General features: G+C 42.1%; 6 protein-coding genes across 9 annotated transcripts in view; 4 read left to right on the plus strand and 2 right to left on the minus strand.

Moving 5' to 3' along the window:
- Window positions 1–45,922: 45,922 nt before the first annotated feature.
- On the minus strand, window positions 45,923–91,107 carry slc30a6 (solute carrier family 30 member 6). The gene is given in 16 exon segments (XM_034551923.1): window positions 45,923–46,973; window positions 49,820–49,888; window positions 50,130–50,177; window positions 50,272–50,374; window positions 51,427–51,546; window positions 56,298–56,346; window positions 60,121–60,215; window positions 66,002–66,037; window positions 69,479–69,559; window positions 72,476–72,500; window positions 72,503–72,540; window positions 73,015–73,057; window positions 83,583–83,667; window positions 89,062–89,148; window positions 89,838–89,884; window positions 90,912–91,107. Coding segments are annotated over 16 exon segments (1,719 nt in total). The 5' UTR covers window positions 91,096–91,107; the 3' UTR covers window positions 45,923–46,364.
- Window positions 91,108–95,812: 4,705 nt separating this feature from the next.
- sult6b1 (sulfotransferase family, cytosolic, 6b, member 1) lies at window positions 95,813–106,875 on the plus strand. The gene is made up of 7 exons (XM_034552365.1): window positions 95,813–96,092; window positions 99,673–99,785; window positions 100,342–100,431; window positions 100,628–100,754; window positions 104,519–104,613; window positions 104,755–104,911; window positions 105,707–106,875. Exons 1-7 carry the CDS (start codon window positions 95,897–95,899, stop codon window positions 105,832–105,834), a joined length of 906 nt encoding a protein of 301 aa, XP_034408256.1. The 5' UTR covers window positions 95,813–95,896; the 3' UTR covers window positions 105,835–106,875.
- Window positions 106,876–107,070: 195 nt separating this feature from the next.
- znf365 (zinc finger protein 365) lies at window positions 107,071–113,622 on the plus strand. 2 transcript variants are annotated; one of them, XM_034552363.1, is made up of 6 exons: window positions 107,071–107,178; window positions 108,323–109,002; window positions 109,236–109,545; window positions 109,674–109,845; window positions 110,694–110,740; window positions 112,013–113,622. In XM_034552363.1, exons 2-6 carry the CDS (start codon window positions 108,333–108,335, stop codon window positions 112,254–112,256), a joined length of 1,443 nt encoding a protein of 480 aa, XP_034408254.1. In that variant the 5' UTR covers window positions 107,071–107,178; window positions 108,323–108,332; the 3' UTR covers window positions 112,257–113,622. The 2 variants fall into 2 exon arrangements, with proteins under 2 accessions (XP_034408254.1, XP_034408255.1); XM_034552364.1 differs by lacking the exon at window positions 107,071–107,178 and adding an exon at window positions 107,213–107,389.
- A 9,606-nt stretch (window positions 113,623–123,228) lies between these two features.
- Window positions 123,229–126,575, plus strand: adob (2-aminoethanethiol (cysteamine) dioxygenase b). Of its 2 annotated transcripts, none has more exons than XM_034551294.1 (2): window positions 123,229–123,582; window positions 123,830–126,575. In XM_034551294.1, the coding sequence occupies exon 2, from the start codon at window positions 123,984–123,986 to the stop codon at window positions 124,779–124,781; it is 798 nt and encodes a 265-aa protein (XP_034407185.1). In that variant the 5' UTR covers window positions 123,229–123,582; window positions 123,830–123,983; the 3' UTR covers window positions 124,782–126,575. The 2 variants fall into 2 exon arrangements, with proteins under 2 accessions (XP_034407185.1, XP_034407184.1); XM_034551293.1 differs by having other exon boundaries at window positions 123,835–126,575.
- Window positions 126,576–127,302: 727 nt separating this feature from the next.
- Window positions 127,303–130,458, minus strand: egr2a (early growth response 2a). The gene is made up of 2 exons (XM_034551292.1): window positions 130,264–130,458; window positions 127,303–130,059 (listed from the first exon to the last, which is right to left on the minus strand). Exons 1-2 carry the CDS (start codon window positions 130,406–130,408, stop codon window positions 128,984–128,986), a joined length of 1,221 nt encoding a protein of 406 aa, XP_034407183.1. The 5' UTR covers window positions 130,409–130,458; the 3' UTR covers window positions 127,303–128,983.
- A 7,930-nt stretch (window positions 130,459–138,388) lies between these two features.
- The window catches only part of kif11 (kinesin family member 11), an 11,272-nt gene continuing 5,481 nt past the window's right edge, over window positions 138,389–144,179 (plus strand). Inside the window, exons 1-12 of one of the 2 annotated variants that reach the window (XM_034551289.1) lie at window positions 138,389–138,588; window positions 138,806–138,897; window positions 140,155–140,284; window positions 140,865–140,962; window positions 141,084–141,162; window positions 141,288–141,473; window positions 141,746–141,870; window positions 141,999–142,089; window positions 142,267–142,412; window positions 143,126–143,222; window positions 143,336–143,431; window positions 143,512–143,600. In XM_034551289.1, coding sequence (XP_034407180.1) covers window positions 138,824–138,897; window positions 140,155–140,284; window positions 140,865–140,962; window positions 141,084–141,162; window positions 141,288–141,473; window positions 141,746–141,870; window positions 141,999–142,089; window positions 142,267–142,412; window positions 143,126–143,222; window positions 143,336–143,431; window positions 143,512–143,600 — 1,211 coding nt within the window. In that variant the 5' untranslated portion in view covers window positions 138,389–138,588; window positions 138,806–138,823. The remainder of the gene's footprint in view (window positions 138,589–138,805; window positions 138,898–140,154; window positions 140,285–140,864; window positions 140,963–141,083; window positions 141,163–141,287; window positions 141,474–141,745; window positions 141,871–141,998; window positions 142,090–142,266; window positions 142,413–143,125; window positions 143,223–143,335; window positions 143,432–143,511; window positions 143,601–144,179) is intronic. The other variant, XM_034551291.1, reaches the window with a different exon arrangement.

Raw genomic sequence — 144,179 nt, forward strand, 5'->3', positions numbered from 1 at the left:
CGCACGCACGCACGCACGCACGCACGCACGCACGCACACACACGCACGCAAACACACACACACACACACACACACACACAGTGTGTGACCTCTCTCCCAGTACTCGTTTCTCTTTTGTCCGCCATCATGTCAGGTATTTCCGCCCGTAATCTGTTTGATGGGGATGATTTCAGAGATCAAAACATGCGCCTGCAGACATCGTCTCTGTTGCTTCCTCGACACTCGGACGTTCTCACGCCTCGGTGAGCCCGAAAGGCTTTCGGGACCGACGCACACATCAACTGCATGACAAAAGATCTGGGTTTGAGCCCAACAACGCTCAAACAAGTTCGACGTTTGTGTGTGAAGTATAGACGAGTAGAGATCGTGCATTCACAACATTTTTGCTGTAACATCGGGCGTCAAGAGTTCTGATTATTGTTTTTGGTTCAAGAATGTTTATAGAAAGTAGATAAGACGCGATATAAAGAAGATTAAGTCAGACATCTGGCATTGTTCTGGTATTTTGTATGTATGTACAGCATGAAACTTCAAGGAGCAGGAACCAAACTAGCAACGCTACATTATTGGCCACATTGTAGATGATTTGACGTTGCACTGTCTCTTGGTAATTGCATTTCCATGTTACTAATTTGAAATTATGAGGAAATCATTGTTAATGAAAGTATCTGCAAACGCTGCAAAATGTTCTGAAGATTAATACCTGCTAAAATCGGACTTTCAAGATAACAAGAGAAGATAATAAGAGCGTTATGAGTCAACCTGAGCAGTGTTCTCCTCCACACTGGACCCCCCAGCTGCACACCGCTCCTAATAGCAGGGGTTAAATGTGCAATGTTGTGCACACGTCTGACAATAAAAGTTGATTTCCATTTACATTGGACCTTCAAGTGCCTTTTAGTGCACGTTATGTGCACGTGGCTAATGGCTGCCGCTCTGAACGGCGCTCAAAACGGCGATTAGCCGGAACCCCGTCGTTCCAGAAGGTAAAGATCGTGAGCTCTGTCGGCACTGTTTCGCCCATTTAACAATAAACATGAATACAAGTAATAGAAAAAGGTCGCTTATGTTTTGTGGCAATAAAAATGGGAGGAAGTACTTGAACAAGTTAAACAGGAAATGTAAAAAAAGAAAAAGAAACTAGGAATAGATTTATGATAAAAGGGAGTTTCTGTCAAACAATCTAAGGTGTGTTAATATTCTCCACGTGCATGAGGTTAATCTGAGAGATGAGATAAACTATGTTTTTGATTCATAAATCAAAGATAAAAAATGCTATTTGTCAATTTCTTTGCACCCTGCAGACACAGGAGCCCCCCTTTGTTCCTCACTCTCTTCAAACAAGCATCAATTGTGTGAAAACAATGTTGTATGAATATCGTTCTGTTATTTTTCCACTTGTTTTCATGTGTTTTTGGTCCCTCTGGGCATCCGTAGTTGTCAAGGTGTTTCTCATGCTTTCAGATTGTAAATACAGTTTTAAAACAACACTTTGACATCCGTTCCCCATCTTTAGAAACGTCATGTCGTCTGTTAGTAATGATCAATATTGCACTCTGTGACGTGACGACGGAGCCCGACTGCGCTGCGTCTCGCGAAGTATTTAAAAAAAGGGAAGACGCTTCTTCTTTGGTGTCTGGTTTCTGTCACGCTCAGCTTCCTGTTGTTTACCCCACAGCCTCGGCCGACAGAGCAGACACACTTTTGATATATCGTGACACGCGAGAACCCTCGAATACAGCACGAAACATAAAAGAGGGCGAAACCCAAAGATCTTTCATATATACGCAAGATGGATGTTTTTGCAGATGATGGGCTGCCAACACACCACCTGGCTTCTGGTTTCATATGGACCTGCGTCTGGGTTCGGGGCCAGTGGAACAATGCAAACACACCAGGACCCGTAACTTCCTTCAACTCAGACATCCATTCTTCAAAGGATTCTGGTAGTTTTGATGTGTTCAATAAGTAGATCAAGTTTCCAGCTCTTACACCAAATGGCTCATGAAGAACATCTCACATTTTTTATTGGACCGGTAAATGAAACGTGAAAAAAAGAGCAAAGCAAATATTTCTCTCAAATTAAGCAGACTTAACTTTTTAAATGTGTGTTCACATTTAATAAAGTCATTACTATTTAATTTGTTTGCGCTTTTGCGACCGCCCAACAACACAAACCATTCAACCGTAGAAAAAGTTATACTTTAATTGACTGGCAAGTTGATTATTTAGTATGAAAATGAACATTTTTAAAATTAGAAATGACATAAAAGTATTGTTAAAAGCTCTAAACTGCCAGAGCATGTATCAGTATGTATCATAAGTGAGAATATGTTACTCTCCTCTTTAAGTCCATCCTGCCGAGTGCAATTGTGAGTTTTCTACAAACTCCTTCGTTTAACAGAGGAAGTTTTAAAATATTAAAAACACAAGCGGTTGTACGTAAACTTTGTGCAAATACAAAAACAAGGCCTAAAATTGTAACTATCGGATGAAAGAAAGAAAAAAAAGAAGCAAACAAGCCGATGTTCCTCATGCTGCCCGTGGTCATCATGTTTCGGAGTAAAGGAATAAGATGGAGGTGGTTGTCCGCGTTGAGGGTTATTCTGGTCGGAGGCCTGTTATCCTCTGTGTTAAATGCCGTCTAATCTGCTGCAGAGCTGAAGTTTAAAGTGGGACTGCTCGGGCCCGCTGACCCCCGCGCCGCGAGACAAAGTCCTTCACTGGTCATTAGCGCCGACTTCCACTCTAATCCCGGCCTGCAGAGCCCGGCGCTCCGGCCCACACCGGGTCGGTCACATGAACCCTCAGAGCGTCGTTAAAAAATCTGAAATTACTTTCCTTCCAAAATGAGAGAAAACTGCTGAGAAAGTTCCTTATAATACGAATTAACATGTAAAAACTATCGTTGAGACTACCAGGCTTGACATCTGTATAAGGAATGAATGAATGATCTTGTTTTAGTTTGTGTCTCTGAATTATATTAGTCTATAGTATGTTTGTATTTCTCTCATCGAATACAGAGTTTATACTTCTTCATATCGCGAAAAACTGGAAGAAAACCGAAGCAGGAGTTTGTTTATTCTATATTTGTATGCTTGAAACTTAAAAAATGATAACTTTACTGTTTAGATCACAGCATCAAAGTACAACTCGAATCCAGAGAAGAAAGAAATGTTGTTCATACGTTTTTAGATATTTAAACACTGAAAGCACAATATCCTGTTTTTCGTCCTGTAAACTTGTATTAATACCACAACCCACTGCACTTTCAATCTGCTAATAACTACAAATCAGAACAATTAAGGTACACCACATATTATTTACTGTGATCATATATTCACAGCTGTTTCCTTCAAACTACTGTTTTAGATTCAGATTTACATAACATATACATTGTTATAGATTAAACTATATACATGTAAACTGCCTTTTATATGTCCTCTTTAATGACTCCAGTGATAAATATATGTTAAGACAATGGGGCATAATGAGTACTTTGATACTTTAAGTACATTTTGATGCTAATACTTCTGCACACTTTTACTTCGGTGGTATTTTTGAATGCTAAAAGAGTCTCTATTATTGTTTTATTGTTACTTATTTACTTAAAGTACTTACAATATCTCAATGCATCCGTTTCTTTAGACTATGGCCACATGCACCGAAAATATATATATATAATATTAGATGTTTTCATTCTGTTCCTGCATCGACCTTTTATGTTGTTATGATTTTTGTGTTCATAACTAATCGGCACGGACGGGAGTTCAGACGCCACTTTTAACCGAAATATTGTTACAGAAAAAAGTGTGTTGTCCTTATGAATAAAGAACATGTGACACGGAGCAGACAGTGTGTGTGTGTGTGTGTGTGTGTGTGTGTGTGTGTGTGTGTGTGTGTGTGCGTTCACACTCCTGAACGTCTGGCACGTTTTCTTGTTTTGTTTGTTTTGAGGTTTTCAATTTCAATTTTTTTTTCAGGATTTTCTGTTGAAACTTCACCGAAAATTAAAATCATCACCTTCCCCATCGCCGCGGGTGAAAGTACACCTACTGTACCGTCGGCCCATGTTCCACTACAGTGAGCACAAAGACAGCCTGTACTTCATAATCACAATATGTTACATTTGGACTATTTAATGTCCGAGTTGTGACCATCGACGTTGCATCATCGATCACAGCTCACAGCCCATAAAATCAATAACGTGGTGGAAAGTCCTTCAGCAGAATTTGGGATTATTTATACAGTTTTTAAATGTCTCATCTTGTACAATTTGTGCATTCTGACATTTTCACAAGCTAAAATCTTTGGATTTTCATTTGACTTTCCCTCTGTGATAAATAAATCCCCCCCCCCCCCCGTCACCAAATATCAGCATCATCTAGTGTCAGCTTTCTAGAATCAACTTCTAAACTGCGTTCCCGGATGGCGACCAGCCACAGGCGGCCTGATGAGTAACAGCGCAGAGGAAAAAGTACGCTGGATATAAATAACTTAGAAAATAAATGAGAAAATACCGTAAAAATCTGCATCTTCCTATTGACGTCAGATGGAGTGAAGTTTGAGATGTTTTTGTAAAACACACAAGAAGAAAAAAAAAAAGAAATACTGAAAAATCAGATTTTTTTTTTAACTTATTTTTTTCAAGTCTGCGAGTCTCGATGTATTTTATCAAATGAGACAAGTTTTTTTTGTTGTTTTTTTTAATAAAGGGTTTTATAACCCTGAGGGTTCACATGAGGTTTCCATCTGAGAGGGGAACAAAATGATCCCTCAATTCTATTTTTTTTTAAAAACAGACAAATCCCCAAAGCGAACCAGCTGTTAATCAGGCACCAGAAAACTGCAGAAACACTTCTTTTTTTTGGGTTCGGAGACAGATTGATAGAAGTCAAGTCAAAATTAAAGACGTAGACACGCAGACCCACTTCAGGTTGAGCTCGTCTTCGTTAACACTCAAGACAGCTTCGAGTCGCATCACGTGATCTCAACGTGTTGTTGTTTATGTTTGATGGTGTAAACACTGCGTATTTTTTTTAAAAGACAGGAGAGGAGGTGACGAGCAGGATCACTGATGGATGCCGAGCGAGACAAAACTGAGCAAATATCAAGTGAGAAGATCATTTTTCACCGTTTACATGTGCAACAATGCAACAATGTTTCCATTTAAGGTGTTGGGTGGATGTGAGGGCACTTTTCTTCCTTGTTTTAACTCAGTTTCTTGGTTTAAAAAAAAGTTTGAGACACTCCAAGGAGGAGAAAAATAACCAAACAAAAATGTTTTTCTTTCTTAAATTGAAAAAAGTTATTAAATTGTGAAATTAGTTTCGGAAGCACAAAGGCTTGTTTTAAATGTTTTAGTCCTTATTTGTATGCAAAGTAAAGTAAACAGCTTTTTACATTTCAAATTTAGGAAAAGTCTTCACGGTTCTGACACCAAATATACAGATTATAGAATAACCATTGAATCCATTATTGCATTCTGTTATTTTCTTTATTAAAAGTATGTTCCTGCTGTGTGAACGTGAGGTTGCTTCTTGTAAGAGTTTCCTGTTTTCTGACCCACTTTGGTCCAGTTTTGTAAAACTTCTCCAACAGGTGAAACCGTCGGGAGAGGAAGAGAAACATAACGCGTCGCAGCCAGAAGGTCAACGGCAATAATCAGTACGGGAAATACATTTTCTTTGTCATGAAAAGGATTCAGAAGACATAATTCTCCCATACGGAGAGGTTTAACACAGCAGGGCAGGCCGGTAAATGAGAGCTATAGCTCTATTCACCAAAAGATACAGGGATTTGTCAGCATGTTGATAATGTCCCACGCTGCTAACAGCCAGTGAATGCAGCACAGGTTGATATTACTTTGTCAGATATCAGATTATCCTTCAAATCTAATTTAATGAATTTACATCCATCAAAGCAGCACGAAGCCTCAATCACGACACCTGGTTTCCGTGTATTTGTTTACTTTGTTGGTGAATTTATGATAAAGTTGATTAAGATTGTCCAGATTTCATTTGATAGTTTAAATATGATATATTTAAGAAATTCGGCCAACTTTTAGTTCACTTTTTAAAATGCTGAATGAAAATGAGAACACACACACTTCAACATCCCTAAAATTCCTTTAAATGCTCATTTCAACCTTTTCCACCTGCAACGAGAATTCATATGAATTATGTTTGCAACACACACACACACACAATATACACATCGTGTGTGTGTTATTTTCTGCTGCTTCACACACTGCAGGCATGGAGTCAGTTAGTTCTCTTGAGGGATAATAAACAGACTTTAATAGGAAAGTAAAAAGGGTACTCCTTATCTTTAAGTATTTTTAAAGTTAAATAAATAACTATAATACTGTTCAGTAATATGTTTTTCTCTCAAATACACATTTGTAAATGTAATCGTACACTTCCTGATTAACTCTATGCACGTGTGCGTGTGTTCATTTCCAAAGAGGCCACAACTCAAGCACATCTAAAAATGTAATTAAATACATTTTACAGTCATAATTCCATCTATTTTTCTAAATAATGTAATTGTCTGTCATAATCTCTGGATGTGATTATTAGGAGAGAAAAAAACAACACAATTATTATTATCTCAAACTCCAGATCTAGTTATTTTATTTGAGATGATGAAATGATTGTGTTTTGTCCCAAAGATATGAATTATGAATCACATGTATTTAAGAGCTGCAGCTCTTTGTTGTGGTTCTCTTGAGTTTAAAACCCTTTATGGGAGATTAAGAAACATTTACAGCAAAAACACATTTAATCATCTGCAAGGAAAACCATTTCCAGAAGAAACATGTGCAGTGTATGACAGTATGTCAATATATTTAAAGACAATTCATTCATTAAGCTAAAGAATATTAACACATTGCATCACAAGCCTTTTATAAATGTGAACGTAAATATTCAACATTTTAAAAAACATTGGTGATCTTTGAATGTAAAGAATCTTTCTATGAAATATGGATGTTGACTGGACCTCTAACGTACACAAATGTTTAAAAGAAGAAGAAAGAAAACAGGAGGAATGTAGACCAACCCCCTCTCCATCTCACACACACACTTACTCACACACACTGCTTTTGACCCACGCTCTAAATAACTTATTGATGCTTATTCTTTATTATATACATCAAGTAGAAACAAATATTTTCTCACACGTACTATTGGATTAGTTTGGTTTAAAAAACCATGTAACACAAGAAAATATATAATATAATTATAAAATTGGGCAAAATTGTTATCAAAATGCTTAAAATGGCGTAAACGATCTCCCAATGTTTGCAAACACCGTTCAATTTAAAATCAGGGTTCCCTTAAATCTCTGCATTTGACACCTCAAATCTCCCTTAATTTGCAAGATTATGATCGAGCGGTTTAAATTAACTTGAAATCAAGTTATCAAAACCTGGAATGTTTCACATTTCAGACTTCCCTTTGTTTTTCCCGTTCAGTTGCGTCTCCACTTAAAGTTTTAGTTTTCACCTTAATACCAATGTGAAAAGGTTAAAGGGGGTTCGTGAGGCGTAAAATCTAAAAGGTCTTTCGAAAAAAGCGGAAAGGTTAAAAGTGTGTTTTTGCATGAAGCCGGAGCAGTTTTGACACGTCCGTTTTGTCCCGTTGACGCTGGGACACGCCCCGCTTTTTCGTACACGGGCTACACATTTTTTTTTTTTGTGGGAAATTCAGTCAACCGGGGCTGCAATTTTTTTCGATTTTTCGATTTTGGCCTTGAACCCTTGGCCTCGGCTTCAAACCAAATGCAGCAAAAAAAAAAAAAAAAGAAACTAGCGCTGCAGTATTTTTTCAAACAAAAACAACGCAGGAAAGAAAAAAAAAAAAAAAAAAAAATGAAAGCCGTGACCCCGCCTGGCGCTCGCTCCCACCCCGCCCCCCAGTGAAGATCGCGTGCAGAATCCAGGCAACCCGGAGCGTGCTGAGGGAGCGCTCGCCGCTGCACACCCAGGCGGCGTGACCTTCCATTCGCCGAACAGCCCAACGATGCGGGGCCCCCCCCCGAATGCTACTGAGCATGCCCAGTAGCATCCGCAGTGTTTCGTGACAACACTAATGGTCTGCATGGATCACTGGCACGCAGAGTCACTTCTAATTAGAATTATCTCAATCTTCCACCAGGGTTTTACGGGTTTTTTTCTCTTCTTTTTTTTTTCGTCGAGCGCCCGCCATCTGAGTGGCCGGCCGAGGCGCCCGACTCCGCCCCCTGCTCCCTCCCTCTAACCTCCCATCGCTTTCACCGCTGTCAGAAGGCCGGCCATTACTCCTCCTCCTCCTCCTCTTCCTCCACCCCCCCCCCACAACACACAATTTTCTCCACAAATGAAACGGAAGGAATGGGGACATCCCAACTCTTCGTACCTCACCTCGTGGCTTCACGCCCAATTGTGTATGCATGCTTTCATTTCTGCTGCGTATCCTCTTTCTATTTTCCATTCCTTCCTTCCATCCTTCCTCCCTACAACCATCTTGCTATGAGAGGCGTTTTTCGATGAAATCGCTGCACGTTCTCCAGATGTAGGGCGAAGAAGGCGTATAGTCAGTCCTTCCTTCCTCCGCTGAAATGCTCCCGAGACGTCGGCCATTTTTAATCCCCCTTTCTCCTTCTGGCTGTTCTGGCCGCGGAGAGTTGAACTCGCTGTGGTTTGAAGGTGGCGGTCGGGGGGGGGGGGGGGGTGGGGGGGGGGGGGGGGGGGGGGGTTTGAATTCGGAGGTGGAAAGTGATGGATGTCACCCAACCAGCTACGATTATAGCTGGTCCCCCACTAATTGACTTTAGTTAAGAGAGGAAGGAAACGATTTATCCTCCTCCGTCGGGTTCGCCGCTCTCTCGACGCGACCGCTGATTAAACGGGATGGCTGAAGAATGAAATCCACTTTCATTTGTTCTTTTTGTTCTGGTTTAATTTGCCTTTTCCGCCAAGGACACTCTCTTCTAAAGCGACCTGCGGCCAGCGTGAAAGCACAAAAAAAAGCTTCGACCTCGAGGTCTCCGGCTTAACAAGCTGGAGGTCAAAGGTCAGAGACTCAGCCCGGACAATAGGTGCGGGAGATTCCTGTGCTGGAGTTTCAGTCAATAAAGACAATTTAAGAGGAATAAACCCCCAGAATATCTACTCTAGTAGCTTTTAAAATAACAGGATTAACAGGGAAAGCTGAGCAAAAGGTCGGGGGCGAAAGAAAGTTCTGCAGACGTTTCTACAAATTATATAAAGAGGCAGGAAGAGTTCAGGAGGGAAGGCGAGACCGGATTTTAAACTGCTCGTCGTGAGACGGGCCGACAGGCCGGACGGGAACGGCTCGGATCGACGGGCGGGGAAGAGGAAAGAGACAGAAACGGGAAGAAAGTATCAAGTCGGAAAGACGGGCCAGTCAGTCAAACGGACAGAGAGACGGAGAGACGGAGAGACGGACAGGTGTGTGCGCCAAACAGACTGCTGGGAAAAGACTTTGAAATGCAAACGGACGGACGGACGGGACCAACTATAGACAAACCAGCCCGAGAGGCATCCGAGTGAAGGCCCCACTAAACAGCCCACTGGCTTCGATCTGGTCAATCAGACGAAAAATAATCACGTTTTTCTGTCCAACTTTATATGTCGTTTGTGCATTTTGTGTCAGAATTTAAGCGCAGTCCTCTTGTGGAGTGAACGAGCTTCGCCCCCGATGACGGTGTTTCATCTTCTCCCGGGGTGGAGACGAGAGATGTTGAAAGACACACGGGTCATTTTGAAGTCAAACAAAGAGGCAGAGCTGCTTCCTGAGGAAGACAGCAAAGTGACAGCAGGGCGAGGAGGAGGAAGAGGAGGAGGAGGAGGAGGAGGAGGCAGCAGGTTGAAGGCAAAGTTCTTGTGTAAAGTGATGGCTCAAGACATCACGACCGACACCACCAATATCAAATGACAAATACATGTTTTTTTGGGGCTAAAGTTCCGCTGATAGATTCACGGTTTTGTTGATTCTTTGAGCAGAAATAATAAATGTTCTCTTTGTAAAATGTTCTTTTTACATGAAATGCATCTTTGGGTCGGAAAAAAACTAAACGTTTGATGACTTCATGCTGGGCTTTTGAAATTTTGATGAGCATTATCATTATTATCATTTTCTGTGTTCATAAAGACAAAACCTGTCTTGGTTTATTGATTTTTCAACACAACAAGCAGCAAGAAAATCAGGAGACAAAAAGAGAAGAAACGTGAGTGGAAGAGGAAGAGAAGATGGAGGATGGTGAGGGTGGAGGAGGAGGAGGAAGAGGAGGAGGACGGTCAGAGGCAGTAGCAGCAGGAGGTGGGCGATGGTTGTGGAAGAGATGGAAGAGGTGAAGACAGCGAGGAGTTGGAGGAGGGGATGAAGAAGAGGAGGAGGATCATGAGAGATGTCAGAGGAGGAGGAGAAGCTGGGTAGAAAAACAGAGTAAAGAACAGAGGAGGAAGAGTAGGTGTGGAAGATGAGGAGGTGGAGGAGAAAAGATAAGACGACAGGAGTAGGAAGTACTGCATTATAATAATTACGACTAAAAGGTTTATGTTGTGACACAAGTTTGAATTATTTCATCTTTGTTTTCTTTCGCTCTGGGCGCAACATTACCCATGAGCCTCTGCGGCGAATTCCAGAACGTTTTGTTGTTGAATTTGTGACGAAAAATTATCGAACACTGACTAGGAATATATAAACCAAATTTTAAAAAAATGTCCTTCTTCTTCTAAAGATTCAACTGTGAGTCCTCACAAGATATAAAAATAAATGATGTTTTTAAAAAAAAAATCTCCAACAGGAGGATCATGTGACCGGTTCTGGCTGCATGATCCAGGACCTCTTGTGGTTGCGGTGACTCACGACTCTCAACCGGTCCCTGGCCCAGTTGGGGCCACTATAGAGATAACACAGCGGAGTCCCCCACTCTGTGAGCGGACCACATACTGGGAGCCGCTCACAGAGCCACCAGCACACACCCCGCTGTACCTCGACGCTACAAAAAAAAAATGTACGATTGGAGGTTCGTTAACCTCCGATGTGAATATTTTTGTTATCCGTTTATCTGCTGATCCTATTTAGTGGATCCCAGCTGACATTAAGCGAAGGCCGGGTTCACCCTGGACAGGTCGCCAGTTCATCCCGGGGCACACCTAGAGACAGACAACCATTTACACCCATTTTAGAGTCTATTAATTAACATTATCTCCTTATTATATTTATGGTAAATGTCATCGGGTCATGTTTAAGTTTCCTCCAAAATGTATTTTGCTGTTGCAAATAAATAGCATGCGTATGATTTCTTAGAGACACGGCATGAGAAGGAAGAAGGAGACACCGAGATGGAGAAGGACATAGGAGGTGGCTGGATAAGAAAGGGATGGAGAGGACGGAAGAGGACGACGACGACAAGAGGGCAAATCAAATGGACCATGGTGCATGATGAGAAAGAGGTGGTGCGGGAACAAAAGAGGAAGATGAGGAGAGGAGGAAGAGGAGGTGGAGAGCTCCAGCAGGAGGCAAGGCGGCATGACAAACACTGAAGTTGCTGAGTTTTAACAGGGCGAGGTCTGTTTGACCTCCCTTCACCTCCACCCCCACCCCGCCTCCACTGCTCATGGGAACCATGCACCGGCCAATAGAAACACTGGGAAACCGCCTGCGAGCCAATGGGGAGGCCAGAAACCAGCGGATCCCTCCATGCACTCGTCTTCATCCTCCTCCTCCTCTTTTCCTGTGTATTTTCGAGGCCCATCGCGTGACCACTAATCACAGAATCGACTCGAGCAGCCGGCCGCCGCCGCTCAGCTGATCCGCTCAGCTCTGCACGTGGTTAATAATGCAGCAGCGAGGTGTTTTAAACTGAAAGAGCACTCGGCCTGTGCAGGAGTCGCTGTCGGAGAGGTCAAAGGTCGGGGCCAAGGTTGCGACAACAAAATCACATCTACTGTAAATGTTTGCACAGGCGCTGGTGAAGCTGCCGCACTTATAAACACGACCACTGTTACTGCGGGGAGTACTTCTCGTTATCGGAGGAAGAAACGACATTCCTTTCATTCATCCTCTACCGTCGCTTCAGATTGTTGTTTTACTTCTTCGTGTAATTAAAGGACCAGGTCGTGGTTTAATGCTTTTGAAATGTGCTTCAATTGAACCCGATGACAGCAGGAAGAATAAGAACAACAAACACACACACACACATAATAAAATATGACACTGTACCAGCCAGAAAATGGAATAAATGTAGAATGTACATACATATAGAAAAAGGGCTACAACCTGAAAGCCACTGTTGTCCTTTGAGTAATATAAATACAATCATTATGTTTTATTACCTATTTGTTGAGGGCGCATGAGTGTAACATTAGCATTACTTTAGTAGAATAAGTGAAGTTAAAACAACAACTACTACAACAAATACTACTACAACAACTACTACTAATAATAATGATAATAATAATAATGCTGTGTATTTACATTGTTTTTATTTCTTTAACCTTTGGTATATTTTTACTGTCTACTACGATCTAATGACACATTATTCTAATATATTTTCATCATTAAATACAAACTCAACTCTAATTAAATAATTGTAGACATCATGACCTTTTTCATCAAGAAGTTATTATTATTATTATTTGTATTAGTCTAATGGTTAAACTATTTAACACATTAATCTGTGAATTGAAGATTTATATCTAATATATAAACTAAGTATTGAATGTTCTGTATTTGGGAAATAAATACTTTTCTTTAATGTTTCTTTGTGCCATTAATATAAAAATACTTTATATCTCACTTTTGTTCTGCAGCTTCTTTATCTCCCCAATAAGTTTAATTTGACTTTTTTTTAACGAAACGTTTTTATTTTTTATTTCTTCACAAATCTATTAATTTAATGAGGCCTATGTTGTATTTTTTGTTCTTCACTATTTGTGGTGTGATGCTCACCAGACAGCCTCTGGAGTAAAATAAATAAAATGTCACGTTTCATCCCGTTTATATTTAAAAAAACTTTTTTAAAAACCCAAATACGCTCGATATGAAGCGCGGAGTTCATGCGTTTCTGTGTACGAAATAAACTTTAACACATTTCTTTAGTAGAAAAAAAAAGTTCATTTTAGAATTAAATAAATACATAATGTAAACCCACATAGATACAAATACAACTTGAATCAAAGGCATAACATTTATTTATTTAATTAGAAGCAGATTAAACTTCTGTCAGATTTACGTTGCATCGGAGAGAATCCGAAAATAAAACTAAGCAGCCATAACTTTATTTAACTTAATAAAGTCCGTCTGAAGTAACGTGAACACGTCGCGGTTTATCATCCAGTGGAAATAAATCCGACTTTATTTGGTTTGTAAACTCTGATGAAAGTGTCCGAACTTTTCTTAAGAGTCAAAAATTAAACTTTCGGGGTCTGAGAGAAAAAATAAATGTGCTGTAAACCGACACATAAATTATTATGAATGGACTCTGGACTGAAAACGATGTAAAGTTTCAATAAAACTCGTAAAAGATTAAAACGGAGCAGAAAACCAGAACGAAGCGGATTCAGTTCCGTTTAGAAATAAAGATTTCACCAACAAATACAAGTTATTATTTTGTCCTGAAGATAAAAAAAACTGTAGAGAATATTTAAACTGAACCGTTTCAATAAGTCAAAAAATTAACTTTGTGCAATTGACAAACAGCAGTGCAACACGGACATCATGGGGATTATTCCACATCTCCTTCAGTTATGACATTTTATATATAAATATATAACAAATTATAATTATCCAATCTAAAACTGCTATGTTTACAATCAACGTGAATGTTGTTTTTAAATAAAAGGTGTCTCCTACAGCTGACTTATATTCACTGTTACAAGAGAAAAGTCCTCTATTGAAACTATACTTCAGTAAAATGAACTTTAAGTATCAAAAGTGGAAATACATTGTGTGAGTTGTATTATTTAATTATTGCTACTCATGCATTCATGTGAACATATTTTATTTTATTTACTGGTTGTTATTGATTATTTAACTACTACCATATTTTATATTCTCATGTAAAATATTAATTTGTTAAGTAACTAGTAACTATCAAATAAGTATGAATGAATGAATTGAAGTAAAATGTAATACTCTATAAATGATGTAACACAAACAACAGAGCTGGTCTCCTTAAAAATGATGAGTCCATTTACATCAAGGACATTTAAAAATAAGTAATATTGTGTTCTTACTTTTTTTCCTTGACTTAATATAGATATATATGTTCCATCAATATTCAAAAGTGAAAAAAAGAAGAAGAAATGGTAGCATCGGTGACCGAAAAGGAAAAAAAAACTGCAGGGTGAAAAACTCAACATGTGTTTTCCCACATGACTTTTATTTTGTAGGAGGCTCTGACTGTCTCCAATCACGCCTCTGAAGCTTATTTCAGTGTCACTGTGTATTAAAACAGCTCCGACGCCCGAGCTGTGAAATGTTTGTGAAAACGAGAAGAAGATAATTAGGCCAGAAAGAGCAAGTAACCAGCGGCCGTTTTGCTCGCATCTGATTTCTCCTCCTCGGCTCGGTGTAATCTGAGAAGACGCCTTCGGGCTGCAGCTCTACAGTCTGACACTTTAAAGAGCAAATAAACTGCACGAAGCAACCTGTTAGCAACCGGGACGACACAAATTACTGCAGCGCGGTCATCTGATACATGCAAGCTGTAACACAACAAAGCAGCGACTGTGAAATGTGAGTTGCCGCAGAAGTATTTTTCCATAAAGTGTGTCGTCTCTGGTTTCCAGTATAGATGTTGAACCTGGCTGCGGTGGTTTGCTCCCACAAGAGCATCGGTGAGGTGATGAAGACTAAAAAAAGGTTTCTAGGACAAGTTCGAGTGTGGACAAGGTTCTTTGGGTTTCAGAGTCGACCTTCGACTCTGAAAGGTCCTGAACGTGCATTCTCTCTAATGGCCATCAGGGGGCGGCGACTCTGGTTGCAAAAACAAGTTGGTTGTACAATGAGAAACTCGATTGATTGATTTATTACCTCAGTAAAAAAAACATTGTAAACATGAGTTTATGGTCTCAATATCGAGTTTTAAGCCGCCTTCAATACAACAGGGTGCTCATTCGGTAAATTATAATTCCATTTAGGGTGAAATAGACAATAAAGCAGGGTACGCTTTAGGGCGGGACTACCTTTTGATCGACAGGTCGTGCCTGTTTTTTTTCGTCTTACAACTTAGACCCCCTGTGTTTTCGGTTCATAAAAGTTCATCGTTAACATCTCGGTCCACAAAAGTTCAGCTGAACTTAGCTCCGCCCTCTCGTGTCACTTCTGGTCGCAACAAAAAATCTAAACCAATGGGTCACGTTGACTACGTCCACATATTTCGTTATGACTCTGGCAGGAATGCCTTCACATTTTGTTGACACTAATCCACACCAGCAAGTTTGATGGTATGTAGGATAAAAAAAAGGCTGAACTGAGAACCTTTAAGCTTCTCTCCCTCCCCCCTGATTAAAAGAGATATGACTTCACCTGGGCACACCTGAGCCGTCTGGTGTCATGGAAACAGCACATCCCTCGGTTTATTATCTTCACGGAGAAGGCTACAGCGGCGTGTGTTTGCCAACCGCGTTCCTGAAGCTCTGCCTTGAGCCAACGCAAAGGCTTACAGGTCACTAATGTTTGCCGCTGCCGGGGGATAGATGCTCAGTAATAATCTCTACGGCAGATATAGGCTGAATAACCGCAACACGGCTCCAGCTTTGGAAAAGAGGAATGATTTAAAGACGTACTGGGGCATCTGGCAAATACATAATAACAGCAGCAGCAGCGGTAATAATAGACGACATGGCAGTTTGCCACGATAGTTTGTTGGCAGTTTACAGGGAATTAGATTGAGTCATTAAAAAAAACTTTAATGATAATAGTACTGTGAGAAGTAGCTTTGTGGTTGTGCTCCACTGACATGTATACGAGTAACACTACTGCAGTGTAGAAAAGCGCCTTTATAAGCCCTGCAATTCAAATGTTACTTAAATAAAAGTAGGAAAGTATATCAGCTTCAAAATATACAAAAGGGCCCATCATGATTTTTGCAGCTAGTGGAACTCTTTATTCTTTTTTACCTTGTATACTGCTGTATTAATAAGCCAAATCTCTAAAGTATGTATAGCTGTCGTCATGACGTCACCCATTGGTTGGCGGACTATCGATTTGAAGCCTTGAGTTCGGCGTTCAGGCATCCAGTGAATGAAAGTGGCCATATTTAGACTGCGGAGGAGTGAAATAGAGACGCCTCATACAGCTTTGGTAGGACGTGGAGAGACCTGTCAATCACAAGGTAGCCCCGCCCTAAAACATACTCCCCTCCATGGTCTATTTAAATTTTTTAATTTTTACGAAAAGGAACATCATGCTAAATTGAAATGAAACTTGAAACTATCGCGATTGAGACCATAAACTCATGTTTACAATGTTTACTGAGGGAATAAATCAAGAGAGGAGTAGGATCATTTTTCTCATAGACTTCTATGCAATCAGAGGAGTCGCCCCCTTCTGGGCATTAGAAAGAATGCAGAGTTTAAAAGGAGGTCAGGGCGACGTCGTTGCAGAGAAACCCTCGGACTTAAACACAAGAGATTGCCGTTTGTCAGCGCTGACAAAATAAATATAAATCAATCAGTTATGGTCCCCTAACCTTCCCCACGTGATCATTACATGACCATGGGAATTGTCCGAGAGTGCCGAAAGAAGAAAAAAAAAAAAAAGTACTTATTTGGTCTAAGTATCCTTAGAAAGCCGCGCTACATCGAGGGGGGACATCACATTGTCTGTTTAATGCTCATTAACCTGCAGTGATGCTGCAGTGCAACACACAGGCTTACAGGTCACTAATGTTAGTCACTCCTGAGGGATAATGCTGCCAGATAACAGGAGGCTTTACCGCTCTGCGTAATCCTGTGGACCAACATTAACGGCTGCATTGGGCCAAATGCAGTTGCGCCAGCACGGCACGGCAAAGCGAGGAGTCTTCTTTGTATATATATATATATATGTATATATATATCGGGTACAGCGGGGAGAAAAAAAATGATGGTATGATTTAATTTAATGGTTTTTTGATGGACCCCGTTTGAAGCTTTTTTTTTGGTCCAATGTGGAGACACGTCTATCTGGAGGCCGTCACTCGCCTCGGTCCGTTTTCTTAACCTTCTTTTTCGAGTGAGATCAGTTGGCAGTCGGATCAAAAGCCTGTTTCCTTAAGAGTGATCCTGAAGGTCAACATATTTCTGACTTTAGCAACAGTTGGTGCGTTGCCCGTGGGCAGCTTCCTAAAGTCTTGTTTTCACAGTGAGGTTGCTGGACAGAGCCAGTTTCTCCCTGCTTCCAGTCTTAATGCTAAGCTAGGCTAACCCTCTGAACACACAGACATGAGACTGATTTCCATCTGATCATCAAACTCTCAGTGGCAAAAAAACCCGATCATACCCCCCCACCAAGATGTTCAACTATATTCTGTTAAATAGATATAAAACATGACATGCTCCATATAATAATCACGTGACATGAATGTACAACGTATCGTGGAAAAGATCGACGAGTGACAGACAACTAAACGTAGATAATAAAGCAGAATATGCCACCAAATACAACATAATTGTGCGTAAGATTTAATCCCATGCACCTGTTCAGAGCTGTCTAAATCCACGAATGACCCACAAACATCTGGAGCTAGAAGAGAGAGAGAGAGAGAGAGAGAGGCGAGTTCCTGCAGCACTGATGTGAATGCAGAGAGACCAGCTTTGCGATTTCGTATGTAACTCGTATGTGTAGGCACGACAATATTTCATTAAGAGAATAACAGTTTCGTGTTTTTAACCGCTTATACTTCAAAATCTAAACGTAAAGGAAAAACTCCTAAAAGAGCGACTTCTTAGACTTGGCCCTGCTAGTTCTCAACAAACAGTCGTCGTGGGCGTGAAGACACAAGAAAATACATTAAACTGCATGTTTATCTTCAGAGAGACTTTTTAACCACAAATCGCTCGTTGCTGTTTAAACCTGGAGATTAGGATTACACACACACACACACACACACATTCATATAGTCGACCATACATCTGGCATGAAAAACCCCGACCAGCCCAAATCCCTGGCGTGCCTGATGACGCGTGATGTAATCGAGGTAACGACGCGGCGTGGGAAGCAGGAGGAGGAGGGCTTTATGTGACCGGAGGAGAGCGGGAGGAAGCAGCAGGACGTAGGAGACGGAGGAGAAGAACAAGAAGGAGACCTTGACCCCTCCTTCGGGGTCGGGTGAGGAGGTTAAACAAACAGGTCGTCGGCTTTGACAATAATCCTCGGCCGGTCTGCCGTTCCTCGGACCCGGGTGTCAGCGTGCGGCCCGGCTGCCATTCAGCGCGCTGTCATCAAAGACCACTGTTGTTCTAAGGAAGCTGGGGAGGGAGTCTGGACACCCGCTCGCCCCTCACATCGCATAAACAACATCCGCCATTTTTGTCGGCCGACAACTCTGTTGTGTAAAAATGATTCTGTTAAAAAAAACTAAAAAAAACATGATCATTTGAGCAAAAAAATGAACAGATTTATTCAGCATCGGAATAAAAGTGAATCAACACTGTGGGAGAGCTTGAGTGTTGAATTTCTTTTTAAAGTTCTTTATTGACAACAGTTCTTTAGGGTTTAGTGGCATCTAGCAGAGCGGCTGCAGGTTGTAACCAACGACCCGCCCCCCCTTTTGAAGACTGGCAATGTGAGTCACCGAGTGCAAAACCGCCTCGCTCAGATGCCATGTTTAATAACACTGCTTCAGTAGCAATGGATGTCAGAAGGTGTCAACGTGACCAGCTGTTTCACAAAGCGGCCTTCAGGAGTCAAAATGCAAAAGGCTCTCGCTACAACCAGGATTGGCTCATTCTAAGGTAACGATTGTTATTTTCAGGTGATTATACACTAATGAAAACGTAGTTATGAATAATATATTTAGTTTCTGCTCATACGTCCCACAGAATCCGACACACTTCATGGCTCATCTTCAGCACCGGATCTTTAAAAAAGGTGCTGAATTCAGAAATTCAGAGCAAATATGTTGCCTCCACATGGCTCTCAACATGGCGATGGCTCAGACGATGCTAACGATGCTAACAGTGCAAATCAACGGCACGTCAGTGTTGACACGAGGGGGAGCCGGAGGGTGGTCGCTGCACCTTTCGAGGCAACACATGCGAGTCAGGATGGCGTTGTTAAGCTGTAACCGCCACGTGAGAGACGTGCAGCTATAGCTCACATGCACTAACGTGCACTGAAAGGCACGCAACAACTGTGACGGTAAAAATATGTGTTGTTTTGTGGACTGGTTCAAGGGCAGAGCAATAGGGAGGATGGGGAGGAGGACAGATGGCCATATGCCTTATCGAAACCAATACACTCTGTTCTTTGTTCTTCTCAATTCTTATCCAAGACATTCACACGGTTTCTTCGTTTGTCGTCATCGGGGGCCCTGGAGGGGGGTGCGTGTGCTTGTATAAATCACGATGTAATACAATGTATGAATCAAGAGATTTCGGCAGCTCACTGAGATACGTGGCTGTTGAACCCTTTTCCCAGCTTGCAAGCTTGAATAAACTGAAAGACAACTTTGATTCCTTCGGAGACTCCGTTTGTTGCGATTGAATATTTGAACCACAACTCTCCACCTGATCAAACATAGAAATCTTCCACCACACAACTTCACTCTGTGCTCAGGTCGACATTACTCCACTAATATCTACATGGATAATAGTAGTCTGATGCATATTAGTGCTAAATAAAGATATTTAAAGTATAAGTCTGGTGTTATTGTGTTCCAATCTTAGCCCATGAATCTTTAAAAACACAAATATCAGAATGATTAATCCCTTGTTGATAACACCCAGTCAGTCACCACATCAACAGCTAAATATGATATCACTTTAGGCCTTTGGTTTATCTTTCATGTCTTTCCTCGAGGCCCAGGTCTGACCCCCACACATTCTTTCTCCTGTCTGTTGTCGTTTGGGTTTTTTTGGGGTGGGGGGTGCTGTCCGTGATCTGGAAACGGGGTTAAAAGCAGGATTCTTAAAAGGAGTGAAATGTGAGATGGAAGTTTCTATAAAAGCGTATCGTCGTTACGCTACCGCGGACCGGGCTAACTTTGCTAATGGTCTGTCTGGCCTCTCGCCAACACTTTCTCACTTCAACCGTTTCTCATTTCTTTTAGTTTCAGCCAGTCTGCGTTACGAGGCGTTTAGCTTGACCTCTGCAGCTCGTTTCTTTGCTCCTCTCTTTGTCTTCCTCTTGATGCGACTGCCTCTACCCGCCCTTTTTTAAAAAAATGTTTGTTCCTTAGCATTGCATTAAGTTTGACCTTTGCCTCCTGTATTCTCCCCTCTGTCAGCCTTCTTTCCTTTTCCTCTCTGTGTCCATCTCCCTTTCCCCTAATTGGTGTCTGTTCGTCTGTCTGATCAGAGGAGCAGGAGGAGGTTAACTCTTCCTGGATTATGGACCCCTGTGGTTCAGTGAAGACATGAAAGACTGCAGAGGAGATACGGAGATAGAGAGCCGTGATGTTTGTCCTTTAGCCTTTTGAGAGGCTCATTAGGATATTTAGGAATTAACAAATGAGTAAAGATAAGAAACGTTACAACGCTCCTATGAAAGAACCACTACTTACAGAAGAATAAAGACAGCAGGAGGGGATTTATTCATGAGCAACGCCTCTTTCACTCAAAACAGTAATAAACATAAAGCCTTTTTCTCACTCTGCAGTGTGTGTTCAAGAGATTTCTGGAAGACAAACCTGTTGGTTTAATCTGACCTGTGAGCCGAAGGCCTCGTCGTCATGATCCTCTCTGCCGGGGGTTCGGTCACGCCTGGTCAAACCTCTATACTGGGCTTCCTCTGCCAGAGGGAGGACTGGGCTCTCTCTCTCTCTCTCTCTTTTTCTCTCTCTCCCTCTCTTCAGGACGAGCTGTTTGTTCACCCCTGTCGTTGAACAGGGAGTTACCCGCATTGAAAATTCATTCTGAAAATGAGACATCAACTGTTGCTCGAAACACGAACTAAACCAAATACTTCAAAGTAAAAAGTTTTTCTTGAGGTTTTTGCTTCCGGCAATGTAAGAAACTTCACGTTTAAATTGAAGACGGCATGCTTTTTAAAAAAAAAATGCACGTTGCCGTCTTGCGGTTTTCGACCCTCGTGGTTGAGCGATGGGAAAAACGTAGGAAAGAATAACCACTTTCATAAAGCCTTGCAAGTTACGCAACTTCTACTGTAAAGCTTGTGCTGCGTGTGGTAGCGCCACTACTGGAGAAGTGCTTTAGAATCAATGTCGATTACTCTTATTTTTGTTATCTCTGTCGTTGTTATATTAAAATGCACAAAGTGATTTGCAAGAAGAAAAAAAAAAACATCAAACATTTGGAGTTTAAGGCAATCAGGAAATACCACTTTTAATAACTGTCTAAAGCTTTTTTTAGTTTAGTCTTAAAGTGAACACAATGTTTACAGTTAACTGGTTGGAGCTTCTGATAATGATTATATACTTTATAATAGACTAATTTGACCACACACACACACACACCGGTCTGTTTGGCCTCCGTCCTGTTTCCACTCGTCTTCCTCATTTCCATAAAAGTGACTTCACCTCTGGCTGTGTGTTGATGGTCTGTTAAGAAGAGATGAATTTCTGCCGCAGTGTTTCCGAGAGTCGGCTGACGACACGCACACGATGCTCCGCTTCGAGGAAAAACTGCAGAGGAGCGTTCAGCGCTTCCAAACAGAACCAGACAGAGAGAAGCCATTGAAGGCCTGACGTGTCGGATCCCCTTGATGTGGCACATGTTGTCTTTGGATTCGAGTTTTAGACTCTGATGAAGCCCTTTTTTTAAACTTGTTTTAGTCTCTAAACACATATTTTATCTGCTATATCTCGAGGTCACATCATATGACGTTTAGTTGTAAATATAAACTTGAACCCGAAAGGAGCGTTTATCACCTCCTTTAAACAAATAGAAATAAAAATAATGATACAAAGTTGTTTTTATCACCTCCTTTAAACAAATAGAAATACAAACGATAATAATAATGATACCAAGTTGTTTAGACTCTGATGAAGCCCTTTTTTAACTTGTTTTAGTACAAACTTGAACCCGAAAGGAGCGTTTATTAATATATATATATATATTATATAAATAATGATAATAATACAAAGTTGTTTTTATCTCATTTAAACAAATATAAATACAAATACTAATGACTAAAAGTAGTTTTTAATCTCCTCCTTTAAACAAATATAAATAAAAATAATAATAATGATAGAAAATGTTCCCACATTTATGTTTTTTTAATTCAAACAAAAAGATAAATACTATTGTATTACTGTATTGTACTTGCATTATCAGCATAAACAGCATTAACATTTGACTATATTTATATAGTTGTTTTATATAATATTTTCAAATTAACGTATGTGTTAATACTCTCTGTGTCGCCAAGAAGAGCAATGACATACTGTCATCTATTGTTGCACAGATAGTAAATAGTTACATCTCTTTTATGTTTGCACATGACACAATATTTTTACATCCAGATGGTTAAAATAATCTTTGAGAACTTCCAGTGTGTATATATATACCTGCAGTAATTTTGCAGGATAATACTGGCATGCACGTATTCCTGTTGGATTAACTATAACAGCTGTACATCAACCACCAATCAGCTTACTGATGAGTTTGTGAGGCTGCAAATTGGTTTATATAAAGTATTAAATGTAAAGTATGACAGTAATAAGATGAGAGCATGAAGCGGGATAACAGGATGAGCCTACATGTTCAACAAGCTGGTCTTAACACAATAAATTGCATATTTTCAGGTATGTTGAAGCCATAACACGACAACATTAAGAACATTTCAAACTTGCGAGCTTCATATCACTACGGCAAGTCCACAAGAAGACAGAGACATTTTAAGATTCCTTTTCACTTTCGCATAATAATTAATTTAAAATGACATAAATAGCATATATACCCTTTTACATTTCAGGTTGTGTTCTGTTCAAACAAACAAGATGTAACGTGTGAATCAGTCAGCTTTAGAGGCAGACAGAGCCAGGCTCCAAAGTAAATACGCATATTTCTTAATGTATTTTGTGTCAAACTATGTGTGCACTCACTGTACAGCACTACTAAACAATACTAAAAGTCTAAATTCTGCACCTGAACTCTGCTGATAGCTCTGTTAGCCAAACACATCGTAGGACTCTGCGACCCGCTGACTGCTAACAGCTAACTAGAGCTAACCAGAGCTAACTAGAGCTAACCAGAGCGAACCATAGAACTAACCAGAGCTAACCATAGAGCGAACTAGAGCGAACTAGAGCTAGCTAGAGCTAACCAGAGCTAACTAGAGCTAACCAGAGCGAACCATAGAACTAACCAGAGCTAACCCTAGAGCGAACTAGAGCGAACTAGAGCTAGCTAGAGCTAACCAGAGCTAACTAGAGCTAACCAGAGCGAACCATAGAACTAACCAGAGCTAACCCTAGAGCGAACTAGAGCGAACTAGAGCTAGCTAGAGCTAACCAGAGCTAACTAGAGCTAACCAGAGCGAACCATAGAACTAACCAGAGCTAACCCTAGAGCTAACTAGAGCGAACTAGAGCTAGCTAGAGCTAACCAGAGCTAACTAGAGCTAACCAGAGCGAACCATAGAACTAACCAGAGCTAACCCTAGCGCTAACCCTAGCGCTAACCATAGAGCGAACTAGAGCTAGCTAGAGCTAACCAGAGCTAACTAGAGCTAGTTATAACAACGTAAGACGAGATTGTAGTCAGCACTCAGTTCAGTTTGATATTTGGTAAGAGTATAATATACAAACATACATACAGTACATACATACATACATACATACATACATACATACACACACACACATACATACATACATACATACATACATACATACATACATACATACAGTACATACATACATACGTACACACATACATACATACATACATACGTACATACATACATACATACATACATACATGCAATTGTCCGGCCTAGGTGGGCAAATCAATAGGAAAAATGTATAATACGTAGTCAAAACTGATCACATGACTTCACTTGGGGCTCCTACCGGCCCTTTAAGAGAAGTGAGGAGCGTGAATCACTGCAACCACAGTCGTACATGAGCACAAATAAATATGAGGCCGGTGGGTCCAGTAGCAGTATGTAAGATTAGCCGTGCAGAGACAGACCGACACAGAGATGAACACAAACACCCGAGTGGATACACAATCTCCTGGCAGAGATAATAATAGAAATAAGTGTTGCTTATTTTAGACACTAAAAACTGTAAATACTGCATAGACATTATCATCGGGTGCTTCATTTGTACAAATAAAGTGTCATCAAATTGAAAATGTATTAAAATTAAAGTTGTTAAGAGTGTTCTATGATAATTATTGACAAAACAGAAGGGCGTTCACTGTGAAGATATTGACTTTCAACATATTGGAGTGGTTTTAAGCTATATTTATATTTGTTTCTGTTTTCTAACAACGGAGGAGAAACCCGAACATGCTCTGCGCTAATTGTTTTACTTTCTCTCCACCTTCTGTTCTCTCGTCCGTTTCACTCCGAGATCAATCGGGTTAATCTCATCTTTCCATCCATCCTGTATTTGAAACCACCGGAGAACATTGTGTGCTCTGGTTTTTTTTTTCCCCCCCGCTGTTCTCCGTTGCCTCTTTAGGTTCCATCTGATTGAAAACACATCAGAGAGGCTTTAAGCTGTTAACCCTGCGGACCTCCATGTACCGTACACATGTAGTTGACATACGATCTACCTCACAACTGCCGCGCTCGGCAGTAATCCAGACCAGCGCGCGGCTCGCCACTCCGCCAGCTGCTGTCCAGGGAAACCGCTGATGGCGATTCTAGTGATGGAAATAAAAGAAGCGATGTTGCATCTACACGTATGCTTTTGAAAAAAAAACTAAACGTTTACACATTCGAGCACAATAAGTGTGCAAAAGTTTCGCCGTCCCTGAATACCTTTCTCCGCGTTTCATTTTTTTTTTCTTCGCCTTGTTTCTGGTTCTCCGTGTACGATAGCGCCTGACCTCCTGGGTGCAAATCCCACAGGGACACACATCTGGATCACACACACACACACACACAGTACGTTCTGTACACACAAAGAGGCCACGCAGTACATGCGCTCACGGCCAAGTCTGTTCTCTGTTGGTCCGGGGTAGAGTCCCTCGGGGGTGAGGTGTTCAGCCGAAGTTCAGATGCCGACTCTCTGGGGTCCCACTCAAGGATTTGATGAATCCCCAGAATCTGAACCTGGTCAAATTAATTTAGTGCAGCTTTGTGAAAACACTAAAAGGCCCCGAACCATAGAGCCAAATGTTTTGGTTTGTCCATTGTGGGCCACTGTAGAAAAATGGCGTCCGGCACCACGAAGAGAGTTGTCCTAAACATTTTGCATGTTGATCCTCGGCATTATTGTCATCATTAATTTACTCTCGTGGTTGTTTCTGATTATTTGATCGAAGTCTAAAACGATGGAAAAAAGCCCTTTGACCTCAGAGACCTTTGAACAAAAGTCAAAGATATATATATTGAGTTATATTATGTTATAAAACAGAGGAAACCAGATCAATTACTTGAGTAATACCTTATTGAAACAAAAATCCATTCATTTATGTCCATCTCCAAAACAATGTGACCTCAAGGTCCATTAAAGTCGCCCATTCTGGAGCTTTCCATGCAAATTGCGTAATCTTCATCGGCAGATGGAGTTATTTTTAATGAACTTTAAGGACTTCTCATCCACGTTTAGTTCACACGTCGAGTTAAAGTTCATCGTTGACCTCTGACAAAACAATCCAATGCGTAGCGTTTCCACATTTCATAATCCTCATCAGCTTGGTTATTGCTCTTTGTTCCTCGGATCAGAACCATTACGTTGTCCCCGAGGAACCCGTTAAAGCCACTTTCTAATGTTTTGTGATGAGAAGACACATTTTGATCCCTTTAAGATCAATAAATATTTACTTCATGATCACAGGGAACAAAAACAATTCTTCATCAGAAGACTTTGATGATTCATTGGTAATGCCGGGCTTGTGGTGTTGTTGGCGCATTAATATCACCATCTGTCCAGGAGGGATTTACTGCGGTCTGATCAGGATTTTATACAATCTGTTTTCAATAAACATACTCCAACATTTTTTTTTTTTTTTTTTTAAAACAACGCTCAGTCTATAATGCGTCCAGTGAAATGCAACCTAATGCGTCTGCGGCCCGGGTTGAACGTCGTTGTTTTTTTTTTTCTTCTCTCGGGTTGTAATTGCAGTCGTGTTTTCCAGAAACGATCGTCTCCGGTTTCAAAGTGCTGCAGGAAGCAAGAAAAAAAAAAAAAAAAAAAGAAAAGCGGCAACTAATCAGCTGCAATACATACGTGAAAAAAGAGCCGCTTGGCAGATTAAAGGCCCGCTCGTGATCTATAAGGCCCACGTTTTTACATATGTTTACGCGTGTCATCGCCGTCAGTGAAAACGTTGTAACTCCAGATGAGCTTTTAAAGCCGTCTGTCTCAGGAAAGCTTTGGGAAAGGGAACATGGAAAACATTTTTTCACAACTCAATATATGGAGTTGCCCGGGATAAATTCTGGCAGTTTTTTTTTTTCTCCTTTTAAAATGTCACTTTGGAGATACAAGAGTTTGAATGCTGGTTGATGAATATAAATAACTTTAAGAGGGAATTCTTGAGCGATTTGTGTTGAATATCTGTTGATATAATTCCAGTTTCTATACGTTTCTATTCTTTTCTCTCACTGTCGGCTCATGTGATACTGGGACGGAGAGCAGAACGTGGCTTCTGCAAAGGCCACATAACCCCCTAAGCATAGTTTTGCACTTATATATATATATATATAGTGATAATCTATCCATAATTCTGATCCCGATTGCCTTTTCCCTCTTTTTTAATTATTATTCTTCACACACAACAGCTATGTTATGTCTCTATGTCCAAGAGAGAGGGATTAATCTTCTGTTTCTTTCCCTGTTAAGGTTTTCGGGAGTTTGTCCTTACCTGATGGGTGTTGTGTACATATTGTTAAAGCATTTTGTTTTGTATGTGTGACATTAGGCTGTTGAATTGACCACTGTGTGCCTGAACTAAGCTTTATGCAGGTTGTGTATGTTGAAATTATGTTCCCGAAGTCCCAAAGAGCTGAAAAGACTGCAGGTTAACAAACTGTCTTCACCAGGCCGAGAAACATTAGATATTTACAGGTCAAACGTATCAGAAAAATAGTGAAACCAGAAATAGTGAAATCAGAAAGAAAGAAAAAAGCGGGGGTCTTAATTGATTTTTATAGTTAATAAGTCAACAACATCTTGGCGATGAAGGAGTGTGTCTCGTGAACATTGAACAACGGTCCCGGTTAACATTAAAACATGTGGTTTTGAAACGCTGGCGGTTATGTTCCACTTAAAGTTGAAATAAAAAAAATATTTAAAAAAAATTATAATCTCAAAATAGGTATGAATAAGTATGACTGTAACGTAACTTAACGTCATGTGACTCAGAGTTTCTAACAATGACGCGGATGGGTTTAAATCCAAAGGGTCAGTATTTTGAACCAGTCGCCACGACTACCTGATTTGGCCTCAAACTAAAACCTGAAATACAGAAACTCCAAGTTTTCCGCTGACAGGATGTGATACAATAGCTGGACATGAAGTTTAACCGTGTGTCACGAACCCTGTATGCTTCAGATGAATGTCTCCATTCGTTGAACGCAGGCTCTGCTTCTTTTTTTTTTTTTTACGGTCTGCCCGGTAACTGACGAGTCGTCAGAGGAAGAGGGAGCGTTCGCTGATAATCGGGGCATCTGGAAACCATGACAATCAGAGAACAGGAAGAGAGCTCAATCAATGAGAGACGGGACACACATTTACATGCGTTATTACTGTACACGTGCCCACAAATTGTACACAGAGACATCAAGGTAGTGTGTACACAATCATACTCGCACAAACTGCAACACTGTGGCTGTGTAAGAAGTCGTAACGCAGATGCACACAGGACGAGGAAGAGACACGCGGTACACTTGCACAAAGACGGTGTGGAAACAGTGAGGTAATGTCCATCGTCCAATCAGAGCTCCTCAAACTTCCGCCCTGGTGGTTAATAATCATAACGAGGCAGCGGTGGATCAGTTTCACAGACCGGGTCACGTGACACACAAACCTCTTGTAACCAGCTACAGTAAAGACACCGAAACATAGCGGCACAATTATCATAAAACATGCAGCTGTCAGAAAGAATCTGAGTCAATTTAGATTGGAAGATATAGAATTCAGTCGCCACAGACTTATTATTAACCCCCAAACTAGAGATACTTATCATATCACATCACCACTAATGATGTTTGTACTGATCTCTGTTCCACGTGCAGCTCAAATAAGATCAAACCGTATTGATGGTCTGCGATTTAAGGAGAAAAGTGCAGTCAAAACTATGATTATGACATATTTATATGTAAAAAAATAAATAAAAGGAGAAAGTTACACTAGTTAAATCCATAGTTAACTCCAAGAGTTAAAATCTCAATATGCATTATATACTTAGGAATACATATAGCAATATGGTCAAAAGACTTATTGTTGACAAATTGCTGAAAATAGTCCCCAACCCATGCACTACTCCTCCTGTTTAAATAAGAATGACAGTGTAATGTATACTATATATATATATTTTTTTTTTTGTGAGCTGTTTTTAAATGAGTGGGCCTGAGAGTCACAGAGAGGGACGAAGGATTTCATAATGATATAAAAAACATAATTCTCCAGTATTATTCTTTCATTTCGGCCCTCCATGTTGTATTTTTCATGAAGACTGACGTTTTGCACCAAGATGTGGATAAACATTTACTACAGTTATTTTACTACAATGAGTAGTACTACGTGTAGTACTAACACTGACAACAAGTATTACTGCTACTACAAATATAACCACTACGAGTACAAGTACTATCACAACTTCAAGTTCCGCCGTGTCAACTAATACGTCAGTGTGTAGACTACTACTGAGACTTCTTGCGTTGCTATGACTACTACCAGAACTACAGATAATAATACTGCAAATAGTACAACGCGGGTCATGGCTGCTGATACTGCTGGTGCTTTTACTGACAGAGCAACGCGCAGCGTTCAGGTTCATCAATCAATCTGGAAGCTAGCGTACGAACGTGGAACAGCTGCACACAAAAGGTTTCAATCTGACAGATGTAATGGACGTCTCTGAACGAGGACGAGTGTAACACACACGCACGCACGCACACACACACACACACACACACGCAGATGTTCTCTACAGTACCTCAAGCCCAAGGGAGGGAGAGACACACACACACACACAAACGATTGCTCATTTATGTGGACACATTTACACATCATTCATAGGCATGTGCTTGATGTACGTGCATACACACTTCCTTAGTCAGAAACACACACACACACACACACACACACACACACACACACACACACACACACACACACAGCGGACGTGATGACACACAGCATGTCTTATCTAAACAGAAGAAGAATTGTAGACCAAGAAATAACAGATGAGTCCTCGGGGGCAAAAGCAAACAGATTGAACAACACTGCTAAAAATATCCTCAAGTACGACTGCAAATACTACTGTTAACACTACTACTACTACTACTACTACTACTACTACTAGTAGTAGTAGTATGATAAATGTACAGTATTATTTTTATGAAGGTGAAATGTTCAGATGGCATCAGCCTCAAAGACACAGTCAGGTTGTGGTTAGCTTAGCTTAGCATAGAGACTGGAAGCAGGTGGAAACAGCTAGCCTCGCTCCCTCCAAAGAATAAAAGTGCTTTTACTTAAACGCCTCTTAAGTTCATTAATTAACAAGTTGTAGCTTGTTTGTTCAATCAAAGTGAAATGAACACTCTTTGGTTTTTAGGGGCAGTTGGAACTGACAAACAAGCGCACATCTAATACATTAGAAACCACGTTTCTAAAACTTCTTATTTGGCAAAGAAATGGAGATTCATTTTGTTCATTATTTATCATTTGAGTGACGTTACGTTGACCCAACACGTTTTCCATTAAAACAACTCTGAAAGTGGAGTAGAAGAGTCAAGTGATCATCAGAGGACATGAATGTCTTCACCACATTTCATGACGAAGCGTTTCTAACACACACACACACACACACACACACACACACACACACACACACACACACACACACACACACACACACACACACACACACACACACACACACACACACACACACACACACACACACACACACACACACACACACACACACACACACACACACACACACACACACACCTATAGAGTTGTGGCTTGGTGCCAGAGTCTCCAGTCTTACTAGCCGTTAATGACCAGTGAAGCGCTGACCACCAACGGACTGTTAATCAAATCAGAACTGACTCAAACAATAGACAAAGCATCTGCAGACACACACACACACACGCACAGACACACACAGACACACACTACAGTCTAATTAAACAAGATGGCCACTGCCGTAGCACAGAGGGGTCATTGGGTGTGTGGAAGCTGTTGGAAACAGTTGGGTTAAAAAAATTCAAAGAACAAAAAGAAAAGAAGCCTGTCGGGATGAGAGGGGGAGTTGGGGAGGTGAACCCCCCTCAAACACACACACACACACACACACACACACACACACACACACACTCCCGGGGTGTGTTTTAAAGGCAGGTGTCGGCTCTTTTGCTTCCAGCGTTTTTCCAGCAAAGGTCGCGGTGGACACAAGAAGTTGCTTCCGCAGTTTGTGAAAGTTTTGACTTTTTACGAGAAGATTAACTGGAGACAAAAAGAGGTCGAGGACACAAAATGGCCGCTGTGGTTGACGGTGCAGTATTGCCATGGTAACGCTGAGGGAGGTTGGGTGATACAGTTGCCGTTAGTATCCTGTTTTTATTGGTAATAAAACGTCTGCGTGGCGCCGTGGTGTGTGACGCTGTGTTATTCTGGAGGTGCGTTCAGGAGCAACAACGTCACCGTTTCGGGACGCGTCAAAACACCAAAATCTTTAAAAAAAAGGGTAAAAAAATGATCTGTCGGAATCTTGTCTGTTTCTCAGAAATCATAAAACAAGTGCACAAATCTTCCAGTGGGGTGAGATTGTTTCACCAGTAACTGTAAGTAACAAATCAAATGTCATTTAAAAAAAATTGTTGTGCAGTGATTATTCTTCATTTTGTTCTTGAAATATCCTGAAACTTGACAAAAAAGGGAGAACAATCTCAGCTGAATATGTCCACAGCTAATGAAAACCAGCAGGAACCGTGTACAGCCCGGCAAACTGATTAATTATTATTATAATGTGAACTTATCGCACTAATTATATTTCCCCACGCACATATTTACATCATCACTCTGATCACTGCTGCACTTTAATGAATCAGTGTTTGGCGTCGAAGGGGATCTAATTCTTAAATCTAAAGATAAAACATAAAACATTTAATTTCAAGTGATTTATATTGTATTGTTTAATTACTGTGCATATGTAAATGAGAGTTTGGCAAACAGAAATGAATGAAATAAGAGGAAAATATCACTGAAATTTTAGTTTAGTTTTGGCACTTCAAAAATGATATTCGATGAATACGCTATATTTTAATTTTGTTCTCTACTTCAACATTTTACATTTGAAATTTTCAGTCGAAATTTAAAAAATAAAATGTTCTTCCTAATTTAAATTAAATATAAGAAAAATGGAATTCACGGCTTTCTCGTAACAGCTGTGTATTTTGCTCTTTTTTTTATAAACCAAAAGCAGGCGAAGAAAAATGTAGTATAACATTATTACAATAACAATTACAATTACATTTAAAGAAAACCGCAACCATTTAGATTTTATATAATAATTAGTTTTGCTTAATACAACGAAGCTTCATAATTATTGGAAATATGTTACATATAGATACGGTTAGACTCACCCTTTTATTTAATATAATACACGCACCCCTTTATTGTTTTATGTATTTATTCATTGTATGTATTTACTTTTGCTTTAAAGAAATATAATATATGTATATTTCATACACGCAGCATGTATACGGAATAAACTAAATAATCAGAGATGTTATTTATTTCTTGTTTAGCTATTTTAGGCGTCACAGGAAAATCTAAACAACAAATTATTTAGCTTTTCCTTGATTCCTGCTATAATCAGATATTGGCGAAGTCATATTTTTATTAAAAATACAGCGACAGAGCTCCGCAAAGCATCAGAGGAAACAAACAAGCCTCAGAATAATGTTTGGTTAAAGAAGGCGACGTTCAAACTCCTGGATTCTGTTGCAAATTATGAATAAATAAAATACACAATCCGGTGTGTAAACAGAGAAACGTTTTGCTGAATAATACATGCAGTAAAATTATTGTTTGGGGTGGTAAAAAAAAAAAAAAAAACGTGTTTGCTTTGAGCGAACAACGTTTTATGTGCGTCTATATTTGCACAACACAGGAGGTGAGAGGCGAGATGACAGGTGGCATAAATCCTTTTTCAATTTCAAGTCACGTAATAAAACATAGTAATATCCTGACGAGCCTTTGAGACAAACAGACGTCACACAGTGTGCGTAGAAAATGTACAAAGTACAAATAAAACGATTCGACGGTGAAATAGGAAAACAACACACATTTCCGGGTTAGATCGGAAATAATTAGCTTAACGAGACTTTTCGCCATGTTTTACAAAGCTGGGTTTGACCAATCAGATCGCTGAGCTGAATGTGTATAAACCTCTGTGTCAGCCTCTATCAGGATTAAAGCTGCACAATCAGCTGTGGCTCTGCACTGGACTTCCTGGAAAACCACCTGCCAATCAGGTGGTGACACCTATCAGCCGACTGCAGGACGCAGCAAAGGATTCTGGGATCACACGTATGACCGATCTAGCGACTGTAATTTGTACATGCAGGGTGTTTAAATGTGCAGATTTAATCCTGACTTTACGCATGTAATCCAGGAACGCAAACACCATCCAATTCTACAGGGTCCCAGAAAATGAAATTTACACCTAGACGAGGTAGTGTGTGTGTGTGTGTGTGTGTGTGTGTGTGTGTGTGACCTCCCGGTCGAGGCTAAAGCAATAAAACACATAACTATATGTTGATTCGACGGCAGCAGCTTCTCTAATCTTGTTATAACTGAAAACTGTTTTTCTCAACGACCTCAAGATGGATTTCATGTTTTCATTTCGCTTTTTTCGGGCGACTTTTGAAAATGTGAAATGTGAAATATTTGTTGCGTTATTGATTGTAATGCAATTTGTCTGAGGGACACGCAGAGAGGATGCTGTGCACTTTTTGGACCCTCAGACAATCCACTAGGAACTCTACTGCCCTCTGATGGAGCCCAGACTGAATTATTCACACTCACAGATCAGTCCATAAACAAAGATTCACATACCATCATTTAAAAAAAACATTTAAATGCTGTTTTTAGCCTCTGTAATGTAAAGATTTGAGGCGTCTATTGCATGAATTATTATTTAAACACAATAAACATTGTTTTTTATTACTTAAACATGATCAAATAGTGGAAATATTTTATTATTGTCATTCAATATCAATCATTTTCATTTAGTCATCATCAGCATATTTTTTTAATCAAGCAGTGAAATTTATAATCCAAATAAATGTGATAGAAACGTCTGTAATTACTAAATATAAAGACAACATTTTTTCCCCTTTAAAATGTCTCGTCAATTACGGTCCAATAGATTGAATGCACACAGAACTTTTCCAGATTTACATATTGTTGGTCACCGTTAGTTATAATGATGAAAATGAAAAGTTAAATTACCCCAATATATATAAATATATATTGATATATCTTTTTGGAAGCTTTTACCTAAATATTGAACAATTAGTTAACGTTCAGCTCGTGATCTTCTCGATGTCACATGTCCATGAAAAGAGGAAGTGTAACGGGCTTTCTGCTCATGTCAAGTGATTAACTTGAAGTCCTTTCAAAGAAGACTGGGGTGGGTCTGTGTTACGAGGTGGAAGTTGAATTATAGGAAATGTCGGATCCAGTGGTTTTAGCTTTATCTGCACTCGAAATTAAAAGTCAGGACATCTGGACCTTTAATTTTGATTATGGCGTTTTTTTAATCTCTCGTGAGTCCCTCAACACAACTAAACCACGGAGTGACCCTTTAATGACATGCTTTGTGTCGCTGAGTGGTTATCCATTGACGGTAGGTAGTATATTGCATTAAACACACACACACACACACACACACACACACACACACACACACACACACAGTATTATCAGGACATCCCTACATACTTAAACACCTCACTGGTCAAACGTGGAGGGTCATTGTGAAGTTAATCTCTGAACTCCCATAGAGAGGTGATGACTTAAAACACACACACACGCACACGCACGCACACACACAGTAGTGTATTATCCCTCCTCCAGTATTGCAGTCAAAAACTATTAATCGTAACCTTCAATATAAATAAACCATGACAGTAAAATGCCATTGTGGAAAGTAACAAGACTATACTGTACTTCAGCAGAAATCTGACGGTACTTAACTGTTAAATGTTTTGATATAAATAAACTACCGAGCAGTTTATAGATATAAAGTAGAGTTGAAACGATTAGTCCATTAATCAATTAGTCGAGTGACTTTTTTGGTTTAAATCCAACCGTAAAAATCCTGCTTTTACATTAATGCATGAGTTTTCATAATCTTAATATACAATATATAATACTTTAACAGCTACAGTAGATATATTATAAAGAGGTTCTACTTTTAATACTTTGGGGACATTTTCTTGAATATATTCACATTCTTTTACTCAAAGTGACAACAAGGAACTTTCATTTTGTGTTGGTTTTGGCGGTCCTTGTGGACAAAAGGGGGTATTGTTTCTGAGCAGTCGTGGTTCTGGTTCCCCCGTGCCCGCCTTCCCTCCTGCAGGCCCAGCAACTCAAAAACTTTGTAGCTTTTAAACCTTAAAAATATATATATTTTAATATTACTTTAATTTGTTTCCTTATGTTTAATTAATTGTATTTTACCTTTTTTTGTGGCCCATTTTTTTTCTTCTCTTTTGTGCTAAAATGTTTAATTTAAATGTAAAGCATAGTGTAACTTAAGTCCAGTAAGTATTAAATTCACATTTTCATAGTGTACAAGAAATACAATTTGTATACTAACAAGATATGATGCAAGACGTACAACATTAGAGAAAAAAAAACGATCAAAATGCAAAAATGCAAAAATAATTAAAGTTAATAAAAACAAACCGCGTATCTTATGGTTATTTTTGTTACGTTCTTCTCTAACTGTTTGCAATGTATCTTAATTTGTGCCCCGCTGTAAGCTCCGCCCACACTCTCTTGTGCATTGCATTATGGGACAGTAGTGTACATCACCAGCACACTCGAGTATCAAACATTCTTTAGTGTGCATACTGATTGAAGAACTTGTCTCGTATGAACTTGCGTCTTACCCCAGAGTTAAAAGCTGCATCTTCATCCTCTGGCTCTGATTTCTTTTTCCGTTTCCTGTCGGACGACCAATCAGAGTGGAGCTCCTCACCGGTGAAGCTCATGTCAATCAGACGATTCGATGGCAGCATTTCCTCCAGCGTGCTGCTGCTGCTGCTCCACCACGACGGACTGAAGACACATGGCGAGGAAGCCCAACCACAGACACACTGCCCTGTGGCTCACACACACACACACACACACACACACACACACACACACACACACACACACACACACACACACACACACACACACACACACACACACACACACACACACACACACACACACACACACACACACACACACACACACACACACACACACACACACACAAAAAGAGAGAAAGAAAGAGGCCCAAGGGTGAGTGCTTCAGCATGGAGAGGAATGTCTTAATGACTCTCAGGAGTCTGAGCAAGAATAATTTTATTATGATAAACCATCAAGTAATTTTACAATATTCTACTTTTCAAATTATTGATTAAAAAGAATCAATATTCAGGATTTTCCTCCCTGGGAAACTTTTGAGGAGCCACTGAAAAAAAGTTCAACTTCAATTCATTTATTTGAATTTTTTACGTCGTTACATTTCGTCTTATCGTCTGGTTTTAAAACTTGCCAGTAAATTAAGTTTGGGGGAGAAAATACTAAATAACTTAATCTAATCGTATGTTTTAATAATGAAACAATACAGAAGACTTCAGAGGTAGCAGTTGTACTTATTGCTGTGATTTTGAGTTAAAATAAGGAGGAACATTTGTGAAAAGTTTAGTTTTACACAAGTTATAAGAGTTCAACTTGATCATTTCTTACATCCATTTGTTATATTGTGTCATATTTCTGTGCAGGAAAGAAATGTACTTATAAATATGTAAATATATGAAGTAAATTGCAAAATTACAAATTATGAAATACGACTGTGATAACTAAAATTCCACTTACACAATTCCGATTTAGAGTAAAAGTTTTACAGAAACGTTATTGTGTGTATCAGACGTGAAAAGTAAATATTTAAGTGTACTTAAACTTCATAAAATATTGATCTGAGATAAGTTTGTGTGTGAACACGTTTGTGTGTGTGTGTTGTGTTGTGTTTTGTGAGTGACCTGGAGACCTGCCTGTCACTCCAAATCAGCATCAAATATACGTGCGTACGTGCGTGCGTACGTACGTGTGCGCACACACACACACACACACACACACACACACACACACACACACACACACACACACACACACACACACACACACACACACACACACACACACACACACACACACACACACACACACCAGCCAAGTCAAGAGTATCTGTGCAGCTGTGTGGGTGTCTATTAGTAGTTTTAAATGAGGGGGTGAACGTCTTATTTTATCTCTCTGTGTCTCTCAGCCAATCACAGATCTACAAGCAGATGTAGATTATTTTGCATTTAATTTTTTTTTAATTTTTGACTAAATCCCCAATAATATTAATAATAATAATAATAATAATAATAATATTATAATTGAGAGTTTGATTGTTCAGCACGACAACAACATTCACAACTAACAGAGACATGACGTTAACCAGGGAGTACACACCGGATCCCCAGAGGGACATTTAGAGACACAAAAATGACAATTTCTTCCACGCCGTTCGTCCGTGGCAGTTCACAAACGCTCACCTCCAGATTCCTGCTGTCAACACAAGTCATTCAGCACAATCCCTTTCGGTCCGAAAAAAACAACAAAATCGCTTCCCAAAAGAAGAAAAACAAAACATTTAAAAAAGAAAAAAAGAAAAAACGTCTTCCGGGCTCTCTCACCAACGCAGACCATCCAGTAATAATCATCATCACACTGCCCATTCACAATGTTTAAAACAAAGATAGCGAAATCGTATGACACACAACGCTCTTCTTCCTGGCACCTAGATTACCCACAATGCAACTGGACTCAAATGACAATACTTCTATATGTATTCATCAGAATTCATACCGCTCCCTCGGGAGACATTTTTAAAAACATGTGAACTCCACGATATCTGGAAACACACTTCAAAGTCTTTAACGACTAGATGTTTGGATTCACACTCAATCCGTCGTTGTTATAATCTCTCTCTGTTCCCAGCTTAAAAGAACACTGAGATACATATTTGCTTTCTCTGCAACAATCTGTTATGCACGTATCATCATTTTGCCTCCAACATTTCCAAAACACGCGTCCCGACCTTTAAAACCAGCAATATTCAGGTCACATGTTCTCTCTCTCGTTCTCTCTCTCTCTCGTTCTCTCTCTCTTTCTCTCTCTCCATCCCATCCCCCCCCCCCTCCCCCCATCGGCCCTCTGGCAGTTTGCTGTTGTATGGAAACACAGCTAACCCTGCTGCCCTCAGAGTGTTCCTGCTAAACCAACCAACCCATCTGTGCGTCCGTCCACCCACAGTCGATACATCACCTAGTGTTAATTGGAACGATGTTTGCCAACACACACACACACACACACACACACACATGCGGCTGAATCACATTGGAAACTTAACCAGTTATTGACTTTCACTTGACTTCAGTGCGTCAACAAACTCAATTTTGGAGCGCACTCAAATCAAGAGATGTACTATCTTTTCTCCCATGATGCATTGTTGCAATACAATCCACCAGTTAATCGCATGAAACAGAGCAACGTATCATGTTTAACATTTGAATACAACTCACTATGAGTAATTTAATCATTAATTCAACATATAAAACAATCAGCACATACAATAATCTTTTAAACACACACACACAGACACACACTATGCATTGTTAATGAGAGTGAAGCACTCTGTGCTTGACTGTGGGTGAACGAGGAGGCGGCGACACGTCAAACAGCATCAACGTCAAACTCAGGCAAGTTCAGGTTCAGCTCGGCGGCGCCGCCCTGCTGCTGCAGCAGGAACACTGCACCTCATCATCATCATCATCACCTCATCCGAGTTTGATGTTAGACCCTGTCTGTGACCTTTGACCTCTGATATAGTTAGTCATTTAGGAGGATGAAGATGTGAATTGAGTAAGAATGAACCTGCGAGTTTGCTTTAAAGTAGGTTTTGAAATGTTCCGGATTATTACCATCACCTGAAAGCATCGCGTAAATACACATATTCAAACTATCAAAGATGGTTTATTTAATCTGAACTATGTAGAATTGGCATTTAAACCTGCACTAGCTTCCATAATCAGTGACTAGAAATGTGAACGAGAGAGAACTAGGGTTGTGTCATCTGCAATCATTATCAGACAAATAACATGTCATTTCCCTCTGAGAAGTAGAGTAGAAGTATAACGTTTTATGAAATAGAAGAAATACAAAAATACAAGTTGTACTTGAATAAATGTACTTTTCATGTTGCTTTCCACCTCTGTTAAACTCCACTTGACCGATTGTCTCTCTTTTCCAGCAGAGCGAGAAGCACAAGTAAACCAATGAGAACAAAGAAACTGGGACTGAGGGGGAGTGTGTGCGCGCGTGTGTGTGTGTGTGTGTGTGTGTATGTGTGCGCATGTGTGTTGGTAGGATGCTAGACACACACACCATCTCCATGATTACAACTCTGACTCTGAAAGTGTTTCCATTTGAACTCCGTGGATTATGTCGTTGACTTTAATGTTCCCGCAGGACTCAGTATGTGTGTGTGTGTGTCTGTTGGATTAGTCTCTATTTGAAGTGTGAGGTCTGATCTAATCTGCAGGTCGCTGTAAACAGATGCAGTGATCCCAACTGTCTGAACACAGTGTTCACTGCCAGCGTTACACAACATCCCCCCCCCCCCCCCCCCCCACACACACACACACGCACACACACACACACACAGCCGGCTATCACAGTGATTTCCTTCTGGCTAACGCCACTGTTTCCTATGGATGAGGGTGGAATAAAACACGTACATTATAATTTATGAGATTTCCTCTCTGAGTCCTCTGGAGGAGCCAGGTGTCAGTGATGTCACAGGCCACGCCTCCTCAGTTTTCTGCCCCAATTAGCACAGCCGCGGCTTCGCGACACTGTGACCTCACTAACAGTGCTGCACCAGCACCACATTTATTCATCATCGTGATCTCAGCCAGGAGATAATGTGTTTGGCTGTGTGTGTGTGTGTGTGTGTGTGTGTGTGTGTGAGAACCCTTCCTTACGCCTGATATGTTTTGTGCTCACTTATGTGCTCAGGGACCTCTTGTGGTTGCAGTGATTCACACTTTTTGAAAACCCATTTTATGAGAACATATTTTCATACATATCCTCACTACTCACAACTGGCTGGTAGGGTAATGGATCAACAACTGGTTGGGGCCGCAAGGGATAACACAGCTGAGCATATCGCATTGTTATGGGCTGTGCTAACGGCTATCAGCTATCAGCTAGCTGCTAACGGATAGCAGCTATCAACAATGAGCAAACGGCTAGCAGCTATCAACTATGAGTTAACGGCTATCAGCTAACGGATAGCAGCTAACAGATAGCAGCTACCAACTATCAGCTAATGGCTAGCAGCTAACAGCTAACGTAACCACACACACACACACTGGCTGCAGACTGCCAGAGAGCCAGAGTTATCTGGTGCCTGATATTGGGCATCAACCTCACGTATACAAGCCTAAAGAAACGCTTCAGGTCACAGCTACGCCCTCGAGTCGGAGCCTAGACGACTTAAATTATCTGCAAAGATTAAAATGAGAGCATATCCGACGTGCAAGCGAAACACACGTCTGGGCACGTGTGCGGGGAGTTAGATAATTGTCGTTTGTATTCACTCAATCAAAAATAACAGTGACGGTAGCTGCAAACACATCTGGAGGAGATCTGCACTCTACTGAGTGCACTTTTCCTGTTTTCACACATAATCCTTTTCTGTGTGTACATATTTAAGACCTGTTGAGCCTCAGTGATTCCCAGAAGAAGTGCAAACCTCTCGTCGGCCAACAACGAACCACAAACACTAAGCTGCATAACAATCTTGTTCTTTCAAAATACCCAGCGGAAGCACATATTTGAACTTTAATATGACCGTTAGACCAGAGACAAAGCCAAAAAGCAGCAGAAACAGTTTGAGGAACAAATAAATCATCTTAAATCGGTGTATAACAATATAAAATACATCTGGCTTTAATATCATTATTAGTATCACAGTACGATGTTAGTGTGAATATTAGTTACAATGACAGATGCTGTTTGTTTGTAGAGTTGTGAGTTTTAGTCTAATGGTCTAAAATCAATAATAGAATACAGTACACATTCAACTTTCTTTTTTTGATTACTACATTTACAAGTATTACTCTTTTAAAGTAATGTCATTACGTGCACTGTATATGACTTGTTTCTTTATGTATTCATGGCATACATAGAATTCCTGCTTCTGCCAGTCTGCTTTGCTGTGTCCGACTGTAATGCCGAAGAGCTGATTTGATTTGATTTAGGAAAGCAAAAGGGTGGCCCTGACATCAAAGCTTGCAACGGTTCCATCTGACGCAGAACACCAGACCAGAGGATCCTTGAAGAACCCGTGTTCCTTCAGCAGAAGCAGCTCGCCGCCGGGCCTCATGGGTTGTTTTGAGACGGCTGACAGGTCGAGTCAAAACAGATAAGAGCGGAGGTAGGAAGACGAAAGATGGAAGAGGAGGAGGAGGAGGAGGAGGAGGAGGAGGAGGAGGACGGCAACTGGTTCTCCTTGAAATAAAAAAACGGCACAGTCCGGAGCTGCTTCCAGGATTTTGGACAAAGATGGACTCGACAGGTGTAGATCATTAAAAATACTTATTCAGGGCGGAGGTGTTTTTTTTTTTAAACGCAAACACTTTTCAAATGTACAACTACCGTATGGATATTATACTTACTGGTACCAATACGTATTCATACTACACTGGCTCCACCTGCTCACTTACCAGGATTTATATGTATTTAAAATGTACGTTTACACACTAATCCCATGCTGCATCGTCGTCGTCTGTCAGATTTAAAACATTTTTTTTTTTTTTTTTGGACCCGACATGATTTTCATTATATCACGACCTTTACATACATATTTGTCTGAGCTGCTTGAAGGAGCCCGAACACTATTCGAATTCACAAACGATTGTTGACCACGTGCCAATGAAGACCTCACTGGCCTCTCTGACTGCCGTTCGCTTATAAAACTTGCCCCCGAAAAAGGTTTCAGAGAGAGACTTAAAACAAAACACGCAAATACGAAATGCTTGTATTTTTTGTGAATACAATACAACAAAAAACACACACACACACACACACACACACACACACACACAGGCGACCCCGACCTCAGCGGAGAGAACCGGCTGTGTCGGTCTGACCCAGAAAGCCGCGGCGCAGATCTCATTCATTTTCGGGGATTTTCATCACAGATTACAAAGGCTCTACCCCATTTGTTTTGTAACAAGCATGTGAAGTCAACACTAATACAAACGCCACGGCTCTGAACTTCAAAATGCTAGGGGACCTTTCCAGAGGCTTAGGGCCGGGCCGAGCGCACTCAACGCTCGGGGAGCAGAAGCCACGCTAAGCTCCGAGGGCAAAGTACTTCTTTGATTGTTTGTTCAAAATCTCTTCCAAAAGCCACGGAACAAAAACAGAGGACGGATTATCCTCTTTTGGAAGAGGAAATGAAATTCTTCAGACGAGGCACTTAAACAGGTTTCAGGATGAATGATGGGAAGCTGCTGGTTGGGGTGGCTGTGTGTGTGTGTGTGTGTGTGTGTTGAGGGAAATATGAGCAATGCACATTTGCTACTCGTTCATTCAAAAACATTCATTTAAAAAAATAGCTGTCGGCATTTAATGAGTCTGAAAATGTGTTAATGGCTGTAAACGACGGTTAGGAATGAACGACTCGGCCAAAAAAGACGTGAAATCCACGACGAGGAAGTCCAGAAGATCTGTGTGAGTTTGAAGGTTTATCAGACGCCAACATGCCGCACCGGAGTCGATAACCCTCAAAGACCTGGAAGTTCTTTTAAAAAGGACAACGATGGCGAGATAAACATCAGAAATACTTCTCGCGGGTTACAAATGGAGCAGGAATGCACGCCGGCATGCGTTTGATTGGCTGCTTTTGCGGTCGAGTCCGGTTCAAGTGTTTTGCCCGCAAAGCAAACACAGATACAAACACGTTCAAATAAGAATTTGACCAATGTTAGCGAACGTTTTATGAAGAAAAATGCATTTGACATATTTGTGTTATAACAATGCAACTTCTAAAAGGGCGGCTTTCAATTTCATCTCGACGAAAGGGAGTTCAAGTGTGAATCCACAGCGAAGCATCCAGTAATGTGCGACGCGGTCCGCGGTCGCCTCATCACATTTTGGAGCGAAGCCCACGAGCATCCCGCTTGTTAAACAGACTAAACTCCTGGGAAAACAGAGCGCTTCCCTCGGCGAGAACAATGCGACCTCATCTTCTTCCCCCCCCCCCCCCCCCCCCCCCCGCGTAAGATTTTAAACAAACCCAGTGATCAATGAGTACTGGTCCGGAAGAAACGGGGGAACTTGGGCCTATTAGAGTTTTTGGAGACCAGGCGGGTCCTTCAGTAACGGGGTCAGGAGTCTATTGGCCCCCTAACACGTTGCGACTCTGCTGGACTTAAAGCTGTCTCCCCAACTCAGCCTCACATGGCGCCCCCCCCCCCCCCCCCCCCCACCCCCCGCCCATTCATTTGAATGTTTTCTGTGCCGATGAGGATGCGGACTGCGTGGGGGCCAAAAGGGCTAACATGATTGCAGGGGACAAAATAATGACCAGACACGGCAAAGTTGCTAAAGTGTGTCATACATTATTATGCAAGCGGTGCAGCGTGTGGCTGGAAGTGAAAGCAACAGACAGAACGTCTGTTGGTGTTTGTTGCCCCCCAAAAAAAAGGAGGCGACAAAGTGAGCTCAACGGGACGATTCCTTCCCGGTGTCTCTGCGTTATGGAGCTTTACATCGAGTTTCAGCTCATAGTTTATCTGTTGCTAAAGAGACAAGAGTTGGTGGAGACCAAACAAAGAGCAAAAAGAGTAGCTAATTCACCATAAAATGTCATTTATCATCATTTAAAAGGGTTTCTTTCATATGCAAAATATGTTGTGGTACTACCTTAGAACGATTCCTCATTTTAATTCTCTTTTACAGTATATTTTCTGTGTCATTACGTGGGAATGTGTTATTATTGTATAAAAATGTAATAAAAATTCTTCTTGGATGTTTAGCTGGAATATTTATGCAATCTTGACGTTTTCAGTGGAGGCATTAAAGTTAGTTGAAGGCGTCAAACGCTATTCGCTGGTATTTTCCACAGGAAACAGGAAATAACTCTCCCAGTTACAGTTCCCCGTATTCAACAGGCTCACACTGAACCTCGAGTTGATGTACTTACTGGCTCATCAGCTGTGGAGTTTCATCTTTACAGCCGAGGCCGTGAGGTCGGAAGGTCACGCCGGGATACGCCGAGGTGAAGAGGTTTTCCCATGATGCCTTGAGGGAGCGAGGGAGACGCTGCAGGAGCCGAGAGACTCATCGCACACCAACGCAGATCAGTGACGCCTGAAGAAGCAAATGGATTGCAGAGAGGCGACTGCAGGCACTTCAATATTAACACTGGTTTGTACAGAATGCGTTTCAATATCTCCCCCTTTCTAATTTAACTTTATTTATCAGCGAGAGATCTACTCTGAAAGCTCAATAAAGTCTAAATGTACCAGAGTTTCTCTTTCCCCGAGTAATTTAACACTCCCTGAAGGTCTCGTTTGTGCTTCTCACCTCGATGTGATGTACAGGTGTACTCCAGGTGACATCACGGCTGGCTTTGGTTACAGCTGCACACGTTTGACCACATTCAACAAAGTCCCCGAATAAAAAGTAGTTGGAAATGTCGACAAAAATCAACAGCTAACAAATTAGATTAAAAAAAGATTATTTTTTTTTTTACAAATTTAGAAAACTCAACACAGTAACATTTACTGTAAACAATTAAACGTTGTGTTTTTCACGAAATTCATCTTAGAAAACAAACATACAAAACAAGAACATTTCTTTTTGTAACATCAGGCTGCAGATTTAAGGATGATTTACCTTTTATTCAGCAGAAAAGAGAGAAAAAAACACTATTATGAGCTGTTTTTAACAAAGAAAAATCTAAATACATGGAATTGAGAGCCATTAGAGCTTTCTGTTCTTTATTTATTCTATATATCTAAAGAACATCTCTCCGACTCGTAACTGCTGTGAAAAAGCATAATAGTATTGATCCATAACTGTGATTTCTCAGCTCTGATGTAACAATTCAACATATTTTGTGTTTTTTTTTCCCACCCGAATGTGAGAAAAGACAGCAGAAACCTGTAAAAAAATGGATAACGAGGAATAACCGTTTGACACCCAACTTGAATTCAGGGTACAAACATAAACAAAAAAGAAAGTGTTTCATCCCATCAACATCCCAGTCCAGAATACACTCCCAGTAGAGCACATGAAGTGGTCCTCCTCAGGAAAAGGCTCCATGTTTAATGACTTAATAAAACAGATTCACTGTAATCCAACTTTTCTTCACATTCCTCCAAATTCAATTCGAGGAGGTGAAAAGATTTAATTATGTCTGGAGGAATAATACAAAACAAAAGAAGTCTGAAGATGAGAACGTCGTCTGCAGAGCCGCTTTCTACCCACGTGCGGGAAAACGTGGTCATGTTTGTTTTTAAGAGAACATTCACTTCTCTGGGGGATAGTTAAGAGAAAATGTTTTTTTGTTGTTTTTTTTTACAATTTTGAGTCATATTAAAAAATGTTTCATGCAAAAATTTAATACAAAAAAAAAAGAAGAAGAAAAGAAACATCTCGTTTAGGAATGTTGGTCGTACGATTTAGGAAGTTTTCTAAACACCAAATAATTCATATTTTAATACAAAATAAATCCGCAAATTATATGATTTTGATTTTGAGTTTTCTGCATGCAGGATTCTGGTTGTGTTCATGTTTCACTCGTGTGTGTCTTCAGCAGCAGCTCTGCAGTCAAAACGGTGACATTGAAAATATGAGAAGGAAATACACTCGACACCATCTCAAAAGCTTGAGAAGATTAACTTGAATTGTTAAACCATAAATATCTGTCTTATTGATAATTCTGTCTTATTTTCTAAATCTCCCTCAATTTTGACGAGCAATTCTTTTTCTGTGACCTCTGACCTCCTTTAAATGCCAAAAAAAATAAGTAAAATAAATGTAAAACTGGATTTTTATTTGATTGAACACTTTATTAACTTCCACCAGAAATGTTGTTTGACGATGTCGCCGCTAAAAAGTTTCCTCTCAGCGTTAAGAGAATAACCGACCGTCGGCCTCACGTCGAGGACGTTTCACGACAATAAAAAAAAACAAAAAAAAACAAAACAGACTCAAACATACCAGATCCAACCACAGTCATCCTTTTGGTCCCCGAAATAAATACCACAACATACTCGCCGCCTCTCTAGAGTCAGGGGAGGCTCACACTACTGGAATCTAAAGTTACCATCCTGTTGTCACACTGGGAGTAAATGCTGTCGCGTCCAGCCGGGACCGGAATATAAATCTCATCAGATGTAAATATCTGAGCTGAGGACCAACTTGACCTCCATCGTGAATGAAAGCGTCTGAAGCAGAGTTCCAAGGCGGCGAAATCAGGGTCGGTATTGTCTGTACTGCGACTGCGAGGCCAGAGGGTTGCTGGTTCCAAACCGGGGCGGCGCCGTCGCCCCTCCGAAGGAAGTTCTGTAGCTCTGAGAGGAAGGCAGTCCAAACCCTGCTCCGAGACCCTGCGGCCCGAGTCCCGGCGCGCCACCGGGCCGCGCCACACCCTGACTCGGCATCCCCGTGTAAGGGGGCGCTCCGTAGGCGAGTCCCAGGCCTCCGTAGGGCCTGTGGGTGTGGTGACCCGGGTTGGGGAGGACCACGGGCTGCGCGTTCCTCCCCGGCGTGTTGAAGGCGAACTCCGGCGGAGGGCTGCTGGGTTTGGAGGGCGTGGAGGTCAGTGGGTCCATCTCCCCTCCGGAGGTCAAGAGCGGAGGAGGTGCAGAGGAGGCGGGGAAGGTGGCGTAGCCTTCAGGACCCAGGGCGGGAGCAGAGGAGGCGGAGGAGGACAGGGTCCCGGTGAGGAGGGGTCTGGTCCAGTCGTCTTTAAAGATCTGGACGGTCAGCGTGGAGACGAGCGGCAGCAGCCGGTTGGTGACGTGAGCCAGAACCAGCTGCTCGTTGGCGTCCCTGCGGATACGGACGTGTGCAGAGCCGGCCTGAAGGTGGGGGGGGGGGGGGGGGGGGGCAGAGAAAGGTAAATCAGTAAAAAAGGGCTTTTACATTTAAAGTACCAAAGCAATAGTTAAAGTTATTTACTAAAATGGAAATAAAGTCTCCTTCCAGGTGGCTTTCAAAAACCTGAGATTTCAGTTTACAGACACATTTCTGAGTCTGTTCTGATATGAAAATTGAAGATGAAAAATAACGTCTTTTACCATATATGACAAATTATCATCTTGTGCACACTAAATAAAACTATGATTGTTTTTCAGGAGTTTTAATCCTGAGCAAAAAAACCCCCCCCCAAAAATATAAGTATTAAGTATTGCAGCTGTGGATCAATCCTATAGAGTCGTTCAGTAACAGAATGCATCACTAGATATAGTAAAGCTGTAATAAGCGTCTACACAGCCTGCGTGGTGACGCATTCAGGTACAGTATTGAGTGAAGTTCACCTGTGTATCGGCCCAACACACAATCGCTGTATTTATACAGGGGGGAAAAAAATGAAAAAAGGGGCTTTAAAAGCGTAAAAGTACACGAGTTGTGACGCAGCTTGTGGAGACAGATGGATTGATTTAAATAGAAGCAGCTCTGTGCGACATGTGGCCGAAAGAATTACATTTAAAAATCAATCAAATCTGAGTAATAGCTTTGATGACGCAACAAATATTTGCTTAACGAGATCTAAATATTATTGTTGCTGAAATAAAGAGCTCCAGGGTAACTTCCTTAAACGTCGGGAACATTTGAGTTTAAATAATTCATAAGCAGGTTTTTTTTAACACAGCTGGTTACATAATCACCACCGTGACCTTCATCACAGCGTCTCACCTCAACATTCAGCCTCTAACTTCTAAATCTGACCTTAAAAAACGCAAAACTGAGTTCCTCATTTTGTCCTGGCCTGCTAATTTTAACGTTCTCACGGGAATATACCGACCTCGAAAGGACAGAACACACACACACACCATCACACACACCATCACACACACCATCACACACACACACAGTCCCCCGTGGGGCAGAAGTGCAGTCAGAGGGTCAAATCAGTTTGGACAGATGCTCTGTTAGCAATGGGCCAACAACCAACAGTTGTGTAACTGCAGCAACATCAGTAACAACAACAACAGGAGCATCAATAACATAAATACAAAACAACAATAAATGAAGCATCAGGCTGTAAACAGAGGACACCACCTGTAGGAAGCAGGAGGTACTACTACTACCTGCGCGGGCACACAGGCAGACACACACTCACACACACACACACACACGCACACACACTAAGGAGTTTGGGTGAGAACATTATGGTTGTAACTGTTTTACTACTTAAAAGACACAACACTGATAAAATAAAGCGCATTTTGAGCGCATGGACGGGACGTCCTGTGACGGACACTGGCCTCATGGTTAAGGTGCTTAACACTCAACTGCGATGACCCCCGGTTCGATTCCCCCGCCGAACCCACCGGCTCCCTCCCTGATCTCTCTCTCTCTCTCTCTCTCTCTCTCAATCTCCACTTTTTAAGTGCTCCTTGTGTTGAGAATATTTATATCCTTGTATCCCTATGCTACAATAATCTGCATTCGATTCTTAGAACAGAGTGTGTTGACGGACTTTGGCGTGTGCTGCATGTACAGGGTGAAAGTGTGTGTGTGTGTGTGTTTCCAAGAACCTCAGTTGCCCAAAAAGCCAGCTGGGCTTGTTTGCCGTCGCGACAACAACGCACAACACAAACGACGACAACTCAACAGAGACAACAGCAACAACAACAGTAGAGCGAGAGAGAGAGAGAGAGAGAGAGAGAGACAGAAAAGGAAAAGAGAAAGAAAGAGAATATCTCCGCATGAATGACTTGTTCCTTCTTTTCGTCTGGGTGAACAAATCCCTGCAGATCGTCATTTCGAAAACGGCAAATGACGGAGAGGGATGAACGAGACGAAGTGGGAGGGGGAGGGGGAGGGGGGGGGGGGGGGGGGGGGGGTAGAGAAATCTAGAAACAAATACAGGGGCGAACAAAACTAACAGGAGAGCGGAGAATGAATGAGGGAGAGAGAAGATGGAGAGAGACAGAGAGCCTCGTGGGCTCTGGAGGGTTCACCTGGACAGGTCGCCAGTTCACCACGGGGGCCCAGAGAGAGACAGGCAACCACTCACGCTCACACTCACAACTACGGGCAATTTAGAGACAGCCATTAACCTGAGCTGCATGTCTTTGGACTGTGGGAGGAAGCTGGAGAACCCGGAGGGAACCCCACGCTGCCACGGGGAGAACGAGCAAACTCCACACAGAAGGACTGCACGGGATCGGGGGTCGAACCCCGGTCCCCTCTTGCTGTGAGGTGACAGTGCTATCCTCTGCATGTTAGATATTTGCGAACAAGGTCTTTCTAATTTACTGAAATTATGGAATTATTAATTAACTTTATTCAAGAGATATATATATATATATATATATATATATATATATATATATATATATATATATATGCATGCACAATATAAATATATTTATGCATGCACAATATAAATATATTTATGCATGCACAATATATATATATATATATTTTGTGCATGCATAAATATATATATATTGTGCATGCATAAATATATATATATTGTGCATGCATAAATATATATATATATATTGTGCATGCATAAATATATATATATATATATTGTGCATGCATAAATATATATATATATATTTATATTTCATGAATAATTCCATAATTTCAGTAAATTAGAAAGACCTTGTTCACAAATATCTAACTTAAATTACTTGCTTAATTTCCATTTATCTTGTTGTGTCTTTTGTTCTTTGGCTGAGAAACTTACCAGCGATCCGAAGCCGACAGTCCAGAAGTGCTCGTTTCGGACCTCCAGCACTCCTTCCAGAGTCGACACCTGATCGGACACAAGGAGGCGCAATCAAGCAATCACAATCAACAGTTCATGAACATAGCGCGCTGTCAAAATAAATCTTTAATTTGAATCACATTTGGTGTACAATCCTGTGTGGAGAATTTGAAGTCTGACGTAGGATAAGATTTATATTCCCTGAAGATTTTGCACAAAACTGAGCTGAAAAAAAAGGCATTAAAACAGATTTATTGATCTTATATAAATCTGAAATCAATCCTCTCACCTCTCTGAGCAGTTTGTCCAACTGGCCGATGACGTTCGACGGCGTCGTCTGTGAACGAGACGGTTAATAAAGAGGTTAAAATCCCGCCTCCTGATGAGGAACTGTGAATATGTACGACCAGAGGAGCCGTTGTTGTCCTCACCTGCAGCAGCACTTTGCCGCTGTAGACGCTCATTGGATACATGGTGCCAAAGGTCATGAGGGCGATGGCGATCGCCGACGCCGTGTCCACCGCATTGTAATTACTGAGCGCACACGCACACACACACACACATCAATAACTTGACATAAATTAAATATTTAAATATATATATATATATATATATATATATATATACACACACACTATATGAATAGGATTTTAAATATATTTTGTAAAGATTTTAAAACATTTGCTAACATTTTTTATATAATAAAAAGATCTTTAAGTCTTACTAGATTTTTCGGGCATTTCATAATAACGAGGATGTTAAAAAATAGTCCATGACTACAAGAGGTCCGGCTCCGTTTGTGGTCTTTAAGGTTTGATCATTCTTCTTTGACGCCCCAAAAAAATTCTACTTCTCATTTTTATTTTTGAGAAACAACATTTTCAGAATTTCATCAGATGTTCTGGAAGCTTTTGATCGTATCACATGATCCTTCAAATGCTCCGAAGAAATTGGAAAACACCGCATTTTGAAATTTGGAACATGACAACTGGACAAAATGGATCTGCAGAGGAAGATCATGTGACATCATCAACATTTAACTGGACGAGATGTTGGCAAACCATTGTGAGAGAAGAACTCAGCTTTTACTTGAGAGCAAAGAGTACTAACAGGACTGTTTCTCTCAAACGAGAGCAGTACATTTTCCTCACTACATAAGTAAACTTCAGTTTATCACAACCATTCATAATCAACACGTCTGGAGATACATGAAGAACTTTAACCTGTCAGGTAACTAAAGCTGTCAGACAAATGTAGTAAAAAGTACAACGGGTCCCTCTCAGATGTACAGTAGAAGTAAAAAGCTATACAAAATGTAAACACTCAAGTAAAGTACAAGTACCTTCGCATTTGTCGTCAATATATTGTATTGGTTTCCATAATCGGAGTGAGTGGAAGTGTGTGAATGTTGAACAGAATCCATTCGTCATCCTTAACGATTAAAGTCGCTACACCCTGGCCATTAATTTAAAAGTTTCCCGTCCCATCTCTGCTGAATATGGGAATTTACCAGCGAGAGAGAGAGAGAGAAAGAGAGAGAGAGAGAGAGAGAGAAAGAGAGAGAGAGACAGAGAGAGAGTTCTTACTTGATTTCTATGAGCATGTAGGTGATGCAGAGCGACAGAGCTCCCGCCATGTTGATCAGGACAAACGGGTTCATACGAGGCAGCAGCACACTGCTCAGACCTGGGATGATGCCACACAAACTGAGTACACACACACACACACACACACACACACACACACACACACACACACACACACACACACACACACACACAAACCAAAACAAACAACACAAATGGTATTAGTGCACATGATCACCTCCAGATTTTTCCACTTAATCAGCTCCAAATGGTCCCAGGCGTCGAGGAAAGGGGCAAATACGATAGAAACGGTAATAAATATCAACATTTAAAATGTTGTCAAGTGGAAAAGTCCAAATGTTGATTTGAGATCAGCGTGAATTCAACACACATTTATCGAGGGCGAATCACGAAATGATCATCGAGAAAAGGATTTAAAGATCAGACTCCTTCAGTTCACTGGATTGAATATGTGCCTGGAGGACCATATTATGGATGTGTATTTAAGGACCAATGAGGCGAAGTTGACAGGAAATGTGTCGGTTATTATTAAAATGTTAGTAAAACCACCTAAAATGAATGCCGTCTAATACAACATTCCTGCAATGAATCCTCCCTTCATAAAGGATATAACGGGTTAGATAGTTCTCCACTAAAAGTTATTATTTTAGCTTCTCTTCCATCTTCTCCCTCCTCTCCACAGAGGACCGAGTACGTTTCCTCCTCTTCCTCCTCCTCTTCCTCCTCTAAGCTGCAGCCTGTGTGTTTGTGTTGATCTCGGGGATTAGACCTTTAACCCGATCACACCGTCATAATGGACTTTAGGTGACTTCAACCGCAGTTGATGGGATCATCGTTGTTTTGTTTCGTGGCCTGTTTGTCTCTTCTACTATTACAAGTCTTTATGAAAATGCTTCAGACCCGATATGGAACAGCTGATTGGACCGGCGTATACTTTGCATCATACACGATATGTATGATTGTTGAGTAGTTTATTTCATGCAATTATAATAAATCTTGTTTACTATAATTTCAGGTACTCTTAAATCTTACTTTTACTCATAAAAGATGAAAAAATGTGTTTTGTTTTTGTAATGTGACCAAATTACGTATTCATTCATGAATTCATTTCAGCACTGCACACACACACTAGAGAGCACAGGTGGGATTAAAACATGGTTTTCTTTTACACTGAAGTGACTGGAAGACCAAAAGAGACTCAAACAAATGTTCCAACTCGACTTGTGAGCACCGATTAGTTCATTAATCCGTTGATAATATTGACAGAAATGAGAAAAAATATCAACTGGTTCACCAAAAAGACTATTTCCAGATTTTTCTCGTCCTTTGTGAAGAGAAACTGAATATTTTGGTCTGTTAAAAACATTTTAATAAAATTCTCAATGAATCAATAATGAAAATAACCGTTAAATGCATATCTGGGCTTCTGTGTCGTGTCAGATACGAACAGGACAGGTAACTTTGCATCCCCCCCGGGGATGTTTTCATCCTAATGGTCAAAGGTCATGGCGGGGTCTACAGAGCAACACCTGCAGAGCCGGAGTCTTGATCAAAGGCCCATCGGCAGGAAGTGATGCATCTCATGTGGTCTGATGCGATCTGACGACAGGAAGGCGGCGCCGCGGCGTAACGTCCCGGGACACGGTGGGATTTGACTGGTCGGTTTTTAACGACAGCTGCACGGATGCAGATTCAATCAGAGGGACTTGACTGCTGTTAGCCTAATTGGACGAGGTCAATGAGGAGACGCATCGATAACTCCTGTCGCCAACTGACACAGCTGTTTAACGAGCTGCGGTCACCACCCACATCTGTAGTGAAGAAAACGATAGTTACATTAAAGCTACTATTAAAGATAGCTTTAATACAAATATATGCAAACGTTGAAAACTAGAATTTCCTCAAATAATATCTAGTCATATTAAGACTGAAATATCAGAAGAAGATCAGGTATTTCTTTCAAAATGGTTCATCCCCAAATGTCAAATAATGTCACGCACATCGAGTGTCGAAAGCAAAAATAACTCGATACTAGTGCAGCAATTTGTTGTATGTTGACTAAAAGATATTTACAATTGTGTCCCATCAACGCTTCGCTAATGTTTCTGTGGCCAATTAAAATCTATTTCTCTTCATTGATATTTGGGATATGAGTTTGAACCAGCCTGACGTGGGTAAACGACCCCGAGGTTGCCCTCAAGACCTTCGGCCGATTCCCCCTAAAACTCTAAAACAGAGCCGACCCCGAACGCTCTCCGTGTCACACGCCCAGGCCCGGCGTTCCTGGAACCGATTACCGGGTCTATGAACGCGACTCCCGGGGCGAATGGGCCCGGTGCCGCAACGTGTCGGATTGAATTTCTAATACGTCAAAAAAAAAAAAAAAAAAGGGCAGCGCTCCGGAGCCGCCGCGGCCCCCCCCGATGGCGTCGGGGCGCTGTCACGGACACGGAGAGGAGAGGACGGGTGGCCGCAAGGCGTTTGTCATTAGATGACGTTTAGAGAGAGAGAGAGAGAGAAAAAAAAAAAAAGAAAAAGAAAACGGTGACATGGATGTCAACACATAATTAATGTCAAACATGTCATTCAGAGGGGTCACGTGCTCGCTGTGGGCGGGACTTTAAAAAAAACAAAAAAACAACACTGAAGAGTTGGAGAGGAAGAAAAAGGGTAATGGAATGTGTGTGTGTGTGTGTGCGCGTGTGTGTGCGTGTGCGTGTGGATTACTGTAGGATCGTCCAGTAATTAGGGAATGTGAGTCTGGTTGGGATGAGAAGCCGTTAGGGATGACGTCCTCGGGGGAATAATGGAAGGACTGCCGAGACGGTTCCACGGCAGATGCACGAGCACGGATCGTGATTCATATCAAAGCCCACAGAGTCGGTAACTCAGCGGTGAGTCACAACATTTGAGCCGCTGGGTTGGCGTTCGTCTTTCCCCGCAGGAATTTAGCCAAGGTTGCGAGTAACGGACACGTGTTTGTGTTTGTCAACGGCCTCTGAAGCGACGCGCCGGGAGCGTCGTCTCACGTTGGGTTTGAAAAAGGCTGATGATTTGATGAGGAAAAGGGTTGTGGCGGTAATTATTTACTTCGTTCCAACTAAATCCACAGTGACGAAGCAAATAAATCATAGGAAATAAAAAGAGCAGAGGAGCAGGGGAGGAAAGGAAAGGCAGAGAGAGAGAGAGAGAGAGAGAGAGAGAGAGACAGACAGAAAAGGACAAAAGGGGGAAAGAAAGCACAAAGAAAACAAAAGAAGGGGGGACGAGATTGACAATCCTGGCGATCCCATAATTGATGCATTGATATAATTTGACATGTGACCTTGTGTGTGTGTGTGTGTGTGTGTGTGTGTTAATCCAAATCCGACATACACACACGCACACACACTCTTGATACTCTGCCCTGTTGGCCCCACACTGGACTGGACTCCCTCTGTTAACTGTACAGACACGTACGTATTGACGCTGTATGAGTGATGCAACCTTTAATTCATTAAGAAAACCACCATTATTCACGAAAAAAAGCTTTTCAAACACACACACTCTCTTCTGGCTGGTGAAGCTGAGAGAGCAGCAGGCTTTATATAACCCAGTTGGCCCCCAGACCCTGTTGAGGTTAAGTAGGGACAGGCTATTACAACACAGACAGTAACACACACACTCAGTCAAGCAAACACTCACTGTTAAACGAACACATTCATACATACACAAACACACACTAAGTGCTGCTATGAAGGCATTCAGAGCATCTCTGTCGCTCGTGCGCACACACACACACACACACACACACACAAAAGGAAACTAGGCTGGGACGTCCTGTTCATTTCTGCCCTCTTAGCCAATCACAGCTCAGTTCTACTGCTGCACAGCTCTCCAGGCTGTCGCCCCGAGTAACCTGCACCAACTGAGCTGCTGACTCTGGTGTGTGTGTGTGTGTGTGCGTGTGTGTGTGTGTGTGTGTTTTTGTGTGTGTGTGTGTGTGTTAGGGCACGAGTGAGTGAGTCCTTATACTTATCCCACTTAAGATGGGGGAATACACAGTGGGATGTAATATTAATCACAACAGCATCCGTCTGCTTTGGAGTCAGGCTATATGTTTCTATGGCAACATAACGAAGGATGTAATACGAGGTGTGGAAAACTTAATTTACTGTCACTAACTTGCTTATTAATCTCTCTGCGCTCGACAGTTATTAAAACGGCGACGTTGTTGACGTAAATGCAATAATTTGCGACTTGTATTTGTTGTTTAAATTGAACTAACGAGAGCGGTGAACGGGCCGCGATGGATTTAGTGTAGTTTTATTAAAAGGTTAATCTCAGATAACAGGGTTACAGTGACCTTTGACCCTAAAGGTCAAGAGGGGAAAGCTGGGCAGATCTGTACAATATCATTGGTCTCAGTCAATGAGCCAATCTGTTTGTCTGACCTCGCGATGACTGACGATAACCTTTGACCCCAGAGGGAAGGTCATATGTATATATGACACACACACACGCACACACACACACACACACACACACACCTGAACACACAAATTCACACTGTAAACTGTGACAGGCTGGATGGGCCCTTTTAACACTGTCAGGAGAGAGAGTGTGTGTGTGTGTGTGTGTGCGCGCGTTGAGTCAGTGTAAGATGATCCTTCCTGTTCCTACCTGAAATCTGCTGATGAGTGAGAGAGAGAGGAGACAGAGAAAAAAAAAAAAAGAGAAATAGAGACAGAGAGAGAGAGACAGAGGGAGAAAGAAAGCGAGCGAAAGAAAGAGCGAGAGAGAGAGAGCGAGAGAGAAGAGGAGAGGCAGATTGAGGAGGGGTGAGAGAAAGTGATTCCCGATCTTCTTACCTCCGACTCAGATCTGCCACATGTTCCTGAAGCCAACTGCTGCTGGCCGCTGGAGACAAAAAAAGGAGAGAGAGAGAGAGAGAGAGAGAGAGAGAGAGAGAGAGAGAGAGAGCGAGAGAGCGAGAGAGAGAGAGATGCCTTCAATGAACATCACATCAGTTTAAAAACAAACATAAAAAACTGCTCTGTTGGTTGTTTAAGTCACTAACAATCTGTCAGGTTTAAATAAGGTTTTCATAATCAGGGTTATGTATTAGTTATAACACCCCTCCTGTCTCCTCCTGGAGAAACCCTCTTCCTCGCGTGTGTCAATGGGTTTCTTTTGGGGGCAAATAACCAAGTCTGAAGACATCCCGGCGCAGTATATTGCTGCACTCACGGTCACATTTCGGCCTGCAACATCATTCAGGCATGCATCTTTTATTCACACGTCAGAGTCTTAAGACCTGTCTTTTTGAATGTTAGGGTGTCAAAAAAAAAAAAAGCGTGACTGTGGCATTAAATTGCAGCATGAAGTTAACAACTCAATTCTGGCAGAAATGAATAAGCAACTGCAGCCCTCAATTATGTTGCGCATCAATCGGTTTACTGTTTAGTTTATAGAATTTATAGTAATAGTACAAAAATAAATTAAAAAAACGTAGCTTTTGCATGACTGGTTTTGTCTGACAAACAAATCAAAAGTCAAAGACACATCCTTCCAATAATAAACTAAAGAGGAAGAGCAGAAACATATTTTCATATGGAACCAGAACATGCATGGTTTGCTTGATAATTGACATCAAAACGATAACACCGTCTTTTTTTTGTGATCAACTCATCAATTGCTTCCGCTCTCGCAAAAAAAAAAAAAAAAAAAAAAAGGGTCACTTTCTAATTTAAACACGACAATAACAACGTGTGTGATCTTTTTATCTTCACGTTACATCTCTGGAGTATTAATTCTCTTTGGACTGAAGGGCAGAACATTTCACAGTTTCACAGAAACATCTTTCTAGTTCAAGGCTGCATGAAATATTAAACACACACACACACACACACACACACACACACACACACACACACACACACACACACACACACACACACACACACACACACACACACACACACACACACACACACACACACACACACACACACACACACACACACACACACAACTCTGTCCTTCTTCAAACAATCACACAAACTGCAGCATTAAGTTGCTAATAATAATAATAATAATAATCTGAACGCGCGTGGGAGCAGGTACCACTTCGAGCGGGGAACAGTTAACCCTCTTCTCCACGACGAGGGTTAAAAATACCTTTGGGGAGGGGAAGCGGGCGGATCACCCACTCGTCTTTAAAAAAAAAAAAAGAGAAGCGCTCGCGCTCCGCTGCGTCGTCCCACCTTTAATGTTGGGCGACACTGCGAGACCCGAAGGCTCGGCGTCGGGTCAAAGGCCCTTCACTTTCCATCCTGCTCAGACCTGAGTGTGTCTGTGTGTGTGTGTGTGTGTGTGTGTGTGTGTGTGTGTGTGTGTGGAGGGGAGGGGGGGGGTTTGTTTATTTTGCTAGCAGGATGAGTCAGTCTAAACAAACATTTTAATGGAGTGACTTATTTATGATCTGTGTGTACGAGGAGGGCGGACAATGTTCCTGAGTGCGAGTGTGTGTGTGTGTGTGTGTGTGTGTGTGTGTTGGCATGTCTCTCCAGCCTGGCCCTCTGGCACACTACATTACCACTGTCTGGAACATGGTTGCGTAATGCACTTTTAGTCTCGCTCCGCCAGAGAGAGCGAGAGCGTGTGCGCGTGTGTGTGTGTGTGTGTGCGTGTGTGTGTGTTTGTGCACTGAGTGAGAGATATTGTGTGTTTTGGCAAAGTAAAGTGCCCGTGTGAGTTTGTGTGTGTGTGTGTAGTTTCATCCTGCTCCCATCCCAAAATGTCAGATGTTAAGTGATGTTGAGACTGCTACGAACGCAAGAGCAGACAGCTGACACACACACACACACACACACACACACTGACCTCATTCATCAGTAGACTGTTCATACAAATTCTGAGTCAGTCTGAGAGGAGAGGGGAGAGGACAGGAGGATAGGAGAGGAGAATAAGGGGGAGAGGTGAGCGAGATGGAACTGAGTAGGAGAGGAGGAAATGGAGAGAAGATGTGAGGACAGAAGATTTGGTTTTCTAAATCCCTTTATTGAACCAATACAGGGGGTAGGGGGAGGAAACAGGGTACATGAGAGGAGGGGAGAGGAGGAAACAGGGAAGAGGAAAAAGGGAGGAGAGGAGGAAACAAGAGGGAAGAGTCAAGAGAAGAGGAACTTTCAAATAGGTCTTTCTTCCTATTTCCATCCTTCCTTCAAACCTTCTTCATCTCTTTACAGTAACTTACATCCTGGGATGGGTAGGGGAGAGGAAAGGAACAAGGAGGGACTGGAGTGTGAAAGAGTAAAGGATGGATCACTGGATGTGGATGTTTTAGAACCAATGTTGCTGAAAAAACACATTCTCACTTCTGTTTCGTAACTCTCTCTTCTTCTCCTTCATTCGCTTTTCTCATTCCCTCCTTTTCCTCTCTCTCTCTCTTCCTCTCCCCAAAAACACTACCTGGCCCAAGGGACACACTGTGTTATAATTGTGTGTGTGAGTTTTCAAACAAATCTGTTTCTCCATGCATGTCTGTTTGTAATAAGTGTACTATAGTGTCTGTAAATTAATGTGTGTGTGTGTGTGTGTGTGTGTGTGTGTGTGTGTGTGTGTGTGTGTGTGTGTGTGTGTGTGTGTGAGATGGAGGCTGCAGCCCGTATGTGTGTGTTGCAGTCTGTATGTATTAGAGGTAGAGTTTCAGTAAGGTTAATATGTCCTGGGGTCGACACTGGCCTGGCCTCCCCGTCTGCATCTGTGTGTGTGTGTGTGTGTGTGTGTGTCCTATAACTTGTGTGCCTCAATACTTTGCGTAGTCATGTTAGAGGTTTGGTTAATGTCGTTCCTAAATGAGAGGATGGAACATTACGTTAACGGTCTTCAACAGCACAATAACTCTCTTCTTGTTTTTGAAAACTTTGTGAAGAAGACAAAAAAAGGCAAAGACAAAACACAACGTGCTACGAAAGATGGAGCGGAGGCTTAAAAAAAAGGAGTCGGCTGAGGCCGACTGGCATCTGCTGGGCATGTTCTTTTAAAATTGGAACCTAATATTCAAGTAATCAATTAGTCAATAACTGATTCATCATTTAATTCATGCAAGCATTCTCTGTTTCTAGCTCATCCATCGTGAGGATATGTGGAAAAACACGATGTTTGAACAGCTTCCCAAATCACATCTCCTGTGTAAATCCAGTTTGTACGCAGTGTCGCATGTCAACTTGCCTTATGTCCTTAAAAAAAACAACCAAAAAAAACACCCTAAAATTAATCTTTTAAGAATAATTTGAAAAAGTCATATTGTCATATTTTTTTTAAGACCACACAACTGTGTTTGGTTGTACAACTTACTGATTCCTGCAATTAGGAAGGGACTAACCTCTGATCCCAATGCAGCAATTTGTGATTTATCTACTGGCCAAACAAGTGAGCCGGCATTTGGTTTTACTTCAGTAATCCCCCCCCCCCCCCCAAAATAAAACAAAAGCCAAATTGTCCCCGTTCCCCAGTGAGGGGGAGGATTACCAAACCTCAACTGTCCAGGGGAGAAACACAACAAAAAAACACACACAAAAACAAAAAAAGAAAATCACTAATCCACCGACTTTAAAACACGGTTCTAAACCGTGGATGTTGATACGCTCCGTCTGAAGTGGAGCTTTTGGGGGGGGGGGGGGGCTGTACCTTCTGAGACGTAGGCGAAGGGCTTGTTCCTGACGGACAGCAGAGTCAGCAGGTTGAAGAACAGAGCCACGAACGTCCCGACCAACAGGCGGCCGCTGCAGAGAGACACCGAGAGGGACCGCGGTTAGACAAACATCTCGCCAACAGGGCTGTCCGACAGTAACGTGAACAAATGGTGCGCACGTGAAGGTGCAGTGTGGAGACACGCTGTGAGGGGGGGGGGGGGGAAAGCATTTTGGGACACAGAGGGAAACCAAAACACGTCAGTTCCAACATGTATTTTTGGTTTTTCACGAAACACACTTTAAGACTCAGTGGCCACTTTATTAGGTACGTCTCATGCAATCCAATACAACTGGTTTTTTTTTTAATGTTGGACTTCACTATACTGAATAGGTGTTTCTTATATTCTGACAAAGCATTTGAAACACCTCTCAACATTAAGTAGTCCAGTTAAATGCCACCTGTCTTTAGCATTAGAAACATTAATTGATTATACAGGTGTAGCTGTGTCTGTATGTACCTGGTCGGCCGAGCGCATCGCTGCAGCTCGTCATCACAACAACAGTCCCCAAGAGCTAACCATGATAATTTGATTAGAGTTCCCCTGCAACATCCCTCACTACCTCCAATTAATAGGAATCTGGCAAATGTTGGTCTTTTAAATATCAGATCACTAAATAATAAGTCTTTTTTATGCCGCAATTTTATGATTGATAACAAACTGGACTTTTTTGTCATCACAGAAGCTTGGTTATCTGAAGGAGATTGTAGTCCTCTTATAGAGGCAACCCCCCCTTGATTTTACCCACCTTCATCAACCCCGGCTGTCAGGCAGAGGAGGGGGGGTTTGCTATTATTCATAGAAAAGGTTTCAAATGCTCTCCCGTCTCACATGGTAACTATACATCTTTTGAACATCTTGGTGTTATGGTTAACTCTAAAGACCCTGTCATAATTGTTATAATCTACAGACCGCCAAAGTCTAACAGTGTTTTTATCCAAGAGTTTGCCGAACTTTTAGCCTATTTTATGTCACAATATGATACAATTCTTATTTTAGGGGATTTTAACATGCATGTCTGCTGCCCGTCTCAGACTCTTGTCAAAGATTTTAAGGACACTTTGGAATCTTTTAACCTCACTGAGGCAATAAAGCAGCCGACACATTCAAAGGGTCACATCCTCGACCTCGTCCTGTATAATGTCTCAGCCCCGAAAACTTTAAAATTAAGGATATCTGTGTGTCTGATCACAAAGCAATTTTATTCAGTGTGGTTTTATCCCAACATCCCACAACTCACAGTACACCTGCCCGTTGCCAGGTTTTTAATTCCATGTCTTCTAGCAAATTTTCTGTGTTTTACTGCTGCTTCTTTAACTGCTTTTAATCCACATTCTGATACTGAGGAGCTGGTCTCTCTTTTTAATCACACCGGTCAGACTGTCCTGGACTCTGTTGCCCCCTACAAGGTCAACAAGTTAAACAGAACACCACAGCCCTGGCTAAATGAATCCACCAAAGAACTTAAGAGAGACTGTAGGAGAAAGAAAAGAAAATGGAAAAAAACTGCCCTCCACAAATTTTATAATATTTGGAAAGAGGCAATGAATAACTATCAAAAGGCAGTTAAAGAACCAAAAAACCCTTTCTTCTCCAATTTAATTCTAAACAATCATTCAAACCCTTTTGAGTCTTATTCAAGGTCATAGACAAGGTCATAAACCCGTCCCCCTGTCATTTTATTGATGCCTCACAAGAGATGTGTGAGAAGTTTTTACATTATTTTAATAAGGTAAATGAAAAAAGACAACAAATTACCCCCCCAACCCAAGTTTTACATGCCAGTAGGGACATTAAAAACTATTTTAGTCATTTTCAGCCTGTATCATTGCCCTTTTTATCCCAACTTATATCACACATGAAATCAGCCACATGCAGCCTTGATTTTATTCCTACTAAATTTCTCAAAGAGGTTATTGGCACTGTAGGGCCCAGTATTTTATTAATTATAAATAGCTCCTTAGCAAGTGGTACTTTTCCATCGATTTTTAAACATGCAATCGTACAACCTCTTTTAAAGAAAAACCTAAGCTTGATCCTTCTGTTGTTTCCAATTTTAGGCCAATTTCAAAACTTCCATTTTTATCAAAAGTTTTAGAAAAAGTGGTTTCAACACAACTCCTAGCTTTTATGAATCATAATAATATATTTGAGAAATTTCAGTCAGGTTTTAGAGCACTTCATAGCACAGAAACTGCCGTCCTCAAGGTAACTAATGACCTCTTAGCAGCAGACAAGGGGGAGAGCTCCGTTTTTAATTCTTTTAGACCTTAGTGCAGCTTTTGATACTGTAGATCACGACATTTTAATCGATCGCCTCAAAACCTGGGTTGGCATCAAGGACACTGCACTTGGCTGGTTTTATTCTTACCTTTTAGAAAGATCGTACTCGGTCACCATAGGTAATCACTCGTCTTCCAAGACTCACATTACCTGTGGTGTACCACAAGGTTCAATTTTAGGTCCACTTTTATTTTCTATCTACATGCTTCCACTCGTCCAAATCCTCCAGCGACACAACGTATCTTTTCATTGCTATGCAGACGACACACAGCTATACCTTCCGCTGAGACCTGGTGACCCAGAGAACCTGGCTGCTGTCTTAGATTGTCTCTCTGATGTTAACTGCTGGATGGCTCAACATTTTCTTCAGCTCAATAACTCCAAATCAGAAGTCATATTATTCAGTTCCCCAAACAATAACACCAGTCTCATCAAGAGTCAACTTGGTCCCCTGGCTGCTTATTTAAAACCTGTTGCCAGAAATGTGGGTGTAATGTTTAACTCCTTGAGTCCTGCTTCTTTCAATTCAATTAAGAATCAAACCCATATTGTCACGATCAGATCTGGAAAAAGTCATTCATGCACTCATTTTCTCTCATTTCCTTTCCGGCATAAATCAAAAATCCATCTCCCGCCTCCAACTAGTCCAGAATGCAGCAGCTCGGCTTCTGACTGGTTCTAACAGACGGCATCACATGACTCCAGTCCCGGCCTCTAACAGACGGCATCACACGACTCCAGTCCCGGCCTCTAACAGACGGCATCACACGACTCCAGTCCCGGCCTCTAACAGACGGCATCACACGACTCCAGTCCCGGCCTCTAACAGACGGCATCACATGACTCCAGTCCTGGCCTCTCTCCACTGTCTCCCTGTTAGTTTTAGAGTTGATTTTAAGATTTTGCTGCTCACTTTTAAAGCGCGCCTGGGTCTGGCCCCAAGCTACATCATTGAAATGTTAGCCCCATATGAGCCAGCTCGCAGCCTTAGATCCTCCGGTGGGGACCTTCAAGGCCCTTCAAGACCCTTCAAGGCCCTTCTGGCCGTTCCAAAGTCAAGGCTTAAATCAAAGGGTGACCGTGCTTTTGCCATCAGAGCCCCTCGACTTTGGAACGACCTACCTGCGGGGATAAGACTAGCAGAATCAGTAGCTTCTTTTAAATCACTTCTTAAAACCCATTTTTATAGAACTGCTTTTAAGTGATGTCGTCCTTTTATGCAGTTTCCCCTTGTTTCCCCTATTTTAGTTTGTCTGTTCTGCTTTATTTTGTATTTGTAATTTTCTATTCCTCTATTGTGTTCATTGCCTCATGTATTTTCTGAAATGTTTACTTGCATTGATGTTATGTTTTTACCTTGCTTATATGTAGAGCACTTTGGAAACTCTGTTTTTAAAGGTGCTATATAAATAAATGTATTATTATAATATTATTATTACCTAATAAAGTGGTCACTTACCATCTCAAAAGTTAGTGGTAGATTTGAGATGAATGGTAAATGGACCTTTTTCTCGTCTTCCGACCACTCAAAGCGCTTTAACACTTAAATGACATCATTCATCCATTCACACCCAATCACACACTGATGGGAGGAGCAAAAGTTACATAAGTAGTAACTAAGATTCATACACACACACACACACACACACACACACCGTAGGCACAGACGCGGGAGCAATTTTGGGGTTAAGTGTCTTGCCCAAGGACACATCGACGTGGGCTAGCAGGAGCCGGGGAAATCGAACCGCCGATGTTCTGATTGAATGACGACAACCAGTACTAGATCACCAATTTTAGTTCATGTTGTGTATAAATAACATTCCCGGGGCGCTTCAGGTGACAGCCGTGTGCATGAAACATGCCCGGTGTAGAACACTGCGCTGACTAAAGCTGAAGTTTGTCGGTTTCATAAAGACGCGTTTGGGGAAAGCCGATCAAAAATGTGTCAGAAAGGAGTCGAGACTGCATCGTGCACGGACACGAGTCGACTGCGATAATGACAGATTATGAGAAAGTGTCCAGTCCACAAAAAGGGTCTGCGAACAACACAATGCACAGATGTGAATATGCACGAATTATCATCTTTGCGCGTATCGTTTCTCATTTCCATCCATATGATCAATCGTAACTTTTAAATGGACCTAACATACATATATAGTACAGCTCTCCAAACCCTGCACGCAAGCACAAAAAGCAAAAACACACACACACACACCAGTACTCTCCAATATACTAATCACAAGGGACAATCCATTTAAGAGCCTAAAAATGGGTCCAAACAATCAGCAGGGGGCGAAAGGCTGCCCGCCGGTGAGCCACAACAACTGGGTGATAAACCCGTCTCCCTCTCTACGGACAGATTAGAGAGAGAGAGAGAGAGAGAGAGAGAGAGAGAGAGAGAGAGAGAGAGAGAGAGAGAGAGAGAGAGAGAGAGAGAGAGAGAGAGCGTCCATCTACCCAGCAGACACCTGTCCCTTCGGTTAGCAGTCATCTCTCATGCCGTTCAATCACATCCACTCAGAGAAGAGGAGAGAAGGGGCGAGAGAGACAGAGGAGGGCGAGAGGAGAGAAACAAGAGGGGGGGGGGGGGGGGGGGGGGGGGGGGGGGGGGGGGGGGGGGGGGGGGGGGGGGGGGGGGGGGGGGGGGGGGGGGGGGCGGGGGGGGGGGGGGTAATCTCGTCACAGGAGACACGTTAAAACACAAGTCTCATTGTGTTGGAGGTTATAAAAGCCGCCACTAATCTGTTTTATTATGGAGGGATGATGGATGGGGAGAGAGAGAGAGAGAGAGAGAGAGAGAAAAGATGGAGGGAGCCAACTACAGAAGAATAGACCAAAGCAGGCGAGAGAAGTAAAAGAGCAACGACAGAGTGGGAGACTAACTGCTTATAACTGATAGAAATGATGGACTCGGCAACACTTGAAGGTGGTTTGATACACAAACCTCTTCGAGAACTTTTATTAACTCGTTTGTAAAGTATCGCCCCAAAAGTCACAAATTGACCTCAAGGGGCATAAAAAGAACACATTTTAGTTGTTGTTTTTTCTTTTTCTTCATTTTAGAAACCTGAAGCGAGTGTGTTCGACACAGTCTGCACATGTTTAATGAACTCTGCGCACACACACACACACACACACACACACACACACACACACACACACACACACACACACACACACACACACACACACACACACACACACACACACACACACACACACACACACACACACACACACACACACACACACACACACACACAGTGAAATTAACAATGAACATATCACTGTCACTCACTGACTGAGAACTTCTGTCTGTCTATCTGACCCAAATATTAGGGATGTTCTGACAACAGCTGGCAGTGTGTGTGTGTGTGTGTATGTGTGTGTGTGTGTGTGTGTGTGTGTGTGTGTGTGTGTGTGTGTACGTGTACAGAAGGACACACAAGAGCATATCATGCTGTGAGTGTTTATTTGAAAATGGCATAAGGGAATTTGTGTTTGTTTGTGTGTGTGTGGAGGGAAAATACTTACGTATGGACCTCAGGCTGCTCCATGAAGCGCTCCACACTGACAAAACAGAAACAAACAGTCAACAACATTGGCCAGGTGGGACTACGCTGACTGTGTGTGTGCGTGTGCGTGCGTGTGTGTGTGTGTGTGTGTGTGTGCTAGAGATAAAGCGATCGAGACAATTGAAATGAATGAAAGGAGACAAGGAGCGAACAAACGGAGAGAGAAAACAGGAAATACATTAACAGGCACTCAGACTCCAAACACCACACGAAAAAACAAGCAAAATGGAGCGAGCACACACACACACACACACACACACACACAAGTCTGTCTCCTCCCTCTGTGCTGCTGCCCTACTGAGCCATTCATGACACGCACTGTAAACTACGGGCTGGCAACCTTACTCTTGTATGTGTTTGTATGTGTGTGTGTGTGTGTGGTTGTGTGTGTGTGTGTGTGTGTGTGTCATGCAGGGATTTGGCAAAATAAAGACAGGAGCACAGAGAGGGAGAGAACTGTTTAGTGTTGGGCTCCGTCTTCGGGGTCACTGCAGGGTTGAACCAAGTGAAGTGAAGACTTTTTTTTAAAGACCTTTTAATACCACACTGATCTTCTTCCTCGAGTCCACACCGAAGCGGAGGCAGACAAATTACTTTTGAATTAAAGTTTTATTGGATAAACATATTTGCTTTGGTAATTGAATTGAAAATGACACAAAGAGAGGTATTTTTTTTGAAAGTCGATTAACGGCCTTTCTTATCGTCTCAACGTGGACACGGAGGAGTCTCCAAAGAAGACCAAACTAATTAAAAAAGGTCTGCACCTGTAAAGTGTGTTTGTTGTCAGTTTCAACCCACGGTTATGGTGAAATCCCTTGAATTTAAGACAATTAAGAGTTACTTAAGGGCCAAAGTGCCAAACAAGAGTGTTTGCAGACAGCTTGCCAACTGTTCGACCTGCATGTGTGTGTGTGTGTGTTGTATGGGGTCAGATCAGTCTCAATAATTGCAAACGCACACAGAGAGATTTACAAATGCAAACACAAAGATTTAGAAATGCGCACAGAACAATTTACAAATATGTTTGATTTACAAATGCACACAGAAGGATTTACAAATAAATTAGACTCACAAATACACGCAGAACGACGTGTCTGTGTTTATTTATTTGTGGATTGCTTCACATGTGTGTGTACGGATTTATGAGACTCCGTGGCTAGATTCGCAAATGCATTTTTAAAAAAAACAGACCTATCTGCAGCCAATCAGATGTCGCCCTCATTTTCAACCAATCACATGAGCGTCATTCGCTTTATTTGCGCCTTAGAGGGGGCGTGGCTTATCTCCGTGGCTTTACTCCGTGGAAACAGTTATAACTTCCGTCATCCACTATTTCTACTTTATACTTGTTGTGGACATCCCATAAACGTCGGAACATCTAACGCCCTCGTGTTTGGGTTCATAACATTAATATCATATATATATATATATATATATATATATATATATATATATATATATATATATATATATATATATATATATATATATATATACATAACATCACAGCTCGGTGAAAGTCACTATATATATATATATATATATATATATATATATATATTTATACATAACATCACAGCTCGGTGACTTTCACCGACGACGTCTGAATGGCAGCGGGCGAACTTTTCGCTCTATTCGAGTCATTCGTGCCGCGCCAAGATTTTCTACAAGATTTACAAGATTATACCGAACTTTCAATGACTTACAACAATGGGGGTGGGGGGGGTGTACATTAATTGTGTATCCCTCTGCAAATCGTGCAACTGTAACGCTGGCAGCCCCGTGGGGAGGGGAGGGGGAGATGCGCTCATGTGATTGGCTGAAAATGAGGGCGACATCTGATTGGCTACAGCTAGGTCTATGTTGAAAAAAACGCATTTGCGGATCTAGCCACGGCAGGAGAGTCTCATAAATCCACACACACATGTGAAGAATCCACAAACAAATGCAGTGCGATTGACAAATAAATAAACACAGACACGTCGTTCTGCGTGCATTTGTGAGTCTAATTTATTTGTAAATCCTTCTGTGTGCATTTGTAAATCAAACATATTTGTAAATTGTTCTGTGCGCATTTGTAAATCTCTCTGTGTGCATTTGCAATTATTGAGACTGATCTGACCCCATAGTGTTGTGCTGTAAATGTCCGCCTCCCTTCCCTGAGAACTGACCGCAAGACAACCCCAAACCCGGCCGCCTGGAGGTGTGTGTGTGTGTGTGTGTGTGTGTGTGTGTACACATGTTTGTCATGACAGCCAGGCAGTGACATTCCCACAGCCTTATAAAATTCTGTTCACACACACACACACACACACACACGTTTCTAGTGTCTTAATATCTTTGCACATGTGTTTTAAAATGTTAAAAGCTGCCGCCTTTAGACTCTAAAAGTGTGTTTACATGTTTATTTATTGGTCTCAAAACTGGTAGATAGCACTTCTTATAATTTCATGAACATAGCGTATCGTATATAATATTATTAAATATCAGTGGAGGGAGAAGTCAGATCTTTTAGTTAAGTACAAATAATACCAGTCAGTGTAGAGTTACTCTGTTATAGTAGAAGTCCTGCATTCAAAATCTTACCTAGTTGAAGTATAAAAGTATTTGCATCAAATATACTTTGAAAGTAGCAATTATGCCTAATGTTTTCGAATGGAGCTAAAACATCCTGGGGTCCAATTATCGCATTTTTTTATTATTATTTGGTGGCCGAGAATGGAGAAAAACATGCACCCCGAGTGGAGCAAAGCACTCTGGTGAAACTAACAACGTGGAAGGGAAAGAAGAAAAAAAAACAAAGACAAAAGAAACAATTGGACTTATTTTGTGTATTGCTTTGGAAATATTAAGTCACGCTAAGAAAATAATTGAAATTTTAATCGAGAGAGACAAGAGTGAATTTAGACAAAGGAAGAGATGTAGACACACAAAAAAAAAAAAAAAACACAAAGACGGAGACTTGGGGATCTTAAAGCCAGCGTTGGTAAATTGAAATTCACTTTATTTTCTAAAAGCAAATTAACTGTTATGACAAAAACAAATAAAACTATATTTTATGCCCCACCGGAGTCTTCCGAAAGCTGCTAGTTTCCAATTGTGAATATGAACAATAGACACGTTTGTTGTTCGCACTGATCATTTTGGGGCAGATCGGAGGGAGGCCTGAAGGGACAGACGGCGAGGAGACTTTATTCCAGTGCCGTTTCCTCTTTTCTTTTTGGTTGGATCATTTTTTTAATTTTTTTTTTATCTGGCATGTTCTTTCAAATTTCTCAGAATTTCCAACCCTGTCTTTATGTCTCGTCCTTCATTGTCTCCTTTAAGGTCGACGTCGACGGTTGAGGTGTGCGCGTGCTTTGTGCGAGCGCGGCGTGCGTGTGTGTGTGTGTGTGTGTGTGTGTGTGTGTGTGTGTGTTTCGAGAGACATACACACCTCTCCTTCAGGATGAACAAGGCTCCCAGCTGGATGAGAACAGTGGAGGCAAAAACAGCCAAAACCTCCAGTCTGTCGAACCTGCAGGAGATAAGGAGAGATGTCGTCATCCATTCAAATACTAGAAAACCAGGAAGCCAACAAAGTGGGCAGAGTTTGGCTGCATGGGCCGTTCTTTATAGACCCTTGGATCTAAAACGCCATGCTGTAAAAAAAAAAAAAAAAACAGGAAATGAAATGCACAAAACATCTCATTAGAAAGAAAGGAACTCCTTGTGGCATCAACCCTGAGGTGAAGTTCGAGGTGTGCCATGACCGAGCCTCGGGACACTTCCTTTGTTTGGTGAAACTTTACTGTTCATGACTTCTTCATCGGGAGAGAAAACATGTGACCACTAACTATTAATTATTATGACGTAGAGAAAGCTGCTGCAGGTCTTTGGAAGATCATCTCGTCTGCAGTCAGATATTCTCACATTATTTAATCCAAAGATGTTAAACATGCAGACGACTTTGATCTGAATCCTAAAATAAATAAATCTAGATGGACAAAAAAATAACAATAACGTTAAATTAACGTCAAAAAATGTTTAATTAATATATAATTATAATTTAATTTAATGAACATGCAAACTAAAACCTACAATAATGCAAATTTATTGATTAATAGAATTCCAATAATGTGCTTTAATTCTGCATAAATTAAGATAGGGCATTGTGACTGGATCACGTGTTTACCAGGAATCAATGTTGAGTTGGAGAAATAAACTTATAATAATAATAATAATAATAATAATAATAATAATAATAATATAATAATAATGTATATACATTTTTTTGTATTTTTTAAACGAGCAGAATGAGAGTAACTGTCAGATTCGCAGTTGCAACTGTTGCCGAACTCCTGACCTCTTCACCGGGTCAATCCTGTCCCAGTCTGTACAGGATGAGCAGCTTTTTACTCGGCGAGGGGTCCGCTGGGCTTAAGGGGGTTAAATCTGACATGGACGGTCAGTGATCTGGTGGTCTGCCCCAGTAAAGCAGAATAATACCACTGAGTTAAGAGCTTCCGTCTGCCCGAGCTGTGTGTGTGTGTCCATGTGTGTGTGCCGTGTGGACTCAATGTGTCACTATGCATGCGGAGGGGGGGAAACGGTGAGGGCTTATGAATATTAAGAAAGATATATCAAGCGACAGACATCCAGATAGTGAGGCTGTAATTAAAGCAGGATTTGAGGTGTTTTCAGGTCAGCTTCTGTTCCCCATTAAAACTGGACCCGCAACAATGTTTGCATCAAATGAGCACAATAGCATCTTGGCTCAATGGACCAAGGCGCAGCAGTTGATCCACGTGGAGCTCAGCGTGAAGTTGACCTTCAGAAACAGCTTCTCTTATCGGAACTTTTTAAAATTTTAAATTGTGTCTGAAAGTCTAAAAACTTTGTTCAGTCACTGAGGCAACGGACAGACACCTGCAAGTTAATAGGTCGTCTATGTTTACTGGGGCTGCAGGGTGGACACACACACACACACACACACACACACACACCACACACACACACCACACACACACACACACACACACACACACACACACACACACACACACACACACACACACACACACACACACACACACACACACACACCACACACACACACACACACACACACAACACACACACACACACACACACACACACACACACACACACATGCACACACACACACAGACACACACAGACACACACGACTCTCTCCCACACACACAGTTTGGCCTGATCGCCTCCATGCTGCCGGGTCAAAAGGTCACGTATTACATTGTCAAAGCTGGTGGTTAATCTAAAGGGGCGCCATGTAGAAAATCTGCCGTCTGCTGGATAATTACTCATATCATCCCCAATATTGTGAATACAGCACAACAGTTCAAAACAGTAGAGGCCAATAACCCCCTGAAATAAAGACTCACAGAAGTTAAAATAATATAAACATGTTCTTCAATGCTTAAATTAATCTACAGAGTCAGTGTCTTTAGATTTCCATCAAAGGATCATTTCTTACAGTCGTGTGTGTGTGTGTGTGTGTATTAATAAAATATTTTATGAACTCCCCAACAGAAAAACAAGTTGAAGTGATGGAGATCAAACTAAAGAACTCCTACTTTGTTTAAAAGGAGGTGACGCTGCTGTTTGCTAAACTGGGCAATCTGCTGCTGAGCCATTGTTCTCTTACAGGCGGACCAATAGCACACACACAAACACACGCACACACACACACACAGATTTAAACTCAAGTCCACACAGAGACACACACAAGCCCACACAGTGTGACACACACACACACACACACTCAGATTTAAACTCAAGTCCACACAGAGACACACACAAGCCCACACAGTGACACACACACGCACACACTCAGATTTAAACTCAAGTCCACACAGAGACACACACAAGCCCACACAGTGACACACAGACAGAAGTATTATGGGAGCCAAATGAAGCCGAAAAGCAGATTTCCACTTGATCACCACTCTTCCACACCTCAAGGTCAGAGGTCACCTGTCAGCTGCAAATACAGTTTGGCCCATTAACTAACTGACACACACACACACACACACACACACACACACACACACACACACACACACACACACACACACACACACACAGACACACACACACACACAGACACACACACACACACAGACACACACACACACACAGACACACACACACACACACACACACACACACACACACACACACACCACACCACACACACACACACACACACACACACACACACGCCGTTCGGCTGAGCCAGACAACAGTAACTGATGCTACATCTGTGTTTACAGTGTGTGTGTGTGTGTGTGTGTGTGTGTGTCAGCAGTGAATGAGAACACACAAACAAACACAGGTGGAGCTTTTACTGATCACATAACCATATAGATACACACGGTATATGACACAGAGATGATTATGGGGAACTCACCCGAACGAGTAGACCTGACTGGGTTCTTCATGGTCACCCAGGAGCTGATGAGACATGTGATCAGGCTGCAGAGGGAGGAGAGCAGGTTACAACTAAGTGACAACTAAATAAAGTGAGTCAGTGAGAACCAAACGATAAAGACAATGAAAACAGCGAGGTCAGCTAAAGTTCACCTCTTCTGTCATTTATCTTTTATTCATCATAATCTCAGAATGAATTTTTCATGAGTGGAAATTCTCCATCAAAACGGCAAACCTCGGCACAGCTGTGTCGTCTCAGATCTCACGCGTTTTTGTTTTCGCAATAAATAATGATCACGCACGTATCACAGTTTTATTTTCATTTAAAAACATTGGAACCATATTAGATGAAGTGAAGCATGCAATCGTTACAAAATTGCATTTTGGGACATTGTTCATTCATTAAATTCAGTTTTTTTTTTCTTTCTCTCTCGCTCCCTGTTTAAAAATGTATATGTACAATAATTTGGGAACAAAGCTGATGAGAGAAAACGCACTCATGTTACAGAACACGCTCACCTGAACAGGTCAAAGATGGTGAGGTAGGTGTAGGCGGTGAGGGCTGAAAGGACAGAAGAACAAAAGAGCACTCCGATTAAAATTCAAGAGATCTATAGCACGGGAACATTCGAAGCAAGTTAGATACAGTATATGATCAGCGAATTATTAATGTTGATAGTGGACCATGATTTCAATCAACATCATTCAAAATGTTTTTTTTAACTGCGGGTCCAAGAGATTTATTTGACTGAATGGTTATGAAGCATACAGGTGCAAAAAAATGTTTTACATTGACAACTATAAACTTGAATAGGGAGAAAACAATGTTTCACAATATGGGAAAATTATAAATTTCTTCTTTTGTTTTTTATTAACATCAAACACATTTGATTTAATTTGCTTCATAGGAGAAAAAAATAAAATAAATAAAAATAAATAAAAATAAATAAAAATAAATAAAATAAATAAAATAAATAAAATAAATAAAATAAATAAAATAAATAAAATAAATAAAATAAATAAAATAAATAAAATAAATAAAATAAATAAAATAAATAAAATAAATAAAATAAATAAAATAAATAAAATAAATAAAATCAACCTGAACTGAAAAGGGAAACATTTCTGTTACCGAAAAAAATAAAAATAGGGAAATAATACGACGGTTGCTGTCCTCGCTCCATAAACTACAGCCGACAAAAGAATCGCTGAATCTCTTTGGAACGTCTTCAACAAACACGGCACTTAACCATTGATCTATTGCATCAGCTTTATCTCGGCGTAATCACGATGTATAACTTGCCAACTGTGGTGAGGAAGATGTGTTTCTCTCAGGTCTAAGAACAGTCAGCAGTTACTCGACAAGGGGCCACGCAGCTCGAGTCAGAGAGTCAGCCAGGCTTTCACTCACCTGGGTGGCAGCCAATCAACCAATTAGAAAACAGGTAAGCTCGGTCAGTCAGCAAAGTCCGTTAATTAGTCGGTGAGCCAAAAAGCCAATAAACTAATCAGTCAGTTAACCAGCCAGCACAGTGCTGCCCTGTCCGTCTGTTTATCTGTCTGCCTGCCTGCCTGCCTGTCTGTCTGTCTGTCTGTCTTAATGCCCGTCGACCAGCTTTCTGTAATCAGGTTCTGCTGTGTGTGTGGGGGGGGGGGGGGGGGGGGGGGGGGGGTTGGGGGATTAGAGCGGCTTTGTGCGGAGAGGAACATTTTGTTTCCCCACCACCGGTGTCCATGTTGGCCAACCTGACGCCATGTAATCCTGACAGAGAGGCCCGCGGCGAAGGCCAAGAGAGACAGACGGGCAGAGAGAGAGAGAGAGAGAGACGGGGCAACGGGGGAGAGACACATGGACGGGCGGAGTGAGGCGGCCGGAGAGAGTTTAGAAGACAGACATGCTGAAGGACGTTTATGCAGACAGGCAGATCGAGGGAGAGGGAATGAGTGAGAGACAATCCCCAACACTGGTGGTGAAAGAGTTACAGGCAGTAAGGAGGACAACATCTACACCAGAGGAAAAGTACTCCATCACAGGAAGTATAGCTGTAAGCCCTTATTATACATAAAGAGTACTTCCCAGTTAGCTTGAATCACAGAATCCCTATTTTTTTATATAACATTTTAGATTTTTGGAGACTTTAATGAAGATGTTATCAATGTGTTTTTGAAAAAGGAGAATAACTTGACTGTAAAGTTAAACTAGGGGGGAGCAGCAGGAGCTTTAGCTGTCGACGGGAATGTGGTCGGGATGAACGGTTAGAACTTTGGTGATCATTTGACAGAGCTAATGGCTTTCCTATTCGCAAACGTCCCCTTTGCATGCTAAAGAACAGTCTTAAAAAGAAAAATATGAATAATTGTAATCAACCTCAATACGCGCGCCGTGGAGAACGACATCCTTCCCTCTGCGACCGACGCGTGCAGGTTTATTGAACCGCTTATTGGTAATCATCAGTTTCGTTGTGTTACAACGTCTGACCTTTTATTGTCTTTGAAGTCCTTCGGCCGTGTCCCGGTGTTATTTTGATATGCGGCAGCTCGTCCGCCCGCAGGAATCAATGAGGTCTAATGTCACCGTGTTGTGTTGAATTAAAAGCAGCAGACAATAACAGCGATAATAACACAAACGCTGACATCGCGGTGACCCCTGAAACGGGCCGGACCCAAATCAATAACTGGGCTGAAATTTCCCCTTCGCTGTACTCGGATAGGTTTACATGGACATGGACACACACACACACACACACACACACACACACACACACACACACACACACACACACACAGAACCAGATTCAATTCCTTTCTAAAAGTCTCCTGCTTACAAACACTGACACCCAGAGGACGTGTGGATGTGAAACCAGAGCGACAAACATTATTCTTGTCCATCGCGCACACAAACACACATCACAACAATCGGAGAATACGATCGTACATGAAACAGAACTACACACACACACACACACACACACACTAACACATGCAGAGACATTAAGACACACAGTCGCCCCACAGGACCTGAACTTCTTTTCTTTTCATAAATGATCGATAGAGGAGGAGAGAAGCTCGTCAACTCGATTCCCTTCTCTTTATTTTAACACTCCTTCCCGTCTATTGCTGCCCGCCTCACACTTTTCGTGTGCTTTCAAAACAGCAAACGATGGAAAGAAAGATGGCAAGAGAAGGAAGGAAGGATTTAGAAAAGGGTAGGAGGAAGAAGGGAAGGGAGCAAGCGAGGGGTGGATAGACGGATGAGAGGAGAAATACGAGCAGAAGGATGAATATTTAATGCTGTCTGCAGAGAAGACACACACACACACACACACACACACAGTTTACTTTCTGAGTGAAGTGCTCAAGGAAATTAAGAGTATATTTTCTAACAAGATTCATAACCCTCTGAACCCGCCGAGCTGTTTAGGGGCGTTTCTTTCTTTGCTCCGGTCACATATTACTCTGTGGCCTCGTTTCTCTCTGCAGTCCATAAGACAAGCAGCTCTATGGAAGCAGAACGAGCGTCACTAGGAGCTGAGAGAACTTCTCATCAATGCGTCGCCTCCTCAATGCACTGCGAGACTGTTGGTCTCAGATGAATCTGACTTTTTACAGTATCTGGTTAAAGCAAAGCAATTTTAAATGAGACATAAGAGATAAAATATCCCAATGTAAGCTTTGTTTACTCTAGCACTGTGCTCAAGTACAAATCTGAGGTTCTTTTAATGCCATTTAATATATTTACACGGCTGAACTCATTCAGATTAAGATGTTTTGCAAGTACAGCTAAAATGAACGGTCGATTAATCAATTATGTGATTGATTAGTTAAATCCTACAGTAAGATTTTGCTATTTATGAATGTATGACTAACGCACGTCCTGAGGGCGAGACTCTCTCACACACACACTCACTGGATGTGATAACCACAGAATAGCAGCTTAGTGTCACTGGTTCCGGTAAACGGTAAAGTGAGACCCCAAAAACAAACACACACACACACACACACACACACACACAGTCGTGGTGTCAGGTCAGCCCTTGTGTGCTGCAGATGTAAACTAAAAGCTTCTATCGAACGCCTCAACTGCTGCGGTGATGAGTCTCTCCAGGGAGGAGGAATGAGAGAGTGAGGAGGAGGAACAGGTGAACCAGCGAGAGAAGAATGGAATGATATAAGAGGAGGAGGAGGAGGAGGAGGCTGGGAACACTTCCCTGCGCTGACACTGCTGACCACCGAGGGAGAAACCAGAGACTGGACCTGAGGGCTTCTGCCTCCCTGCAAGTGACTAAATTGAGGCGCTCACACGAGTCCATTGAGCCGCTCCTCCTCGGGGAGACATTAAAGATGGAGGTGGTGGTCCTGAATGCAACCGTGCACGCAGAGATCTTTTCCAGATCAATTCAGCTTCACAATAAAAGTTTGACACTCTTCGTTTTTTTTTTTTTCTCCATCATATACGAAGATCAAGACGAGACCATCTTTTCTTACGTGCGTAAAAATATTTTACAAAAAAGAAGCACTTTCAGAATTCACAGAACAATTTGATATTCTAATTAAACGCGTTATTAATTTGCATTAATTCCCTCTTGCGTTGACTGGAATCGACGGGAACACAAACGTATGATGAAGCAGGCGTTAAAAACAAGCATGTCTACGAATGGTTAACACACACACACACACACACACACACACACACACACACACACACACACACACACACACACTCTCCCTCCCCCCGGTGGCCGTGGCCCACACAGACGGCTCGTCATCCGAACATACGACGGGCAACTTCTGTCGATGTGAAACCAGACCGAAGTCAAATGGATCCTCGTACCTCCACGCGGGATTTGAGCAGCAGCTGGCAGTGATATGTTAAACCAAAACGCAGCGCTACACCCAGCCCGTCTTCATGCCCCCCTGTGCCCTGACCCTGTCCTCTGTAACCCCCCCCCACCCCTTCCCCTTCCCCTTCCCCACCCCACATGTAACATCATCTGTTACGACTAAACCGCCATTAGGAAAAACCAAGCGCTGGTATGTTCGGGCTCCTTCCTGCATTTTTCAGTCCTAACAGGCCAAATATTCTCAGGTTAATGAATACTTATTCGCAAATTTGGAGGAATAAAATCAATTTGATTGACGCGGTCACGTGACTACCGCGATCCCAGATGGCAGCCGGCTCGAGCCGCCGTGTCTGTGAGAGGGGATGGACTCCTCGAGAGGCTCACAGAATCTGCGTTCACTCTCCCGACAAGTCCGTCTTCGTGTGAGCTTTATGGTTTTGAGATATGGCGGAGGAAAGATTGTTTCAATCACTTATGAGTCTTTCAGCATTTTTATTTTTTTCCCCCAGTGGAAAGAATGTGGATTGTGTCCAAGCTTAAAAGGAACTTTTCCTTCGATGCTTCACCCACATTCCCAGCCCGAGTGCTTTGCAGTTGATCGTCCTTTTAAAAAAAAAAGTGCAATACTTTTCACAGGCATCATCGACGTGTTGAGGTGATCGAGACAAACTGAGGGAAAAAGCAGATGTGGTGGCGATGTGTGGGGAGAAGGAGGAGCTGATCTCTCTCTCTCACACACACACACACACACACACACACACACACACACACACACACACACACACACACACACACACACACACACACACACACACACACACACACACACACACACACACACACGGTTACTGTGAGTGTGTGTTGGCTGTACTCAAGGCCCCCTGGGATGAACTGCTTCACCAGCTGTGTTCTGACACACAGGAACACTGAGGGCCCGGGGACAACACACACACACACACACACACACACACACACACACACACACACACGATCACATATGCACATTCAACCGTCTCTGGATGAGAAACAAAACAAACAAACTAATGGATATGCACCACAAACACTGCGCTGACACAAAAAACATTTTTAAAAAATGTAATACGTTATCGAACCCATCGTTTTATTTTTTGACCTCCACGCTTTTCGTGTATTCACCCTCCTTTGGTGACGTATGCAAAATGATGCGTTTTTTGTGTCAGAAATATCACGTTTGCTAGCCGTGTTTTTAAGTGTCGTGTCCTCTATTCAAATATAAAAATGTTAAACACGGTTTGGTTTTTATCTAAATGAGGAGGAGGAGGAGGGAAAAAAAGGAGAGGCGGAGAGAAGCAAGAAGAGGAGGAGGTGTGTTTAGTCGTCTGTGGAACAGACACTTGACCTGGTTTCTCAATGCTGCTCTGGGCCGAGAAACAGCTGGAGACACACACCCACACAGAAATAAACATAATACACGAGACAGATGGGAACTAATACAACACTCATGTATGCTGACGTCCAAATGGAATATTGTGAATATATTGTTATGGGTGGGGGGGGGGAACAAATTGTATTTCTATTTCTGTTGATACAAAAATCTTCAATTTCACACAAAAGGCCATATATCCTGTGATGAGGGGCCACAGTTTAACGTTGGGTTCATGCCAATGCCTTTAAGTGCATCCATGTTTCCCTGCATCTTAGCCCCTCCCACTGAAGACGGCAATCAGCTTTTCAGAGATCTTTAGCTACGTTATGTGTGTGAGTGGACTACAGAGACTCTAAAACAAAGCAACAATAAAACATTCAACATTGTGTGTGCGTGTGTACAACACACACACACACACACAACGGAGATGGAAGACAGTCTGTCCATCCATCAGCTGGGATGAGAAGAGGCGACAAGAAGGTGTGTCAGGGGAACGAGTGATGGGAGACAGACAGAAGTGAGAGACAGGAGAGAGAGAGAGAGAGCGTGGGTGAGTGAGTTTAGGTGAAAGGCAGAGCGTAGGTGTGTGTGTGTGTGTGTGTGTGTGTGTGTGTCAGAAAGAGAAAGGGGAAGACATGGGTCTAAGTGACACAAAGGACTGGGCTGTCTGTGATTGTTGGACTGAGAGAGAAAACAAGGAAACAGACAGACTATTGGACAGACACACCGATGACTAAACTGCTGTGTGTGTGTGTGTGTGTGTGTGTGTGTGTGTGTGTGTGTGTGTGTGTGTGTGTGTGTGTGTTTGGCCCGGTGAGACCAAAAGCTGATGTCTTTGCTTTGTAAGACTGAAAGCTGATCCAGTTGTCCAATGCACAATTTGATACGAGAGGACCAGCATGACCACACACACACACACACACACACACACACGCACTTCTGTAGAATCATCATCGGCTTATGTTTCAGCAACAGTGCAACAAAGACTCTGCTTAAACAGCACTTAGACACACACACGCGGACACACAACCCAACCTTTATGTACACAAACATACAGCAGCTGGCCGTCATCACCGAGTCAATTAAAACAGAGTAGGTTTAAAAAGTAGAAAAGCGACAGGTGAAACGAGGGAAAAGACAGGGATCGGTTTAAAAGGCATCCTTTCCTGCTCACTTAGAAAGAAACAACAAGAAACAACTGGAAAGTTAAAGTCTATGAACAGATGAACTTCATCTGTGGTTCAACCAAAAGGCACCAACAAGTCTGCTCTCAAGCTAGTTTGGGTCAGAATTAGACATTTCCTAAATAAAACACTTAAAAGCCTTTTACGCAACATTGCACAACGCTGGGAATTACCACATAAAAAAGAAAGAAAATGTCCTCACTGCATTTACACCGTGAAACGAGCATCGTGTTGTTGTTGTCTGGTACTATTTGGTCTCTCAGGGCCACCTGTTGACTATAGGAGGTGGAGAATGGGCCACTGTGAGCCATTACATCATCCTTTAGTTCAAAAGCTGGTATAGAAAGAGGAACATGCGGCAGCTAAATAACCAGATACGTTCCTCAGGAGGAGACCGAACCACTTTGTAAGGCGATAGTATGCTCGTTGCCTTTGGAGCGGGCTCTGCTGCCCCCTTGTGGCAAAGATTCATCGTCCCATTCAAAGTGGGGCAACTTAGCGAGGTCAGCCACTCACATTAATTCTACTGTAAGACGCAATGTTGTTAGTTTGTGATCTTTTCCCCCAGCGTAAACACATGTGTGCATCTCAGAGAAGAACGTGTCTGCAGCATGTTCCCTCCAGTCAGTGGGCTGGAAAACATGCATACACACACACACACACACACACACACACAGTAAATGAGATCAGGACTCGCTCCTTCTGCAGCTTCCTAGGTCGACGACGGGTTAACCGCCTCACTGCACCAGTAAGGCATGTATGGAGTGTATACCGCCGCGTACGTGCGTGTGTCTGTGTGTGTTTGTGTGTCACAAGCCAAGGCAGGGCCAAAGCAGTGTGTGAGTATATATATATATATATTTGTGTTTCCATGCATGTATTCCTGCAGCAGAGTACAGGCATGTCCAGCCTGTACATATGAAGCTCAGGAACACGGTATTAGACTTGCAAAGGGATGTGTGTATGTGTGCGTGTGTGTGTGGGGCTGACAACCTTCCATGTAGGTTTATGCTTCATTTAAAAGTAAACGTGGAAATGCACTGGGGGCGTTGGATGTACATGTACACCAGAGTTCACGGAGACACACGGAGACACACATGAGCACACCGGCTCAGACTGCCGGTGTGTGAGATCGGCGGCGCTGAGGGTGAATGAGAATAATGAGTTCAGTTGGTTTAGAAACCAGCAGAGCAGACGGGTCCGTCAGCCCATCTCACGAGAAACCTCTCACAAAGAAGTCAAACTGTACCCAACGTGTAATATTTACTTCGACCTTTATCTTTTAAATACATTTTTAAAAAAAAGGTGATTCTTTTTTGATATTCCACTTGCTCTGTATCCGTTGATAAAATATCCAACCTACATTGGATATTTGGGGTGGGCGACATGGGTAAAATCCTTTATTACCGAGTCATATTCATTGTGATATAGTACATTTTCAAGAAAGTCAAATGATAAAAAGATGATTTTTTTTTTTTTTTTAAAGAAAATCAAGCAGGATTGCTTCAGTTTTCGCGAGTCCAGCAAAATGAAGTACCTGAAAACAACACCGTCACATTGATATAAGAATCGAACAAAAATCAAATTCTGTCCCGAAGTGGTCCTGCCCACTGAATTATTAATGCGTACAGGTAACCGTTTAACCTCCAGCAACGCATCCCTCGACATCACCTCAGCATCATTTCAACCTGAGTGGAGGGGACGCAAGAAAGTCTCTGAAATACAAAGAGTGAAGCAGCAGATGGACTTCTGAACGTGTGAACACCGGGGTGCTGATCATGTGGGCGGAGGAGACTTCATAAAAGAGGAGGAGGAGGGAAGGGGGGGGGGGGCTGTCTGCTCCTGCTGTTCTCATCGGGGGCCGAGTATCGACGGCGGGGTCGCCTTCCCCCGCTTGTTCAATACCTCTGTCCTTTGCTTCCTGTCTGCACGACACCCGACGCCACCTCTGTCTGTCTGTGTGTGTGTGTGTGTGTGTGTGTGTCTTATGCTGCAGTATTTTGCAGGCAGAGCTTGTGGGGGGGGGTAAGGTTGCGTGTTGTTCTTTTCGTGGCAGCATTTTCCTGAGTGATGGAATCCCTGAGAGGATTTAATGTTGGCGGCAGTCACACGAGCCTCGCTGACCATAAACGCAGCGCCTCTCGCTCCACAGCTGTATGCTGGACTCTCACCACACCCACAGACGGGCAGAGAGACGGGCAGCAGTTTGAATCCCACCCGACTCAACATTTAACTTACTTTAGAATCCACCAGGTCTCCGATGAGGCCTACAACATGAATTGACTTCCCACCCAACAGATAACTTCTGTTCAACCTTAAGATCTGCACAATTCTCCGATGGCCTTGCATATACCTGCAATACGCCCCGTGTAAGCGAGTTTAAATGTAGATGCGTCTGTCTTCGTGTGTGTTTTAGCCTCCTAAATATAAGCGTGTCACATCGTCCAGAGCGAAGCCAGTGGACAGCTCAGGAGAGGCACACAGCCCACGAGATAAAGACAAACACACTCTCACGGCGAGGACCAACACTGGTGTGGGAGCCAGGGACAAACAAGATTTCATGCAATTATTCAAAATAAAAATAAATAAACAAAAAAAGGCACCTATCTTTACTGTAGCAGAACATTGTCGAGGAATCATCATCATAAAATGATTTAAATACGTGCAAAATACAAGCAAAAAGACGATCGGGCTCGTTTAACAGTTTAGTTAAACGAGCCAAACCACTTTATTGAAAGTGAGCACACCTGAGACGTCTACGTGCGAATGCCTCATTGCACAGGTACACTGTGAGCTCCCGGATACAGTCAGTACAGTGGGTCAAAGCTGAGGCAGGATGTTCGTCTGTGAACTGTGACGACAGACAGTTTAGGTCATAATTTGACCGTTAACCTTCGTGTTCTCATATAAGTTTGACTAACTTGGAGGTTTGTCTGATCCTGTTTGAGTGCAGGATTATTATTAATAGAACATTTTAACTTAAAAAGCTAAGATTAGAGTTGGTATGAATGATTTCTTCCTTCATTTTTTTTTTTTATGTTTTATGTGCTGTTCTCTTGCCTTGCACCGTATTTTTGGGGGAGAAAAAAAAAGGTGAAAAAAAGAAGAAAAAAGACAAAAACACATGTTTGTCAATATGACAGATGCATTCTCTGAGTTGTAGCACCAGAGGGGAAAAACAGACGCTGAGAAGGACTCCGTTGCTTCCACATGCCCTTTTAAAGTGCCATATTTTGAGTGAGGTGACCCCCTCACACACGATCAATCTGAACCCCTGTGGTGAGACGACACCGCTAACACACTTCCTAAGACTCCTTCAGTGTGTGCTTAAAGCTGCAGCTCACACACAAACGCGTTTTGGTGTCCATGTGTTAAAGTGTGTGTGTGTGTGTGCAACTGTCAATCCGTGTTTACTTTGTGTAGACAGGTATCTCCGCCTGTTAATGTCTGCTTCCCCGAGTCTCAAAGTGTGTGGTTTTCTTTTTTTCGGTGTACATCTGTCTCTGTGTGTCAGTTTGCATGTGCTTATCTGTCACTGTGTTGGTTTTATATATATATATATATATATATATATATATATATATATATATATATATATATATATATATATTTGTGTATTTTGTGTGTGTGTGTGTGTGTGTGTGTGTGTGTGCTCACCCATGCTGTTGGTGGAGCTGCACCACATCAGCAGACAGCCGGTGCACAGCAGGTTGAGAGCCCCGAACAACAGGATCCTCCACGACTGAAAACGACAACAAGCAAACAAAATAACTGTTTAGGAACAAAAAGGGAGAAGGAGCAGAGTGGCTCAACCTTCGGCTTGAGGCCCAACTGAGGGTCATTCATTATGCACGTGGGGGGGGGTGATAGAACTTTTTTTTTTTGTCGGTTATACGAATGATGATGATGTAAAAAGGTTAATTACCAGTCAATATCATCAACCCCATAGATGTAGAACAGGAGTAGGAAGTAAGGAGGACATTGGTGCCACAGGGGGCAATGCCCAAAGACATACATCCACTGGAGGAGCCAGGAATCGAACCGCCAACCATCTGATTGGAAGACGCTCTCTCCGCTTCTGATCCACACCTTTCACTCTGATTGGAAGACGAATTTCCACTCCCATTGTATTTCTATGATCTGCCCAGTGTATATATCAGTGGCATGAAGGGAAAAAAAGGCTCATTAAGTACAGAAGGGTGCTTATCACAAAAACCTATTGTTAAACTAACTCACTCAATTAACTACCAAGAGCTTAATGGAACCTGGGAAGGGACAAGAGACCAATTAAAAAGCTTAAAATAAAAACAACCAACACCCAGAGGAACAAGTCTAATCACAGATGGACAGGAAGTTCGTAATGTAGTCGATTGGCAGCAAAAAGATGGAGACTCCAATCCTTCCTCTGGCTCCAGTATCTGTAGTGCGAATAACTCCGGTTTTAAACTGAACATGTTTGGGCTTTCAGGGCTGTTGTGGTTGGAGAAGACAAGACATTTGAAGACGTCACCTTGGACTCCGGAAAAATTCCAATCAACGCCAATCTTTTAAAAATTGTCTGCAGATTAATTGATGGCGAGAATAGGAAATATTTGCAGCTCGAGTCCCAAACTCCAAAAAACCGCCGGCTCCTACACATCCCAGAATGCAACTCACTAGCATCTTTCGTTATATTCGTGCACGAGCCACAGAAGAGATCATACAACCGGTTTGTCCTGAACGGGGTTCCCCCCCCCGGCCGTCAGTCGGCGTCCCGTGGCCGACACTCTGGCAGACGACCAGCCGCCGTCTAATCCAAACCTACAAACCGACTGGGAGCTGCTGGCTTTTTTGGCTGCTGCGCGCAGAGTGAGCTTCCTGCCCTGCGGTCGACCTGCTGCGCCGGGAGATTTGGAAAAGGGGGGGGGGGGGGGGGGGGGAATTCTCTTGACTGAACGAGTCACTACAGTCTGAATCCGTTCGTCACAGAGAATGCCAGCTCAGGGGAAGGTCACATCCAGAGCAACCGGAGAGCAGGGAACAGGCTCAGTGCTGAGAAGGAGTCGGATTATGACAACTCAAAATGCTTTATATGGTCTATTAAGATGTTTTATTCAGGACCTGCAGGAACCAACTTAATTACAAAAACACTGTTGAGTGCGACGACTAAAGAGGGCAAAGAACGAGCACTCAAAACACTTCCATTGCTCTCTAGAGCAAATATAATAACATGCAGTACATAATTAATTATCCAGACTGACAGAGTTACCGTTTTTAAAAGACTGGAGATGTTTTTACACTCGAGTACATAACTAGATAAGAAGAAAAAAAATACATATAGGCAGTTGTACATTCAAGTGAATGTTTGCATAGCATAGCCTGTAAAGTGCCCGTCCAGAGATTATTATTTTTTGACAAATTGGCAACGTGATGCTGGTCCTCTAGATTATCTTTCGGCTTGGTTAAGGGACTATTGACTGGTGGTGGAGAACAGGATGTTCATCAGGGTTGTTGTTTAGGTGTTATAAATAAATGACCAAAAACTATATATATTTTTTTGTCTGTACAATGTGTATCAGAGACCACCAAAACTGTTCTTACGCCATCTACCAAGATGTATAATAAATGTAAAAGAAATTTTAAAAAATCGTGAGTTAAATTCACCCTGAGAGCAGAAAGAGAGAGTTTGTTTGTGTGTGTCAGAGAAGAGGGAAATAAGAAATGGAACGAGTGAATGTGTGTGTGTGTGTGTGTGTGTGTGTGTGTGTGTGTGTGTGTGCGTGTGTGTATCCTGGCCTGGCCTGTCACTTCGTGTTGGAGTCATATGCCGTGGTGGGGAGCGCCGAGTGCTGTGAAATCTACAATTACTGTGGTGTGCTGTGTTATGACAGCACTGGGGCGTCTGGTGACAGCACTAGCCAGCGACAGGCATGGGAGACCCACAGAGTGCGTGTGCGCGCACGCGCACATGCGTCTGTGTGTGCAAACAGAGCGACAGCACTTGGCCCAAAACATTCCCAACCCCCCAACCCCCCCACTCGCATACCCAGACACTCAGCGCCTGGAGGAGAGGGCACGGCGACGTCCGTTAGAGCCCGACGCTCTGCTGCCCCCGTCTGTCCGTCAGCGGCGGCGCTCGGGCCGGCATTAACGGGGCGAGCCAACATATTGAGGTTACATGTGACATTGGAGTGACAGAGCAGCCGCAGCGGCCGTCACCAGGTACTGTATTAAATAAAAAGGAGCCCGTGCTGATGCCAGGCCCAATTACATCACCGTCGAGCGCCGCGCCACATCATCGCGCAGCGCCGGGCAAATGTGTGTCATCGCGATGAGCGGGAAGCGTGACTCATATTAGCCTCGGAAGAAGGGAGGTGGAGCAAGAAGGAGAGAGGTCAGTTTAATCAGAACAGACGTGCATGATGGGGGGGGGGGAGGAGACTCTTTGGCCCAGCTGAAATCTGCAGCGCGCCGCCGTACGGCTCGCTTCACGGCCGCAACGAAAACACAAATGAACCTCTTCCTCGGAGCGCAGCCTGCCGGGGCTTCGGGTGTCTCCAGGGGGGCCGTGTTTTCCTCTCAAAATAAACCTACTTGCATAATGGATCGGCGGCGGCGGCCTGTTAACGTCGACGGAGGAGTTTGTGAGACGACAGCTGGTCCTCTCACTCTTCGGTCCTCCAGTCATGTTTTTTTCCTCTGCCCCTGGCGGCCTGATGGCTCCAGTTGTAGCAGGACATGTCGTTACTGTAACAGCGGCGGATGACCTCGAGCACCAATGTCCAGCACTAGGAACATGCACTGTGTGACGGACACGGTGAACACGGAGCTCTTTGGCTGCTCTAAAAAAATATGTTTATGTCAATTCATCCGATAAAGAGCAGCTGCTTTCAGTTGACCTAATATCCGATTCAAAAACAGTGCAAACCTCCAAACGTGTTCAGTCCATGTATTCAGTTGTGTTATATATTATTGTATTATAGAGAACTTTTGACAATGTGTGCATCTTTTTTTTTTTTTTTTTTTTTTTTTAAAGGGTCAACTGAACTGATTTTACACATAAAAAAAAAGGGCACTTGGCTAGTCGTGAAGGATGAACAAGAGGTTTTTCCAAGCCAAGCAGGGTCTTATGAGGAGGCACTGTTGCATTGTGGGAGGTGCGGGATCGAGTGCCGTCGGAGGTCGGAGCGCTTCGTGACCCCGCCGATGTGCGATTTCTTCATCCGTCGTGCTCCAACGAGGAGAATGAGGGCGGCTGATTTGTCACTTTATTGAGAGGAACCTCTCACCTCCACACACCTGATCGATCAGTGCGTAAAGTGGGTGTCAGACGAGCAGTTTGAGGAAACTGGCCGACGTGTCCAAAGCCCATTAACACTTTGTCCGGGGCCCCTCGGTGCCCGTCGATGGTTAAAAGGCTTCCGGGCGTTAAAATATGCCGGCTGTAAAAACTGCAGGCTGCCTGAAATCAGATGTGGACAAGGACTTTGTTTTATTTTGCAAAAAAAAGGTAACAGGAGACGCGGTTTGAACTACGTTTTGGTCCCTGAGTCGTGTACGACAACGTGTAATCCAATCCAAGGCTCTGTGGGGAAGCAAGACCCCCTGCCAGCGTGGGGTCAAAGTGGATTATAGTACAATAACACCGACACGCACGCACGCACACACACACACACACACACACACACACACACACACGTCTGAGATCCTGTTACGTTCATTATCATGTCTCCGGTGTTTTCTTTGTAATTTTTTACATCCCAGTGTTGTTCAGAATTCATGTTTAGCTTAAACTCTGCATCTGTCCCTGTTTTGTTGTTGTTGTTGTTGGGCACCGAGGCAAACTCCTACTTTTTTTTTTTTTCATTAGACTCTAATTTTTGAGAAAAGAAAATCACTTCAAGGCTTCGAGATAAACATGTTTGGGTTTTTTTTTGCAGGAAATTAGGACAAACTGTCGTTGTTCCCTGTTTTTCGTAGCAGTGAGTTTAGTTTTACTGCTGAGGTGGAATATTAAACGTATTTTCATGAAGGCAGCTAACACAGCCTGTAGTAAAGGAAGTGCCTTCCTTTGCATTTAAATGATGTTTATAATTTGAGTTTGACTGCCTCCAACGAACAGTAAAAAAGCCCTACTTTTAATAAATAAGTTGAAGAAAAAAAACAATAATCAGGTGGAACTTAGAGAGGTACGTTATGTTGCAGAAGTAGTTGAAGAACGTTCTGAGTTTTGTTCTATTTCACAACAGCGATTATTCTCACTGGAAAGTATTGTAACTGAAATGAATCCGAGATGACGACAAATGATGTAAATGATACGAATGATGATAATGATGTATGAATGTGGGTAGAGAATTACATTAAATGTGTTTAATTTAACATGTGTTTTATTCTCCTTTTGGGGCGTTCAGCGTCTCAAGTTCCAACTCGAGCTTAAAAGCAAACTAAAAAACGATTTTTTAAAAAGCGGGGCTGACGGTATTTTACTTGCTGCTGCTTTCAGTGGAACACGGTGACCTGCTAGAAAAACAACGGATTCCTGGAGGTGTGTTTGGGTTCGACTGTGTGACATTACAGCACAATGGGGTTATGATATTTACCTCCAGACACTAACTACCGAGTTAAAACCAGGAGGACAGATCATGTTTGGATGGTGATAACCAGGCGGATTTAGTTGGTTGATGATAAAAATAGAAAAAAAATAAAATAAAATCTTTTTTTTTTAAAAAGGTGCAACATCTGAGAATGGGATCAATTCGATTGCCCATCAATGGCTCTCAATATGGCGGTCGCCTTTTGGCTCGCAGTGCGTACAGTACAAACAACGAAAGTGCTGACAGAGCTAACGGGTTCAACCTGACGGGGAACCAGGGGCCGGGTGCTGCGCTTCCACGATGGCAAACGTATACGTTATCAGTTGTAACCAGAGCAACGGTTGTGAGCCGCGCTCACGTGCACTAACATGCACTGTTGGCAGGCCCGGCTATGTCAAAGCAAGGGGATGCGCTGATAACAGCGGACTCAGAGGCTCAGGTAGACATTTCTCCACGATATCTTCACATAGCCGTTTGCTGCTATATTAATGTTCTGAATGTAACAGCTCCTTTAAAAGAAAATATAATATAATAATATTTAAAACACACACACACACTCTTACCCGTCTATCTGAGGTGACCAGTCGGAATTCTTGCTGGAGTTTTCCACAGAAGGACTTGTGGGTCTTCCTGAATGGATGAATGGTGCCCTGCAAATAAAAACAAATTAATAATAAATATCAATAACTTTTAACTTGACAATATAATATGGGACTTCATTCGATGAAGTGTAGTGTGCAGCTAATTAAAAATGATGGCTGAAATAATTCTGCACAGTTGTCAGGAAAATACACTCAATTTAGGTACAATCAGGTTCATCAATTCGGTGACGGTGATGCAGAGTCGGATTGCAAAGCCTGATCTCTACCGCCACCAAGTGGCGTGTCAGTGTACAACAGGGACTTCAGCTGCACTGGATGTTAAAGTCACCGCGGACCTGCTAACAATGTAACCTGCAGAATTATTTTCTCGGTGTAGTCAAAAAAACGAGTCTCTTTACATATGAGACAGTTATTATATTTACTTAAATATTTGGACAATTTGATGGCTGATAATAACGCCCCTCACTGTTTAACATATAGGCATTTTAAAGTGATCAAATTATTTTTAAAAAACACCCAAAAGACGAAACACAGCATTAAATACAACTGAAAAACTGACATTTGTCATTTTCTATTGAAAACCTGTTCTTAGAAGTTGTACACACACACCAGCCCAAGCTGTGGGCTACTTTCAGAAGTAATGAGAGCTCCAGTAGAAAGGCTTTATGTGCACGCTATTATAGAGGAGAGTCATCAACCCTAAAACCCATCCAATAAAAACCACTCAAGACACTCACCAAGACGTACGTGTCGTGCTCATGCTTCTTCCTGTGCAAGTGGACATCTGTGGAAGAATACGGACGGCGACATGTAAGAACAACACAAAAACACAACACGAGTACAACATGAAAGGGACCGACAATGAGTTAATAAGGTTTCTGCATTTTGGTGCTCATATCAGTGCGTTCTCAACTCTATTGCAAACTCTCTTTCCTAACCCATGATGCAATGTTGTTATAGTTACGTGAGACAATAAAAGTGTGTCTACAATCGAGGTGTCCGGCAACTTTTACAGAGGACGTGCTCCACGAAAACTGAAAAGAACAAAGTTATTGTATTTTTTTAAAATAAAATGCAATATCCGAATTAATAAGCTTAATGTAAAACAAGCATAAGTGCGACATCACACAGCAAAGGACACGTTAAAGAGTGAGAGACGATTGTTCTTCATTAATTGACAATAAGATGAAATGCAACGGGATCCCATCAATGAACAGGAGTTCTCTTCTAGAAATACTTTATATTATATTTTGCATCAATGCGATGATGATGAGATTGATCAGGAATCAAATTCGCTGACTTACACAACAACTGAGATTCCTGTGTGGTTTTCCTACATGTGATTTGTTCCCCTGTTGATTTCCCAGAATATTTAATAGAAACACAATATCAATAGTGTCACTTTAATTCGTACTGTTCCTCTACCTGGTTACATATCTGTATATTATATATATATATATATATATATATTTGTTTAACACTTTTATTATACTTGAATAAGACTTTAACTTACTTGTAACTGTGTATTTTCACTGTAATGTTAACGTTAACACTGTCGCTTGTTAAACCGTAACACAGGTTCACTGCTAGCTAGATTAGGTATAAACACACGTTACCGTCTACGAACGGGATCCACGGACGCTAACGGGACACACAACCGTCCACGGACCATAAAAGACACCGGCGCCGTGGGGACTGTCGTTATAGCCGGCTAACAACGGGAAACCTCCGCTTGACGCTCACTCAGAATCAGCTGTTAGCCGCCGGTTTGAATACGTGTAGTTGGCCGTTAGCCTGCTAGCATAACAAACCTGAATCACTGACGTTAAGGACATCCACCGACACCATGTCCGGTTTATCCAGCGGCCCCACTTTCCTCTCGGTGACTCCGGACGGCACCACGTCCGGCTTCGTGCCGAATTTTCTGGGGTAATAGTCCCCGGCATTGTGGTAAGACAGACCCGAGGACGTGGACATCATTCCGTCCATCGCCATTTTGGACTTCCTGTGTTTTTTCTTCGTCTGGTATTTAAAAGTGGGTATGTTCGCGAGGCGCACACCGCCCCCTGCTGTACAGGAGTGTGTAGTGTGAGTTACTTTACATCTTCAGCTAAATAAAGTTATAAAGAAAGGATTATTGTACAATATATATAAGGATATGAGGATTATTGTACAATACATATATATATGTGGTTGGGAGACTGTGGGCAATTGAATTAGGGGTTGCTTTTGTTTACATGTGCATGCTTGTTGAACAGATGATGTATTGATAAAGTATTGGCTTTTTACTCACACATGTTTTAATTAATGGTAACAAGCATGAGTTGTCGTCAACTCGAATAATCTTCACTTCACCCGGTTCACTTCAGCCTCTCTGCCTCCGCTCTGTCTGCTCACTGTTTGTCCTTGTGTGTATTTGAGTGTGTTGTTGGAGGAGCTCAGCCCGACACAGAGAGCAGAAGGGATTATTAGTACTTTTAAAGGTAACAGTAACGTGAGGGCTTATAAATACTCATTTAGCAGTTTAATTGTGAGTTTCGGTATCTCAGGTCATTATAAAAACAAATATATGAATGTAGTTTCCAATTCTTCCAAGGAATCTCCTTAAATGTTGCTAACTGTTGATTTAATAGACTAGTACGAATATTTACCACTTACTGAAAGTGTAGTATAGAAATATTAATATATATCATATTTATTATGAATATTGATGCGCAAATGAAATTATACTTTTTAACATTTTACAGTCAATTGTTCTAACAACTAATGGTGATACAAATAAACTCTAAAAAAGTTATCTAAATTTCTTGTGCTCCTCCAACAACACACTCAAGTTCTACTCCTGGATCCAAGCAAACACCAACGATTCAACCAATCAGGTGCAGGCGTTGCCCATGTTCATGTCAATTGACAGAATATTGTATATAATAATATTTCTTTATTTTTTACAATTGTGCAGCTAAAGCAATAACACGTTTTAAATGTAGATGTGTGCCTTGAGCTTTGGGGCTGTTCAGACATTAAGCAGATGGGGAGTCAAAAATGATTCATGTAAATGCCAGAGAAAGAAATGGAAGCGTGACAGATTCAAGCGTGGAAACGTGTGTATTATGTCTGGGGCCCCAAGGAGCTCTATGTGTGTGTGTGTGTGTGTGTGTGTGTGTCAGTGTTATTGTACTATAATCCACTTTGACCACTCGCTGGCTTTGTGGTGAGGAACTCTTCGATGTCATATTGTGTAAATTCGGTCAAAGTTGAGTGTGTGTGTGTGTGTGTGTAGCATATGCAGTTGCTCATTTGTACGGCGGTGAATGATGAAGTTTGTGTGCAGTTTTTCATGTGACACTGAGAGGCCCCCGACCTGAGTGGCGCAAAGAGAGAGAGCGAGCGAGAGAGAGAGCGAGAGGGTGGGAGAAACAAAGTTAAAAGAAACAAAGATCAAAGAAGTGGAATCCTACACAAAGTGCACACAAAAAGATATGAGTGAGACAGACAGACTCCTTACAGTGCAGACTGCAGCGTAAAACTTTTGTTTGTTCTCCATCTGGCTTGCAGCCGTGATCAGAAACTGTTTTTTAATGTACTTTTATATATTCTTTTTATGCCGGTGTCACGGTTTAACAGGCGGCCCTCGCGTCCTCGTATAGCTGTCCTCGCGGATGCCGTATTGTTTATTTCTGCAATTCAAAGTCAAACCTTCTCTTATAGAGTCTCTGGTCAGAAAGAACCGGACTAGACGTTGTTGACTCTTTTGAGAGACAAGGCAAAAGCCTGCTGCCCGGTCCTCTTCATGGAGGTGGAGCCACCGCACGGCACCGGCGAGGAGGCGAGGAGGCGATGCTTCCCGTCGGAGGAGCGCCATCTTGAATTAGCTTAGTGGACTCAATTACTGAATGTTCTCCTCCGAGAACCGCCACCTTAAGGTGGTGGAGGAGTTTGAGTGTGCTCAGTGATCCTGAGAGCCGTGTTGTCCGGGGCATCCGCCCCCATGTCGGGTCTCCCATGGCAACGGGTCTCGGAGGAGAGTCCAGACTAAGAGCGGTTCAAAAAAGGTGAGGTGGCAAAATAGGTCACATGATTTAAGTCCTTATTAAACTCAAGTGATGCTCAACTGTTTGACGTCTCTGTGTTCTTCGCTGGTTGAATTCTTAATTTCATGGCTCTGCTTTACTCGTTGCCTCTAATGTGTTATTATCCACGTTGTGTATTTTCACCTCTGCCTCGTTCATTTGCAGCGCTTTTAAAGACGTTTTGAGTCGCTTTAAAGGTTCAGTCCTTAACTTTTAAGGAACTACTACCAGTACAACTTTAAGATGTTCTCTCCATCTCCGCACGTGGAGGTCGAAGGTCACGGATCAACACAACTAGAGGCAGTTAAACACGTATTCTGAAATGACCCTTTAATGTCCACGTCAGCATTTTGATAACTGAGAATGAAAGAAAACGGCATCATTGAAGAGTCTCAGATTCTCCCGCAGAAACTTCCTGAAATATTACACTGCACTTACAGACGAGTGGACAAAATAACAGGAACAACTGATCTTTAGATAAAATTGTATTTTCTCTGACGTCATTTTAAGTCAGGAGAAATGTCATTTGATCTGTGAGAAATGTAAAACATTGTGTTAAATAGGGGGTCAAACTCAACATCTGGAGGGGATGCGTGGTACATTTTTACATCAAGGATATCTTTCCAATAGTGGAATTGAATGAAAACATAATTGACGGAGGAAGATTTTGGAGAAAGAACAAAACAATATTCCTTCAATTGATTTTCCACATGGTGACACGTTCTCCAAATTCATAGAAACATTCAGAAATAAAAATAAAACACCAAGAAAGTAGAAAAAGAGGACCTTTAAACACGTAAAATAAAAAAATAATAATAATAATACTAATAATAAAGGAAGGAAAATGTCCCTTTGTTGCACAATTCACATACTTTCACTTTATGCATGCTTTGAAATAAAAAATAATTTGAATTATTTGATCGCACATGTTGCGGAATATTATACATCAACGGTGACACATTTTATACAACAACAACAACAGCTGAGTAAGCAAAAATGTCTGTCAGTATTTATGGCGGTTTCCTGTTCTTGGTTTTAGTTTAACAACTCAGCTTATTTTCATAAACTAGGATAACCAAATGTCCGTCCCCCGTCTACACTATAGCACACAATGGCCGTGTATACAGAGCCAGCTCCATGAAGGAATGGTTCCCCCCCAGTCTGGGGAGGAATAACTCTGGAGCTCTGACTTCAACCCCATGCGACACCTTTGAGATGAACCGGAACCGCGTCGGTGAGCCAGACCTGCTCATTGAATCACTTCCACAGGTTCAACATCGAGTGGAAAGACTGAAACCGGCAAGCAAGGAACAATGGAAGAAGAATTTGGGCGACATGTGGGTTCAGTGGTTAGCGGGTCCGTCTCTCAATCAGAGGATCGGCGGATCCTTGAGCAAGGCACTTAACCCCGAATCGCTCCCCGTAGCTGTGTTTACGGTGTTATGATTGTAAGTCTTGGATAAAAGTGTCGGCTAAATGAAATGTAAAAAAAAGAAAAAAGAAGAAGAGGAAGTAAACACATTGAAACTTGTTTGCTAAGCGCCTCGTGTCATTAACTGACATCACGACTATCTCGCGGAATGGAGAGAAAGCCAATGGACCATTACCAAAAGGATTTATACCCACAATCCAGCGGGGTTCCCTTTCATCGTCATCGTCGTACGAAGGCAGACGGAGGATGTGAAATTACTTTTTGGGAAAACCGCATCCCGTGACCTGCACTTCTATTTAACTGAATCTTGATTTCTGAATCCCTCCTAAAGCCCTCTGAGACCTGCGGCCCACATTTCGGTAATGGAGCAGGCTTAGTGTTGAAGCTCGCGCTGATATGTTGGTATTATATGAAAACTACACGACTTCATAAATCCATTGGTCCTTTTTCTGCGAGGGAAAAACTGCCATGGAAATTCACAGCTCCCCCCCCCCCCCCCCCCCCCCCCCCCTCCACCTCAAGATATCTGAATGAAAATGTGTTCAACTTTACAGATACGCACACTTTATAGACTAATCCAATGCAGTTTTGGGCATAAAGTGTGATGTAAATGTGTATTTGACTATTTCTTCGCATTGGGTATACCTGGAAAGCTCCTTTTGGGGGTGAACGTTTGCTCCCCCTTCTATCCGGTTGTGGGGGAGTTTTCTTCGTCTTCTTCAGAGATTTGTTTGGGTCCTGTTGACAACTGTTGACGCCCGTAAAGTCAAAGAAGTGAATGTGTAAATAAAAGATGATTATATGGTCTTTAGTTGGTAATTTGTTAGCGTGTGTGTCTGTGTATGTGCATGCGTGTGTGTGTGTGTGTGTGTGTGTGTGTGTGTGTGGTGTGTGTGTGTGTGTGTGTGTGGGGGGGGGGGGGGGGACGGGACTTGGGGTCTGCAGACAATCTGTCAGCATGTACCTGCCATCTGGTATTTATTGTACAGGCATATCGAATCATTCAATCTTTTATAAACATACACATTTTCCTGCATGTGTGTTTGTTTATGTGTGTGAGTGTGTGTTTAGGTGTGGGTGTGTGTGGGTGTGTGTGTGTGTGTGCGTGTAGTAAAAGGAGGAGTTCCCTGTGCCTCCTCCTTTTACTACAGCTACACACACCCTTTCTCTCTCTCTCTCTCTCTCTCTCTCTCTCAGTGCTGCTAACTCTGCAGTGGATGGATGCTCACACAGAAGCAGCTTCTCTTCTATACTTTGCGGGTTTAAAAAAAACAACAACCTTTACCGACTCGAGATGAACACCAACGTCTTCGTCACCAGAGTGCAGTCCAAGTTGCGGGAGGCGAAGGAGATCAGCGACGAGGAGAAGCTGTACAGATACAACGGGGTGTTGTACCCGCGCCTCATGTGCCCAGAGGACCACCTCAAGGCTCTGGAGAACATCGAGGCCAGAGAGGACGACGTCATGCTGGTGGCTTATCCCAAGTGTGGTGAGTGGAAGAAATGAAAGATGTTTAAAGTCCGTCCATTTTCTTTTTGTCATAAATGATTCATTAACGTTGAAAAGGGTCATTTGATCCATCTGTTACGACCTCTGACCTTTGACCTTCGACCTCCCTTCCAACGGTTGTTTGTAATGTTAATGATTGTAACGCCGAGGATGGTAAACTTTTTATGTATTTTTTTAACGTTAAAGCAGTGGTAGACGTGCTACGTAGATCTTTTACACACAGTGTAGAAATAGTTTCATGTCCTGCCTTTCCTAATTGTTTTTAAGTAAAAATACAAATGAAAAAGCATCAACATATACTTAAAGTAAGTAAAAGGGCTCAATGTGCCGAATGGCTCACTTCAGAATGTAATATATATTACGATATTGGATTATTATCATTGTTGCATTAATATGTTCATCACTTTAATGTTGCAGCTGGTAAAGAATGAGCTAATCTTATTCAACATTAATTTTCCTATCAAGTATATAAATTTATAAAAAAAATTTGAGGAGTAGAAGCATAAAGTACCAGAAATTGGACGTACTCAAGTAAAGTACAAGTACCTCAAAATTGTAGTCAAGTGCAGTATTTGAATAAACTTCTTTCCACCACTGACTCTGATTATATCCATCAAAGCATAAAACACCAGTGCAAAAGCAGATTTAAGATGACCCGAAAATCTAAAATATGCATATTTTCTCCCACTGGTAGTGCTGTTCATCAATCTAGGTGGTTTTGCTGTGAGATATCGGCCTATGAACATGAAACATCATCTGGAGTAACCGGGTCACTGTTTCAGGAAAGAAACATTCAAATGTTTTAGTTTTTTTCCTTTGGCCACTGTGAGCGCCTTGTCGTCCCATTATATCCGAGAGGAGGTCGGTCATCTCAGAGTTGTTAAGTTACGTAACAAGCGTACCATCAACCTTTAGTTTGGGCTTTTCGCGGGACACTTTAAATATATAATTAATATATAATAAAAGCTGGAGGAACCACAGCTAAAAAACATTTTTGTGACACCCTTCAAACAGGCCCAACTGCACCGACCACCTGAAAGCGAAAGTGAAACTTCACACAAACAACTTTAGGTTGTTTACGTTCAGGTTTCCAATGAGAACGCTTGCTACTATCTGACTGAAGCTCGGTAGAATAAGTCAACCTTGACGACTCCTGAATGTCTATGAGGCCGATAACATCCATTTAATCAGCTGATAACCTTTGACGCAGGTGTTCTTGTAAAAGGTCTGAGTATAAGTATAAAGACAATGGAAATACTACAACTAGCCTACCTCAAAACTAGTAAAGTACTCGAGTAAATATACTTGCTTACTTTCCACCACTGCCACTGTATATATTTTTGATCTTGTAAGTCCTCTAATAAAGTAATAAAACGATATATATATATTTTTTTTACTACAAAATCACTGCACAAAGTGCACACGGGGAATTTATGTTTTTACACTTTGGTTTTGGCAACGAATAAAAAAACAACAACATAAAACGTGTTAAATTCAGAGGTGATTTAGAGAAGAACAGTTCAAATGTTGGAAAGCTCCGTACAGTAAATAATAAATAGTTTTTATTAATTTAAGATGGGAATAAAAAATGTGGCCCCTTATCAGCATCTCGTGAGCCATTGAAGAGCCACTTTGCTCACATCAATTTGCATGAATCCTGGCTACTGCAGTGCATTAATGTGCACTAATAACTGAGTGAATGTGTCGATGATTTATTGACACTTAAAGGCACCACGTAACACCACATCTAATCTCTTTCTCTTAAAAACACAAAGCGCTCACAGTTCGGTTTTCAGAGGAAGAAAAGCGTGACATTCCTGCTGTCGCCGCGGTGCGTTCAAGGAATGTGACGTGTTTTCTTATTTTGGGGTTTTGGGTTTACTTTTGAGAGTTTTTTTCTGGACACTAGCTTGCTTGGTGCGGCAACGACACGAAGACTGACTTGTTAATCGCCTTCGGAGGAATGTTAGATTGCACACACCCGTCCCACATCTCCATGTGTAGGGGGCCTGTTTGGCTTGGGGCCCGCATGAGGGGGATAGTAGGGCTTATCTATGGGTGTGTGACAGCCCCATCAGCCAAGCCAATGGGTGCCTCTTTGTAAAAGGCTAAATGGCCCCTTTTGATGTTACAGGCGGTTAAATCAGTGCTACACAGACGACTGCCACAGTTAATGGCTTCCTGACATCTTGGTGATACACGGAGAAAGATTGAAGAGAACTAACCCGACCTTCAAATTTACGGCCTGCTGGTCTTTATAGGCCTGCAGCAGTTTTTCACTGGTTCTTGTGTGTGTTGCACTACATGGCAATACAGTTGTTTTTCTCATCCCTGTCTGTGCCCTAAACATAATCATTGATAAATCAATCCAGGGAGTAGCCAGATGTCATTTTTTCAACAGCGCTCCAATTGAATTACACGGACATTGTAAAGCTCTATTTTAAACCTATTTAGCTTTATCGCATTTTTTAAGTTTCAGTCTCCTGTTCATGTTAAATTCAACTCTTTCATTTCAAGATCAAGATCATCTGCATGGATTAATGGAAGTGAGAGAGAAAAAAAGCCCGTTAAATATAACAATATTTCAAGTGACCCGGGTCAAGGTTGATTTTGCCTTAACGGTCTTTTGCTGACAGATTGTTGACACCGCACAGGTAGAACTGGAGGAATAATTCAATAATGCACAGCCAAAAAAAACTGAATGAACGATTCTGGAAACTGCTAGAAATAGACATAAAAAAGTGCCTCAAACAACCCCTGTCCAGTAAAAGTTTATGGAGTGGTCCTACAAATGGTGCAAGAAAATGCTGCAAATCTCAGAGAAAGAAGGTCGTAGGCCATTCTTTAAATTACCCGTTCTTATGTTTCCCATCCGGTTAACGGTGATCCGTAGTCATTACGTAACAGCGGGGGGCTCAAAAAGAAAGAAGAGAAGAAGTGAAACAGATGAAAGAATCGACCTGCAGCAGCTGCAGAGTCCACAGAAGTATATCATGTGTGACGGGATCACGTATCGTACGCAGGTCTTTTTGTCCACTAATCACACAACCAGACACACACACACACACACACACACGTGGCAACACGACTCTGGAACTGGGCCTCACCTTTTTTGTATCGTGCTTGCATCCTGATTGATGAGTCAACAGTCAAGCAATAAGTTGTTTGGCCAGGTGGCGCGCGTATCAGCCAAATGGGTGGGTGTGGCATTTCTGAAATGGGCAAAACAAAATGACTTTATGTCAGATTCATGTGTGTTATGGAGAGGACTGTGTGCGGCAAAAAAAAGTGTCAGGTTGAATTGCAAAACCTGGGTGCAAAGCAGACAATGTGTTGAGAGTTTTGGAGACTTGAGCTCAGGTTTTGGTCTTTAAATGTCAATCTCAAAAGAATGGGAGAAAAAAAACTGTAATTTCAGTTAATATTCAAACCGAAATCATCCGCAATCTTATGATCGACTCGGAAAGAAAAAAGATTTCTTCACATTCCCCGTCTTCATGTACAGTTTTGAGTATCATTAGGGATGATGTGTGTGTGTGTGTGTGTGTGTGTGTGTGCAGGTTTTAACTGGATGGTGGGCGTGGTGAGGAAGATCATCACAGAGGCCACGGGGATGAAAATGGATTCAAGGATGCCGCCGCTCATCGAGTTTTTTGGACCGGATGTCATAAAGGTACTTTTCTTTTCATCCCACTCTCCACTTATACTTACGTCTCTGGAAGTAATCGTCATAATCTGAGGCAGATGTGTGATCAGAAAACACATTCTTACAGACACTAAATAAAGGAAATCAAACAGAAATGCAGATGTGCTTTGTGTTCGGAACGACTCTTGGAAAGCTCACCGCTGGGCCTGTTTCAAGGGTTCAAGGTGTGTGTGTGTGTGTGTTCATGTCTCGTGAATCATTTGTTGACCTTTGCACTGTTACAATCCTGAGAAACAACATTCAACCAATTGGAGCGAGCGTTAGATGAAGGAAGGTTGACTCCACTCTCATACGGATGTGTTGCGATGCTTTCTTCTCTGAATAACCACCCACCATTTAGTTTCTCAGACTGAACCAAAACCTCAGAGTCATTTTTGGCAGGCTTATGCTTATTTGAGGGAACTGACGACTGACAAGGAAATTGCCTTCTGGTGGTAACGCGTACGGGCTAATGCTGAATAGCAGCATATACGTGTGTATTCTAACAGATAAAGTTGACTCCCCGGCCCTGCTCTCCCCTCAGGTCATGGGTAACACTCCCTCCCCGAGGTTTCTGGGGACTCACCTGCACCCCGACAACATCCCGGCCTCCTTCCATGCGAAGAAAACGAAAGTACGTTTTAAAACATCTGCAGCAACACGTTCACCTGATTCTCCTCACGTCATCAACTGTGAAAGTACATCAAAGTAAAAGAGGTCCTTCGACTGTTGATGAAAAATCCCTTCGGAAAATATATTTGAATTCCAAATCTATTCAGTTTCTGTTCTTTCCATATTTATTGTTGTTGTATTTATTGTGTGTTGTGCAGATTCTGGTGATCTTCAGGAACCCTAAAGACACTCTGGTGTCCTTCTATCACTTCTCCAACAACAACCCGGTCCTCCCGTCCGTGCAGTCCTGGGAATCCTTCTACTCCCACTTCATGAGTGGAGACGGTGAGAAAAGAACACACACACACACACACACACACACACACACACACACACACACACAAAGGCCTGTATATAACCTTCATAAGTAAATGAGATCATCAGCAATAGTTATTCTTTTGTTGGTCACTGGTGCCATCCAGTAGCTCTTTCAGCTCAGACTGCGGTCCTTTTCCTTTTCCTCGAGGCCCTCCTGCCACTCGATATGACGATTCTCCATCTGCTGCTCGTCCTTCTTCAGAGCAGCCGTGACATTGTTGATCTCTTGTTTTCCGCTCGTCAAGCTGGGCCACATTGGAGGCTCCGGAATTTCTCCGTCTCCATCAGCCGGGATGGTTTCTCAGTCTCCTGCTGACCCTTTGTCTTGGTTAAAACGGTCCAGGTTGTTTATATTGTAGGTTTTTGGAGGCTTGAGAACATTCTAAATTAGCATTCATTTCCTCCTGACACCAACCAGACTCCATAAAACACAGAAACACCACCTTTTTTTTGCTGTGCACATTTCACAGCCTTGACTTTATGACTGCACCTCCGCTGTGTTTTACGGGCGAATGAACACCGTGTAAAGCTGACTCAGCAGGGTGACTGTGGACGTTTGGGATTTGTTTGAGTCCAAGTGGGGCTAAAGAGCCAGCACCGCTCAGTGAATCTTCGACATCAAGACACTTGTAAAACTGCGGTTCAGATGCTTCTCACGCCTTCATGGGGCAAAGGAGGGCGGTGTATCAGTACTTATGCCATGACGTATTGAAGTTCTTTCATGAAGTAAAATTACCCAAAGTATAATTAACAACTATTCAATTAGCTAAAAGGTCAAATGCCTGCAATAAATAGTTCACTTCAATAAGAGAGTGTTTTATATTCCATTCCATTATCCAAATCGCTTCTCCTATTTAGGGTCGTGGGGCGCTGGAGCCGGTTTATCACAGGGCTCATATAGAGACAGACACACTCATATTAATATGTATATTTGTATGTATCTATTGCACAGTAGGTGCCGTTTAAAGCAGCCGCAAACATGTGTTGTGCAGCTACTTTGTCCGATGAACAGCAGAAGAACAACTAGCTTGAGGGCGCGAGTTGTTTTCAGTGCAGCCATACATTGCGTTTTCCAGTGACTGCTTCCAAATAAAAGCCTAAACACTTTCATGCAAAAGCCGCAACACCAACAGTGAGGCGGCGAGCTCCATAGACGGCAACCCTGAAATATCAAGCCAGATTTACTGCAGAAATACACACATACACATGATCCATGATTTTCTAAATATAACTCACCATGACAAAAGTATACAATGAATCATTTTCAGTTGGCCCCGACGCTATATGAAGTCACCACCTGTCTCCTACTGAAAATAGACCCTTCTGATTGTTGACCAGAAGATACTAGCCAATGTTCTAGTTACACGTCTACAGACAGCACTACCATCTTTGATCTCTACAGACCAAACAGGCTCCATGGCAGGAAGAAGCTCCTCATTTAACACTAGGCGGCTGCTTAACATAATCAGCGCCCCGGGCCATGACACCCTTGAGGCGATACTATCCTTAGATGCTGAGAAGGCTTTCGACAGGGTCGAATGGAAGTATCTATACTACATTCTGGAAAGGTTTGGCTTCAGTTCGGACTTTATAGCCTGGATCGAGTTGCTATATAACTCGCCGACTGCCACCATTCTCACTAACGGGGTGAAATCCTGCCCTTTCGCGTTATGCCGTGGCACAAGACAAGGTTGTCCCCTCTCGCCCCTTTTTGTTCGCCTTGGCCATTGAACCTTTGGCTATCTGGCTCTGGGGTGAGGAGAGATTCAAGGGCATCTCCAGGATGGGAATCACACACAAACTGTCACTGTATGCGGATGATCTCTTGTTATATGTCTCCAATCCTGTATCATCCCTTTCAGTTGTCAAAGCTATTCTACTTGAATTTGGGAAATATTCTGGTTATAAATTAAACTTTCATAAAAGTGAACTTCTCCCCATAAACGAGTTAGCCAAAGAAATACCACAATCTCTCTTTCCATTCAAGGTGACCGTGGAAGGTTTTAGATACCTGGGGCTGGCAATTACGTCATCATTGAAGCATCTCTTTGCCAAGAACTTTCATCTTCTTGTAGACAACTGTAAATCTGATACAGCCCGCTGGTCCGCTCTCCCCCTGTCCCTCATTGGCTGTGTCAACCTCATAATAAATGGTAATTCTTCCCAAATTCCTATATATGTTTCAACATATTCCGATCTTAATGAAAAATGTTTCGTGTTCACTACACAAATGCCCGTCTGGCTAAAATCTACCCAAATATGAACGACAGCTGCAATAGGTGTAAACAGTCACCTGCCAAACCATACCCCATATGTTTTGGTCGTGCCCAAATTTAAAAGATTTTTGGGATCAAAATATTCGATACGCTTGGCACAGTACTGGGGGGTTAAACTTGATCCCGAACCCCTCTCGGCACTATTTGGAATTCAACCACCGTAAATACACAATCTACCATCGACGGGGCGACAATATTTAAATGTGCTTTAAGTTACTGTTATCGTGGTTGTTTGTTCATTGTATTTGCAATCTTTGTATTTTTGTATGCAGCGATCACAGCGCTGTACAGAGGTGAACTTTATCTCTTTATGTGTTACTGCTGACACCTTCCACCCACAAGCCCAATGCCGGAAAACAAGTCCTGCTTCTCACAATCTCTCGCTTTTGCTTTGTTTCCCCGTCATCGGCAATCTCACCCTTACTGCTGCCGTCACCTGACCTCACTCGTTTGCACGTTCTCCGTGAGGCCCCGTCGTCCTGCCAGATCCTCTCTTGTTCTTCTGTCCAGCCTTTGTCACTGCCTGGCGGCTTCTTACTGCTGCGCCTCTGAATGAAAGTGTGCCTGTTATACTTTCTGCCTTGTTTTTTTTTTGTTTTTTTGTGTTACTTTTGACTGAGAAAATCACCCTAAAAGACCTTAATAAACTTCTGCCAGACATCAAATGCATTTTTGGAACCCTATTTCATTCAAATTGGTACAGCAAATGGAACTTTTTTTCCATCCTCGTCTTTTTGGTGAGGTGTGATCAGTGGTGAAATGCAGATATGGATAATGCAGTAAAAATTGCCTTCAAAATAGAATCAGCAGTAAAATGTACTAAGTCTCAAAAGTAAAAGTGCACATTGCGTTTTATTATTGGTTTATGGGGTCATAATTATGCTGCATTCAAAAGGAATCGGGCAGATGGTGGACTGTAACAACATCTGCGGAGCAGAGGATGGAATTAAATATATGAAAACTAATTCTGTCTCTACTATTTTATGTATTTATTGTACTATTGCATAGAGCTTTAAAATGCAGCTTTCTCTTAATATTTTATTGCAGACTTAAAGCACTTTCTCTGGTGTGAGGGAGCTACCTAACATCCGGAATATAAATGCTGCTTTTTTGCTGCTATTTTGATCCTTCGAATGTCAAATAGAGAACATTTAACATGTGAGTGGTATTGACATGTTGTAGTTGTTTTAGGTGGAGCTTGTTTACTGCTTTCATACAGCGTTCCATCACAGGCTATGACAATGCATCATATTTCATTCACGGATCACATGTTTTGTATGTAGAATCTTAATCTGAGAAGTAATAAATACCGCAGTGTGTTGAATGAAGTAAAAAGTGCAATATTCCAGTCTGAAATGGACCGGAGCAAATCTCGATTTACCGACTTGACTTTACCTTTAAAATTGTGTGTGTGTGTGTGTGTGTGTGTGTGTGTGTGTGTGTGTGTGTGTGTAGTTCCCTGGGGGTCATACTTTGATCACGCTCTGGCCTGGGAGGAGAGGATGGATGACCCCAACGTTCTGATTGTCACCTATGAAGAGCTAAAGCAGGTAGAACACACCACGACTTAGCTTTCAAAGAATGTATCAAAATAATGTTTGTTATTGTTCTCACATGTTCAGAAGTCACTTGTTTCCGACAATCGCTGCGTCTGTCCGTAACGGCTCTGCTTCCGGGTTCCTGTCCTGCAGGACTTGAGCGAGGGCGTCCGTCAGATCACCACCTTCTTTGGCTTCAGCCTGACGGAGGCTCAGGTGCAGCAGATCTCAGAGGGGAGCACCTTCACGGCCATGAAGGAGAGCTCCGCCAGCTCCCACGGGGCTCTGGGGAACGTCATCTTCAGAAAAGGTGCTTCATTCATTGGTTTTTTTATGGGAGTGTTATTTTTACTGAAATTACTAACTGTTTCATCCATTGACGGCATTTGTTTTCACACTTAGTGCTGCATGGATCTCCAGCTCTGCTCATATTGACCCGAAATATTGAAGGCAAACTGTCATTTATCTTAAAAATCTATTATTTTGGAGATTTTCTCCTTATAATTGAGGTCAAAATAAACACAGATTTTGGAACTCAAGCTTAATTAAAGCTTAGCTTTGCAGGATGTATTTGTGTATGTATTTGCAAATTACTGCAAAGCAGCTCTCTAAAGTGTTACGGAGACAAATAATTACACTGATTTACTCTGGTTTTCAAAGCAAGCCTATCATAGAATGTAAAATAGTCTAACGTTATTCAAAAAGGGAAACATAAAGACACGGTCCGGCCTTTTGGGAAATGTGCATATTTTCTGTTATTCCGAGTGAGATGTGAAGATGTTGGAGTTAGTAAATGATTAGCCTTTTTTTAATTATTCAAAGCTTCAAAACAGCAGTCCACAAACCGATAGGTGACGTCACGGTGACTACGTCCACTTCCTATTTCCAGTCTTCTTTTCTGCTAAAAATAACAACCTGAATGCAGCATCATTTAGCGTTTTAGCAAAATGTTATAACTGAAATATGATAACTGTTACAACAAAAAGAGATGTTATGTTTCCCTTTTTGTTAGCTTGAACTTCCGTGGTGCAGATACAGAGTTATTTAAAGCTTTGAGAAGAAATTAAAGAGGTTTTGAACTGCGTCATATTTGTGTCCTGAGCAGGTGAGGTCGGGGACTGGAGGAACCACTTCACACCAGAACAGAGCAAAGAAATGGACGACGCCTTCAACAAACACCTGGCAGGAACCAGGCTGGGAGACAAACTCAACTACCAACTGCACTGTCAGTAGGAAGCAAGAGAAGAAGACAAGAAGCGGAAACAGGGAGTGAAAGGATATACAAGAAGGGCTCAAGGACTTTTCTGCCCTGAGCTGAGTCTGACAGACCTCCCTCTCAGGCACTGCACAGATGCTTCTTCTCCTAGTTGGTAGAGGAGGTTCTTTGGAGGCAGTTCAGGGCCAAACGTTCCTTTGTCACAGCCTCAGAGAAAGAAGAAATAAAATTAAGAATGGGTAGGAGCTCAAAGGGAACACAGGCTTGTTTTTTTTGTTTTTTTAACTCCAACCTGGAAACTGTTGTTGCCGTACGAGTTCTACAACAGAAAACATTAAAAGAATAGTTTCACATTTTGGGAGATCGAGAATAAGAAATACAGATTAAACAAATGAGAAATATAACATGTAATCAGTTAGTTTTAAAGAGACAGTACACTGTCCCTTTTAAGAAGTGCGGTAGACACGTGAACAGATACTGTTTCCAGTCTTTTGGAGAGTGGAATCAATCTTCTCAACTGACTCTCCGTCGCTAAGCAAAAAGAAGCATATTTCCCAAAATGTCAAACTATTCTTTCAAACCCCTTACGAGCAGCAAAGTTTGGCTTGATTTTGATTTAAACTTCGGTTCCTCCAAGTGCAAGAATAAAACAAGGCACTGGCATTATTGTATGCTATTACATACAAATTAAACATTTTATAATAACTTTAGTTGTCATCAAGACATATAGGACCTACTTAATGCCATTTCCTTTCTTTTTTTATGACGAGTTGGTGTTTTCCTGCATAGCTGATTGCTTTTTGCTCTGAGCACATACAGGTTTGTATGTAAACCAGAGTGTATCAGATTCAGTTGTTTGTCTTGATGGGTGTGATCTTCTGCCAAAAATAATACCTGATTGCATCACATGAATGTTCATTCCCAGGTTGTTTAAACACATAACGGTTGCATTTTTTTCTAGGAGTTACCTGAATTTAGGTTTACTCACAAACTTGATTCTGGTTGTGAAACTGTGGCTTTGAAAACATTACTGTGATGAGATTATCAGACATCATGGATATGCGCATCGCTGTAGTGATGAAATAAAAATAAACAACTATTTTCCAGATTGCTTATTTGTTCTCCATTTGTACGACTCCCATCTCAATATCATATGACGTATGTTTCAAATTATTAACGAAGAAGGAAGTAACAATCACGCCTGCCTCCTGTGTTTTATTCTGAAAGGGCCCACCGGATGTGGCGTTGTTATTGATCCATTGCTAACTTAACCGCGGTCCACTGTGTGGCTCGTGAATGAATGACATCATGCGGGCTTATGTCGGTCTCCATCTGCGACATGACACCTCCAGACGCTAACGGTGAGACGTTTTTTTGTGTGTTTTTTTTTTAAACTCTTCCGCTGCACCTGTCAGAGCGGCACGTCAACGGGTTTTCCGTTTAAATGAGTCCGCGACTGTTTCCTGGTAGCTCGCGAGCAAACGTCCCGTGTACGTTAGCTAGCTGCTAATGACGCTAAAGATGGTGCGACGTCTTTACCTGTTACGCGGTTGTTTAAATGGGCGCTTGAAGGTAACGTCAACCGCTTGTGTCGGGTTTCTTTTTTATTATAATTTTGTATTTTATTTAGTACCTGCTGAGGTCACGTGCCGCTGTCCTCCTTTTATTCATGCTGTGAAATTACACATGTCAATGTGTTGCTAGTCTCTCTCACACACACACACACACACACACGCGCAGCTGCAGCAGCTTCGTTTCTCTGACACACACACACACACACACACATACACACCCACACGTACACTCCCACGCACACACAGCTGCAGCTTCGTTTCTCAGTGAATAGGAAAGTTAGTGTCAAAAGTTTTATAATTTACTATTTGTGCTATTTGTTCCCGTCTAATTTAAACATTGTTTAGTGATGAACATTAATGGCATATTATCTAAGTTATTACTGTAACTGTATTGAAAGGGACACATTTTTCATTAATATGACAACTCTCCTTTAATCTCTAATTAGCTAAATTGATTTTTTTTTAAAAACCTTTTATATATTCAGTAAGGTTTTCCATGTCTTAAAATATGTTGTGACCTACTACATTGATATCCGATAACAGTGTTTTGGTTACTGTAATATTTATTTTTTTAATATCGCATTCAGTTTTAACTTAAATGTTGTAGTCTGATTGGTACCATTTTAATTGGATTATAATCTGTAATATTGTGTAGTTTTAGGGCTTCAACCAAAATAGTTTCCATTATTGTTCAATATCATATTGTTTTCTAGATAAATCAAGTAGTGGCTAGAATGGCTGTGCATAATGAAAACAAATATTTGGCAATTTTTTTTTTACTGATTTCATTTTGTCTTTAACATTTCACAAAAATGTCAGTTTTACAGAGCTCAATAAATTATGTTTAAATGACTTCTCTAAAATGTTCATTCGCATGTTTCTTTATATACTTGCTTAATTAGTTGTTAATGAGTTCTTCTCTGCATTCCAGGTGTAGAGTGATGCAGCAGAAGGTGTGTTCCAGAGGTTCCGGTTCCTTCCTCTTGGAGAGGAACGGCCAGCCCTGTGGCACCGTCACCTCCTGCGACCTCCCCTTCCGCTGCCCCCGCTGCGGCGAACACGAGCGCTTCCGCAGCCTGGCCTCGCTGCGCGCCCACCTGGAGTACCGCCACTCGTACCGCTCGCCAGACGTGAACCCCGGCGGCTTCAGCATCACCGGCAAACTCCCCGACCCGCTGACGGCGGCTATCCCCTGGCACGACATGAGCCTCCCGAGCCGCAGGGGGCAGCAGAGCGCGTGGCGGCCGCCTCACGTCCGCTCCCTCAGTGACAGCAGAGACAGCGGGTACCCCCACTCCTACAGCTCCGTGAGGAGACGCACCCAGAGCGTCGGGGTGGGGACGCAGGCTGAGGAGGATGAGGAGGAGGACGATGACGACGACGACGATGAAGAAGAGGAATTTGGGTCAGAAGATGAAGAGGAGGAGGACGACGACGACGATGATGGTGAAGAGAGAGATGGAGGTAGAAATGAAGAGGAAATTAAAATGTTGTTAAAAAAGTCCGACACATGCCACCATCACCTCAACCACCATCACCACCGGTTCCCTTCTTCGGCTCCTCTTGGTCCCCCACCACGCCCAGAGCTGGATTTGGACCTGGACCTGGTCGGTGCGTTCAGGTTTACTTTATTACGATACTTTTTGGAGCAGAGTTATATTTATAGAGGGAGTGTCACACTGCAGTTTATAATGATGAAGCAGGATTTTGAACTAATTGTTAAAAATAACTTGGAAGAGGAAATGAATGCAAACCGAATGAGATCAATAATCATGACTACAGTATCGAACGGTCCAGTCACAGCAACCGCCGCAGTAACTCGTCTCCTTTCCTGTCGCCACCAGAGCAGAACTCCTACTCCGGCTTGGACACGGCGGCGGCCTCGGCCGCAGTGCGCCGACGTCTGGCCAGGATCCTGCGGGCGGCCGACAGCACCATGCAGCGCCGGCTGGCCAAGGTGAGCACGGATCTGGCCCAGACCGACACGGAGCTCCTGTGCGAGCGCGCTCACTCGCAGCACCTGGCCCAGGAGAGGCAGGAGGTGGCGGACAGGGAGAGGTCACTGAGCCGGCAGGTGGACGTGGCTGTCATGGTGATCGCCGCGCTGAGGGAGCAGCTCAACGCCTCCGAGAACGAGCTGGAGCGCCGGGAGAGGTAAACGGGGCCACAGGTGGTTTGGGAGTTCTACTGCACGTAGTATTGGTATTAAGGAGATTACTGATTTAGCTGGAACAGCACATCTATTCAAGTGTGTGTGTGTATATACGATTTCTGCTTCCCAGGGAGGTGATAACCATCCAGAAGTTTCTGGAAGCGGCGGCTCGACAGGAGACATGCGGGAAAGTTCGAATCCAACGCTTCATCGAGAATCTGCTGAGACGCATCGCCCTGGCCGAGAGACTGGTGGAGTACTACCAGGTCAACGGCAGCCAGCAACAGTGCAGCCACTACAAGGTACAGCAACAGTGGTTACATTTACCAAAGTACTGTACTGAAGTGTTTCCATGTTATACTTCTTTACACTTCTATTCCAAAACATCTCAGAGGGAGAGACATTGTATTTTTGTCAGAATCAGAACCTTTTATTGCCAAGTATGTTTTCACTTGCAAGGAATTTGTCATGTCGGGTGGTGCAACATTGCACAATAAACAATCAACAACATTCAGTGCAAGAATTGAAACAGAATTTACAGTAGAATATTCTTCTTGAAGTCCACAACCATCTCCAGTGTCTTGAGAGCGTTGAGCTCTGAGTCAGTGGAGATGGTTGTGGACTTCAGGAAGAATGCACTTTACTGTGCACTATATTTAGATGCCGCTGGAGTTGCTCTGCAAAGTAAAGCCACACAGCTGTTTATAATTAGCCGGGTTGATTACACCTCTTGTCTGGAGAAAGTTTGTGTGTGTTTTTTTTTTTTTTGTGTACAAGAGTTTCAGATTTTACTTACAAAATTGATCATAACTTTTAAAACTATCATGCATTATTACTGACTACCAAATTATGTAATTAGTAGTAAAAAAAATCAGCGACATCATTAAAATGCAGTTAAAGCGTCAAAGAAAGCTAGAACATTGACAGGCTCTGTTCTGGATGAGGTTTACTTTTGACACTTAAAGTACATTTTCTTAAAATTGAATGTATATGAATACTTCTTCCTCATGAACCTTAAACACACACTGACTTAAATACACAGAATGAATCCTACATTTGAATAGGTGTTTTCTGCTTGAGTTTGGTTAATGCACATGATTAGCTCTTGTTAGAAAAATGTAACCTTTGACCTTTTTTGTGCCCCCATCAGTACCAGCAGCCAACCGATAACGGACCTCACAGGATCACTAAAAGCAGGCGAGTACCTCCACATCCTCCCTGGTTGTTGTACAACCCTGTAACTCCAACATGAGTGGATTTGATGATAATCCGGGCCGGATCAAATTTAAAAGGACATTTTAAAAGTGAAAGATTAACTTTGACGGGTAAATTCAGTGGAGAACCTCAAGTGTTAATATTATATCTCCGTTCAACAGTTAAGAGGTCGTATGAATAAATTCATCAGTTGCTTGGACAGACAGAGAAAGCTTTGTGGTGGTTATTGGGGGGGGGGAAATAATTGTGAGATAAAAACTAATGCTATTATATAAAATGACCTGCAATAAACTTAGTATGTGTTAGTGTAACAATCTCAGAATACTGAGCTGAGTTTAATATCAGGATTCATATCCGGTGTAATCCTCCACAATGAATATTCTGCAAAAGAGTAGACGGTACAAATATAACTCCTTATTATGACCTCATGCAGTTTGAGTTCCTGTCGGGCACAAAAATGGTTATTTGTGGACAGATTTAGGATTTAAAAATCTTTTTGTAGGTTCTCTCTGTGGTTTTGTTTTTAGATTCATCTATCACCGTTATTAGCTTCACACACAAGATATTTCACCTGCAGGACTTTTGTTCTTCACTCAAGTTTTTTGAAGCGATCTGCTGAAAGACGACAAAAAGACAATCAGTTCTCAACATTCGCAGCTTATTGCTCTGCAGGAAAGGTCATCATGTTTCATTCATCGCTGAACATGTGACATTTGACCTGTCTGTGCGCTGCAGAACATGTGAAAGTGTGTCTGACGTTCGCTGCCTGTGCAGCATGAACACCATGTCGCTGGATTTAAATGCATAGTCTATGTTTTTGTTATAGAGTCCTTAGACGCTGCCAAAAACCTCCTCACCATCTTGAAACTGAAGTTTGGACTGTATTTAGAGTCAGGAAGGAGGAAACATATTCATCCCATTCTCCTGCGCTGTCTTCTGGGGAATGTATCCCTGAATCAGCTGTTCCCTTCGGCCATTATTCACCTAACAGTAGTCGATGGAAACATGCATTAATTCACATTTTGTTTCCCAGATTGGCATGAAATTTAAATTGTTGTTGTAAAAAGAATATTGCCTATAGACGCTGAATGGAAAAGGAAACATTTAGATTTCATCCTCATTTGTTTCGTGTTTATGTCAAATGTTGATTTTTATAATAAAATTATAATAATAATAATAATACAGACAAAACGAGTCTTATTTACACTCGCCACCACTTTCCCGTCTTCATTTGTTCATATTTGACATGTCCAGGTCAGCGGGAGGTCAGCTGTCCTCGTCCGGTCTCCACGACAACAGAACCCACTCCTCCTCCTCCTCCTCGCAGTTCGGCGGCCACCCTCTGTTCTCCAAACCGGGCGGCGGGGAGCGAGACCAAGACCGGGACCGGGAGCACCGGGAGCGCCTGGCCCAGTCGTCCAGGCTGTTCTGCCGACCCGAACACCGGGACGACATCTGGAACCACCAGCGGCGCCGGTCCGCCGGGTACGAGGCGTAGAAGTGTAGGGACTCGCCGGGGGAGACGCGGCCGTCAGCGGGTACGACTTCATTTCACAGATTGTGTTATTCCAGTGTGTTAACCTATGGAAAAGTACAGAAAGGTCACACCCACGGCGAGCTTCTCCGGAGGAGTTGTGTTTAATATCTGGCCAGATTCTTTTAGTTTAAAGCATAAAAAATATATATATATATATATATATATATATATATATATATATATATATATAATGTATGAACTATCAACAGGATGTGAAGGTTACACAACATGTGTTGTGATATGTACTTATATCTGGGAGGATGAAAAGGATAGCCCGGCTGTTGGTAATACTTGCCTTTTTAAAAAAAAAAATATATATATATGACTAACTTTAGATTGTATGGACATTTTAGAGGTAACATGCTGCCTTCTATTTATTTGCAGCATGTGGCAAAGTTATTTAGAATTGCACCTTTTTAAAAAAAAAAATACACTTGGTTAAATGTAATTAAGTCTGAACTGCTCCTCTTCGACTAGAAGGGTGCAGACGGCTCTTCATGTTTCATAAACCTGGCGAAAGTTGTTTTTTAAAAGTATTATTTTGATGTTTAAAGTGACTTTACAAAATTGTACAGGATGTTCCGAAATGGGGAAACTACCAGTATAAGGACTTTAAAAGTTTTAAGAAGGAGCTTCTATATGTATTTATATTCCATATGTTGACAATTCCCTGAATTTTCCTTAAGTACTTTATTTTAGTATAATGTAAAAAATAATTTTGCATATATTACATTAAATATTAGTATAGAGCGATTGGATACAATTAATTGCTTCTCCTAAGTGACGGAATTTGTATAGTAAAAGTATTTTTTTATAAATTAAACTTAAGAAAACTGTAGAAAATGAGAAATAAGATTCCACTGAAGTATAAATATAGACCTCTTTTTTTTTTTTTAGCCGTCTGAGAGAATCCATAAAAAATACACATCACAGTAACTACTACTGCGTAACAGGGTAATGGATGTAATGCAATAACTATTATTACTGCATGACTACATTGACATCGTATTCAAGTACATAATATCACATTGTGAAGATAATTTATTCCCAGCACTGTGTTAATGAATATTTTGTACTTTTCCATAGATTATGATACTGAAACATTGTGACGTGTAACACAGGGTGCTTTTTGAGCGGTGTGGGGTAAACTTCCAGTATTCAAACATATGAATTAATAATAGATTTGTGTCTTATTTGCCAGCACAAATCACCGTATTTATTGCAGTATTAATCTCAGTCTTCAGTGACGTCTACTTCCTGAATCATCACACCGAGCTTGTTTTGGTGTTTTCTCTCGTAATGTTTTGAAAATAAATTGTAAGCTAAGCTGCCAGGACGAACTTCTTACCTACGATGCTAAGCTCTACGATGCAAGACGAGATCCACGAAGGTCTTTGTTTCCTCGTCTTCTACAGAACCTGAGGGGAGCTTTTAGCTTCGGCCTGAGGCGTTCCACGTGATATCCTGTACGTAGCCATCAAGTGCATATTTAGGACCCCTCTTATTTTGGTTTGTGAAGCACAGACAGGAGTTTGATGACGCCAGACAGAGTTCACTGCATAAGGACCAAAAGAGAGAAAGATTAGATATGTTGATGTGCAAATACTTCATTGTGATATTTTATATATATTTTCTGGCAGTCGTGGTCCTATGTAGAATATTATTATTATTTTTTTTATTTTTTTTAAAGGAAACCTTTTTGGGAAGGTTTTTCCATCTTTGCCAGAGTCGGATGCAAAGACGGAAAAGTAATAAGAAAGAATCATGTTGTTGGTTTTTCGTCGTCTTCTGGCATTTAATGACGATAACAAAAACATAGAAAGACGTCAGTCTTATTATTAAATTGGGCAAAGTGGATAAAACGAGCTTGGGAAGTGTTGTTTTTTTTTTTTGTTTTTTCGTCCGTTTTGAGCTGAAGACCTTTTTTAAGGAAACTGCATATCCTCCAGAACAAAGCCATGAACATGCAGGTTCAGTTTGACACACACACACACACACACACACACACACACACACACACACACACACACACACACACACACACACACACAACGAATGTACTCTTGAGTTTCCAGAACCTTTTTTGTCTCGCCGTCCGGGCTCAAACTCGCACTCCTTCACACAGAAACGAGTGCAGAGCCTCCAATCTCCGGATGAATGACGTCGTATCAACGCTTTCATCCACAGCGACTTACGGAGCCGCGACTGCGTCCAGTACATTTGTCGAATGGACTCATTTCCCCTTCTTCCCGCGTCGGGCCGTACGATCTGTTTACACGTTTTTGTTTTATTGCACTCATCCAATGATAAGAATGTAAATGTAAAAGACGGTATTCGGTGTTGAAATGTATCTTTGCTGTCGTTGGTTAGGGTTTTGTCGACAGTGGTTATAGATATTTTGTATACAAAGATATTGCGTCGTCAAGTGGAAGTAGTACTGTACTTTGACTTGGTAGAACAATTCTCTGGCTCACAAACATAAATCGTGTTTGATTTTAATTTTTTTCTGTCCCGGAATGGTCTTAATATTGATGTTTGATAAATTCCTCATGATGTCGGGTTCCTGTCTTTCAGCCTCTCTTCTGATGTTTTTATTGAAAATATCTCGTTTCTAATTGGCATCGATCTTAAGTCTTAAATCTCGGCAGACCTTCTTTTTTTTTTTTTAAAGACCTCACTATAGGAGTTGTGTCAATCGTGATTTATTGGAAGTTGACCATTTCTTTTTAGCCAAATTATGGACCGGTATTTTTCATAGATTGATGTACAACAGTTTCAGTAATACCTGATTCTACATCTTGAATATTACTGTTTAACGGTCTTAAATAACACGAGTCGTCACGGAACGTCATCAATTGCCTCCAGATTATTCCAGAGATGTGTGATCAGACTCCTGAGGGTCTCAGCCCGACTGTTACTGCTGCTGTCAACTAAAAAAAAACGATTTTAAATAAACAGAGTAGCCGCTATACGTCGTGGAGAAATCTGCGTAAATCTTGCAGAGGAAACCAGGTTCCCCTGAGTCCTCATTGAAGAAACCAGGAATCTTGTTTACGCAACATTTATGAGGAAAGCCGACTGTGAGCCGGTTAATGGCGAGCTGAGTCGAGGCCAAATCTTCTTTTGTCTGGTAAAACCTTGAATAATGCCTGAAAGTTGTGTTTTTTTTTTTTTAATGCAAACAGCAGCATAACTCTTGGAGTGTGTGCGCAGTGCTTCAAGTGTGTACCACTTCCTGTTGTGTCCATGAAAAGGTGGTGGAAGATGCATGAGGCAGCACTACTACATATGTAGCTATTGTGTTACTGTGAAAGCATGCTTCATATGTAGCAACAACAAAAAACAAAACAAAAAAAGTACTTCTACTGTTAACCTGTACTACTGTGTGTACCTTTTGTAGCAGAGCGAGGTCTATTGTAACCGTGCCAACAGAGAGCACTTGGAGCTGTTGGATCTCGTGTGAGGTGACTGTTGTAATCTGGACAATCGGCACAGGTTTGGAAAAGTCTGGAAAATACATATTACTTTTTAAAAAAAAATGTTTCGAGGGTTGAAAAACATAAACCCCGAACAAGTATTCTAACTGCAGTTAATGTCAGTTTGATTATGACACTACTACCTTTTTTCTTGTCCGTAGAGATTAACGTTAGTTTTATGTTTGTGTAAAAAAAATATATATATATATATTTTTTAGTTCCTCCCGTTTGTCTGTAGGGATTTCCTTTTTGCAGAAGTGATCTCTAGTTTTGTGCCTTCACTGGATTAAAAACTCTTGTCTGTGCAAAATGTGCAAAATGCAATACTGTGAGAACCGGAGAACTTTTTATGTTGGAAACTCGTCCGTCTGTGTGCTAACCATCGAAGATTAAAGAACAAACGTGACACCAAGGTTGTTGCCGTGTTTTTGTTTTCCTTCAAGCGTTGTGGATTTTTAATGCAAAGTCATCACGAAAGATTAAACGAATATTTAATGTGTATGATTTTTCTTTTAAGCTCGAGGGATTTTAATGTCTCGTACTTTTGAAGAAGAAACGCCGTTAATTAATTTGTGTTTTGTTGTGTTATTTGAGTTTGTCTTGTTTCAGTGTTGCGTGCACATTAATGCAGCCTCGTAACGAGCCGGAATATCGTGTGTTTTGCTTTATGAGCTCTTCTTAATAAGTATATAGAAATGCAATAGAAATGGAAGGTGAGCGAAGAGTTGGCACTACTTTATTATCAGCTGTTCATTCTAGACCTCTTCAATCTAACCACTGAGTAGACTGCAGAGGGCCCAAAAAAAAAAGTATTTGGAGATCAGTTGCACCGCTGTGATTCAATAATGATCGAAGGTGTCTTGTGGACTGGAACGAATTAAAAAAAAGTTCCATCAGAATATATTTTTTAGGTGATGTAAAGTCACTTGATATCTGAATTACGCTGTTTTCATTCATTAATAAAGAACAATATTAATACAACTCATTACACACTTTTCAACAGTTACCATTTTTTAAAGTTTAATCTTGGAATTCGATTTTAAAAATACTGAAATATTCTTTTCTGTAACTGTATGCAGATACGTTGTTGCAGTACTCACAAAAGGCCACTTGGTGTCACTCATGCTAAAGGTAGACAGGGACTTGTTGCTCTCTTCATGAGTGGGTTGCATCAACATACCTCCTCCTTCTTTAATTGATCTCCCATAATTTCCCAGAATGCCCTTTATGCATTCATACATTCTAATGCCACACACTGTGACTTTAAATAACTGATATATGTATTTCTTGTGTAAGAATACATGTATTTTTCACATCATTTAGCTGACGCTTTTTATCCAAAGCGACTTACAATCGTGTTACATTCATACACTGTACAGGGAACAATGCAGGGTTAAGTGTGTTGCTCAAGGACACATCGACTAGGGCGGGGATTGAACCACCAACCCCCTGATTGAAAGACGGATCTGCTAACCACTGACCCACAGTCGCCCCGACATTTGTTATTAAAACACACAAACTCACCCACAAGGACATAAACTGATGATGATGGCAACAGTGTCTCTACTGTCTATGTTAACCAGCAGCTAATAACAGGACACACACAAACACATGTTTGAGATGTACTAATAAACAACAACAAACGGAACTATTTGTGATATTCCTGTGCACACATGTATTGGTTTATTTTGATTTATTGCAGTATTACAATATATGGTCTGAGAAGATGACACCGTCAAGAAAACTGCATTCTAATAAGATCGGTACGAGTGTAAAATCAAAGCTTAATAAGTACATATTTTTAACATTAAATGACAAAAAAAGGTAAGGTATTATATATATATATATATATATATATATATATATATATATATATATATCACAAAACACAACCTTTTGATTAAGAACTGCTAAATGTTGTTTGAGTATTGATCAAGATTTATGCTAAACAAGACACTTTAAACCAACTAATAAACATAATACTAATAGCAAATATTACCCATATTATGCATTTTAAACGTAAAAGGAATCTTAAGAATGATGTATTACAATTTAGATTAAAAAGTGTATTTTAATTACTAAACTACAATAAATATTAAATGTTATGAATGAAACTTAAAGAAAGGATGTTTCTAAATTGTGTTTATTTTTATTGACTCACTTGATTTATCTACAAAAAGCTTAAGGTCGTCAATTATACCTCCCATTCGATATCTATCTGTCTGTCTTTAATTAGTATTATATAATATATACACATTAAGCCTTTCACCTCAAGCAGCTCAACGTCCCCACCAAATGGTTCATTTTCTCAATTTCCAAGTGCTTATTTTTATATTCATGCATCTTTTTTTTTTTTCTTTCTCTTTGGGCCTCTCTGTGTGTTTGGGAAACACAGCAGCGAGGTGAACTCGAGGGCACGGCATCATATCAAACGCCTTGTTGTGTTATGCTTTCTAATTGCATAACAGCGAGTCAATAAATCCTGCGGGCCTGTTCTGCTGTTGATCTTTCATGGAGAGCGTGAGCGCGGTGACGTCACCCCCCCCCCCCCCCCTTCCCGGGGCGCTCTGACGTCGGGACAATCTCTGAAGAGCAGAAGCACGGCCCACGCGGCCGTATCAGCTTTGAGCATCTACAGATTGCCCCCCCCCCCCCCCCCCCACACACACACACACACACACACACACCCCACACCGTCCCGGGCCATGTGTGCTGCAGATAACAGGATTTCTGCAAGCACAGACACACACACAGCTGACACGGAAATCAGACACTGAGTTGCGTAAAAAAAAAAAAGAAGCTTATTTTAAAAAGTAAAGCCACACAAGCCGCTGTAATTAACGGCCCCAACAATTGGGAATTTGTTGTTCTTGGGCTGAACTCACACTTCATTGTCCACTTCCAGAGTGCCTCCCCGAGGGTTACACTTGATGTCAGGAGCTTGCATGTGAAGCTCCCCCCGTGGGACTGTTTGGCCTCCAGAATCCAGTTTCCTGTCTCCGTCCCCCTGCGGACCGAAAGCCTCTGTCACAAAAACACATTTGGATCTCCTCACGTTGAAGTGTCTGAGGTAGCTTTAATGCCACATAAAGATACGAGCAGCTGGAATCCTCATTTCCTCTGTCGCCTCGAGGCTGTGAAACTTCATTTTCCTTTGTGCAAATTGATATATTTTCAGGTTTATTTCATGACTTAAGTGTTGATGATTCGTTTGATGTAGGAAGTTCTTTTTTCTTTTTTTTTTGGACTGCGAGATATGCTTTCATGCGATCCGTCAATCCTAATTTCCCACGATCCCTTTCACACGCAAATTAGTTTTAGTCACGGGATGGGACGAGCTGGCCTGCATCAGGAAAAAAAAGGCTGCAAACCTCAAGCCCGAAGAGCTGCAGGTCTGCGGTGGGGCAGTGTGGGGGGGGGGGGGGGGGGGGGGACATGACAGCACGGTCCTCGGGGCTAAGACGGATCATTTCCTTTAATAATCCATTTAATTTATATAGTGCTTTTCTAGGTACTCAAAGACACTTTACATTATACACTTTAGACACAGCTACAGGGAGCAATGCAGGGTTAAGTGTCTTGCTCAAGGACACATCGACTAGGGCGGGGATTGAACTGCCAACCTCTTGATTGAAAGACGGGCATGCTAACCACTGACCCATAGTCGCCCCACAAATATATACTTTACTCAAGTATTAAAGATAGATTTGCCGTTGCTGCATTTCTGCAAGTGTATCCGACGTGTTTCCCCTCGCTCGTCTCACACAGCAGATACTATACTCTATATCTATATAACATATCGACAATATACGCTATAATATCTATATATATTATTATTTTAATCCGGTTGGCTCTGTGCACGCACGTCTGAATCGTTCATTCGCAAACGTGAGGTTAATTTCTCATGCAAAAGGCACAAAATAACTGTCTCTGGACATTTGGAGCTAGAGTTCGCTGTGTGTGTGTGTGTGTGTGTGTAGTTCCCTTATTTATAGCTGATGGCCAAACACGCATAGGTTTTGCCTATAGATATAGAGTTTATGCATGTGTTTTCCCTCTCCGTGTCTCTGGAGCATGCGCCGGGGGTTGGCGATGCACTCGGCTGTGTTATGACTCGAGGTCCATGCCGGCCAGGGGCCCCATTGAACAGTAGTGAGCGAGGAGTGAGCAGGAAGTCAATGGCAGACGGTAAAATAAAAGACGAGTGAGTCAAATGAGCAACCCGCGAGATGTCGTGGAGCTTGCAACCAGACCGGGCGCCCAAAATATCCAGATTAGCTGTGGACAGACACAGAGGTGCACGCTCACGCACAACATCTGGCGTACCGAGTTAGCGGATGCGTACTCCAGGTGTTAGACTGAGATTAGAGGGAGGGGGGGGGCTGGGAGAGAAACATTCAAACGGGCGGACATATCATGAACCTACAGCATGGATGAAGGATCCATGGTGAGGAAAAATACTCCCAACATCATAACTTTATTCATTTAAAGGAACAGTTCACATTATTTGAGCCGCAGTGAAAAGATGGTAACGAAACAATGTTTGTACCTCAGATAAACTACTGGATGCATTTCATTTCACAGAATGAGGACTGTGGCCTTTGGCCCCCATCACCCACGTCGCTAACAGCAAGCGACCCCTGTTTTTAATGTTGTTATGGGAACCTGACAAAGGCTTGACATCAATGTGACATTAAGACAACTTACACGACAGCAAACCTCGAAAGAGTCTGTTTATCTACACGCAACAACATACACAGCTTCTGCTGTTTACTGTTGTGTTATAAATATACAATATATGTGTGTGTGTGTGTGTGTGTGTGTGTGTGTGTGTGTTTGGCCCGACAGCCTGTTTATCCTGTTTATTTAATTTGGAGGACGTCCTACAGGGCTTCCACAGTTTGGCTCAACATCAGGTCTAAAAACGTCCGAGGTCTGAATCACGCCGTCTATTTTCAGCCCGCCTTCAACTTCCCACCAATAAAAGCAACATGCTGCTTCAGGAGAACTGCGACGTCACACACACACACACACACACACACACACCCCTGTGTCACATTTGAGTAGGTGGATGTCAAAGTGATTTTGTACGAGATGCAGGCTGAAAATTGAGGAGGTGATTGTGTGGGAGCGGGTGACATCTCCATGGACGGAGGGAGCTGTCTGTCTCGTGATCGCAAATCCATTTAAGTTATTGTTGTGGGTGTTAAAAGCTGTCAAAAAAAAATTACTTATTAAAGGGCCACACACACTGATTTGAAGTACATTTACTCAAAGTTCTTGTACTTGTATTTATTTCCTTGGTCTTTATAATTCTCGTCCACTACATTTCAATGAAATATTAAAAAGCATTTACCCACTTAACTTCTCAGATATTTTAATTTATATAACTGTTTAAGGCTCTTTATTAACTTTAATTGCATTTTTCTGACTTAACTTAAAGTTACTGGGAGGAACTTTTAATAATTACTAATAAAACTGTCTCAATTAAATACTGATGCCTCTTTGTGACCTCCACAGGTCAAACAAGACCAACAGCGAGAAAATTGGCTATTCGTATATTGTTATTCTTAACTTTTGCGTGGTATCCGGGTCGAAAATCAGATTAAATCATGTCGGTTCGCCAGCGAGGACTCCAACACAGATCTGGCTTTGCTGAACCCTGCAGGGTTGAGCAGGGCCGACGTTGGGATAAAAAAAAAAAAAAGAGGTTTTCAAAAGGGACTCTGGCACTTGGAAACACTACCACTTTCGTCCACAGGGACCGCCAGAATCAACACGTAATGAAAGATTACTGTAGTAGCTTTAAGTAGGAATTTGATTGCAATGGCGAGTAATTGCAAAGGCTGTTGTATTTGTACTTTTACTTAAGTAATCCCGTCTAGTCATGTTGAGTCTCTCTTTAGAAACATTATCACTGGACCTGTTCCAAGGATTTTGCAGAATCCTCCAAATATTCTGAGGACCAAAACACCGGGTTTCGGTATCGGGTCTCCATCACATCAGTTCGCTCCCTCCCACTGCTTCCCGTTGCTCTCTGCTTTCACCAGAGTAATAACTACAAATAAATCAAAATAGGCCGACAAAATCTCTTTTTCAGGTTGATTTTCCATGAAGTAGGCGGCCATCTCTCTCTTTTTATGAGCGTCGTGTGTGGGTGGGTGTTTCCCAGTAGAAAGACAGGCAAATTAACTGCCTACTCCTTTAGAACGAAATGCCAAACGCGGACGCCACAACAAGTGAGTCACGCTCACATACGTGAGTCATTGTTCATCTTGCGGGGACATCTGTGTGGTTCTTACCCTCAAGAAAACAACAATCTTAGTATTTTTATTTGACTGATCTCTCAGTTGAATCAGTGTGATGGAAAGGAAGACGCGTGACCTTTTGACCCCAAACTGCCACAGAGTTTCACTCCAAAATGTGACTGATAAAGATGACATTCACTTCTGGGTGGGATTATTTTAGGTGTTTTTGCACCACTTTAATATATGTTCTATTGTATAATGATATATATTATATTACTGGATTACAATTATTGATGCATTGATGGGTTCATCACTTTAAAGTGGCAATCCTTATGATTTCAGTCCTGGTGGATTTAGATTATAAATGAAATTGGGCTGAGAGTTCAGCAGTCTGGAGTGTTGTTGAGCTTCAAGAATAGTGTGCGTCATTTATTTCTTTGTGTTTATACAATGGAGAAAACCGGTATTATGTCATTTATCCCAGGAATGTCGCCCGGTTTGTAATACTGCAAATATATAAATATAGCAATACTTTCATCAGTACACCATAAGCACAATTGGCAACTTGACAGATATTTATTTTAGTGAAAATCTTCAACATTGGCAATTTAATGTCACAGCATGGTAAATGGGAAACTTTTTTGACTTATATATATATATTTGACATATTACACTGTTGCGTAGCGTGTGAATTGATCATAATAATATCATAATTTATTTATTGATTCTATTTTGTATTATTAATCTGAATTAATGAACTATCCTTAAACTGTCAGAAATATATAGTGCAGGGAAAAAGTACAATGTTTGCCTCTGAGGTGTCGGCATAGCAACATCATTACTTTTAGTTACTATTTCAACTGTTTATCCGTCACTTTAGCTATTATTTCAACTGTTTATCACCTACTCAAGGTACTTGACAAATAAACAATTATCATTATTATCATCCTTGGTTGTATGAAGAAAGGTGACAAACATAATAAATATATATTCAATATTTTAATTAAACTTTATTGACAACAGTATCGATGACTGTTAAAAGCCCTACAAGGTGTAAACCGGCAAATGCTATCTGACGGCCACGAATAGGGAGAGGGCGTGACCCACCCGACTGTGCTCTCTGATTGGTTAGTACTCGTTGGGTGTATAACGGTAAGCCAATCAGAGACGGTCGTGCCTCCGCCATCCACGAAAATAAGCCTGGTGCGGACGTGTGTGACAGTCATTCAAAAATGGCCTTGAATTCGACATGACTGACTGCTTCTGAGTCTAATCGTGTCTGAAAATCACGCAGATTCATGTCATCATATATTTAGTTGTGTTGTTTTTTTGCACATAATAACATGATGAAAGAAACACGCACGTATCCCCACGTGAAAGAGAAGAAAGCAGACAGCGGGCAATGAACCCGGTGTTGTGCTGACCAAAGAAAAGGACAAAGAGATGGGGTCTCACTCTGTCATCATTTCGGACTCGGACAATGTCATAAAAGCGTGACGCCTCTGATGGATTGTAGTAGTATGTAATTAATTAATTTAATGGCATCTCTAATTTGTACAAAAGGTACGTTTTCTTTCGTGACACATCTTGCACATTTTTTCTTTATTACTTATTATTGACACTTATTTTATTATATATATGTGTGTTTGAACGTACTATTATCTGTATTTTCATTTACCATATTTATTTTTTAATTATGTATCGATTATTGCAACTGTTTATTGTTTATTGTGATGCACCAAATTCCTTGTATTTGCAACTTACTTTGCAATAAATTAATCTAATTTTTATTTATTTACCTTTTAACAAGTGCAGATACTTCATCCTGCAACAATCCAAAAGGCTCCAGGAAGAATGTCTGCGCGGTAAGTCGTCGTCGCAATAGACGATCTTTGTCGCTAGCTAAGGGGCTACCGCTAACGAGCGACAAGTGGAGACCGGACCACGCCGCTCTTCGCTCCGGTATGATGCCAGGTGACAGCAACATGACCTCCATCGTTCAAAGAATAGCTCGGCAGGCTCTCGTCACCTTCAGGAGCCCACCCCGTGTCGGCGAAGAGGCCGGCAAGTCTTTCCTGGAGAACCAGAGCAAACTGAAAAGTTTGATGACGGAAGTGCGAGCGGCGGACCTGAAGCTGGCCCCGCGGAGAGGCGACGACAGCTCGCCCGGTGTGTCCCCTCCGCTGCCGTACCACCACCACCACCACCACCACCACGGCGGGCCCCCGGTCACCTACATGCACATCTGTGAGACGGACCAGTTCAGCATGGGGGTGTTCCTGCTGAAAAGCGGCGCCTCCATCCCGCTGCACGACCACCCGGGGATGCACGGCATGCTCAAAGTCCTGTACGGCAAGGTCAGGATCAGCTGCTTCGACCGGCTGGAGCGACCTGCCGGCGGCACGCAGGCAGCGGCGGCGGCGCCTGCGCTGCCCCCGACCCAGATGGGCTCTCTGCGGCGCTCCTTGCTCCGCTCCATCGACGAGTACACGGAGGAGAGCGGCCCCTGCGTCCTCTCGCCCGACCAGGACAACCTTCACCGGATCGACGCCGTGGACGGCCCGACGGCGTTCATGGACATACTGGCCCCGCCGTACGACCCGGACGAGGACAGGGACTGTCACTACTACAAGGTCCTGGCCGAAGGGAATGCTCGAGACACGGAGCAGAAGGAGAAGGAGGTCTGGCTCTTGGAGATCTCGCAGCCCGCGGACTTCTGGTGCGGAGGGGAGCCGTACCCAGGCCCGGAGGTCTGCCTCTGATCCGTGTGTGTGTGTGTGTGTGTGCGCACCCTGTGGTGGCACGAGGCCGGTGGCTTTGGGACGTGAAGCTTGGTGAGCTGTCCCTGTAGAGAAACATTAGCTGAGTAAGGTGTTTGTCAACAATGCTGCCCTGCAATGGCGAACAGCTCCATACCTGTTTTGCAAAAGGTGAAATATATAATGACTAAAGTTTCCATCTCACTTTAACAAGCAAAAGTAAACCACATTCTGTTCATACTGTGATCCCTCTCGGTGTCTGTTTTTAAGGATCCTATGAGGAGAAAAGCACCTACACAAGTTGAGTAATGTCACTCTTATTACAGCTTTCAGATATTTCTTTTACCCGTAGGAAGGGAACGCAATTAATCTTTCATGTGATGCATTTGTTTCTGGTCCCTAATTCTCTGATGTCCAGGTTTGCCTCTGTAGTCTGCAAGTGTTGATGATTTGACAGCTGTAACAAGGGAAATAGAGGACTTGAAGGCCTCCTGCATCTCCTAAAAAGTGTCCTCATCACACGCACCTCTGGCTCTGATGGATTTAATGTAGTTAAAGGTGGTATAATTGTGTGGACTACTATAGGAGCATATCAGCCGAAAGGTTAAAGCGAAAACCACCAAAATTGGCATCACAGTCGATGTGAGCTAAAAAATAGGACCCTGTGAGGTATTTTTGCAGGAGAAATGCAAATAAATGACAAATTGATGATGTGCAGGGTGTTTATGCTGCGTTCAAGACAGTCAGGAAGGATTTGGTAATCCTTTTTTTTTTTTTTTTTTTTAAATAACACAATTTTACTTTCAGTGTTGCATGAAATTCTTTTTTTGGGTATGAAGCCAATTCATTAGTGGTATATAAAAAAAAAAGTGGATCACAAACAGTTGCGGTCTGTTGCATGAGGGATTCAAGCATTGTGTTTTTCCCACGCTGCAGCACTAAAACTTAATAGCCGGAGTTGCAATCTACGCGTTGGGAATTCCAGACTTCCGACTGCGTCTTGAATGCAGCATTGGAAAATCAGTGCGTCCCAACCCGAGCTGAGCTGAGTCTCCTCTGTGGAAGTGGCCCGAGACCAAAGAGAGACTTGAGTCCATGTGTTTCTACTCGTCTTCCCACTTCAGTCGGCATTAAGAACTGAATCTTCGGGTCTCTTTTTTTGAAAGCTCAACTGCATCTGCCGGTTTATTTTGCGTTGTGTTTAATACTCTAGAAGGTGTGGACTGCCTTGTTTTGTTTTTCTTTTGATCCTCAGGACTGTTTTTGTACAGCTGACTGGTTTTCAGGAGACTGTTTTGAAGGATGTGCACTTCAGCTTCTCAGCACAAGGTTTGACTGTCTGTTACCACACAAGAAAAAAAAAAAAAGAAGAAGCTTTTTCACTATTCGGGCCACAATGTTTAAATAAGTGTGATTTACAATTTCCGTTGGCATGAATCAGGAATGCGAGGGTTTGGGTTCATGGTCCTGTTCATAGGATGAAAAGTGGGGCTGATTTCCAGCTCGGAAGCGAAGAAGCGAAGCTTAAAGTGTAACGATGTGGTTCAATGTGAAGGTTTCATTCGATGAGGTCGCTTTGCACTACAGACATAAATGATGATTGTTCTGAAATTAGTGGTGGAAAGAAAAGTAAAGCATATATTTGAGTTGTGAAATTGTGCATTTTGGTCGTAATTTGAAGAGGAAAATTTGTCATGCTGTAACATTTTTATTTGAGAGAGCCGTGAAGAAGACTTGTGTGCTATATGTGGAATCACTGTGGGAATAAAAGGCGACGTATGTCTTCTAATCCGCTGACGTCGTTTCATCCGAGTCCAGAATCTGATTTTGTGTGTGTGTGTGTAGAAACGATCAGCCTCCGTATCGATGTGTTTTGGGCTAATGATGAAAGTTTTTCTGTCGGTTCATATACAAAAAATGTGCTGTTTGCTTCATGTGACGTGTGGAAAAAAGGAAAGCAAACGTGATGACTTCAATGCAGTTTTATTTTAGAGAACTTGTTTCGGATCAAGTTTCAATAAAATGTCTTATTTCCAAGCACTGAGCCGTCTTTAAGCAGGTTGATGAAGCTCTGTGTGGCTGAAGGACCAGTGTCTGTGTCTCTTTTGGGAGTTTAAATAGTCTTAAAAGGGAAAACAATATTAATATTAAGTTAAATACTACAGTATTTTCTTTAAAGAATTTGGTTATTGTCCTTACACTTTTACAAAGATACCTGTAAGCTTTTCTGCAAAGTGTACGTTGCAGATATACAAACCTACAATTTGATTATTTTTTTGTATGTAGGTGTTCAGCTAAGAGTTTCAAAGTGTGTTACTGACAAGAAAATATCAACCTCATGATCCATGTTCTGCATCAAAAACCCTTTTTAAATATGTATATGAGAAAATAAAATGAATTGTGGAGTGTGTTGTGACCAAAAGCTCCAGAAGAACCTGGTAATGGATGTTTATGCCAAAATAAAGAGTGGCCGCAACAACTCGACAAGTCAACGTTTATTTGCATTGACGAGAAGCATCAGAACAAAAGCTTTAGTGCTTGACTTGTTTGCATAAAAATGATAAAGCACAAAAACACAACAGGTAGAAATGCTGGTAGGATTTGTTTTTTTTGGACAAATCCGTGCACCTGAAAAATAAAATTCTAATCATAAAGAAACAGATCAAATCAGGCTACAATCTCATAAAATCCCCAACATGTGCCATAAACCAAATTAAACTCATCGGGTGAAAGAAACATGTTAACAAAATACAGATTTTTATTTTAAAAAGCTTTGTTGCTGCATCTAGCCAATGAAAATGTCACAAAAAATGCCCACTGTTGCCCCGCCCTGATTTGTGATGTCACAATATCTCGTGGGTGTGCTCTCGACATCACTTTAAATTACCGCGCTCCCTCGTCTCCTCACTCCAAAAAGCATGTATATATATTTTTTTAACTGAATTTAAATTTTTTTTGTTGCATTTTCTATTGCTTCCACACGGCTCTCAACATGGCGGCGGCCGAGCCGGCGGCTCGCAGCTAACGGCGCGGACGACGACAACAGTGCCGACGTGAGCTAAGCCTGTTTAACGTGACGTTTGAGCGCAGAGCTAACCGGTGGGGCGGGCTCACGTGCACAAAACATGCACTAATGGCCGTTGTAAACAAATGACAAAGAAGCTCCGACTACAACACACTCGGCGGGGGGAGGGGCTTCATTCTCTGCTCACGTTATACTCCGCTACGTCTTCACGTCGCAAAATCATGGTTTTGCTGCTAAAACAATGCTCTGAATGTCGCATGGAGACCCTTTTAAGTATTGTGCATCGTCAGGCACATTAAAATAGTGACTAATTTATGTTTGCCATCTGTTTTTTCGTGTTAACGTCACCCGTTTGCATGGTGACATAGATTAGTATTATTACTGATCGCCTACTTAGCATCATCGCCACATTACAAAACTTCTCGGCCTCGTGCAAGACGTCTTTGAACTTTAATATGATAAATATTGAACATTGGTGAAGTCGCTACTATTTAACAGTGAAGAACGTGTGAGGATTTCCAGCTTGCAATTAAATTAGACTTCAGATCACAGATGGGATGAATACTGAATTACATTCTCCTCACAACCAAACCAAAAATGCTGAAGATAAATTATTGGTGTTGTGAAACACCGCCACCCTAACTTATTGTGAATTTCTTTCTGAGATTAACAGATGATGTGCATTAAAACTGCTGGTTGAAGCCAAACCACATGCTGGTTAATTAAACTGCTCACTCAGCTGACCTGCAGCATTTTGGTCCCACGTTTGCAGCCTTGGATTGTAAATGAATCCCTGAGAATATGAAGCATGGACAGTAGACGCAGTGCCTTGCCACGGAGCACTAAGGCGTGCAGCAGCCGGCCACACCGTTTGAAAGAAGCACACCAACTGTTATCATGTTAAAGTGTCAACCGAACTCACTCACAATGTAACACCATGTCCATCTGTGTGCTGTGTGTGTGTGTGTGTGTGTGTGTGTGTGTGTATGTACTGTAGGCCCGTGTGAATAATCTGGCCCACTGACTTGATGAGTGAGGAATTATGCTTGAGATGTATTCCACCTGTTGACTATATGAACCACAAGGTAAGATGTGGACTCCTTTGGCTGACTGTGCCGATCCACTGGACATGTTCCGACTCATAGTTCACATTCATCGGGGGCGTGCGCGACGATGAGGATTAGGACGCGGAGGACTTTTTCTCCTTCTGCCGGAGGTGAATCTTCATGTGCCGCCTCCTCTCGTCGCTCCGGGCGAACTTCCTGCCGCACTGGTCGCAGGAGAAGGGTTTCTCCCCGGTGTGCGTGCGGATGTGCGTGGTGAGGTGGTCGCTGCGGCTGAAGTTCCTCATGCAGATGCGGCACTGGAACGGTTTGTGGCCCGTGTGGATGCGCAGGTGTCGACTCAGCTCGTCCGACCGGGAGAACCTGCGGTCGCAGCTCTCCGCCGGGCACGGGTACGGCCTCTGGTGGACGGGCGTCTTGCTCGGGCGGCTCGGGTACTTCCTGGGTCTCAAGATGGGCCTAAGAGGGAGGCTCTGGTGGCTGGGGAAGGCGGCGGACATCGGACCTTCGGCCACCGGCGAGGGCGCACCGAGCGTAAAGTTCCTGATGGTGTTGAGAGGAGTGAGAGGCGGAGGCACCCTGAGGGAGTCTAGCGGGTACGGGAGGGATTTCCTCTCCGGGAAAGCCGCCTGGATCTCTCTCTGGCAGCTCTGCTGGTAGAAGCCTCCGTACTCGGGCATGATAGACAGCAGTGCGGCGCCGTCTACAGTCGATTTAGGCGCCGGGTTGTAGGTCGGCGGCGGGTGGTAGGCCACAGAGCAGGTGGACGTGGACAGGTACCCCCCCGCCGAGGGGTCCTGGTACATGTCCCCGCTGCAGGAGTAGGACGGGGCCGGGTGAGGGTGGGGGTGAGGATGAGGGTGATGATGGGGGGGCGCGTACATGTGGCTGATGTCCGGATGTCCGTGCGCCATGGCACAGTCCCCCGCGTCCGCTGCGTCTACTCCTCCGCCTCGTGCGCCAATATCTGGTAATCTTGAAGACGACGCAAACGCCGGGGCCGCGATGTCGGCGCTGATCACGTTGATGACGTCCCTCGGGGTCCACGGTCCTCCACCTGCGCCACCACCGAAATCGATGGAGAACTTGCCCGTATACGCCACCGGGTGCGTGCGTAAAGTCGCCGCGTAATGCGCCAAGTCGTCGTGGCGAGGCAGCTCCGGTGCGCTCTTCCCCTGGAACCGAAGGGTACCTGGAGAATTTTTAGAAAGAAAGAACACTCGGTTTAGAATTGCAACGAGACACATCATCTCGTGCACGGTGGTCTTCTCACGCATCACACGATTAATTTAAACATTTTGGAGCAATTCAAATAAGACTTCTTTTTTTTTTTTTTTTACTTTCACCCAGAGGTCCCACCCAAAGCGCCTCAGGACAAATTGACATACATTCTTACCGCTTTCATTCTCTCCATATTCTTCTTCCCTTACATCCTCCTCTTTAAAAGCCATCGACCCCTCGGCTGAGTACACATCTTTAGGAATGCTATCTACGAGACTGCTGAGAGACACAAACACTTCGGTCGCTATTTTAGCCGTCATCCTGGACTAGATTTAGAATTACGCGAGATATATTTTCAATCCAATTTCCTCTCAAACATTTTTTTTTTTTTTTTGGACCGTTCAGCTCCTCATCCCTTGTAAACAGCTCCTGAATGGTGCAGGAGGGTTATAAAGGGAATCGCCGGGAGTCCTCCGCACGTCATTCACCAAGTATGGACTTGGGTTTGAAGAAGAAGAAGAAGAAGAAGAAGAAGAAGAAGAAGAAGAAGAAGAAGAAGAAGAAGAAGAAGAAGAAGAAGAAGAAGAAGAAGAAGAAGAAGAAGAAGAAGAAGAAGAAGAAGAAGAAGAAGAAGATGAAGAAGAAGAAGATGAAGGGGAATGAAACATTTTTTGGGGGGTGATTTTATTTGAACATTCATCTGCAGGTGCTCCGTGTCGCCCTCAGACCCCCGTGAAGGGGAGAAAAGAAGGAGAAACATTCGGAATTCCGGTCACTGTCTCTCCATAAAAGGATCATCCGGTGAGGTGAGAGGAATCTCGCTCTGCTTATATGGATGCATGCATGGCATCCGGGTACCACCGCGTTGCTTTGCTTTGTCTCTGTGCCAGCTGAGCCCACACACTGACGCCTCAGACCCATTTGTTGTCTCTCTTGTCAGGAACACATTTCGGCTCTGACTGAGTCTTGCTATTGTTGCCCCGCTGAGATAGATGGGGTGATTAGTGAGAAGGAGAAGAAGAGGAGGAGGAGGAGGAGGAGGCTGGTTGGTGTTGGTGGTGTCTCCATGTTTAGTGGTTTAGTCTGGTTTTAATGATGATGTTATAGCCCATTAGTGCCATGTGTTAGTATAGCAGAGAGAAAACCTGCAGCTGCACATCAAATGCACTTCATACAGTGTTTCCTATATAATAACCCACATTTTAACATACACATCTTTAAAAAGACAGGACCCTTTAAAAAAAGAGGAAGGGAAAAAATATTTTAAAAATATATATAAATAAATAATATATATATAAATAAAATATATTTATATATATATTTATAAATATATTGTTTCTCTTTTCATACAAAAACCTAAGAATTAACATCCAGGGTTTCTCATTCACATCTATGTTTTGAGGAATGCATTATTTTAGTTGAAGGATTACTGATCTCTAACATCAACAATCTACCTTTGAGGTTAAATGAAGATTTTAAGAATTGAGTGGCTCTAAATCTATCTGGTCCATTGCTTGTCAAAAAACGACTACATACATTTGTGAGGCGTTCTCTGTAGATTTTGGGGGTTAAATAATATAGAAAAATCCCCATTAACTCTACAGACCCGACAATAACCTCGGCCTACATGTTTCACACACTCCCTATAGAGGATTTGGATGAAAAAGTCCCTCCAAGATTTGGTTCGCTGAGGATTAAATGCTGAAACAAACTTTTTTTAAAAATTGTTATTCTGCACATTCTTCCTTGCCAGAAAAAAACCCTGGCGCCTACATTACCCACAATGCAACGCAAGAGATTACGGTGTGTTACCCTAGTGGCTCATGTGGCCCGGAGTGGAAGTGAGCATCGGGCTGTTCGCTCACTTCTTTCTGAATCCACTCTTTCTTTCTTTTTTTCTTTTTTTTTTTACTTTTCAACACTCTTCAGACCCAACTGACGCTGACTCGAGTGACATCACTGGAGGACATCCGTTGACTTCCCACGGCTCCTTCTGGAGACACTAATGGCTTTATAACAATTAGCATAGGCGGTGCTCTCTAACACACGCCGAGGTGGAACATTTGTGGGGTTCATGAAATCCTCTCGAGACCCCCAGAAGATGAACCCCCCCCCTCCCCTGACCTCTCCTCCATCCAGAGGATAAAACCCCCCTTTTTAGATCACAAGCTTTCCTCGGGACAGGAAAAAGAGTCAAGACTGAATCCCAGAACATATTTAAATGAAATCTGTTTGTTTTAAAAATTGAATATCTGATTAAAGAGCTGATGAAGCTGCAGCGCTGAGCTGCGGAGACGAGAACACAGCGAGCCGGAGGAGCAGCTCCTCCTTTTGAACGCCCACAGTCACAAAAATGTTGCTGTGTATTGTCGTTGTGTGGCGAGACGCCCACCCTGTGGCAGATGGGGGTTTGGGCAGTCCACACGCACACACACACACACACACACACACACACACACTCACACACATCCACACACACATTCACATACTGCAAGTGAACAGGCTCAGAAAACCAAATGCACACATTTAGAAAAACACACTTTCTCAGAGACAACAAACACTCCCACGTGCACACGCACGCACAAATACACGCTTTTCATTTGTCCTGTAACAAATATACACACACACACACACACTTTCTCTGTCAAAATCTGATGAACAAACGCACACAAACCCACCCACACACACGCATGCACACACACACACACACACAATCTTTCTTTTTCCTCTCTCCACACACACACACACACACACACACACTGCTCCAATAGGACGGTGCCCTGCTTCCACCCTTCGCCCACGCTCCTCCGGGCCGCCGAGGCTCTGGGGGGGTTTTTGGTTTTGTGTTTGGTGGCTCGGGGTGTCAGCCGGGGGTCCGGCGGCTCGGCGGACCCCACCACGCCGATTAATCATCTGTCATCCGCAGTTTTTGTTAATATGGATCTTTGTCTTCTTTCCTCAAACAACGTTCGGGTCGGGCGGGCCGGACTGCCGTCCCCCTTTTTCCATTTTTGCAAAAACACGTTAAAAAAAACCCAACCGAACTGCCTCTTTCTCAGGCTTTCTTCCTCCCGGCCGAAGGTTTCACGCCGTCAGCTGCTGCTCGAAAAGTAATGCGTGACCTCCGTGACCTCCGAGACCTCCGAGACCTCCGAGACCTCACACTGACACCTATCAAAGATACTGGAGCAGTAATAAAACAATAGGCCCCTCGTTTCTTCCTCCCGAATGAGGACATTTCTACCTCAAATCTCTGGACATAACTGGAAGTTTTCATAATTTGTGTAAATCTAACTGCAGCAAAATGCACGTTTTAATAATGCACGCCTTCAGACGCGATACAAGACTATAGTTTTGTAACATGAAGCCCACTTAAACGTGTCGGAGAGTTATCAAATCTTTTCCTTTGGCCTTCGAATCATTTTTGTCGCCTTTTTATTTGAACCTTTTCATTTGTTCATTTATTATTTCAAGGGGCCAGAAATGTGAGTTGTAGATGTTTGAAAAAGCGATCCTACAAATACGAATTTGATCACTTCTTCTTCGCTGCATGCATCAACCCGGTTCCTCCAAATGGATCAATATTTCATCCTTTTTTGGCCTTTCATCGACCTATATAGAAGCAAAAAGCAATTTGGATGCACAAAGTACATCAAATCCTTCCCCCGAAAGAGAAATCCCCGTTCTCTGACTCATTTTGGAAGGACATCCATTAAAGTCAATAGTCAGATTATGCAATACTCCAAGTAAATATTTGATAAATGGCGTGAAAGTACCTGATAATCTTTTTATGAAACTACATCCAAAGCGTTCCGGTTCTTGATGGACGCATGATTCAGGGTTTGTAGAGCTTCTGGCGATGAACCCTCCAACCGAGCCGTCAATAGAAGCGTTGCATATTCATGCGCGTATTGTAATGTATTGACTGCTGAGTGTCGCATAATAGACAGGCCCGTCAATAAAACGTGAACGGCCTCGGCGCAATCTCTGGGACCCAGAACGGTTACTCCGTCGATTGATATCAAAACGAGGGTAATTATCTTTCTGATGGTTTAAAAAAAAAAATCATCTTTTTTTTTTTGTTGCTGCTCGTGAAGCCCAAAGAAACACAGATGAAATAAGTCCTGCTTTGTTGAGCCAGATCATTTAAACCTGACTCGTTGGATTTCGTCCATCAAACTTCGGATTAAACACGTTACCTATTTTACCTCGTTGTTTTTTTTTTTTCGGAGGCACAAAATGAAAACAAAGCTGAGAGAGAATGATGCGCTTATTCGTCAAATAAGGCATGAAAACAAAAGGCGACGATGGCAAAAACAATATCAACGTGAAAAGCAGGAACAAAAAACTACCGTTTCTTTTGGGTTTTTTTTTTTTTCTCCTTCAAATTTTCAATCAAAGTTGCCTTTTACCAGCCAAATGTTTGACATGGCTGCTCTCACAAGAAGAAGCTCGGATATCAAATTCAACCAGAAGATCTCAATACAAAATCTAAGTATATTACTAGAAAGTAGAAAATCCCAGTTTACTCCCACGTGAAAAATACTAAAACATTTAAGAAGCTGGAAGTGGATGTTTGTTTGTTCGGAAAAAGTACTGAAATGATTCAACCATCAAAATAACAGCAGAATGTTCCTGAGGACCAACTCATCAATGAATCGACTAATCATTTTACATGAAATGTCTACAATTTGAAATTAAAAGGCAAAATTATGAAAGGAACCCAAAGTTTAGGCCTTTCTGTTGACTCTGTTGAATCAGAAAACCCCACTGTAGCTGCACAGAAGCAACATATTTAATAAAGCTTACCACCAGGGGAGAAAAGCTTTTACAAATAACATTGACTACCACTAAATATTTGCATTACCTATCCATTATGCATTTAGATCTTTCCTTTTCTTTATCTTCATCGCACACAAACACATAAATCCTCTCCTACGAAATGATGCAAACACAAACAGACACAAGCAGATGGTGAAGTGATGTAAAGTGACGCATTCATGTCACGAAGAAGCGACTCTTCACACACACACGAGAAGGTTCCAAGTCAAACGATTTGGTTCTGCCATCAGCTATTGTGACGAAAAAAAAGAAGAAGAAAGAAGAGAAAAAAAGAGCACAACTCACTTTTAAAACATTTTTTAAAAACCTGCGGCGAGGAGAGATCCTCCTTGTCCTCCGTCCAGTGGCGGGGGCCTCCTCTCCTCGCAACTCCAGAGAGATGGAGGGACGGGGTGGAGAAAAGAGAAAAGAGGAAAGAGAGCGAGGACGATGGAGAGGGAACGCTTCCTTTGAGATGAATGGAGCCCGCGAGGTTACCCGCTCTGGATTTCTGGCTCGCCCCCGGAAAGGGTCATCATCACCCGGGGTCTGAGTGGGCTGCCGATGACAAAAAGACAGAGGTGGGGGGGGGGGGGGGGAGAGAAAACAATACGTTTGTTCCCACCTCACTTTGCTTCCACCCTCTTAGTTAAAATTGTTATGGTAATGAAGTGGACGGCAGATTGTAACAGAGAGATGTTTCTTCGACTTGAAGTGAGTGGAGGCCGGAGGTGTTCGAAGAGCTGATGAAGAAGAAGAAGAAGATGATGATGATGATGTGTACAAACACTCTAAATACTAAGGTAGAAGCAGTGGTGGATGAAGCATTTATAGGTCATTTACTCCACGACAGGTACAAATCCTGCATTCAAAACCAAAGTAAAAGTATGAAAGTATTATCTGAAAGATGAAGTACTTCATTGTGCAGTAAAATATCCCCCCGTGGGTGTTTTTTTATATCCATCACATAATTATGATGTTTCTGCTGCTTTAATGTGTATGTTCAAAATGACTGCAATAGCTCATAGTGGAGGTATAAAGTCGCTTCAGAGGTTTAAATACTCAAGTAAAGTACAGACACGTTGAATTTGTACTCGAGGAAATGTACTTACAGCTCCTCCGTTTTAAAAAGTATATTCCAAAGGACACTCAATCAGTTGGAGCATTTATAGCCAAAAATAAACACCTCTTTTTTTTCCTTCCGTGACAGTTCACAATGTTTGCAGCCTCCCAGTCCACTGCCTCCCAGTAGCACACTGTGGGCTGTGTGTGATTGGTTTGTGTTGTACTATCCTAAATATTTGTGTTTCTCGGTTTGAGGAACGTGCATGTTGTGTCTGAACAAGTAGATGTTGTGGGTTCATCTGCACGGCTTGTCTTGTACATGCAGCTTAACCAGCACAACTATTTACTGTCACTTCAGCAAAACACTGAACAAATCTAAACAACATTTTCAGAGACGGGTGCAGCTATGTCTTCTGCAGAAGAAGAAGAAGAAGAAGAAGAGCATCCAACGCCAGGTCATTGAAAGAATGGAAAACAGTGACATGTGTGTTTGGAAGGTTACAGTCTCAGGTCGGATGTTTTCAGCTCTTCGTGCAGTTATTGAAGTCCGTTTTCCACTTTGTTATTATTGATACGCCAACTTTTACGACTCAAACGAGAGGAAAACGTTATTTTTGTGATATTAAACAACAACAAAAAGAGCCATTTTGGGGGGATTTCATTACATGCGGGTCTTTGAATCCCTACATGCATAAATGTGTGTGCGTGTGTGTGCGTGTGTGTGCGTGTGTGTGTGTGTGTGTGTGTTAGGGGTTGCCAGAGCAAAAAGGGCAACCCCCTCGTCCTCCTCGGGGGCCTGAGTGGGCGGACGGTCCTCGGCAGATGGATTGCTGCTCGCCAATGATCACTTCATGAACCTGAAACAGATTAATAATATGAATATATAATGTTTGGATTATTTCTTTAAATTGGTTGTTTTGGAAGGGATTGAAACAAGTGTTGGTTTCGAGAGTTCGTGAAATGTCTCTTTATGTGTTTATTATTTGAACAATTGTGTGTTTTGTGTGTTTCTGTGTCTTTATGAATATCAAATGTAGAAAAAAGTTTAAAAATGTATGCAGTTTTATATCTGTTTAGTTATTTCTTGCATTTAATGTAAATGTTAAAGATGTTTATACCATTATTATATTCAGAAACATGATTGTGTGTGTGTGTGTGTGTGTGTGTAGGTTTGTATACGATCGTGTGTGTGTATGGTGTGTGAATATTTGCAAAAATACCAGTTTGAATAAGCATTAGTACTTTAGTACTTTCTTTCATTGGTTCTATGTCGTAACAAGCTAATTGATCTTTTTTTATAATTTACCTTTTTTAATGTGCGCTTGTGTGTGTGTGTGTGTGTGTGTGTGTGTGTGTGTCTGTGTGTGTGTGTGTGTGTGTGTGTGCAGTTGACAAAAAGACAAATGTCTGCTTCAACACACATTTTTCTGCTATTATCTAACACGCTTCTCTCATGGACCTTATTCTCTAAATGCTAACAACATTAGCTTTGATAATCAGTTGTGAAAGTAACATTTATTTATAGGCCTACTTTACTTATTATTGTTATGCTACTTTCTACTTCTCCTCCAATACATTCGTCTCACAGCTTTACTTTACAAATTACGATTTTTGCATGAAAACACATAAAGAGTTTATGAAACAAGATGTTTTGTTATAAATTAAACCAACCAACAGTTCACAAGTCAAGCTCTCACCGAGTTTGGTATCCCAAGACTAATACTATTAATAATATAATAATTATAACAATAATAATAACAATACATAAAATGCTAATAATAATAATAATAAGTAGGACAACAGCGGTATAAAAACATTTCATGGTTCCAGCTTCACAAATGTGAAGGGTTGTTACTTTTCTTTGTTACAATGCCAATATAATTGTTGCGTATTAATGATAATGTTGAGGTTTGGACTGTTGGTTGGACAAAACTAACATTTATCAAGGGGTTACTTTGAGCTCAGTTCTCACTATATTCACAATTCAATTTTTACGAACAAACAATCAATCGATTAATGGAGGAAAATAATCAGCAGAATAATCAATAATGAAATTAGTCATTAGTTAATAGTTCAAAGATTGGTACATTCATGCATGAGTAATAATTTGAGATATACAGTAATTATAGATCTACAGTATATATATATATATATATATATATATATATATTACTGTAATTGTTTTGTATTTCAACACTGTGGTATTATCATATGCTGTATAGTGGTCAGTAAGCCTACTTCAGTAAAGGATCTGAATACCTCTCCCACCACTCTTTATAATGTCGCCACCTCGTGGAGATATTGTGGAATTTATTCCAACTTCCCGTGATGCTCCGCGCTGAAGCCGTCACGTGTGTCCTCTTGGCCAATGGCGGCGTTTGTTTGGCCGTTACTCTCCTTCTATTGGTTCAGCTAAATTTAAAAGTACCGTTTGAAAAGTTGCCTGTCGGAGCTTTTAGAGCGCCAGAGAGGTCGTCTGTGGGACAGATACTGCGTTGTCGGAGGAGGTAGAAAACGCTTCATTTACGTATTTTATAAATAATTTTAGTGGTGGAAACAATAAGCGGACTATACGTAAAGGGAGCGCGGAACGATACGCCTACGACGTCACTCGGTGAGCCAACGTTACTTTGGAGTAATGCCAGTTTAAATTGAAGCTAGCTAACGTGCTAATGTTCACTTGCTAGCTTGGGCTTGTCTCATTAGCTAGCTAGCGTTAATACTTAAAATGGTGACCACCAACCAGCCGTTATTTTGGTCTCTTCTTGTTATTATCCCCCCCCCCCCCCCCCCACAGGGTTGTTGTTTTATTTCTGTGACTGTACTTTCAGACTCATCTCTCTGCGGCCATGGCTTCACATAACCTGAGCGGGTTGAAACGGGACGAGAAGGGGAGAAACATCCAGGTCGTTGTCAGATGCAGGTACGGAAAGACACCCCAGAGGAAGAGCTATCCAGGCGTTTGGCTTAAGTCCTGCATTTAAAATCTTGACCCAAGTTAAAAGTACAAAAGTATCAGCATCTAAAATATGTATTTGTGCAGATTGTTAGAGATTCTGGGAATATTTACATTACAGCTGTTTTTGTGTTTATGAGAGACAGGGTTTGTCTTTTATTAGAAACAACTCTGTCCCTGAAGTGTGATGATGATGATACTTGAGACTTAAAGGATGGTTTCAATATTCTATTATTTCAGGAATTAATCCCAACTTGTTTTTAATGATGTGATCATTCAGATGTTTAACCACTATAAAATGGTAAAAGGTTGAACAGCCAGACTGATGTTAATGGTGTGGCTCCCACATCTTCAATCAATTTCCATCATGTCTTACATTTCTATCAACAGATAAATGGATAATTTATTGTCCTCCATTAGAGGAACATTTGTTTCCACAGCCTGCACAAGAATAATTCATGATTTTTAAATGAAATGACATTTTAATTCAGTCACAAAAACAGGAGTCCATTCAGTTTTCTTGCTGCAGTCTTTTGAGAGCTGTGATTGGCTGTGGACACGAAGCTTGACTATACACTTCTTCTTTTTACACATCACAGATCTGGGCTCCCGTGTTATGGGAGGGCTCTGTGTGTGATGGAGGTGACGTTGAACGTGGTGATAGTGGAACAGTTGAGGATTGTGTGCTCTATGATTCTCCTGTACACGAGGAGCAGACCGTGTGACTTAGAGGGCCTTCGGGCAGCGTTTGTGGATCTCCTGTAGCGTGTTGATCAAAGCAGAGTTTATTGTCGAGGGTGCTTCAAAAATACTTGAATCTCTTCACCATCTCAGCTGGCTCCCTGTTGATGGAGGCGTGGCAGTAGGAGGTACCGGGTTTATTGTTTGGCCGCATGATTAGTTTGATCAAATATTGAGATGGTGATTTATTTTCCCCTTTTTAAAAAAAATAAACGGCACTTCTCACACTGACGTTCACATATTGCTTGAACGAGTGCAGAACACCATCCAATCTACATTTATTAAAGCCTCCCATAATTAACAGGTTTTGTTTTGTTATGTTTATTCTGTGTTGCTTATTTGTCCCGGCCTGTATACATAACCTGCATCTGTAGCTGTGGTTTGATCGTTAATCTGTCGACCAGCCAAAGGCACTGAACCCCAATCACAGCTATGATGATATTCGGAGAAGTCACATCCGTCTCTGCTGCATCGTGTTTTCAGGCCTTTCAACACGATGGAGCGCAAGTCGTCCTACGGGGTCATGGACTGCGATCCGAACAGGAAGGAGGTGATCGTGAAGACGGGGGGGATGAACGACAAGGCGGCACGAAAGACCTACACGTTTGACATGGTGAGTGGGGGCGGACACTTTGGATACAGTCAGGAAGTGTGTAAAGACCGAGGGGAATCCTAAAGACGCCCGGGCCCGACCGTAATGATCAGTATCGGGGGGGGGGGGGGGCATGTTTTAATTAATTCACTGGACTCAACTTTGTTTTGTTAGGAAAACCGGAAATTGGAAAATTTGATTTGTGCTTCCTCCAAGCCTTTCTGTATTTTGCCAATAATAATTTGCGAGTGTTTGTCGTCCCAGCCACTCCAACAGAGTGATACGTCTTCTCTCTCTAGTGGATCAGTTTCAGGAGTCTCATTCATATCGTAGCAATAATTTAAGCTTGTTAACTTCAATATTTCTGAACCAGGACTGTCAGCGTTTAGATCTGTTGTGTCGGATGTAGTATCTACTACAGCTGTAATTTCAGTGTGTCAGATGCATGTTTAATTAACATTTGGGTAAATATAGAAACTTGATTTCCATCTCTAATAGTTACTGACATAAACCAGTAGACCCGCTGTCACACTGAATAATATTGATCCACTGGAGTTTAAAAAAAACAAAACATTTTTTATATAATATTTTTTTCCAACAGGTATTTGGTCCAGCTGCCAAGCAGATTGACGTGTACAAGAGCGTTGTTTATCCCATTCTGGATGAGGTCATCATGGGATACAACTGTACAGTTTTTGCGTGAGTTTTAATGCTTCAGTAAAATCTTAATTTCTGTCACCTGTGTTCTGAATAGTTCTTAAATAATGCTTTGAACTTCTGTTTATTTATTAAAATAAAAACTTGTTGATTTGTTGTTCAGCTACGGTCAGACTGGCACAGGAAAGACGTTCACCATGGAGGGAGAGAGGAGTCCGAACGGGGAGTTCACCTGGGAGGAGGTAAGGAAAGAGCCACGATTCGCTGCTGCCTCCATTCGATATTGCGTCATCATATCAGAGGGTAACGGCGCTCCTAAAAGAGCAGAACATGAGCTGATTCACTCTTTGTTTGATTTTTTTTTTAGGACCCTCTGGCCGGCATCATCCCCCGAACACTGCACCAGATCTTTGAGAAGCTTTCTGAGAACGGCACCGAGTTCTCCGTTAAAGTCTCTCTGCTGGAGATCTACAACGAGGAGCTGTTCGACCTGCTCAGCCCCAGCGACGACGTCACCGAGCGGCTGCAGCTCTTCGACGACCCTCGCAACAAGGTGGCTTTTCGGCGAACATCTGCTGTTTATGATGCTGCTGTTGAGCCCGGTCTCGCAGTCCTGGTGCAACACTTTGGGAAATGGGAATGTGCTTTACATGGCTTTTTCCTCAATGTTGAGCTATTCCTTTTTAAAAGAGCACATTAAGGGTTTTTGATGGCTCATACTAATCAATTACAATGCAGGATTAATGGGGACGTTGATGCTAATTGATGCATTTGGTTGACATTTCTCCGCCTTCTCTGTTGTGACGGGTGTGTTGTGTGTTGCAGCGCGGCGTGGTGGTGAAGGGCCTGGAGGAGATCACGGTTCACAACAAAGATGAAGTTTATCAGATCCTGGAGAGGGGATCGGCCAAGAGGAGGACGGCCTCCACGCTCATGAATGCCTACTCCAGGTACTCGCTGAGAGTAAACCGTATTCCACACTTCCAGATGAGATTTGTACAACCAGCTGCAAACAATATTGACCTGGTTTGTTAACCGTTTCCCCTGTTGTTGTTGTTGTTGTTGTGTCTCTGCGTAGTCGCTCCCACTCTGTGTTCTCCGTCACCATTCACATGAAGGAGATCACTATGGATGGAGAGGAGCTGGTGAAGATCGGCAAACTCAATCTGGTAATAATCCTCCATGTTCAATAGGAGAGGTTTTCAACGGGAAGACTTTAAACCAGAAGCAATTATTACTTCTGATTTTTAAAGACGGCTCAGTTCCTGAGAAAAGTCTCCCTTGTTTTCCATTTACAAAAGTAAAAGAATTGCAGCACCCAACCTTCCCGTCTCCTCCCCCTCCAGGTGGATCTCGCCGGCAGTGAGAACATCGGGCGTTCCGGTGCGGTGGACAAGCGAGCCCGCGAGGCAGGAAACATCAACCAGTCGCTGCTGACGCTCGGCCGAGTGATCACCGCTCTGGTGGAGAAAAGGCCCCACGTCCCGTACAGGTAGAGTTGCGGATCAGTCGCGAAAATTAAATTAAAAAAATATGACGGTGCATCCTTTTTTTTTTCAGGCCCTCGGTGTGAACTCTTTGAGGGGAAATGCTAATGTCTCGCTCCCTGCAAAGAAATATTCCCGCACGTAATCCTCCATAAAACCGTAAATTGTACTGGTTAAAGTTTTATATTTATTGTCATCTGCTCAACAATTAAAGTGAAGCCGTCTTTAAAAGTCTGCCTCCAACAATGCTGAAACAAAAAGTACAAAAAGAAAGGAAATTATAATACATTTCAAAAAACACTTGGACATAAAATTGTGCAGAAGTAAAATATCTCTTACTTCTGCACAATTTTATGGTATTTTTAATATATATATTTTGCACTTTTATTGTTTCTTTCGCTTTTTATTCTATAGATCTGAACCTAAAATCACACTTCTTTGTGTTTCTGCTATTAAACCTACCCGTATGACATAAATAGGGTGGGCAAAATACTAGCTCGAGTGTCGTACGCCGGTAATTTTACTGTAATTATGAATTTATCGGCGCCCTCTGGTGGGAAAACAAATGTTTACAGGAGACACCGTTTCTAAATTCCCTCGGATCTCTTTTAGCGTCTCTGTACTTCAGTTTCTTGTTTGTCGTGACGCATCATTCTGGATGAGTTACGAGTGCGTCTCAAATTACTGGCGGGATGAATAACGTGCGCTCTTCTAACAGAGAGTCTAAGCTGACCAGAATCCTGCAGGACTCTCTGGGAGGCCGGACAAAAACCTCCATCATCGCCACCGTGTCGCCGTCCTCCAGCAACATGGAGGTTCGTTCTCTCGCCTCCCGTCTGTGAATATGCGCTTCCGACAGTTTGAACTCTCATTTCCGAGCTCGGGAACACTTTGCATGCTCGCGCTGATGTTCTTTCGGTCTGCGCAGGAGACTCTGAGCACGCTGGAGTACGCCAGCAGAGCCAAGAACATCATGAACAAACCCGAGGTCAACCAGAAGCTCACCAAGAGGACCCTCATCAAGGTGGAGATGAGTTCGATGGCTCGCAAGTAACCTTATGTCACAGTCTTTAAAGAAGATACTGACTCTCTCTGTCCTCTCAGGAATACACGGAGGAGATCGAGCGGCTGAAGCGCGACTTGGTCGCCACTCGAGACAAGAACGGAGTTTATCTGTCTGCAGAGAACTACGAGTAGGTCGCACGAAAGCACCGGGAACATCTGTGTTACTGGTCACCTGTTTTAAGGCTGCTGCATCACCAGAATAATGTGTTGTTTGTTTACATTTTAGGGGAGAGGACTAAAATCAGTTTGTCTGAAATTCAGATCTTGAGATTAAAAAGCTGCAACTACAGATCGATTTGATTAGATAGTTAAACTAATTGATAATTACTTCTCTTTTTTTAATCTGGTTTTATGATCTTTTTTTTAAATGTCAGACGTGTCTATTTTCTGAGGATTCATTAAACCTAAGAAATAATAACGCGGTCCAAAAGATTTCTTTGTAGACAAGATTCAGAATGTTTTTTAAAAATTTTTTTTTTAAAGATTTCTTTTTTTATATTCTTTTTTTTATTCTATTAAACGCTGTCAGGTAGTCATATTTGTCTTTCTGCTACTGCAGCAATGTAATCGAGAGCTTGGCTTTTTGTCTCTTTCAACAAACACACAGTAAATATGGCAGTACGTTCATTCAGAACACTAAATTGAATAACGGTGTAGAGATTGTTCTGCCGTCTGCGATATGGACCGACGGTCTTTTCTGCGTTTCA

This window comes from Cyclopterus lumpus, chromosome 15 (assembly GCF_009769545.1).
Source record: "Cyclopterus lumpus isolate fCycLum1 chromosome 15, fCycLum1.pri, whole genome shotgun sequence".
In the NCBI taxonomy this organism is placed as follows: Eukaryota; Metazoa; Chordata; class Actinopteri; order Perciformes; family Cyclopteridae; genus Cyclopterus; species Cyclopterus lumpus.

Coding starts and splice junctions, on each gene's coding strand:
- sult6b1 (XM_034552365.1), top strand. CDS start 95,897: ATGAACACCAACGTCTTCGTCACCAGAGTGCAGTCCAAGTTGCGGGAG. Junction 104,614..104,754: donor CCTATGAAGAGCTAAAGCAG/GTAGAACACACC, acceptor CCTGTCCTGCAG/GACTTGAGCGAGGGCGTCCG. Junction 104,912..105,706: donor GAACGTCATCTTCAGAAAAG/GTGCTTCATTCA, acceptor TGTCCTGAGCAG/GTGAGGTCGGGGACTGGAGG.
- znf365 (XM_034552363.1), top strand. CDS start 108,333: ATGCAGCAGAAGGTGTGTTCCAGAGGTTCCGGTTCCTTCCTCTTGGAG. Junction 109,003..109,235: donor TTTGGACCTGGACCTGGTCG/GTGCGTTCAGGT, acceptor TGTCGCCACCAG/AGCAGAACTCCTACTCCGGC. Junction 109,846..110,693: donor AACAGTGCAGCCACTACAAG/GTACAGCAACAG, acceptor TGCCCCCATCAG/TACCAGCAGCCAACCGATAA.
- adob (XM_034551293.1), top strand. CDS start 123,558: ATGGCATCTCTAATTTGTACAAAAG. Junction 123,583..123,834: donor ATCTCTAATTTGTACAAAAG/GTACGTTTTCTT, acceptor TAACAAGTGCAG/ATACTTCATCCTGCAACAAT.
- egr2a (XM_034551292.1), bottom strand. CDS start 130,408: ATGACGGCTAAAATAGCGACCGAAGTGTTTGTGTCTCTCAGCAGTCTC. Junction 130,060..130,263: donor ATATGGAGAGAATGAAAGCG/GTAAGAATGTAT, acceptor AAAATTCTCCAG/GTACCCTTCGGTTCCAGGGG.